This window comes from Vicugna pacos, chromosome 1 (assembly GCF_048564905.1).
Source record: "Vicugna pacos chromosome 1, VicPac4, whole genome shotgun sequence".
NCBI classification, from domain to species: domain Eukaryota; kingdom Metazoa; phylum Chordata; class Mammalia; order Artiodactyla; family Camelidae; genus Vicugna; species Vicugna pacos.
In genome coordinates, this window is record NC_132987.1 from 123448443 (window position 1) to 123570654 (window position 122212).

The following is a 122212-nucleotide window of genomic DNA, read 5'->3' on the forward strand; positions in this document are numbered from 1 at the left end:
GGGCTGCAGGTTCTCAGGGGATGCACGTCTCTTTGTATGAAAATTCCAAATTGTTTTCCAGACAACAGAGTGGCTCATCACACTGTTCCTGTGCACTGCTGAGTTCTTGCGCCAACTACAGCTTTATCCATCTTGACACCTGGTGGGGGACTTCTCCCTGCCTGATTCTTCTGTCTTCCCCACCCCTCTTCTTCTCTTAAAATGTACACTTTAAAATATTCTTCATATGCTATTTGATTTACCAAAAGATTGTGTGTAGCACAGACGAAGTTACAAAATATGATATATGACCTTCCACTCACCACGCTGCCCAAGACTGCGCCATTTCCAGTGTTGCTGAAAAACGTATTACAGCTCAGTTGTGACAGCAACCTGGATCCGGGCGAGAGACCAGGCAGCACTCAGAGAGTTGGAGAAAACTCAGGTTTATTATGCCAGCAGGCCCAGCAGAGTTAACACTCCAAGCTCTGGACCCTGTCTGTAGGTTTACACAGGCCTTTATAGGCTGCCAGTTTTACGCTTTGTAATATCATATGCAAATAAAGTATAACAGAAGTTGACCAACTAGGAACAAGCTTTATAGAAATGGACCAATCAGGAGTGAGAAAAATAACCAATCAAGAGTGAGGGGACTGGGCCATTCAGGAGTGAGCTCCATGCAAATGAAGTACTACAAATGGACCAATCAGAAGTGAGAGTAATAACCAATCAGGAGTGAAGGAAATAACCAATCAGAAGTGAGCTCAGGGAACCAATAGAATTTTAGGGGTAAGTAAACCGTTTCAGAAGCAAAAAGTGAGATAGAGCGTCTGGGCCAGGGAACGGATAGTGCTGTCAGGAGAGTAGTGGCCCCGCCTGCGGGTCCTGCTGGTCTTTTTATGGGGCTTCCCGCCTCACCAGTAGCCTCCATCCACACGCCCTTCCCCTAACCTGCTCCCTGTCGTCTCCCTGCTGGAGGTGACCTCCGCCCAAACTCTGTGTACCTCTCCCCAGCTGGTCAGTGTATCACGTGTACCTGTGTGCGTGTGCACACGTTACTTACACACAGAGCTATATGCACACGTACACACATACAGTGCATGTGTGCACCTGCCCAGGCCCGTTTTCAGGCTTTATAGAATGGCGTGCTTTTCAGTCAACATTTAATCTCCAAGATGCCCCAGGTTGGGTGTTGTGTAGTTGGCTCCCTGGAAAGCTGTCTGGCCACTTCACCACGTGTGTACAGTGTGTGGATGAACCCAGTGCAGCTCGTCTCGCCCTGCGAAATGGGTGGTTGGATACTGTGAGCACGTCCTGGTGCCAGTGCCCTGACCATATGTGGAAGGATTCTTCCCCGGGAGCACTGAGGAGTGAGAACGCTGGCCGGTGGCTTTACTTGGACTCTTATCATTCCAACGATGTATCTTTTCTTCTTGAAACGCGGTCCTCTGCTGGGTCCTCCTGCCCCTCTGGGTTCTCAGCCCCCTCTGCCCTCCCCCACACCCCACGATAATGGTCGGAGCCCCTCAGGTCCGGCCCAGGCTCTCTCCTCTCTCCTCTCTCTTTGGGCGATTGCTTCCACTTCCAAGGCTCTCAGAGGCATGTCCCCAGCTCCGTTCTCTTCCCTGGATGCCAATCTTTCGCTTTCCCTGCCTTCCACATACAGCCGCCAGAGCATCTGACAGGTGCTGCAAACTCAGCACAGCCCAGAGGACCTCCTGGCTCTCCTCGCGGCACTTCCCTTGGTCTTTCCCACCTCGTTATAAAGCACCATCACCCTCCAAACACACAAGCCGGAATCCCAGCTGTGAGCTGTAATCCTCCCCTACTCGCACCCCTCACCGAACCTCCCACCGAGTCTGCCCTCACCAAGAACACCAAGTGTACTTCCCAACACACCCCAGCTCTCTCCACTGCCACCGCTACCAGCTGACCTAAGCCATCAGCACGTCCCCCGGGTCCGCACATTAGCTGCAGTGCAGACGCCCCGGGTGCCCCACATCACAAGTGGCACCCCGATGGGCAGTGGCATCTCTTCCCTCCCCCAGGCAGTCTGTGTAATTTGACGGAGCGGGTCTCGCTCCCAGCTTGAAGAGGAGGCCCTACTTGGCCTAAACCTGGGGGTAGCAAGCTTTTTCTTTAAAGGGCCAGATGGTCACTATTTTAGGCTCTCAGGCGGCGTGTATCTCTAACATGCACTCTTCTCCCTCGGGCGTTGTGAGTGTGCAACTCATTCTGGGCCCGCGGACGGTACAGAGCAGGCCGCAGGCCTCGTCTGCCCAGCTCTGGTCTGAGCACCCGGCACGTTCCGTGTTGCCGGTGGTTGAGGCAGGTAGAGACCCCACGGGGCCGGATCAGCACCCCCCCCCCGGCCCCCGCCAATGGCGTGCTCACCCAGCATCCTCCCTTCTCCAAGTTCATGAGGAGCAGAAATGCTCCGTTGGCCTGGGCACCCTCACCACCAAGGCCTTGTCATCCTCAACGGTCCACTCAAAGCCACGGCTCCAGGGGAAGCTGGTCAGCCCTGAGCATGAGAGCCGCGGCTCCTGTCACCCCCACCCCTGCACTGCAGCTCAGCGCTCTCCACCCTGGGCATCGCCTGCCTGGGAGGAGGGCCCAGAAGGATGGAGACCAGGCTCAGGGTGGGGGACCACGGACAGTCACATGCTCAGGATGGGGATCGCAGGCCTGCCCCTGCCCAACCCTGGCGCCTGGCTCCTCACACCAGGCTGCCTCCAGTTAGCGGGAGCGCCACTGCCCCCCGCCCTATCTAACCTGCAGACTAGGAACAACTCGAGAGCGAGTTCATTGTGGTAAGCGTGTGCCGCCCTTGCACGTGACGCACTGCCCAAGGCACTGAAAGGCCAGCAGAACGTCCTCAGTTCCCAGCTCTGCTTGATGCCCTAGATTTCCACTTCAGCCTGGCTTCCCCGGCTGGTGTGCGTGGCCAGCGATGCAGACCTCCCTGGCTGCCTCTGGGTTTGAGCTGTTCGAGTCCAGGACCAGGGGAGGCTTAGGACTGAGTCAGTGCCAACCCCGGATCCCCAGTGAAACACACTGAGTCAGAACTCCTCCCCTGGTCCTGGGGTGGGGGTGGGAAGTATGTACGTGTCTCGAGCACAGACACGGCCACTCCTGGCCCCTCTCGTGACTGAGGGGATTCACTCTGGGGCTGGGGACCCAGAGGAGGAAGTCTGTCATGAGCTGAGCAGACTCCAAGCAAGGTGTCCTCGCCAGGAAGACCTGAGTCAAGGTTTAGTAGCATTTGATCTTTGTCACTCCAGTCTCATGATTTTGGTTTTTGTTTTTTTAATTTAAGGCAAAAAAAAATCTGTCTCAGATAAATGTATCACAGTATATTGTTTACCACTCATTAGCAGTTCTAGCTACCTGACTTTTTTAAAAGCCAAGAAATCAATAACCTACTTTCAGACTATGATCTAAAGTCCCAGTGAGTGTCCCTTCTCCAAGACTGGGCAGAATTCAGTAAAACAAGGCAAAGCACATTTTTTTCAGATACGTTCCTGGTTGTTCACAGGGACTAAAGTGAAAGGGGCTTCAAAAGAACATGAAAAAGGTTATCCCTGACATTGAACAACTGAAATCCACAGTCAAGGTGCATCCCTCTCAGGCCAGTTAAACCATGACTGTGGCCTGGGCGTGGTCTCTGCAGGACTGGCCACCAAGGTGCTTGCCCTGCAGAGGTGGGGACAGGATCACTCAGGTCACCCTGTGTGGGCCCAGGGTACCGGCTCGGGTCTGGAGTGGAGGTCGGACAGCCAGGCCACGACGGCTGCCCCAGCTCAGGGCTGCACGCCCACCTGGGGGGTCGCTGCACCAGAGTGGCTTCTATACTTGTGAGCCTTGAACCCCCCCTTCCGTGGAAAGCCTGACAGCCAGGGTGTGAATGCACGCCCAGCAGCTCTGTGGCCAGCGGGCTGGCCCGGTCCCCCCCTTCCAGTAGTCCCCCAGCCGCAGACTGAAATCCTGTTCATGCTGCCTCTCACGAGCCTGCATCTTTGTCCTCAGACCATTACCCATCTTTCTGTACCACTCTGACCCGCAGGCATCTGTGCCTAGAATAATGTCTAATTCTGCCTCCGGGCTACCCGGTTACGCTGACTGATTCAGCTGGAGGAGAAAAGGGGTGAGGTGGACCTGCTGTTGTGTAACCAGTGTTCCCAGCAGGCGAAGTTCCACACCCTTCTGTACCTCCAAGACCACGTCCTGGGAGAGATGACCGGCTAGACCCCCAGAGGCGAGCATTTGAGCATCAGCTTTATTTCCCAGGACACCAAAGTGTGATTTCATTTTCACACTTTGCACAAGTGAGGCAAGCAGTGGGCCGGAGGCCTGGGGGCGGGGCGGGGCTCAAGCTGGGGCAATGCTGTTTGCACTGAGGGCCTTGCAGGCACAGCTGCCAGCACCCCTGAGGAGACCTAGGGCCCATCCCAGGCACCCACGTGTCTGATGTTGACCGTGATCAGGGGGAAGGACGGGCTTTCCTGAGGTCGTAAGACCCTCATCCTGGACCTTGACCTCTCAGGTGCCCGGCGAGCCCTGGTACTGTCCCACGTGTTGGCCCCGGGTGACTGGAAACTGCTTTCACCCCACATCAGCATAAAGAGACACGTCCTGTGGGTGTCACTGCAGGTCGGGGAGAACACCACATACACCCATCTCTGGAGAGGATGGCGGCTGAGGAGAGCAGCACGGCAGGCAGGGGCGACCCCAGGCTCCCAGCCGCCTCCAAAGTGGCCAAGAGGCAGGCCAGCCAGCTGGAGCCCCGTGCAGGCCTGGGGCTCTCCGCCTCAGCTGAGAGGCTGAATTCACTCCACCAGCTCCGCCTGGAGGGCAGGCACCGCTTCCCCTGTGCACACAATACTGAGCGCAGGCCTCTCAGACCGGCTCCAGGCTGGGCTTCTGTCTTGCTTTGGCCAACAGGACATTAGGAAACGTGCCGAGGCTGGAAAAGCCCTGGGCACCGAACTCTGCCTCCCCTCTTGCTGCTGATGGGGCCACACCAGCACGAGCAGCAGCGGCGGCCAGCTTTCGGATGGCAGTCCCTGCCCGAGACCCGAGGAGTGGCCCGTGTGAGTCCCAGCTCATACAAGCCACACCCCACGAAGCAGAGATGAACAGTGCCAGTCGCTCGCCCTCAGGATCGCGAACAAATAAATGATTGCTTCAGGCCACTTAGTTGGGGTGGTTGGTTACACAGAAATAAAGTCCTCATGTACATTTTGCTTCTTAAGGATGAATCCCTAGACGTCATCCCAGGAGTCCTGGTGTTTCCGTGTTGTCCAGCGCCCCTCTGGACGCTGCACCTGGCAGCAGCCCTCAGGGCAGGCGCTGGGCCTCCTGCTAGCTGGTGGGCCTTCCCGTGAGAGAGCAACCTGAAATAGACCGCTGGCCGCCGCAGCACTCAGGTCACTGCACTCAGGGATACCCCGTTCTGTCCCATGACTTGGGGGTGACCGTAGCTAACCTCTAGAGTGCGAGGCTGGGCTCTTCCCCGACACGTGTCTTCTTCCCCCTCTTACACCGGAGCAAACCGGCAGAGGTCCAGAGAGATGCCGTAGGCCCCGCAGCTGAGAAGGGGGTTAGCAGAACTGGGCCCTGGAGCGCAGCCTCCGCTGGCACCGGCGCTGCCCAGGCTGAGGGCCCCAGGCCGGCCCGCCGCCGCCCGCTGCGCCCTGGAGTCCTCCTAGTAGGTGACCAGCCCCTGGAGAGCTCTGGGCACCCGCGTCTACGGACTGGACTTTTCTTGTCAAACTGTTTTCTGAGTAGAAGTGCAGCCTTGAGTTGGTTATTCTGGTCTTCCAAACGTGGCACTTCCACAAATGCTTACCACTCTGCGTGTAAACACTTCTCGGTATCGCCGCAGAAAATGCAATTACGGTGCCCGGAGGCGTACGCTTACCGCGTGCTCGTGAATCAGCTTTGACAAGCCTTCACCCGCTAACCGACCAAGCCAGCCCCCGCAGCCGGTCATCTGGCCTTGCTTCTGATCTCAACGAGGGTCCCACGCAGAAACCGGGGGGCGCCGTCGGCGTCTGGTGGCCGTGACCCCACCTCCTCCAGCACGCCCCCGACTTCGCACCGCGCAGGCCGGGTGCACCTTAACGTCCCGTTCCCGGCGCGCCCTCCAGCGCGCGGACGCTGCGGACCCCGCCCGCCTCGCCGGGGACTCCGCGCAGCCGGCCGCGGGCGGGGCCTCGCGGGGCCGCGCCCCTCCCGCCGCCCTGGGCCCTCTCTCCCGGCTCCCTCCGTCCCCCAGCCCCCGCTCGCGCTCCCGGGCCCCGCCGACCGCGGGTAAGACTCGGCGCGGCCTGCGTGCGCGCGCACGTGCGGCGTCGAGGCGTCACCGCCCCCCCGCGTGCGCGCGGCCGGCCGCGGGGGTCGCGGGGAGGGCGGAGCCAACGCCGAGGGCGGAGGGCGGAGGCTGAGGCGGCGGCTGAGGCGGCGGCCGGTCGGGCCGCGCTCGGGGGCGCGCTCGGGGGCGCGCTCGGGGCCGCGCCAGGCCACGGCCAGCGCGCCGCAGCCCCCGGCGGCCGATCGGAGCCCTTGAGCCGCGCGGAGCGGAGCGGCCCGCGGCTGAGGTGAGGCCGGCGGGGCGGCGGCGCTGCGGGGGCGGCGGGGCTCGGACACCGCGGCCGGACAGCACGGCCGGACCACGCCGCCGGGCCACGCCGCCGGGCAGCCCGGGGCAGCGCCGCGGCTGCGTTTATGTAAGCGCCGCGGGGCAGGTGGTGAGGCCGCGCCGGGCGTGCGGCTGGAGCGGGACCCGAGCGGCCCGGGGCGCTGTCCGGAGACGCTGTCCGGAGCGGCCGCGGGCCGCCCGGGGAGGGGAGCTGCGCCCAGAGCGGCCCCACGTCTCCTGCCCCGGGCGCCGCATCTGCGCGGGATGCTCTGCGCCGCGGAAGAGGGAGGCTGCGCCCCGGGATGCAGGAGAGCCTGCGACCCCGGGACGGAGGGGAGGCTGCGTCCCCGGGATGAAGCTGCGCCCCGGGGCGGGTACACCGAGCCCGAGGGTGAAGGGGAGGCTGCGCCCCCGGGGAGGGACACTGCCCCCAGGGATGAGGCTGCGCCCTGGGGAGTGGAGCCCGCGCCCCCGGGACGGAGGAGAGGCTGCGTCCCCGGGATGAAGCTGCGCCCCGGGGCGAGTACACCGAGCCCGAGGATGGAGGGGAGGCTGCGTCCCCGGGGTGAAGCTGCGCCCCGGGGCGGGTACACCGAGCCCGAGGGTGAAGGGGAGGCTGCACTCCCGGGATGAACCTGGACGGAGCGGAGGCTGCGTCCCTGGGATGTGGATGCGCCCCGGGGCGGGTACACTGAGCCCGAGGATGAAGGGGAGGCTGCGCACCGGGGAGAGACACTCTCCCCAGGGATAAGGCTGCGCCCTGGAGAGTAGAGCCTGTGCCCTCAGGAGGGGAGCCTGCACCGGGGACAGCCCCGTCCCCTCCCCGGGAGTGCCGCTTCTGCTCCGGCTGCGGTGCGCCCTAGGAGGGAGGGCTGCGCCCGGGACAGGGCTGCACCTGGGACGGCCCGCGTCCCCTTCGGGAGGGCACCGTGTCCGCGCAAGATGCTCTGCGCTGTGTGGAGGGCACAGTGCACCCTCCGGGTGAGGCTGCGCCCCCGGGGAATGGAGGCTGCACCCGCACAGTGAGGCTGCGCCGGGGACGGCCCCGCGTGTCCTCCCGAGGGCGCCGTGTCCGCGTGGGATGCTCTGCGCCGCGGGCGTCCCGGGGCGGGGAGGTTCCCGCGGATACGGGGCGTCTTGAGCAATCGAAACGATCTGGGGCGACTAGGGGCTCGAGGTGAATTCTGACATGTTCAGATCTGCAGTAGGAAAATTACCGGGACGTGAATGGGTCTGAAGGAAGGGGTCAACGTGGGCTGTGGACGCTAAGACGTGTCGGAGTCTCGTTAACGTACTGGAGAACCTAAAACGTGTCCTAGTCCCGATTTGTGCGTGGAGACCCGCAGCGCTGTGTGTGGCTCCCGTTAGTATTTTCAGCCGGCGGGTCTGGGTCGTTACTTCTGACAAGGGCGTTTTGTTTCCTTGCTCGAGCTGTAATGGTTAGCGTTCAGTTAGGGAAGTACAAGGAAAAGTGGCTTGATGTCAGACTTGCTTCTTTACTCTTAGTGTCGTAATTAAGATGATCGACCAGTTAAGTTTTGAGAACAGAAGTAGTTATTTACTTCTCCTTGTTCCCTCTTAAATTTACCATGTGTTGTATTCCTTTAAAAGGTGCCGCCTACAGCTGCATTTCCCCAAACGCCGGGTTGTGCTCTGGGCAGTTCCCGCGCAGTGTCTTTTGATTATGTCTTTTTTTTTGAGGCTGAGATTCCTTTACCTTCTGCCTGCTGAGGTTTCCCTGAAGGGAAAGGAAGAAGAAGAAGGCAAAGATTGGCTGGTACCCCTCCTCCTTGATGTGAGAATCAGCTGCAAGCTCCCTCCAGGGACAGGGTCCCCTCCGCAGGGACACCCACAGCAGCGCTCATGAATACTGGATGAGACTCAGTGAGTTGGGTGTCGCTCCTGCCCTGCCCAGGTGGAGGTGGGGACTCACACTGGCTTTGCAAGGCAGCCACTGTCTGTGAGTCGTGCCTGTTTGATGTCTGCAGGTTCCTGAGACTGAATTTATTCAGCTACATCTCCAACAAAATTTGAGGCTATAGTTGGAAGGGAAAAAAAGGCCTTTCTGCAGGGGGCAGTGGTGAAGAGAAAATTGGTCCAGCTCTGAGAAATTGATGACACATGCATCCGAGATGCACTGTGCTCACAGTCAGCGCCGGGAGGTGAAGAGAGGACCATGAGCTAATAACGTCTCCCACAAAAAACTTCTCGGCTCAGAGGCTAATTCAGGACTTTGTGAATTTACATGTTGTAAAGGCGTTTCAACTGCTTTTATAGGGGGCTAAGAAAATTCCTTAAACTTAAATGTGTCTGATGAATGAATAAAGTAAATGAATTCATTTGGCAAGGACTTACCACGTTGGGCTACGCGGGGCCCTCCCTGTCTTAGGCTCCCCACACAGTGCCGAGCAAAATACGCAGAGTTTAAAGCAGTGCAAAAGCTGGCAGTTGACTTTATTAAACACTTATAGCATTACCTTTCTAAAAATAAAATTCATAATTTTAGTTACGAAAGTTTAAAATGTATACCATTGAAGTTTTTATTTACAGCTTTGAAAGTATAAGCTCTCACACTGCACATTCAAGGGGTGCAGACAGACACAAAGCCTCATTCCAGTCCATCCCTAGCCACTCGGGTCCCTAACTGCTGTGGCCGGGTGACTGTGTGCTGTCTCAGCAGTGGTTGAAATATATATGTGGTTACAGATGTGTTTTAATATAGTTTTTAATATCGAATGTGAGAAACAGTGCTGCAGTGAATTTTTTTGTGCATGGGTTCAAGCAAAACCTGCTAATCATTTTTTTAAATCATCACAATTCCTTGGCTGTAAGGTTTATTTAAGAGCTGGGTTTTATTCCCTTGAATGCTGTGATGCGCGATGTATTTATGACCAAGGAAATTATTTAAATAGGTAGGAGATAGAAAGTATACTTTGGAGATTAATAGGTGAAGTTATACAGTTACCAACCTATAAAAAAGTTGTTTAAGAAAAATTGTCAATCTTAGTATGAAACTGAAAAACTTAGGTCCAGTTTTATTGGAAAACTTGATTTTTTTTGTCAGTGTTCTAAAACATGGATTTCCAAATCTACAATTGGTGTGATAGAAATACTGCTATTAAAAAAAACTTAGACATATTTTTATAACATGTGACGTAGGAAAGACAGTGAGAACCTCATTCAAAAATTGTACGTTGAGGTCGTTTTGAGGTTTCCTCATTCCTTCTCTTCCTGACGTCACGTGTTGTTCGGAACGTGCACAGGAAGCTAGCAGCCGGCAGCGGTGCTCACCTGGCCTTGCGGCGCAGCCTGACGGCCGTGGGGCCCAGGCCCTCAGTACCAGCTCGTCACATTCTGTTGTGGTCTGGGTAACACTGCTGTGTGCCAGGTGTCTAGGGTGTGCCAGAGAACGGCTTTCTCTTCGTGGTGGATTTAAACTGAAGACGAGGCTGGGAGAGGGTGGAAGCAGCTTGGAGGGGCCTGGTATTTCCATGGGAAGCACAGTGAAACTCTGCGAGCATCTAGGGTGGGTTTCTTTCACTCACGTGGTCACCCCCACCCCCGGACTTAGACCAGGTGTCAGTTCCGTTCTAGGCCCTGGAGACAGAGGAGTGAACAGCAGGGGTGGTTCCTGCCCCAGGGGGGAGATGAGGATGGTGAACCCCAACTGAAGTCCTAAGTGCAGGGAGGAGCACGTAAAACTAGCAGGGGGGTTGCGGGGGCTCTCAGAGGCTGGAGGCTGGAGGCTGGTGGCTTTGGCAGGCAGAGGGAGCTCTGAAGTCCTGGCCTTGGGCCACAGGGGTCTGAGCTTCCTGTGTGGTGCTGATGCGGTGCTGGTACAGGAGCCCAGGGGGCTGAGAGGAAGGGAGGGCTGCAGCTCATGGGGGTGTGGAATTGAGGTGGTGATCTCAGCCTCACAGGGTGCCGCCTGCCCACCTGCCTTCCTGGTAGAGAGTTTTGAACAACAGAAGGACAGGATCTGATTTACCTTTGAAAGGAATCACACTGGCTGTTCTGCAGCTAATCTTTTTTGGAAGCTTGTGATGTGCCAGGCCATTTAAGTGCTTTACATTTATTCATTAAATTCTTAGGCGGTCTATAGGCAGGCGTTATTATAGGTCTTCCATGTGACAGGTGGGTAAAGCTGGGTTCAGAGAGGCCACGGGTAAGTGGCAAAGGGAGGACCTCCCTGAGAGCCCGGGCCGCGGGCAGGAGGGGGCAGCGGGCCTGCCCAGGCAGAGGTGGTGGGAGCAGATCCGGCATGCTGTCCTCCAGCACGTGTGAAGTGTCCTCTGTAAGTAAGTTGCAGTGTTATTTTCTGGTGCTGTTACCAGGGAAATGTTGCCACTTTGACTGTGACACAGACCGCCCCATCAGGTGGGGGTCCCTCACACTCAGTGGAAGCGCCCTCAGACTTCCCGCATGGGCTTTTCAGACCATGCCGCTGTTGCGCCTTCATGACAAAAGAAAAGGTAAGTGGAATAAAGTAATGGTAACATTTCTTCCCCTTTAGAGTTTGGTCCCTCCAAGTCGGCCCCACGGCAGAGTCCACTGTGCTGTCACCGACGTCACTGCGTGGCCTTCCTGACTGCCGTCTCTGGGGTGCGTCCACGCCGCGGCTGCAGTCTGCGAGCTTGGACGCTTTCTTGGTCTCACTGGCAGGTGTTGCGGAGGGGCTTCCGGCCCTAAGATGATTTGCTAACTGGCCTGACGATGGGTTAGTTGCTCTGTCAGTCATGCCGCCAAGAGGATCAGCTGAGTTTGAACAACCCCTCTCACCTCCTGCCCGATTTCACAGTCGTGAAGATGCAGGGAAGCGTGGGCCTCAGAACTGAGGAACTTGGCGTGTTCCGCAGGCAGAGCCGTCGGGATTGCCAGAAGGCTCTGCGGTGGAGCAGCCCTGACGACCCCAGGGCTGCCGGCCGGAGCGGTCGGCGGGCGCTGCTGTGACTGGTGTCTGGCCGGAGGTCCGGCGTCCGGGGCTGGAGGCGGCCCTGTGCTGCAGGCTGACCCGCGGGTCGAACCTTCATTCCGCGGCTACCAGACGTGTGGTCTTGAGCTCGCCGCTTACTCTTCGCACCTTGGGGTTCTCCTCCGTGACGAGGGAGAGGAGCCGGGCCCTGTCTGCTGGGCTGGTGGGTGGGGGAACTGAGCTGACGTGAAGTGCCTGCAGTTGGACGCCACCAGCAGGACTGCAGAGGGTTTCTTCCGTGTTGTTTTGTGATTAGTCATCCCAGTGGGGGTGTTACGATCTGCGTGGAAGTTCAAGGTTGGGTTCAAGAAGAGGTTGGGGCCAGTCATGTCCATTTGGCACCATTTGCACATTGCTGATGTCTGAAACCATAGGGGTGGCAGTGAGCGAAGACACGGAAAGGCTGAAGGGTGAGGATGGGGCCTGGGGGCTTTTGGCGAGGGGCCCACAGGAGGAGGGGTCTGGTGGTGGGGAGGCCTGGGTGAGAGTGCGGAGGTGCCGAGCGTCAGGTACAGGGGGCCCTCTGGAGGGGACCGGGCAGCCAGACGGCCGCTGGACAGCTGCAGGCTCGCAGGGTTTTTATTTGTAAGTGAGAGCGATTATAGTGTGTTTGGGGCCGTCAGGGAGGATCCCTAGAGGAGGACGGATGTCTGACGCATCGGGAGGCGGGTAGTTGCCGGAGCACTGTCTCTGAGGTGTGGGAGGGGACGGCCAGAGGCGCAGGGCCAGCTCAGCCCGGGAGCGAGGCGGGACTCCTGCCTGCGGGAGCCGCGGTGCACTTCAGACATCCCTAAGCAGCTTGCTGCCCCTTTGAAAGGAGGGCGTAAGATAAAACATTCTGTGCTCAACGTGGGAACCTTGGGAACTGCGCAGCAGACTTCGGATCTGCTTTCTTATTAGCTTGTGGTGCTAAACGCGCCTTGGGGCGTCCTCACAGAAAGATACATGTGGAAATGGTGGGTTTTTTAACTTAAAAAAATTCATGTCTCTAAAGGCATCATTAACTTAACTAGAGGTTGGCACCTTTATTCACCAAATTTAGTGCCATTCAGAGGGCTAACCAGACTGGGCCCCTGACCTGGGCTCCAGCGCGGCGTCCGGGCGGCTGCCCCACCTCCGGCCGGTGGGGCAGGCGGCCATGCTTTGGGCCTCCAGAAGCTGGGGCGCCGCTGGGGCAGCAGCATTTGCTGAAAGTGGCTGTTCAAGTGGTGAAATAGCTTCCATGCGTGTCAGCTGGTAGTGCTTGTGGTTGTTTGATTTTTCTTTGGTTTGGGAGTTTCGAAATATCCATCTTCTCAGTGGTTCAATCAGTGGGATGAAACGTAGGGAGGCCAGCCGACCGCTTGTGCTCCATCTGTCGTGTGTGCAGCGGGAGGGCTGGTTTCCGTGGCTCTGGGCCCTGTTCCTGTCCCTCCTGCCCTCAGTGGGCGGGTTTTACCCAGGCCTTCTCTGCGTGCGCCCTCGCAGAAGGACGCACGGAGGACGAGGAGGCCTCCTCTCTGAGCCTACCCCCAGGGGGCAGACGGAGGCACAGGCGAGGCCGGGGCATCGAGGCGGCTCCTGGGTGAGGTGTGGTGTTCAGGAAGGCTCTCCGGACCAGGTGCTACGCTGAGGCCCAAAGCAGAGAGTGCACGCTTTGTGTCAGGAGAGGGACAGTCACGTTCCAGGGGGAGGGACAGCCTGCCGGAGCCCTGCTCGCTGAAGTAGCCGGGGCAGCAGCCCTGGTCGGGGTGGTGTGTGGGGCAGGGCGCCAGCTGTGCGGCTCTCTGGGCCAGGCCATGGGCCAGGGCTGCAGCAGGGCTGGGGGGCCGGGACCAGGCGGGGGCTGAGAGAGTGGAGGGAGCCCAGGGGTGTCGGCGGAGTCAGCAGGCTTTGGGGACGGCTGGGGTTGAGAAGGGCCCTTATAGCTGTGGATCGTCACGGCGCTGAGCCCGAGGGTCTGAGGGGAACTTGTTCCATTGTGGACGGCACTGGCTGTTGGATTCGGCTAAAATCGGCAGGTCACTTGTGCCTGGGCGTGTGACGTGCAGGGCATTTACTCTTATGTGCTTACGTGGGATCCGCAAGCCACAGAACGTGTTGTTTCAGGAACCTAGGCACTCTTGTGTCGAAACTCCCTTTAGGTGGAGCTGGCGCTCCCATCAGTTACTGCTCACTGGTCTCACGCAGGGGTGACGGCACCCCTGGTTTTCAGATCGGGAACTGACAGGGTCAGTCGCTTCTTGGGGAAGCTGGGTACCATTTAGCTAGTACTTACTAAGCTTTTGCTGTGTGTCAGGCATGGAGGAACCAGTTTAATCTAGTTTACTCCTGATGACAAGTTTTGGCGGTCCCCATTATGCAGAACCGTCATCGTCCCCTCTTCCCTGGCTCACCTGAGTAGCCCCCTCCCCTCCCCTCCATCCCCTACTGTCTGTTCTTGACCGGCTGCCAAAGCCAAGCCTTAAATGGAGGACGGACCAGGCACCTTCCTGCTCTCAGCCCTGTAACTGCCGCATCCCAGAGGCCTCCCGCCTGCCGGCCCCTCGCTCACCCCTCCGGCTGTCTGGTGGGCTTCACTCCTCCACACACACCCTCCCCTCTGCACCCCTGCGGCCCTGCCGTGCGCGCCGTGGTCTCCCCTCTGCACGGCCCCCCCCCCCCCCGTCAGCCCGCCAGGCAAACTGGCGCCTCGGGAAGGCAGGGCTCCCGTGCTGTCTCTGTCCTAAGGGCGCAGAGCCATGCCTGGCGGATAGTAGGCACTCAGCCACGTTTGCCGTTTGGATGGATAACCTTCCTCACTTCCAGTGTAGGTACTAGAACCCGATTCCACGCTGTTTGCCTGTGAAAGTGTGTCTCTTCTGCCTGAGCAGGCTGCACCCCCTGCTCCCATTGTGCTTGGTGAATCAGTCATGTATTTATGCCCCATATGTCTGCGTCATCTCCAGATTTCTGTGCTTTTCTTTGTAGAACGGAAACATTTACAAAACATTCAGAATTACTCGAAAACCATGGAGTGCAGAGCAGTCAGTTAATCTGTTGAAAGCGGGAAGTCCTCAGCTCGCCTGTTAGGCGACACGTGATGAAGTGCGTTGTCGTGAGTGGTGGAGCACCCATGACAGGGAAGGCATAGCTGTAAGTGCATCGTGACGACAGTGCGACTGTTTTGAGTAACTCTGGGAGGTTTCAGAAAAGCAGCCAAAAAGAAAAAAAATACTTAATTCATTGTGGAGTCTCAGAGGATTTAAAAATTGGAAAGAACGTGGCTTAAAAGCTGTTTGGTGGGGAGCAAGTGGCAGAATTTACCGGAATTTGGGAAACTGGGCGCTTAATCCCAGCCCTGCCTCTGACCTGGTGGGCTGCTCACTGCGTCACCCGGGCAGGTTCCCTCTGTGTGTGTGTGTGTGGGGGGTGGCACTGTCCCAGGGTCTCGCTGTTGCTGGAAGACTGCAGGAGGAAGGTAACAGGCCCGAGGGCCTCGAGGGCCTGCAGGCGGCGCTCCGCGTGTGCTGGTCGGGGAAGCCCCGCGTGGGCCCGGTGCCCCTGCGGCTGCTGGGAATCCATACGCAGCCGGCACTCGGCGCAGTGTCCCGTCGTCCCCTCCCTCTGGTCCTGAGAGAGGTGGGTCGGGACAGGACCTGGGTTGGGGCCGTGGGCTCTGGCTCAGCAAGGAAACGCTAGGGCCCTTTCCCCGCTTGCCTAGTCCTCAGGGACAGGCTTGCTGGCTGCCCTGAACTTCGCGGGCCAGGGCGGCCTTCGCAGGCCTGCAGGTCTAGGGCGTGTCGAAGCCAACCAGACAATTCAGCGGGGGCAGGGGTGGGGCTCAGTGGCAGAGCGCGTGCTCAGCATGCACGAGGTCCTCGGTTCTGTCCCTGGTACCTCCGTTAAAGAAAAAAAAACCTGTAAGAAAAGGGTAATTCAATAGTAGGTAGTGATTAGTTGGCCCCTCTTCTAACATTGTGCCCTTAGAAACCGAGTTGTTAACACGTGTACCCGCCGGGGTGGAGAATGAGTTTGAAAGTTGCGTTGCATTCGCGCCTTTACTCATGGGCAGTGAGCCTAAGTCCAGCTTCTTTCCTTGTCCTGGTTGCTAACAGCCCAGGTCCTCTGGCTCCCCGGGTGGCACCTCTCCTTGGCTGAGTGATGTCCTTGAGGAAAGGAACTTACTCCCGGAGGCGAGGCAGCGTCTCACCACTTGCGTGAGGCCGAGGGATGGCCACCATCCCTCGTTTCTGGGCGGACACTGTCGCCTCCTAACACCCAGCCCTCCTTCCCAGCCTCTTCCCTTTCCAGGGGTTGATTCTGCCAGACACCTGCTCTCAGGCAAGAGGTCTGTCTGTGTCAGGTCAGGGCGCCCGCGTCTTCCGTGTGCTGTGCTGGGAGAGGGCAGGGAATTGGACTCATCCAGGGGCTGTCCCCAGGGAGAGCGGGGAGGGGGTGCTGGGCGGCCGCAGGGCAGCCCCTGAGCCCTGCATGGAGGAGGAGGGAAAGTGCAGGTCGTGCAGACGCTTCACATGGCTTAGGCCTGAGCACAGTTTGAGGTCAGCCTGATAGAGGGACAGTTCTGGGGACTTCTGTGCCCGGGCCACGGCTTGAATAGCCCTGATTTGACGGTTTGTGTCTGTTCTACTCTAGGTACGAATGAAATTAATTCTATCAAATGCGTATTTATTAGCCTCGATCACTCTGAGTTCGAGTCCTTTTCTGAGCAGGAACCTCCCCAAAATAACCGTCAGAAGGAACCACCGTTCCTGGGCTGGGCGTCTGTGTCTGGTCTCACAACGTGCCTCCTAGGACACAGCGCTCTTGGCGGGTGCTTCAGAGGAGCAGCTTTTCTTTCTTAGTGTGTTAAAACTTTGCTTTCATTAAAAAGCTGTCAAAACATTTAACGATCCTCATGTGACGAGTTTTTTGAATTAACAGCCCGGGCAAGCGACACAGTAAACGGTGACAAGTCAGGCTGTGGGTAGAAGCGAGGTTAGGAGGTGGGCTGCGAGCGCTTAATTCGGGGAGAGTGGGGCTCATGGGAGCGAGTCATCGGCTTTCAGAGCTGTGATGGTTTGGGGTCACAGTGCAACTTAGATTTGACCATCAGTGAGACCCTGTGGAAAAACCCCACTTGTGCCAAGTTCCGGCAGCTTTGGAAGTGGTGCGGTGCAGACCTGCGTGTCAGGACTGCTGGCTCGTCCTTGGAATAGGGGGCGTGTGCCGTGTCAGCCAAGTGCAGACCAGGGTCAGTCGCGTCTTCTGACTCCCACCCTGGGGGTTTCCTCTCCGGGTTCCTGGTGTCGTGTGTGGTAGGTCGTTTTCACCCACGTGCAGATGAGTGAGTGAGACGCGTTCGATCATTCCACAGTGAAGCTTTCTGTTCTCCAGCTTTGTTCTCTAATAAAACCGAGGATCTTGACGACATCCCCATTGGAGGAGCAGCCCCGCCCGCTCCCGCCCCGCTCCCCTGGTTCTGCGGGGTGGGTCGGCGCAGGGGCACGGAGGCGCGCTTGCTGAAGGCCAGCCTCTCTCACCGAAAGCCCTTGATATGGGGAAGGGAGGGCTTTCCTTTTGGTTAACCAAGACTTTCTGCCTCGATGGAGCGTGGGAAGGGGCGTCGGATCCTCGGGACAGAACTGTGCTGTGAGTGGTGCTGGGGGAGGGCAGTGCCGTGGATGGTGCGGTCAGCATGGCGCCTGTCGCGGGGAGGAGTCACCTGCGTGTCCCCGGGCTTGCTGTGGCTGAAGAAGCTGCAGGTGGCACGTGTGGTCAGCTCGTGGTCTGGGTGTTCATCCTCGAGCGCTCGGGAAGGTGCGGGCGGGTGTGGAAGGCGGGGAGGTACCATGAGGAGGCTCTGTCTTCTCTTGTTTTAAAAGCTGCCGTGAGAGTCACCCTCAGTACGTGGACAGGTCACCGATTTTCATGAATTTCTAAGCTGTGCAGCTATCACCACAGTCCAGTTGTAAAACGTCTCCATTACCCCAAAGTGCTCCTTGTGTTTGCTTGTGGTTAGTCCCCATTCCCACCTGCCGCCATTGGCGACTGCCGGCTGCTTGCTGTCCTGTAGGTGTGCCTTTGACAGCACTCTGCTGAGCGGGGTAACGCATCCTTTTTATCCTTCCAGTGGGGTGGGCGTCTGGACTGTGTCCCCTTTTTGACTCTGTCAGTAATGCAGCTCTGAACATGAGCATGCGCATCCTTGTGGCCCAGGCTTGGCCTGGCGTCAGGGTGGCAGCACGTCTGATGGTGGTGGCGCTGGACAGCCGCCGTGGGACCCCGGGCTCCTCCTCGGGCCTGTCTCCACGTGTGCGCAGGGCTTCTGGGATCACCCGGCCCTGTTACTTCCGGGACGAAGTACCGTGGGCGGAGCGTCCGGCACAGGCTGCTCGAGTGTCTTACCTCGCCGCCCTGCGTGCGCTGGATGCTGAGCCCCCAGCGGGTGCACTCTTCCCCGTGTTCCGCCTGCAGCCTCCCTCCGCAGAGGAGGTCCGCGAAGGACTGGCAGGCATGTTAAACGCCACAGCCAGCCTGCAGAACCTCGTCCTCTCCATGCCTAGATGGAGCAGTCGCACTTCTAGGAATTGAGCCCCAGGACACGCCTCCAACAAGACGAAAGCACACGTGGAAATACCCTAGCCGTCCATTCCGGCCTGGGCGAGGCAGCGCTGGCTGGCCACACCACGAAGAGCCATGGGGGGCGGGCGGGGCTCGCTCTGTGAACTGATCGGAGGTGATTCTGAGAACGTGCAGGAAGTGAGCAGGGCAGAGAGCCCGACGGCGTCTGGTGTGCCTCGCTCCACGCGAGAAACCTGCATACCTGCGCCTCCGGCCGAAATGGATGCGGGCAGGGTGCGCAGAACCAGAGAGCCGGGCCCCGCAGGTCAGGGCGGCTGGGGCTTCTCTGGGTGGACCGCTCAGTACAGCCCGGCTCTTGGAACCACAGACCCAAAGACAAAATAAATGAACATTAGCCAGGATGTGGGGGAGCCGGGGTGGAATGCAGACTGACCGAAGCTCAGTGTAGGACAGAGCAGCAGCAGAGCCGCAGCGGGGGTGGGGGCACGGGAGGAAGGAGTAGCCCGGTTTGGGGAAACCGTATTTTGACTAGATTCTGTGAGGCTGCAGACGAAAGGGCTGTACACAGTCCTGTCTGTCTGTTTCTCTCAGGGCAAGGTTGGCCGTGTGAGCATGTTACACGAGGACTGAACAGCAAACGTGTGGTGGGGAGGAGAGCCCGGAGGGAGCTGCAGACCAGGGGAGGGGACCATTGACCCGCGTGGACAGATGGGTCCAGGGCTGAGGAGGGTGTCAGCATGCGTGCACAGCTCACTCTGTCCCGAGCGCACCCAAATACCCTCTCCGAGCCGACAAGCAGGGCTTGGAACGCCTCGTGGTGCAGAAAGACGTGCTCAGAGAGCATCGGGCGTGGGGGGGGGCACGGGGACTGCCGGAATGGGAGAGGCGCCTGGGCTGGCCACCCTGAGCAAAGACGTGGATAAATGATATTGGTTTATAATCTGCAGAATACAGTAAGTACCCATCAGTCCATGCTGATGTAAATAAGCCACTGAATAAGTAAGTGGGGAGGGGGCACTGGAGCGTTCCAGTTCGTCAACAGACAAGGAGCGAGGAAACAGGAAACTGCCGTGCGGCGGACACTGTGGTAGTAGGCACTTCAGGCAAGACCCAGGACTGAGGCGAAAGTCTGAGGAGAAACAGGATATGTGCCTGGTGTCAAAGTAGCTCTTCCTCAAGTTATTTACTTATTGAAAAGGGAAAAGTAGTAACTTTAGAGTGGAGAAGGCCAGCAGATACCACCTCAGCCGAGCGATCAAGGCCACGTCGCCTGTGGTAAGACAGCGGCCCGTCGCATCCTCCCTGACACCACGCGGGCACCCTCTCGCCGGGGTCCTTGCCACAGGTGCGCAGTCACACCTGTGGTGTGACCACCAGGAGACAGCAGGAGGACTCCAGCAGAGGATGTCCCGAGACGCAGGAGGGAGTGAGGGGCCTCAGGGGACACGGCGGGGAGAGGCTGCCTGGGTCTGGAGAGGGCCGAGTAGAGAGGACACAGGGCAAAACCGGCAGAACCTGAGTCCGGTCGGTGGTGGAGCTGATGCCGGTGTCCTGTGTTGAGTTCCTAATTTTGGTGGCTGTCCAGCGATGCTGTCAGATGTGGCCGTCGGGGGAAGCTGGGCGGAGGGCTCGGGCGGGCTGTCCGCCTTCCGACTGCCCCGCGCCCCGCTGACGCTCCTGCGGCCTGCCGCTCGGCAGGAGGCGGAGTCCTCGCGCTGAACGGTCCGGGCGCCTCGAGCCCCGGTGTGCAGTGGTCTGGGGTGTGCTTCCCACGCCGGGGTGGGGGGCATGGGCACAGTTCTGTGAAAGGGGGCCGTCAGCGCTGCCTGGTTCCAGTGGGAAGAGGCGCTGTGACCCGGGCAGTGACTGCCGGAGGCGCCTCTCACGTGGCTGTGGATGCTCTGCTAGGCTGCCCTTGGCCTTTTCATTGTATTATTTTTGTCCAAAGAGAAACTTTAAGTTTTTATATATTCAGAGGTATCAGTCTTTCCCTTTATGACTTTTGGACTGAGGCGCATCTGAGAACGTTTTCCTACATCAGGAGGCATTCTTCTTTAATCTCTTCCAGCAGGTCTGTGTTCTGTTTTCCACATTTAGCCTATTGATTTATGTGAAATCTGTTTTTACACAATTTGAGGTCAGCACCTGATATTTTTTTCCGGTTGGCTAGCCAGTGGCCTCAGTCATTGCGTGGTCTGCCCTTTGCCCAGCGATCAGAAGTGCCACTCGCATCCTATATTGAGTTCCTTCTTCGGAAGGGTGCGTTCCCAGTTGCCTGTCACTGCTGTATAGGAGGCTGTTGAGTTTTGAATGTGGACTTTGTCCCCACCCATCATTTGTGTCCCACGTTTTCTAGGGAGGGTCAGGTTGTGCAGGCGGTGCCTCTTCCTCTCTGAGTTTTGCGCTGTCCCCGGCTCCCTGGCCAGGACATGAGGCACCAGGCCGAGCCGGCTGGAGCAGTGGGGGCGGCCGGCAGGCAGACACTGCTCTGGCTCTGGCATTAGCGGGGACGCCTCTGATGCTCCCTCTGCAGGAGGGATGCTCACTGCCGTCGTCTTGTTCGTGCCCTTCATCTAACTAAGCAAGTTGCTGCCCTCCTTTGCTGAGAGCTTTTAAAAAATAAACTTTATCATGTACAGCAGTAGAATTTTATTGTTTGGTTTTTCTGCATCTGTTGAAATGATCGTGTGGTTTCCCTCCAATCTGTTAATATAGTAAATTTCATTCATAGATTTCCTGATGATAAACTTTTCGTTCTCAGGGAAAACCTTACTTTACTTTTAACACACTGAGAATTAAATTTGCTATTTATTTAAATATTTTCTTTTTTTTTCCAGAATTTTTCTTCTTTTTTTCTTTTTCTGAGATAGAGTTTACATATCTTAAGGTACCTGCAGTGGTATGCTGATAAATGTTTAACGAATGGCTTTCTTGGGAGGGGGTTGTAAAAAGCCCTGATTTGTAGCATTTTCCAACTTCTGTGGCATAAATATTCTTGCCATTACCTATTTCAGGCTCCCAGTGAGCTGTGGCAGGCTGGCCCACAACATTCCTGAAACCCAGCACCCTCTCTTGAGCTGGTAGGAGCCGGCAGGGCAGCTGTGAGCTTGGTGACTTTGGGCTGTGTGTGACCACATGACCGTCTCCACCATCCTCCCATCCCTCTTCTGCCTGTCTGCATCAGCACCCACCTCCCGGGGAGCCACCGGTCTGACCTCGGTCACCCTCGTGTCCTCGCCTCCGTCTGGGAGACCTAGCGTTCTGTTCTGTGCAGTCACAGCTCCTCATTTTCCCCCGAGGACTGCCTCGGCCACCTCACTTACAGACAGTCAAGTGCTGGGCTCACAGTGAGTTTATTGAAAGGTTGAGCCTCTGACTCATGGTTACTACTGTGGCACGAACTTTATTTAGAAAACTGTAGCTTCTGTGATAGTCACTTTCCTTAAATCTAAAGGGTTGCTAGCATCTTCTATTTGTGTAGCTTTTCATCTTCATTAGTATAAATTTAACCTTTTTTATTCATCTGTTTTTGCAATCATTTGACAGGTGTTTTTTGAGTACCTACTCTGTGTCATTTTAGATGGCAGAGGTGTAGCAGTGAAAAAATAACTCAGCCTCTTTCCTTGTGGCACGTAGGCTCTGATATATCTTCAAGTTGTGAGTTTTTCTCATCTGTCTGTCCTCCCCACTTTTCTCCTTACTCAGACATCTCCTTGTCTTTGCCCCTGGTACTAACTTAAATCAACCCTGGATTAATTCGATTTCTTCCGCTGCTTTAGCTTTGAAATTCCCTGCTTTGATGCCACTTGGCGTTTAGCTTAACTACTATATAGTTATTTCTGCTTTTCCCACATCCTCACAATGAAAAAGCAAAGGAATTGCATCTGGTGGTTTTTTTTATTAGGAAAGGCCGATGTTTTAAAAGTGTCGTGACAGTAGACTAACAGGGCAAGTTTAGTGCGGTGACACCGTTTACAGTGTGGGGGCAAGCGTGTGGCCTTCCACTGCAGTTCTGGGGCTGGCAGACTCGCTCCCCACCAGTGTGGCTTCTGTCTAGCTCCTGAGGGCGCTGGGGTGCGTCGGGCTACGCCTTCTGGCAGCCGGGTGGCTCTGAAGGCTGGGCGTCTGGTCACCGGTGTCTGCGCGTTTGCTGCACGCTTTGGCATCAGGCAGAATGGAGGTGGCTGGGACTCAGGTCCCCATCCCCCTGAGGGCTGCAATCCAGGGAGAGCAGTGGGGGGTCTCCCTGGGGGAGGAGGAGCTGGAGGACCTCCATCCAGGGTAGCCAGCATGGTGGGTGGGCCGGGAAATCTGGATGCAGGCCAGTGGACCTCAGAAACTCACCTGCTCGTCCTGCTAAGCTGGTTTGAATTTCTGCCTCTTTAATCCTTTGCAAAGTTAATTTGTCTTTAATTTGAAAGTATCTTATTTTAACAGGAGGAAATGATTCTAATTCATTTATTCAGACAACTTACAAGGCCTTAGAGATGAACTTCCCTCACTCCCGCAGGAGGGCGCTGAGGAACGGCTGTGTGTGAGAGCGCGGTGTGTGGCTCTTGGCTCCTAGCCCGTGAGCGTCTGTCTGCGGACAAGAACCTTTGGAGGAGGGACCGGTCACTCTGCTGCTGGGGCCGTCGGTCCAGAAGGTGTGGCCTGGCCTCAGCCGAGATCCAAAGCCAACACACATTTTCTTTCCGCACCCCGCCCTGCGTGGCACCTTCAGCACCCCGGGCCTCTGCTGAGGATGGAGGGGAAGCGCGAGGCTTCTGTCTGTCAGGTGACTGTGACCTCCCACGCGTGCTGACTGAGCTGGCCTCCTTACTCTTTTGACCATGTTGCAACTGCCTGGTGAGGCGGTTTAAAAACGGATATCAAAGAAACAATTTTTCATGGTAAAAATGCCTTTTTCTTGTATAGTTAAGCTTTGGAACTTAGTCTTTGAAGGTAGCAAATGGGGATGGAGCATTAATCTGAAGGGCGAGCCCTCTTAGATCACCTTCACATCTTACAGTGTCAAAATCACTTTTGACAACAGTGTGGCGCTCCTACTGGGTTTTAAAAAGTGGATCATCTCATTTGTATCTGTGCTTAAATTTGTAAGTCAGCCTGATACTAACAGTGTCCCAGAATAGGAAAGACAAACATCCTTCTGTAAACGTTACCGTGATGAGCAGATTAGGGCTCGCGCCACAACACAGCAGACGAGGCAGAGGAAGTCGTGGTGCTCTTGATCGCTCAAACCTGACTCTTCACTTGAGTAATTATTTAAAAGACGTTTAGTAGATTAAGCCTCTCCATCCTATGGAATAGGAGTAATTCATCATCACACAGTTTTGTACTTTTTAGCTTTTTCTTCAAGGTTGGTTCTAGGTCCTAAAGATGTCAAAACTAGCATCACATCTAGTTTTCTAAGGACAGGGAACTCTGTATCCTGCTTTCCAGGGCCAACAGGGTAATCTGTTAGGAGGCCAGTGAAACCCCTTTGGTGAGTCTCAGCCGCCCCCCCCCCTTACACAATAGGCGCAGGGAAAACCAGGAAACCGAGGCTCTGAGATAAGCTGGTCTCGGGAGGAAGGAAGCAGCGCGGCTCCTGACAGAGTGCGGGGGCCGCACCCGCCCTCCGTGATCCCGGCCATGGGGGACCCCTCCCCCCGCACGGGGGGCAGACTGCGTGTGCACCCAGCAGGGTGGATGCCGGCCCTGCGCGCTTCCTAGGGCCGCGGGGGTCCCTGCAGCTCGCCACGCCGCGCCGCGCCGGCCTGGCTGTCGCTCCCATCGGCCTGGCTGTCGCTCCCATCGGCCGGTTTCCCGAAGCGCCCACTGGCACCCCCGGCAGCGGAAGAGGGCGGTGGCATCCTGCGGGGCCGAGCCCTCCGAGCGCCACCCTCTTCCTCCGCCGCCCTCACCCTTCGTCTGTGCTTCTAGAAGGAGGTCGCATCCTGGGTGGTAAGGCTGGGGGCGCGCGACCCGGGACCCAGGCAGGAGCCTGTCCCTGGTGTCTCTGGGAGGACGCCGTCTGCCCCTGGCTCCTGGCCTCCCCGTCCTGAAGAGAAGAGCTCTGTGCTCTTCTCCCGGGAAGGGGCCTTGGACACAGGGCCTGGAGGAGCACGGGTGGCGGCCGGGGGCTGGGGGGTGGGGGCTGGGACTGGTCCACCCCGGGGGACCCCAGGCTGGGTGACGGCCGGCGGCGGGGCTGCCAGCAGGGCCTCCTGGATTTTGCAGTCATGGTCCAGACCCAAACTTCTCGGTGCCCTCCTGGCTCTCCCTTTGGGCGCTGGCTCTTTGCTGCCCCGTTAAGAACCCTAGGGCTAGGCCACCGCACAGCGAGTGCTCAGAGGCCTCGGCGAAATCAAGTTAAATAACTTGCCTTTATGGCGTTTAGTTTTTGTGGTGATTTTCTTAGTTGTCTTCTCAGCCTGTGACTCATCTGGTGATTTGTGTGGCTCTAGGTGACTGTAACCCTTTTATTCACAGGGTTTTAAGAGGTGGCTTCTTGCTTTTAATGTCCTCTATTATGAGTTTCCGGTGATTTTGTGTATAAAGTTGAAGCTCTTTTCAGAAAGAATAAATCAAGTTATCTGTTGAGAAACAGCAGAAGTAGTCTTCGTAGCCCTGTGAGCAGCTGGGCCCGCAGCACAGCGCTTCATGTGCACTTGGAGCCTCGTCGCAGCCCCGGACGCCAGCTGGTGCCAGGCCGCTCCCTGAACTTGTGTTAAGGGCTGGGCTTCCCCCGGGCCCCAGGCACCCTCTGAGCCCAATGCTAGTTTGTTGTCTAAAATTACCTTTACATCGGGAAATCTTGAAGTAAAATTTGGGAAGTTCTTTATTAATTCCCTGGGGTGCTTTTGAATGACGGATTTGGTGGAGTACGTGTTTTGGACGTTTGGGCACCACCACGAGGCCACTGGCTGCAGTCTGGTGCTGGTGCGGCCTCCTGTGGGAAAAGTGGCCCCTGCGCCGTGTCCGGGGCCGTCCACCCCGAGCACGTGTCAGCTCACAGGTCCCTGGGCACCGTCCTCGTGGGCCCTCTGTTCACCCAGCACCTCCACCTCCTGTCCCCACTGTCACGATCGCCTTGTCTGTTCTCGTCAGGTGGCCTCACATCCTTCGGAAATGTCTCTTCCAGTCCCCAGTGACCTGTCTTTGTCAAGGGCAGTGGCCAGTGTCCTGTCCCCGTCTCACTCAGGCCCTCAGCAGTGTCTGACCAAACTAACTGCGCTGGCTGGTCCCCGCCGCCCGCCCTCAGCCCCAGGGCCCCGCTCCCTCCTGCTCTGGGAGCCGGTGCCTCTCCCTCCGCCTGTCACTCCCGCCCTGTCCCTGGTCCCCAGGGGCATGCAGCCGCCCTCAGCTCCCTTTCTCTCACCCTCACTCTGGGTCTTGGCCAGGCTTGCTGGCGTCCTCCCCACTCGAACCCGCTCTGAGCCGCGGGAGCCCCTCATTGGCTTTCCCGGCCTGTACTTGCTCTGGTGCATGCACCTTCGTGTGGTCACTGAGGCAGGGAGCCCCTGTGCAACCCCTTTGGTGACTTCCCATCACGGTGGGTGAAGTATGGCCCCTTAAGAAGCAGCTCCCAGTTCCCCTCTGTTTTCCCCATTTGCTGCTCTGTGCAGACCCCGCCCCACCGCAGGGCCCGAGTGTCTGCTCTTCCTCCTGTGGGCGACAGTCATCCCCCAGGTGTTCGCGAGGCTGCCGCTGCTCACTGGTCAGCCACCAGCTTGGCTGTTGTCCCGCTGGCCCCCTCCATGCCGCTCTTGTCTGTGCCCCTGTTGTGAGGGCCCCGGAGATGCCCTGTTTGTTTGCTGGCACGTGTGCTGTCTGTGCCCTTGCCCTGGTCCGGTAGCTTTTGGAAGCCGGAGGCAGCCCTGGTCACTGGTGGCTTCAGGTCTGCAGCAGGCGTGTCCACAGGCCTGCACCAGGCACTCTCTTTGGCCTGGGTTTGTGTCGGGGAGGCGTTGGCAGCATGTGGCAGACAGCCTGGTGGCTGTGGCTTTCAACTCCTGGGCCTCCCATCTGGGCCTGGGACGTGGCTTCTGGACCTGCCGTCTCTCCTCTCTGCTGTTTGTCCTCGTGCTGGGCTCCTTGGTCTCTTGGTGGCTGTTCTGAGGGGAGCAGGTGGGCGAGGTCTCTTTCAGGAAAGCATTTCGGGAGCCCCCGGCTTCCATCTGGTTGGCGGGTAGCGTGTTAACGGGGCAGAGTCTGTGCTGCAGGAAGTCAGGCTCCTGAGGAAGGGGGGCCCAGTACCTGCCCAGCACAGCCTTCGTGTGGGCCTCTGTGTTCAGCACCTACTTCTGACCTTCTTGAGTTCCAGAGCAGTGGAGAGAGGCCCACACCCCAAAGGCCAGCGGAGGTCAGAGTGGCCCTGTTCACAGAGAAATAACTCGAGACAGCTCTCTGTGGCCCAGTGGGCTGGCCAGTCTCGTATCTCAAACTAGACAGACTTATCCACCTGGTGCCAAGCGCATCTGGGGACAAGCGCAGCCGCCCTCGGAGGGACCAGCCTCACCTGTAAGGCGACCTGAGCGCACGGCCACTGTGGGTGGCCCTGCGAGGACACGACCGGCCAGGCGGGCCCGGGCCTCCCTCTAGGCGCATCGTTAGCCCACACTGCCTTCCCTCCTGGGGAGAGTGAGTGTGAGCGGGCAGGGGACCCACCGGGGCACGAGAGGAGCGAGGAATATGGCTCCCTCATCCCCCAGAGGGCTTTGCTCCTCTTAAGGGAGAAGTCTGCCCCCGCTGTCTGCCTGAGGGACGGCGGCCCGGCTGGTATTAACCCTGACCTGGTGCTGACCCCAGCCCCCAGAGCCGCTCCTCCCCAGGCCCCGGCTCTGGGGTCCTTGTGGGCCGTCCCCACAGTAACTGCTGGCCGCTCCCCCTCTCCCCAGCTTCTGAGGCTGTTCGTACTCTGCGGAGAAACCCCACCCAGGGTGGCATCCAGAACAGCTTATGAGAGCAGAGGGGGCCTCTGGGAAGCCGTCCGGGACTGGAGTGGACCTTCCCTCCTCTTCGAGCTCAGTTTCTCACCCCAGGTTGGAAATCCGGATGCAGGCCAGTGGACCTGTCTGCACAGCGCCCAGGGCCCAGCTAGCGCAGGCCCAAGAGAGCCTTTCTCACCACAAGTGAGAGGGAGGTGGTCACAGTGCCTTCTCTTTGTTGACTGATAAAGAGGAGCAGAATGTTGCTGGGAAAGCTGAGGCGAGTTTTGGAGTTTTGTTCGAGGTCCGCTGTGCAGAAAAGGAGACCAGAGCAGGGTCTGGGGACCGCCGCAAGCACTTGTGTCTGTATTCTGAGCCCTGGCCGAGGCACTGTGGGGGTTTCTGAACTCAGATCTGTGGTGTGGGGGGCTCTGCGGTGCAGGCAGGAGGCGGGGAGCGGAGACACTCGGGTTGTGTGGATGTCTGGGATGAGAGGCGGTGCCTTTGCCGGGACAGAGCCCGTGGGGGGCCGGCCTTGGTCTGCCGTGGACACGCGGCAGCTCGGCTCTTGCTTTCCCATCTCCAGCTCCCGCGGGTGCCTGGGCCCCGGGCCCGCAGGCAGCACCGCCCTCTAGGCTGACATCTCACAGGCTCCCAGCTGAACATTTGGAACCAATCACTTCATTTTCCTAAGTTTTCTCCCCTTTTTCCTAGCGGTGAATGCCATAACACCCCACAGTCGCTAGAAGCCTGGCAGCCATCCTAGACTCCTCGCTTTTCCCTGCTGTCACCTCCAGTCCCCAGCACACTGTGTTCCCACTGTCCCTGCACTAATCGTCCTCCCGAGGTGCCTGTTCTCCACATCTCCCCCGCCGCCCAGTGGCCTGCAGGCCACCGCCATCTCTTGTTTGGCCTTGACAGAAGCCTCCTGCCAGGGCCTGAGTCTTCCCTGTGCTCAGGGCCCTCCACCGGCAGCCCCAGGGCGTCATCTTAGCCCTGCGCTTACAGGCCCCTGTGCCCTGCCTTTGTATCTGCAATAAAGCTGTAACTTACTTCTCAGTTACAAACGCCCGGCTTGACCCGGCTCCCACCTGTCTTCTGCCTCCTTCCGTCTGACCCCTTTCCCCTCGTTGCGCCGGGCCCACGGCCTCCTGTCTCTGACCTGCGTGGCTCCAGCTCCCAGCCTCCTCAGCTTCCTGCACATGCTTCACTTGTTCCCACCTGGTGGCCTTCCCCGTGTTCTCCCTGCGTCACTGCTGCCGTCTCTGAGGTGGTCCTGACTATCTCCTGGCTTATGGAGGCATCTTCTAGTTTTTACTGAGGGGCAGGTTGGGGAAGTGGTTACCTGCCTGGTCTCTGGAACCAGACTGTTGGGTTGGAGTCACGCTGACCCTGCCTGTCACTCGCTGTGTGACCTTGACATGTTATTTAACCCTCTGGGCCTTAGCTCCCCTGTCTGCAAACTGGGGAGGCTGATACCTGCCTCTTTACCACGAGGATTAAATGATTGCGTGAAGCTTCTGTCAGTGTGTGTGGATAGCAAGTGCTGGGTGAGAACGGGACTGGGCACTGGGCAGAGTGCCCCATCGAGGGTGCAGGCTCAGGGAGTCAGGAAGGACTTGGGCCGCCCTGCCTCTGCCTGAGGAACGGAGGTGCTGCCAAGTTATTCTCAGTATTTCAGTCTGATGGGCTAGACCGAGCGCCTTCCCTGTGGGGCAGAAATGCAGAGCCGTGGTAAAGGAACCCAGTCCCCCAACAAAATAAATCCCCGAGTTGTGTACTGGCAGCAGGTGGGGCTGGAAACGGCTCTTCCAGGCCTTGGAGGGGAAATCTAGTAGGTGCTTGGGACTGAAATTAAGCCTTGGATCATCTGAAAGGAACTTCCATGTCTTCTCTTAAGGATTGTTAGCTCAGAATTAACTCCTTGAGAAATGGGTGGTAGGACTGGTGACCAAGAACATGTGATTTCCTACGGGAGAGCTGTGTGTTCATTGTCATTCTGTATCAGATAAAGCCGTAACTGGTCATTCTTCGATGCAGAGTAAAGCCCAGCTGCTAAACTAGGGTCTTTCCCTCCAGATCGCTCTGTGAGCTTTAAAAATTGCCATTTGTGTTCAGTGCAGATCAGTACTGTGTCATTTTATGGACCCCAAAGCATAATCACGACACGCAGCGCGCAACCCACAACACACATGGTGCTGGTTCTTACGCTGCCCTTGTTCTCAGGATTGCCGAGCCCGGGGTTTCTGGAGTGCTCTCTGAGGCCGGCACGGGCTTGGTGCTGAAGGCCCCGTAGCCTCCGGGTGCTGGCCTGTGCCTGTGTGACCGCGGCCCAGCGACTTCAGAGCGGGCGCCTGGGCACTGTTGGCTGTGTGGGGTTTCCCTTCCAGGACCCACCTGAGGCTCCGTCCCAGGTTCTGCCTGAAAACACTGGTGGGACGTAGTCCCAATGTGGGTTTATAGAAGCACGTGTAAAATAGCATAAAGGTGTGTGAACTTAGCTCAGGCAAGCTTCTAATCTCCCCTTTCCAGTCAATTTACCTTTTTTTCTCCAAACCTTATGTTCACGATTTAAAAATATGTAAAAAAACCTCACCTTTAAATTGTAAAAATTATTCAACACATGCAGAAACAAAGCCGCAGCACTTGAGGTCCCCTGGGATCAGCTGAGGGGGGCGTGCGGGAGAGCAGAGGGCACAGGTGGACTCAGTGGTGAGGCCTGGGCTTGGGGGCGATCTGCCGTCACCGCGCTGGGCCCTGTCACTTACTGTCCCCAAGTCGAACGCAGCCGCCAGCCCCTAAGAGAGCTTGCAGCCCGCAAGGACGGCTCTGGCGGGGCGCGGCCGGTGCCTGGCCAGTCTGCTTTGCAGGGGCTCTTCGGGGCCCTGTCCAGCGAGGCCTGGGCGGCTGCCCCCCAGCTAACTCCCGCCCGCGGCGGTTACCGGTTGGCTGGGCTCGCGGCCGTCCGTGCGCCCTCGACCCTGCGGCCCCTTGCGGCTGGTGTCGCAGACCTGCTGAGCCAGGTCGGGGGCTTAGCGGGACGTCCGCCGCAAGTCCCTCCCCATTTCCACAGATCTCCAGGTTCCCATACTTCAGGGGACGTCGGAAAACCTTACCTCCTAAAGTGCACACAGAGTTTTTGCTTTAAAACCCCTGAAATGGATTCTTTCTTAAGTGTTCCCGTGTCCTAATTAAAACATTCTTCAGCTAATGCTTCTCCGAGGTTTGCTAACGTGTAACACGTGCTTGCGGCGCTGGCCTTGAGGGGGTGGCTTATGTCCCAAGTGCATCAGGGACCCTTTTGCTTTGGGGGCTGTGAAACTTCTCTCCCTCAGCAAAACCGTGGGAAAATGCCCACACGCTGCATACTTGACAGAAGCGTATGAGTGCTCATCACGTCAGCAAATCGGCCCTTCCTGACTGTCAGGTGGGAAGAAGGCTCAACGTGAAGCTGTGTAAAGGAAAGGGGCAGGGCGACATGCGCTCGGGGTGCACACTCGGCAGACACGCTTCGTTCCGAAGTGGGCGCGCGTCCTGCTCGTCTTTACTCTAGATCAGAGTTGTTAGTGTTGGCCTCTGCTTGTTAACAACAAAAGGTTTACAATTTTTTACAGTTTTTAAAACTATGGAAGTAATTACGCAAGCAGTTGAAAATGGAGAATTTAGGCTTCTCCGTCTTACTCCTTGCGGGCAGCCCTTGCCACAGGCCCACCCAGTCAGTGTCCTTGGAACAGATCTGGGGTGCTGTTGTCAGAAGGAGGAAGACGGATTCAAGGTAGACAAAACACGCCACTGCAGGTGTATTTTCTGGAGTGTAACCGCGTGCTCCTTCAGCAGTATCTAAGAAATAGAGTCAGGGTTCCTCTCTGAGACTGAGAGAAACACCCACGGTGGTCCCGGAGCACCTGGCAGTGCCCGGAAGTAGGGAAGTGCTGGAAAAACAGCCCCACGAGGGTGTCAGAGGGACCGGGGCGACCAAGGGAGCTCCCAGTGGCCAGAGCTGGAGCGGGTGCAGTGACGAAACTTAGTCGGGTTGGATCATGGCCCAGAGTATAAAGGGAGAACCCCCAAGTCCACCTGCTGTAAACGAGCGACTGGCGAGCACACCGGGAGACGAGGGAGTCTGCTCCCAGGAGAACCCACGTCGGTCCGGCCACTGCTCTGTCCTCAGGGAGGGGGTGGACCCCCTCCTCGGGTGCCGGTGTGCGCGGCGACCCCCTTCTGGGGGACAGTGGAGGGGCAGCCGTGTGGCAGAGAGACCCCACAGACACCCCCGTGCCGGGTGACCAAGGTCAGCGGCCGCAGTGAAGGTCACGGGGAAAGTCGTGCTGATGGCTGCCCTGGACGGGCCGTGATGAGAAGGGCCCTCTCCTCTGCGGTCCTCACGGAGGGGCGTCCTGGAAAACGCCTGACTGACCCCTCACAACTGTCAAGGTCGTTGAAAACAAGAAAGTCGGAGGAACCGTCACAGCCCAGAGAAGACCCAAGGGGACATGATGACCTGGTGTCACGTGGGATCCTGGGTGAGGTCCCGGAACAGGAAAGGACACCAAGTAAAAACGGAGGAGATCTGAATAAACCATGACTCATTAGTTTCGTTAATAATAATATGTTAATGTTGGCTCGTTAATTGTAACACACGTAGCATGCTAACATAAGCTGCTAAGAATGGGGATGTGAAGGGGTGGGTATGTGGGAAATCTCTGTACCATCGTCTCTGTGTTTCTTTAAAAGCGTTCTCAAAAATAAAGTCTTTTTTAAAAAGTTTTTTAGGCAGCTAATAATTCCACAGAAGCTCCCTTTGTGTTCCCACCCTCTGCCCTAAGTATGGAACATCCTGACTTTTGTGTTATTTGTGCCCTGGGCTCTCTTTGTAGATGCGTCCCCTCTGTTTGTCACCCTGAGTGGTGTACCTTGGGGTTTTGCCAGCACGAATGTTGCTCAGCAGGAAGGGGGTCAGATTGCCAGCGAGGGGGCTCCTAGGCGAGGACGGGTCCTAGTGACTGTGGATTTCCAGGGACTTCGCCTACGGGGTCCCTCCAAGCAGTGACTTCGCCAAGTCACACAGGTTTACACATTTTTCCAAAGTGAGATCTTTAATTCCATTAGTTGGGACCGCCGGTTCCTTCCACACACTTCCCCCGCAGCCCTGTCTCTGTCTCCGGAGCTGGGAAGCCTTGGATGGCCTTGGGCATCTTTGCCAACCCGCGCAGAGGAAGCGGCACTGGGGACGCGCTAGTGCGGCTTTGACGGGTAAGTGTAGTGGGAATGGTCGCTTCTGTGAGGAGTGAAGTGCCTCCAGTGTTGGAAGCCCGGATTCTGGAGTTGTGCTGTGCAGCTGGGGTGGAAAGGAGCAGGGCCAGAGGAGGGGGCGGTTGTCCCCTCGCCCTTTGACCTCGGGACCCTAGAGAGAAGAGAGAGGGTGCAGTGGAGGCACAGCTGGGCCAGGGCGGGGACCACCTGACTGCGGCTTGGAGACCAAGGGAGCGTGGGGGTCAGGCTGGGAGTGGAGGTGTCGCAGGAGAGGGTTCTCTAAGGGCTGTGGCAGGAGACTCCCGACCTGCTTGCCAGCAGTGAGGTCCAGGGGGGCGTGTCGCCAAGTCGGACAGAGGGCAGGGGGTGCTGTGAGGAGCTGGAGGCGGAGAAAGTGTCTGAAGTGACAGGCGGGGGCTTCGGAGAGCGGGGACCCTGCCTGGCAGCCGTGGGTGCAGATGCCTGGCCCCGCACACGCTCCCGCGGCCTTTCTGGAGTGGCTGCCGGCCGCACGAGGGGTCTCGGCTCCTGTGGCCTTGCTGCGGTCTGCACTTTTCCCCGGCAGGAGCTAGGCCCAGCCCAGGAGCACAGGTCCCGTGTCGGTCGGGCGAGCTGAGAGTTGAGTGGGAGAAAGCCACCACCTGGCTCAGCGTGGAGGGGCGGCGGCGCTGCCAGCTTGTCGGGCGGCCTCTTTGGCGATTTTCCTGCTGCGCTCTAGATGCATCAGCGAGCCTTTGCGTTTTCAGTTTCTGACTGTGTCATTGGTGATGTTTTAGGGGAACATTCGGTTGCAGGTTGGCCTTTTAAGTGTGACGACAGAGGTAGAAGGCCTGGCTTCTCTGTTTTCTCCAGACGCCCTGGCTGCTCGCCCGTCTGCTCCCTCAAAGCCTCAAGCTGCTCAGATCACACTTAGCTGAATGTATTCTAAGCGAGCTCACTCGTGAGGGCTCACCCTCAGGAAATACTGGATTATTCTGAACACTGTGCAGGGAGGAGCATCCTAACATTGTGCTGTTTCTAGGCTCCCTGTTAAGCTTCAGGAAACCGTGTGTCAGTGGGCGTGTCTGCAGAGCGGGGCTGCTCCCGAGAGCGTGTCGGGCGTGTGGGAAGGCAAGGGGCTGACTCGAGAACGGGAGCCGAGTCTCGGGGCTGAGGTGCACCGCCGCCCGGCTCCCTGGGCCTGCCGCGTGCGCGCTCTCTAGCTCGCCTGCTTCTAGGAGTTCAGTGTTAGTGTTAGTCTGTTTGGCAGCTGGCACTGCTGCCTCTGGTCTGTGGAGCAGGTGCGGAAGCCTAGGAACATTCTGGAGCTTCCTCCGGGGAAGCAGCTTCCTTGATGCCATTTGGTGTTTTAAGACTTTTTGCTTCTCAGCTGGTGGACAGAGTTGTTCTTAGAGTCTCAAGTGTTATCAGTAGAATTTCAGGCTTTCAAAACCGGCTACTTTTTTTCTGTTTAGCAGCAGTGTTAATTCCTTTCTTTGTCTGTCTTGCAGTTGAAACCTGTGAAAACTGGCCTATTGAATTCCTTGGGAGGTTTTACAGGCCTCCTCCTCCTCTTGGCCGTGACGCCTGCTGAGGCGGAAGCCCTTCTGTGGCAGGTGACAAAGCGCGCCGTGTCCAGGTGGGGCGTCCCGGTTCAGGCACAGCCTGGGCACGTGTGTGAGCTCCACGTGCAGCCTGCCAGTTAGCTCGTCCCTGCCAGTCTTGTCGTGATCATTTCTCTGCAGCCACCTGACGGCGTGAACTGGAGGCAGAGGGGTGCGCGGACCTGACTGCTGTGTCCCCTGGACAGGTCTCTCCGATGTGGTCCCCCAGACCCAAGGCAGTGCTGGTGAGGCCACAGGCCCGCGGTGTGCTTGCTGCCCCTTGGGAATTGGTCAGAACAACACGTTAATACAAAATGAATTTTCCCAGCAACATAAGAAGTTTAGCCTACTTCACGTTTGCAGACCATGTTAGCGTTGCCAGCAGGGTGAAGGGGGTCACGTGCGAGTGGAGGCCATGCGTGCGGCTGAACGTGCCATCGGTAAGAGCCATGACTGTCGGAGTACTCTAGTAATGAAATGTGTTTTCTGTTTATTTCAGATGCTAATAAAAAGTAACATTTAGAAATCAAAAAATCTCTCTTTTAGGGTCCACAAATGTCCCAGATGGAAGTTTTTCATAGGGAAAAACAAAAGTCTTATCAAAGGCTTATGCAGGAGCCAGAAAAGCAAAGAAGGCTTTATTGAAAATGAACCGTTGGTGCTAATTTGTCCTTCCCCCGCCACCCGTCCTCCCACAGAGGAGTAGGCGCTGGCCGGCGGGCAGAGGGAGAGCAGGAGCCGGAAGCTGCACAAAACCCATGCGCAGTTTAATTTAAAATTGCAAAGTTCTGATTCGCTAGGCTAAGAAAGGAACAAGAAAACACAGAAACATGGAGTTTGGGATAGAGGAAGTAACCTCTCCCCACCATTTGCAGCTCCCCCAGAAAACCCTGGGCAGCCTGGCCCGCCGAGCTCTCTGTGGGGGCGGGAGCTGGCCCTGTGCTGTCCGTGCAGAGGCCGCCGTGCGGGAGCGTGCAGCCCAGAGAGTCAGTGGCGAAAACAGTGCAGCTCACAGACGCATTTGCCACGGTAGTGGATGTGCAAAGTTAACGTGCAAACATCAGTGATAACTTTCATGTGCACAAAGTTAACCAATTAGAGAAGACAGCCCTTTACAATAGCAAAATAAAGTACTTAGGAATAAATGTAGGAAGAATTGTCCCAAACCTGAGTGCGGAAAATCCCAGAAATTCTTGAGAAAGACGCAGCAGTGCCTTGAGCAGACGGAAAGACGTGCCTTATCCTTGGTTTGGCTGTCGCAGCATCACTGAGATGGATGTTCTAACCGAATCTGCAAACAATGTGATTTCAATAAAAATACAAACTCGAGTCATTTTTCCCTTTGGACTGGACATGTTGATTCTACAATTGGCAGAAAATCAAGCATGCGTGAACACCTAGAAAACGGGAGAAGGGCTAGGGAAAGCAGACAGCCCCCCGGGACGTTCACACACCGCGACGCCCTCCGAGCCAGACAAGGTGGTGACGGTGCTCACAGACCAGACAGAAGGGGCCCGGGACCCGGACACCGGCCCAAGTGCAGACAGAGGTCTGGTGTGTGATGACAGCGGTCTCTCAAGCGCTGGGTCAAGACGGACTTTTTAATAAGTGGTCTGGGGACAACTGGACACCTTTTTGTGAAAGACAACATTAGAGTTATGCCTTAGACCACATACCAGAAGACCACGTAAGCTCCAAATGGATAAGAGCTAAATGTGAAGATGAAACTGTTCGAGCATCAGAAACATACGTCCACATAACCTGCGTGTTGGGAAAGGCTCTTAAAATTGTAACTCGGGATTCAGTGTCAACAGAAGGAAAGGTGCGGAGTGTGATTACGCTAAATACTGCGATACTGGAAAATGGCCTGGGCCAAACCAACCAATGACAACAAAAACACAACAAGAAAGTTAGAAGACAGAAGAATCAAGTGTGATTCACAACATGTTAATGTTTAAAAACCATGGGAAGAAAAAGATCAGCACCCCGCAGAACAGGCAGAGCGCAGGAACAGACGGGGCGCGTGCACACACGTTACGGCGGGCCCTCAGCTGCGCCCAGGTGCCATTTCTCACACGGCCGGTTGGCAAAACTCCCAGAGCCCTTGGGAAAGCGGTCACTGACGCACACGCTCAGTCGGAAGTGACTCCGTGTGCGGCCGCGGTGGCCGGGCCTCTCCAGCCCGGGGAGAGCGCTTGTGGCGGCGGTTGGTCCCCGAGTTGACCACGCGGGCTCTGTGCTGGAAGCCACGGCAGCGCTGCCCCAGGTTCTTGGTTCGTAGGTGCTGACCACGTGGAGTCCGTGGGCACTGGGCCCCTGGGTCACGAACTGCTGAGGCCCTTGGAGCCCCTCGCTGGCCCTGTGGACGGCCCCAGGCTGTTTCTCCGCCCGCCACGCCCACCGCCTGGTCCCCACACCTGGGCTCGTGAAGGCTACGAGTTTCTGCCCTGCTGCGGATTTCATCCTCTCTCTGGCTGTAAGGTGTCCCAGGTCAGAACCTCGGCTGGGGCTGTGCTGGAACCTTCTGCCCTGAACCACAGGCCTGGGCCTCCAGCCGCCATCTCATGACAGACACCCTCTGCTGACAGAGGACTTGGTTCTCTGCTCCCTGGTTCTTGTTAAAGGCCGAACTGTTTTGATTGAAAAACTAATTTCATGTTCCGAATGTGGACCTAAAAGCACATGGCCTTCTCACACGGAGTAGACGGTCCTGCGGCATCTGATGAAACAGAAGGAGCCTTGGTGCTGCTCCCGGTCCTCCTGTGCTCAGGGAGCGGGGAGGGGGTCCAGGGCCAGGCCCCTTTCAGGCCAGGAGCTGCACGCTTGCTCCACGCTTGGTGGCAGGAGGGCCCGTGTCAGTCCTGCCAGTGGCCTGTGGACCCGAGGCCTGCTTCTCACTGTGGGTACAGCTCAGCCTCGGGCAGGTTTCAGCTGCGGGCCAGCAGCCACCCTGCCCTGCACAGTGGACACGGCTGGATGGTCAGCGATTGGGAGAGAGTGACTGTGCCCGCACGTGCAGGGACCTCGTGCTCTGCTGGTTCTCATGCGGCCGGAGGCTTGCTCACTTTGACTTCTAGGCTCCCATCCCCCCCCACCCAGTACGGAGCGCTCAGCCCCCTTTCCTGACCGCATGAGCCCCTCCCCTGCTGGTCACCGCCCACCCTGCAGGATGAGAGGGAACCTGTGATTTGGGCAGATTAGGGGCCTGGCAGGCACCCCCCCCTCCTCCCTCTCCTTCTCGCCCCCTGCGGGGAGCCCCCATCCTTTAGAGGCTCGAAGGTGGGTTAGAAGCACCCAGTCCATCGTCTGCCATCTTCCCGCTCTGTGCAGGGCCTTCAAGCTTCCTTTAATTTGGGGGACTGCCTGGAGATTGAAGAGGGAGGCCTCACGAAGTGGCCCTGCTGAGAGGCTGTTCCCGGACCCTCACTACTGCCACCACCTACACCACAACCACCTCTAACTGGCTTTAGGAGTTAAAGCCACATGTAAAGCATTGAAGTGGTGCCACTAGCCACACGTGGCTGTTACATTTAAATTGAATGGAAGTAAAAGCTGGTTTGCTCTGCTGCCCTGGGCACTGGCTGTGGAGGGTGGCCGAGGGGGAAGGCTGATGTCCAGATGGAGTGGGCGGTGTGGGGGGAGGGCCCGACTCCTGCCCCTCCTGTGTGTGGCATTGCCCCTCACCTCTAACTTCTGCTGTAAGAGACATGTGATTCGTTGTATGAAATTCAGACAATAGAGACGAGAGAAAAAACAAAAGCCATCTCACTGCTCAGAGGTGATGTCTGTGACCCTGGGGCGGCGTGATCACTGGGCATCCGTGCACACACACACACATGCATGCACACGTGCATACACGTGCGCTGGGCATGCAGGACGCCACCAGTGCCCAGGTGCCCCCCGACCCCAGCACGTTCTACCCGTCACCCGGTTCCCGGCCCCACGGCCGTGGGCCCTCCTGCTGCTGCTGTTCTCTTGTTTCCTGATGAGAGTCCCGACTGCTGCCCGCAGGGCACAGCTCTGGCTGCGGAGCGGGGGCCCGGGTGCCTGTGTTCACGGCTGCACAGCCGCCACCGTGTGTGCGTGTGTCCGTGCACGTCCGTGTGCGCTCACACGGGAGGATGGCGGCCCCCTGACTCGTGCGTCATAAGTGGTTTTCTCAAGGTGGGGTGTCCGTGCTTGCTTACCCCCTCCGCTGTGGGTCTGTGTTTCTCCGCAGCACCCTTGCCGCCTGGCCTGGCCTGGCCGCGCTGGGCCCCTCTGGCCTGCAGAGGGCGCCCCGCTGCCAGAGAGTGAACCGGTGGCCGCAGTGGTGTGGCCGGCGGTGCACTTTCTGGTTGTCCCCAGGCTTCCACGCAGACCGGTGTGTTACTCTCGTCTTAGCGTGCTGTGGGCTGCGCGTGTAGAAGAGCCAGCTCAAGCTGATGTTAAGCAAAACCAGTTCATTGACTCCTGAGGCCTCCCGTGCGGCCCTGCGGCAGGCCGCTGCACGCGTGCGGCTGCTTGTCGGGATGCGGTTCGCGCCGCACGGCGGGGACAGACGTGAGTGTGCAGGCTGCGTGGAGGTCGGGGGCGGCTGTGCCGGGCGCTCAGCGGTCACGATGCAGCTGGAGTCAGATGTGAGCGAGTATTTATACCCTCAGCCCTTTCTCCAAAAAGCTCAGACCTCCTATTTCTAACTCTAGCTTTCTGCTCTATTAGCGAGACCGGGGAGAGGGGAAGCTCAGATTAGTCAGTTTGCTTTGCATATATTTTTACTTGGCCTTTTCACTTCCAGATTTTGAGAAGAAAATGTGAGATTCTTTTCTCTGCATAATTTTCTGCTGTGACGAGAAGCTACTTTCAGCTGCAGACTCTGAAAGCGGCGGAATTAACCTCGGGGTGGCTTGTTCACATTTTCCATTCATGAAACAAACTTTAACATGTTAATCTGTTTACTCTGTGCGATGATTATTCATTCCTTTTCCAGTAACTTGGAAAACCGTATGGATGTACCCCAAGCAGTGGGGTGTCTTCCAGGCAGTCCAGCAGGTGTCAGGACTCAGGGACACGGGGTGGCCGCCCCGGGGACCCTCCTGGTGGAGGATGACGCGTGAGGGCAGAGAATTTGTTCACTACTTGGTCTTATTTTTTTCTTCAGGAATCAAACTAAGTATTTGTCCCTGACAGGAGTCTATTTTGTTCCCTAAAGACCGAACTGCTCACCTTCAGCAGTTTGAGGAGTGGCCCTAAGGTGTGTCGGTGTGTGCCCTGCCCTCCGAGGCGCTCCTCGCCAGGCAGCTGCTGCGTTTATCTCGCCTGGGATGTTTCTAGTGACAGTTGCCGTCGGGATTCGTTGTATTTTGAATAGGGAATGAATTTTTGGCCATTATTAAAAAGGTAATAAGCAAACACATTAAACCGCATCTCACGGCAGGTGTGAGGGAAACAGATTCCTGTTCTGCGCCGAAAAAGCGAGCCTTGCGCCCCTTCCAGCTGGTGTCCTCCTGGGAGACACTTGCGGCGCTGGCCGTGCTCTGCGCGCCCCCCCCAGCGTTTCCGCCTCCCGCAGCCTGTTGTGCAGCCATGGTCGGACGTCTCCTCGGGAGCCCCGTGCTCTTCCAGCCCATCGGCAGGGACCTTTAGGACAATTAGTGTTTTCCTGTTGTTCAGCAGCGCCGCACACACAGGAAGGTGCAGAGAACGTGAGCAAGCAGCTCGTTGCCGCCCCGGGGCCTGTCCCCTGAGCGTGGGACCTGCAGCTCCGGGCCGTGGGCTGCTTGCTGGCCGGCTGCTTCGTTGCATGTAGATGTCGTCAAGGCACGCGTCCGTGTCTCTTTTCTTCTGTTGGATGCCGTCTCTGCGAGGCCTCCGGGGTGCAGGAGTTTATTTCATTGCTGTGTGTAAGTCCCACAGTTAGACTGCCTGTCACTCTGCTGACGGTGGACACGCAGCGTTTAGGGCAGCTGTGAGCAGAACTGCTGTCTGTTTTGTGGGAGCCACGCAGGCTCCCCTGCCCGGACGTGCCGGCCCCCGGGCGCCTCTCTCGCCGCCTGGCCTTGACTGCCTTCGTGTTCTGTGAGTCCGAGTCGTGGTGGGTGCGCAGGGGTGTTTCTCCTCAGTCCTGACCCTCACCCTCCCATGCCTGGGTGGGGGGCGGGGCTGGAGCTCTTGTTTCCGTGGAGACTGGCGTCCTCTCCCACGTGCCCGGGAGGCGTGGGCTGGGGGGCAGCGCTCGGACACAGAGCATGTCACACCTTCCTCTTTTCCTTAAAAAAATACATAGAAAACTTTTTTCCCGTGTAATTTGTAGAAATTGGTTCATCATTTTTGAGTTCTGTCTTGGGTGTTCTTTCTGAAGTTGCCTGTTTTATGAAGTTTTTAAAGTCTCTGTGCAGTCCCCCACCCCGCCCCACTCCCCTGGGACCTGGGACTGTGGGCCGAGGGCCCCCCCCCGGTCCTCCCTGTGCAGGGCCGCTAGCGGGAATGCGGGGCGAGGGGCACGGGGCACCCGCCTTCCTTGTGGCCCATCTGCCTGGTGGGAGGTGGGCAGGTGGGCGGCTGGCCTGCAGCCTCTGCAGACGACCTCTCTCACCTCCGGTTTGGGGACGCGGCCCTGTGTTAAAGCAGGGGCTGTGCAGTTTCCTGCTTGAACGGGGACACTGGAGGGCGAGGGGCCTGCAGTGAGTCATCCCCCAAAGATGGCACGTGAGCTGGATGTCCCCGGCAGATCGGGCCACGACCTCAGGGGCCGAGGGGGTCACGTGGAGGATGAAGGATGAACTGTGAGGGGCCCCGATATCCCCGGGGCCCCGGCGCAGACGGGGTCCTCCCGGGCCGTGGGAGGACCGCTGGGGTCGGAGGCAGGGTGCCTAGTGCGCGCGTCACCGTCCTGTTCGCGTCGCTCGTCTGTGGCAGGGCTCTGCTTGCCTTGCTGCCTCCCCGGGGCTGTTTTGGGGAATAAAATGCGATAATAAAATTTTAGAATGTTTTGTAAAATATTAATTAGTTACCTTGCCCTCAACTCTCCTCGTCTGTTTTTTAGCGGGCGCTGAAAGGAACCGGGGCGGGGCTGGGGGGACAACTGCCTGCCCCGCTCTGCCGGGGCGGGGGTGGGGGCCCCTGGAGAGGCCCTGAGACAGGCAGAGGGTCCTGCTGGAGGCACACCTGAATAGCTCCTTGCGGCTGACCCGCTCGTGTCCCGGGGACCCCTTCCCTGACAAGTGCAGGGGTCAGTTTAGCTGGGCTACTTTATAAACTTCTCACACGTTCGAACTGGAAGTCACGGTTGGCTTTTACTTTCGTACGCAGTCTAATGATTAATCATACGTACATATCATACGCATGAAGGTTAACATTTAGTTAAAAGTACCTTTAAACACCTGCTGAAGCACCAGCATTCTTTTGTACGTTGAGGAAGACCACGTGGCCTGCCAGGGCTGTGGTGCCGAGCCGCCTTTTAGGGAGCACGAGGGCTGGTGGGTGCGTCCTGCGTGTCAACCGGTGGGCCCCGAGCCCAGCACAGAACGATCACCGAGCGCGTTGTCAGGCAGTGGCTTGGGCCTGGGAGTGCTTGGAGGTTTTCTTGGTTCCCACGCTTGAAAGGCATCCAGCCCTGAGAGGCGCCCAGCTAGAACACGAGCAGGCACGCCCGGTGGTGCACGGGCCACCCCTTGCATGGCTGCCCCACGGCAGCCGTGGGGACCCACGTGACACTCTCTTCCTCTAGACCCCAGGCGACCCCAGGCTGCGTCTCAGGGCAGGCTCGCTTCTTCACAGGGGCTCCGGGATGAGGCCTTCTGCCTTCGTGGGGGCACAGGGATCTGGGTGGTGGGAGGGCTTTGCAATTGCAGGGCCTTCACGGAGGAGGTGGGACTTGAGCCAAACACTCTTTTAAAGTTGGTACCGAATCACACGTTACAGATCTTCAACATCACTTAATTTTTCTTGATTAAAAGTGTATCTGGTTCTCGCCGGCCCAGTAGCCTGCTCATTGAAGTGGTGGCTGCCCCCCGCCCTGTCCGCAGCCAGCGTTCCGGGAGCACTTCTCCACGCCGGATTGTTTGCCTGTGGGTTCTTTGCCTGGGTTGTTTTATCCCGTCCTTGCTGCAGCCCTGACCCAGGCTTCTAGGAGGAAAGCTAGGGCCCCGAGGCCAGGGAGCTGGATGCTCAAGCAGGCACGCCTCCACCTCCATTCTGAGTCCGAGCCGGCGGGTCCTCCTGGCCCGGGCGGAGGCTCCGGGCTGGCTCTCTGGGGAGGGTCCGCGAGCTTGCCCTCAGAGCGGCCGCAGCAGCAAAGCAGGACGGCCTCTGGGGAGTTCACTTCTTCGGCCGCGAGGGCCCGGGCAGGAGCGTGGCGACCTGCCAACAAGCAGCGCTCTGAGCTGAGTTCTCTGCCTGCGTCCCAGACACGAGAGCGGCGTGGTTTGGTTATCTGGTCTCATCTGTTGGTGGTCAGGGAGGCAGTCCACCCGAGTCCTCTGGCCAGCTGTTGGCCCGGTGTGAGTGATGGGGGGCCGTGAGCAGGTGACAGCCGTGCCTCACTGGTGTCCTCGCTGGAGGTCACAGTGGGCGGCTGGCGCTCTGTGCGCCGCCCCAGCCCCGCTGGCATTCGGGTGCTGACTTCCTGTGCGTGAACACCAGCCCCCGTCCTGGGGCCCTGGGGTTTGAACTTCACGCGTTTACTCCCGAGGTGTAATAGCTGAGACATCTTTTTTAATTTGTGTCAGTTAGCCCGAGGTTTTCTGCAGAAGTCGTGGCCTTGCCTGCTTTGCTCCGTGAAGCGGGCGTGGCATGTTTGCGCCTGAAGTCCTGCATGTGTCCTGCTGCCTAACACTCAGCGTCGCGGGACTGAGCCCGGGGGCCGCGGCCTCGTCCGGGGCGGCCCGTGCCTCACCTGGAGTCCAGGCGCGGACGCCCGTCAGCTTGAGCACTCAGGGCGTGACTTGTCCTTTAAGGAAATGTGTTGTTTCCTGCGAGGCTGGAAGCTGCAGAGATGGGCGTCTGTCACCGGGATGACGTTGCCGTGGTCGCCTCCCTGCGTGAGGACAGCGTGTCGTGCTTTCACCCCCGCAAGGGGCGGGCGCCGGGCGCCGGGAGGGCGGCCAGGCATGTCCGCCCACGCCCCTCGGTGTCCCCAGGACAGAGTTCTCGGGTTGAGGACGGGAACAGCTGCCTGTCTGAGCCCGCTCTGCCTCACAAACGGGATCGGTCTGGGAGCTGGCTTCGTCCGGGGAGCGGGGCGGGCCGGACCGCTGCCTCCCCTGCCGTCTGTGAAGAACACTTCTTGCATTTCTGAGTGTCTTTCAAGTAAGATTGTACGTTTTCTCCAAAACCACAGTGTGCTCATCGTGGGCCGTGTGTGCTTTGCAGAGACGCAGCGCCGGGAGAAAGGAGGCCGGCGGCCCCGCAGCCGGGTGGCGGCTGTTGGAGACACTCCGTATGTTTCCTGAGTCTTCTCCCACGTGCATGTGCTTTATTTTTTCCCCAAACGTAGCTGACAGGCTGCTGTTTATGTGTCTCTGCAGGCCCCTGAGGTCTCTGGAACAAGATGTGGTCAAATTAACAACAGCAACTGGGGAAGTGGTTTGTATTTTGATTTTCACCGTGTGATGACACTCGGCAAAGACTCCAGTGACGCCGTTTTCTGTCCACAGTCTGACGATGCCGCGACAGCAGGCAGCACGGCTGCGCCTCTTGGGCCTCGTCCTCCAGGACGGAGGACGCAGGAGGCGGAGGGGCTCCCGTGCGGCCCTGGTCCCAGCCGCAGTCTCCAGGGGGCGGGCGGCCCGCCGCCCTTTTGCGTTCCCAGGGAGGCCGTCCCCGGACGCCGGGCGCCCCTTGCAGGCGGGCGACAGTGCTGTGTGCGGTGCGCGCAGGAGAGCCCCGGAGGGGCTGCTGCCGTGCGGGCGTCTGTCCTGCGCGCGGGCCGCCCGGACAGGCGCGGGATTTCTGGTGTGCGTGTGTCACACGCGGGCTCCTGTCACGTGCCGTTTCCACTGCACTGCGGACCGTTGGTGCAGGCACCTCCCTCCTCACGGGACTGACACATTTTATCTTTTCTCTGTCACAGTTAAAAACAGTTTTAAAACCCTGGTTTTCTGTAAATCATGTAACATTCTTACCCACTTCACTTGTCACGAGGAGAGCGTGCTGTTCTGTCCTGCAGATGCACTGCGGGGGTGTAGTAAGTCCCCACTGACGAGGGTGCCTCTCGAAAGGGCATTTAAAAACTTGACGTGATATCAGCACGTGGTATAAAGCGTATTCAGGCCCCTCGATGCACGAGAATGAAGTTCCAGGTCCCTTCTCTCTCTCCACTCTCCCCAGAGGCGAGCGCCTAATGGTCTGCGTCTCTCCGTCTGGTGTCGCGCCCTCCTTGGCGGTCCCGTGGTCACGTGGGGAGTCAGCACGTAGCATCTCTCCCGCCTTGGCTTTTACGAGTCACAGTTTTAGATTCATATGGACAAGGTTGAAAACACCTGTGGTCTGTTTCTCATCTATCATTAGGCTTTTTCGTGCTCCTCTCTGCAGCTTTAGCCTGAAAGTGTTAACGTGAGGAAAGCGATGTTACGGGAACAGAAGCGTATCTCACTGCGGGACCATGCAGTGTGGCTGGAGAAGGCAGAGCTGTGACTGCACCCGGAAGCTCATGCCCAGGAAAGGGGGTGTTCAGACGGAGCCTCCCAAGTTCCCTCCTGGTGTCTGTGCTGCTTCAGCCGCCTGGTTGCTCACCCCCCGCGATGTTCGTTTCTTAAATTCCGCTTTTGCGTTGCGGGAGCGCCTCCTAATCCACTTCCTCACGGAGCACGAGCACGAGGCTGGAGGCTTCCTGGGCTCCCGCTGCCGTGTTCAAACGCGCTGTCGTCCTGTTGCCCTGCTTGACTGGCGATTGGCTGCGTCTCGAATTCCAGGTTCATGCAGTGTCCCCTAGTGTCTGGGTTCACACGACTCGGAAAGTATCTCTGCCCTTCTCCAGAGCCTAGTGCTGCTGACGGGGAGTCGGACGTCAGCCCTCCCTTGTTCTTGGCAAGTGACTCCCCTCCCCCCGCTCCCACCGTGGCCTCCAGCGCTGCTGCCGGCCTGCTCTGGGTCCTCTCGCCCTGGGGCGCGGCCCCAGCCCACGTAGCCCTGTTGGGAAAGCTCAGACTGTCTTCCGGAGCGGCTCTCAAGTCACAGTCCCCCGGCCCAGTTGTCTGTGCCGGGTCCTTGGCTCCCTCGGTCTGCCTCCTCGCCCCCTGCCCTGACCCCTGGCCTCCCCGTGCTGCCGAGCCCGGTGACTCTCCGGTGCTGTTGTAAGTCATCCTCCGCCAGAAGGTTCTTCTTCTGACCCGGGACAGGGCCTCGGGGAGGGAGCAGAGCAGGCGGGCGCTTTACCACCACGCTCGCTTAAGAGCCTTTTCAGGTCACTCTTGGGGTCAGGATTCTGTACCTTGAGCGTTTTTAACTGTAGTTCTTTCTTCCCACTGGAAAAATTGCTCAACGTTATCAAAGAGTTGGCAAGAAATTAGTGAACCAGCTCCAGTCAGTCTGTCGGCAGCATAAATAAATCCTTTGTCACGTAAGAGCGCCCCTGAGCTTACAGGTAGCTGGGTATTTTGTCACACTTAGTTGACAGCGTGCAGCGAGTTAGTTAAATTCCACGTGCTGTGAGGCAGCGCATCGCTAGTTCATGAGCTGTCTCCACCTCATCAAAATTCAGGGGGGTTCTAGTGTCTGTTTTGCAGTAAAGTTGGAGATGACTTATGCTACTGGTAAGTTTAGTTATTGAAAAATTATGGTTCAAAAAACTGACAAAAGTTTCATCCCTTTGTACACAAACAGGCCATATTAAACTAATGTGAAATGATAAAACAAAGCTGACATAGAATGATTAAAAACAGGAACCGAAATCCACGACACTTGAAAGCCGTCGCTGGTAGCGAGCCCTTCCTTCCTGAGCTGCGGGCACGTGCGCCGTGCAGCTGTGCGCGGGAGCCCTGCTGCTGGGGGCGGGGGACTGGCCTCTGCAGGCTCGGTCATGCCTACAAACTTTAGTGTGCCGTCAGAACTCGCTTTCTCAGTTACCACTGACTAAAAGTTGCACTGGAAAGAAAAACGCTGCCGTTTGTTGGTGCAGTGCCACGAGGGCCTGAGTGTGGGGTCGGCCCCTCGCTCAACCCTGTGTGCTCTTTTGAGCATCTGAGAACAGCTCTGTCCACTGTGCTGGAAAGATGCGCCTGGACACACAGACACACCCTTTGCTGTGCCCTTCACTGTTTGCACGGGCCTGGGGCCCCGCAGGGAGCCCTGCTCCGGCACGAGTGTGGGCAGCCGTTTCCCGGCGTGGCGCCCAGGCAGGGGTCCTCCCGGCGTCGGGGCGGAGAGCGGGGCCTGCACAGCCGGGCACCCGCCTCCTGCCCTTTCCTGCGCCTCCTCCCACAACCTCCCAGTGGGCGACGGGTCCCCTGGCTTGGGTGCGATGTCTGAGGCCTGTTGCCGCCCGGGGAGGGAGGTGGAGGGACTCTGAGGCACGTGGGCTCTACTTTCCTGAGCGGCCAAAGCACTGCTTTTCCTTCTGTCAGCTTCTCTCCTTCTTGCCCTCGGTTTTCAGTCATTTTCCACCAGTAAGTGTGGTTTTTAGAAAAGTGCGCATTAGGAAAGTGCCGATTCGAATGGCCGAGGAGGCTGAGTTGAGCCCTGGTGGGCAGTGTCCCTGTGGGGGTGGCCCTGGGTCCCCTGCAGAGCTCCGCCCGCCGCGCCTGCTGACCCGGGCCGAGGGGCGCTGCCCTCTCTGCGTACCTGGGTTTGCACTTGCTTGCGTTTTGGCTGTGACGTTTTTGTCTCTGTGTGTAGGAGAGGTTGGCCCCAGTTTTTAACTCCTGTGATGTCCCTGACAGTCTTACTTCCAGGGTAACCAGGGTCCTACGAAGTGGGGAGGGCTCCCTGCTGCTCCTGCCTGACCAGCCTGTGGGACCCGCGTCTGTCCCCACGGTCAGCCGTCCTCAGGCTGCCCGCTTGTGTCTCCACTCTTCGCTGGTCCTCTTCTCTCTCCCAGGCCCCCTTCCTTCCTCTGAGGGGATCCCAGCAAGGGTCTGCCGGTGGCAAGCCACCTGAGGCGTCATCTGGAACGTCTGCCTTCTCTGCCTGTGGAAGGGCCTCCGCCCGCCGAGGTCTGGGTCCCCCCGCCCCTTCTCGTCCCCGCGGGGGTGGGGGGTCTCCCCGCGGCCTCCGGCCCGGGCTGCCTGTGCTCTGGGCGTCTGAGTTTACAGCGGCTCTTGTGTCTTCACCTGGGGGTGGGGGGGCTGGCCTCCCCACCCCCCGCCGAGCTGGCCAGGCTCCCCTCCAGGACCCCCTTTCCCTCTCTCTGCTCCCCTGACCGCGGGAGAGGAAGAGCAGTCTTACCTGAGGGAGCTCGGAGGCAGAGTCGAGAAGCTTCTGTCAGAATGCTGGAAGGTTCTTCCTGTCTAGGCTGCTGACCTCCCTGCAGCGGGCTTCTGCTGGAGCGTTTGGTAAATAGCCTTACCGGACACTTTTTAGATCATGACGTTAATCAAGCAATACAGAGCTCACATTTGCTTAGATTTGGGTGAAGAGCTGCTGGAAGTGTGTCAGTTTGACACGCGCGTGGTCAAAGCAGCTGGCGACGCCACAGGTTTCTGGAATGTGGGGAAGTGGCGGTAGAGGCCAGCGGCCGCTTCCGTCCAGGACATGGGTCCTCAGGGAGGTTCACGCATCAGCGCTGTTCTCAGCCCTTTCAGCCCCTGCCGGCCCCACCCCGCTCCCTTACAGGCGCCCCGGCCGCACCCCCGCTCCCTTACAGGCGCCCCGGCTCGTCCTCCCCCTGCGGCCCTTCTTCCTCTCACTCCCCATCCTCGTTGCCTTTTGCGTGTGGAAGATGTCGGGTTTTGCCTGGCTGTCCTGTCGGGGGGCAGGGACCGGCGCCCTTGCAGCACGTCTGCGCGGCAGGCGCGCGGGCGGCTGTGGCCGGGGCCCTCACGTCCGCGGGGTTGGGTCCTGTTCGCGGGCAGCGGTGATGGGGGAACCAGGCTTCACTTGGCCGGCAGCACGGCCTCGTGCTCCCCTTGGCAGAGGCACTGCTTCTGCCCCCCGCTGGCCTCCCGGGTGCTCGGATGTATCTGGCCGGAGGGCACACAGGTGTCCCAGGGGGAACAGCAGCCGAGGTTGTACCCGCCCCTCGCCACCTGCCATCCTGGGGCTGGGGCTGTCTGCCTGTGCCCGGGGCTGGCACGCTCTGTTCCTGGGATGGGGTGATGCGGACACTGCCTCCAGACCTAAGCGCCAGACGGGCAGGCGCAGAGCCCTGCTCCTCAGTGCTGGCGGTGACAGCGCCCTGTTTGCTCTGTGCCCTCTCTGTCTCTGCTCCTCTTGTCTCTGTCCCCCGTCTCTCTGTCTCTGTCTCTGTCCCCCCTGCCTGTTTCACAAGTTGTTGCAATGTTTGCAACAAAACTTTAATTTCCCATGAAGCACTGGACTGTTGAAAGTTTGAAAAAATAACATTTCCTTCAGGTCATAAAAATATTTCTAGTAATATTCACTAATTCACTTCAAAAAATAAGGAGAGGGGTTTTAAAATATGAGATGAAGGAGTCGTTCTAAAAGCAGCTTTCCGAGGTGCGGTAGGCACGTGCCCGGCGCCCGCCCGTGGTGGGGGGCGCCGCCGGGAAGGGCCCCCGCCCGCCGTCCTCACGCTCCTGACAGGCGTGTTCGTGTCGAATGTCAGGTGGAGCTTCTGGAGAAGCCATCCAGGCGTGGAGCGCTCTTTGTACCATGGTTTTGTCTCCTGATTCCGATTCTTCAGTGTTTGAAGCACAGCCGAGGTCCCTATTTCTTCCCGCGTCGGCTTGACGAGCTGTATTTTTCTTGGAATTTGCTCATTTTACCTAAGTTTACAACGTTTTTGGAATAAAATTCCTAGTACCCTCTTACTACATTTTCAGTGCTGTCGGAGTTAGAAGTGGTGACTCTCTCTGTTGGAGCGTTGTTCAGGCCCACGGCTGGGCTCTGCGGTTCTGTCCACGTCCGCCTGAGGAGGCTTCTTGCGTGGCACGGCTGGCACCTGCCCGGGCCAGCCCAGCATCCTCTCTGCAGAGCCGCTCGGCCTCCCGCATGGTGGGGTCAGGGTCCCGGGGTGGCTGGCTGCATTGGCCGCCCCCCAGGACAGCCTCCCGGGCCAACAGCCTCCGCAGGTGCAGGCCCTCCAGGGACCCATCGCGGGTTCCCAGAGCCCGCCGGGTCTCCCAGGGGTGCCAGGGGGCCCACCACACCCGATGGCGGGTCACATCACAGTGACAGCCCAGTCCTCCGCTGACCTTTTCCAGTCCCACGGCTAACTTGGGCCTTTTCCGTGTGTCGGGGGTTGGTCCGCCGTGCTGTGCTTGCTCGCCCTCGTGTGCCTGCTATTGTGTGTGATTAATGCAAGGTTAACTTCTTGTTTTCTTTCTTCCATTTCCTTTGGGCTTGTCCTCCCTTTCGCTGACTTACCGCAGGGGGCTCATGGACGTTCTTCTAGTGCGAGCATCAAGGCTGCGCATTTTCCTCTGCGGCGCTGCTTTATCTGCAGGCCACACATTTCAGCACGCAATCTTTCAGTTTCTAAGGTTTAAATGTTTTTCTCACAGCCCTGCTGACACGTGTCCCAGGGGTGTCTGAGCAAGTCTCAGCCTTGGGGTACGAGAGGGCTCAGCGCCCGGGGCTCTCACCCCGAGGACCTGCCGCTGTGACCGGGACAGCAGGGAGGTCCCCGGGGACCCGGGGTCTGCGCTCCAGCCTCAGCCTTCTGGGCGCCCTGGACCCACTGCTTCCTCCTGCAGACGAGCCAGCGCTCTGCTCCGAGAAACCAATGCAGACTTTGTGTGTCGATTCATAAAGAAAGCACAGCATTGCGTTTCTAGGTTTTGTAGGCATGTTAGTGTGTTGAGGTCGTCCTGCCAGCGGGAGGAAATGACATGACCGCGTTGTCTCCGTCCTGGCCTCTGGACCCCCGCGGGCCTCCGCCCTCTGCCCGGTTGGGAAGGGGCAGGGAAGAGGCCGAGGCTGCGCCCTGGATCTGTCCCCACTTGTGCACATGCGTGTGCGCAGGCCTGTGCGTGTGCCCTTTTGTTTCTCGGAAGATCAGTACGTTCAGGGTTTTGCCGGAGGTCTCGTCCCCCCGTGAGCGGGCCAGTGCTGGTTTGCGCTCAGGAGTTGGCGAGCAAAGACCTGGTCTTGGTGACACGCCTGTGCCTGCTGTCGCGGCATGTGAAGGCGTGACTGAGTATCGAGGGTCTGCCTTAAAAATCAGGAGGCTACGCTAAAGGATCGGAACTCACTTGGGAGAGGACTTTTAATTAAGAGTATTTTCTGTCGGAACTAACTTCTGAAGTGGTGAAAGGGCTTTGCTCTAGAGTTGAATTAACGTGAAGTCATTGAGTCTCCCTGTTACAGAGCAAGCCCCTCGCGGGGCGTGGAGGCCGAGCCGGGGCTGGAGGGCCCCGCTGACATCACCGCGGCCCCTGGGGCACGCGAGGCCCGCTTCCAGGTGAGCGTGGAACCCGTGAAGGCGCGCTGGCGCGGGCTGTTGGACACCCTTCCATCTGGTGTAAGCCGTTAGGTGAGCCTCTCGCTGGCCTAGCGACTGCCGGCGGAGGCGCCTTGTTACCGTGAGCCGCTCGGCTCGTGGTCTCCGTGGCCTGGGCCCCGCCCGTCCCTGCGGTCCCCCCCACCCTTGGCTGCTGCCCGGGGTCGGGGGTGGGGTTGCCGCTCGGGGTGGCGCCGCAGGCCGGGCGCTGTGCTCCACTTGCTGTGAAGCCTTTACCGTTAATTATTTCCTGAGATGATTCAAAGGAAGTTTCTTGAGTCTCTTCCTTGGTGACCTTTCCTGACTGAGCGTCTGCTTTTGGGAGAAGTCGAGACGAACGTCCCAGTCCCGGTGGTTGGTGTGATGCAGGGTCAGTGTACGGCCCGAGAGTGACTAACTCAGAGACCCGAGCTCTGGGCGCCTGGGGAGGTTACCTCGTGGGGAAGCGTGTGAGGAAGTGGCTGCCAGGGCTGCTGCGTGCGGAGGGCGCGGGGGTGTCCCTGTCCGCTCCCCGCATGGGGCTGATGTGAGCCTGGCCTCCCCGGCCCCTCTGGTGCCGCGCCACCATGCCTCCTAGGCTCTGAGTTGTGCCCGGAAAGCCCCCTCCTGTCAGTCATTTCTGTGTCTGTAAACATCAGGGATGTCAGGGACCTACCTGGTCCCCGGGAGACCTTTAGAAGAGGTTTTGCTTGATCTTCAACGGATGCATCTTTCTTTTCGTTTTTGCACGCAGGCAGCAGGTGTGCGGGAAGGGCGGGGAATCGTCCAATGTTGCAACGTCCAGAATCAGGTCTCCTGCTGACTCTGCTGATAGGTGTTAGCTGCAGAATAGAAATTTTGTGTTGATTTCATGAAATGAGAGCGATTGTGGCATCCAGAGTCTGACGCATCAGTCTTTTTTTCAGAGTGATTTGAAAAAAGGAAACTTGAAAGTTTGGTGCTAAAAAAGCCTTTCCTGGTGGAAGCACTCGTGGCAGTCGTTTGCCCCCCGGCCCACAGGCCCGCAGGCCGCAGGCGCGCTGCAGGGCGGCCCTGTCCTCCCGCACGGCTGCAGCCTTTGCCTCGCTCGCCGCTTGCAGAGGTGGAAACTCTTTGCTGAGTCTTCCACGGGAGTGCGTCTTCTGAGACCGGGCATCTCGGGCTGTGCAGTGGGGTTCCTGCAGTGCCTCCTCAGCTGCTCAGATTTTGAGAGGGACCCAGGGGAGCTCCGCCCGCTGCTCAGGCTCTGAGGCTTTTCCTTAGCAACTCTCGTCGCCCCCCCCACCTTCTCTTTATACAAATGTTTGTTAATCCCCTTTTATTCTGAAGCGAAATCGTGGCAGAGACCACCTCATGTAACTGTAACCGTATCGGTAGGCGATAAAGAGAACGTAAGACTGAGGAGGAAGCAGTTCCCTTGTTGGCACGTGGACACTCGGGTCGGTACTGTCAGTGGGCCCTGTGGTGCAGTGGACACGGGGCGCTGAGCGGGTGGCACGAACCACATGTGTAGACTGGGTGGGACGTGTTCTCCTGGGTTCGTCCCCAGGGAAGCAGGGCCCAGCCCTCTCCCTCAACATGGTCGTCACATTTCTGAGTGGTGGGTGTGGGGAAGGTTGTGATCATACATGAAACAGGGGGTCTGGGCTTCTGTGAGTGACTGTGAACCTCTTTGTCACTGAGTCCTTCAGCAAGACAGATCTTTGTGGGACGGTCCTGCCTGTCCCGTGCCCTGCCCTCTCCCCACAGAGTGCTGGAGAGCCCTAGCCCTGCAGTGACCAGACCATTTACTTCCCTGTGTGGCCACCCCGGCTGCCCCCTGCGGCCACTGCCTGGGCTCGTCCGGGACGGGCTCTCTGGAAGCCTGAGGCTTGGCTGACGGATGCAGTGGCAGGGCAGGGCTGTCGGGGATGGGGTGGTGTGAGGTCCACACGGGGGCCTGCTGGGTGTCCCACGCTGTCCTCCAGCTGAAGGCACCACTCGGGGCCCCGCAGGTGGAGGGCTCCCGGGTGCGCGGACGGCTGCGAGGGCAGGGGCGTCACTGCAGGGGCACCAATGGCCTGCGCGGTGGGGCGGCCCTGTGATCGCTGGCCAAAGCGAGCTCCGGGCACAGATGACGCTTCAGCTTATGTGCATCCCTGAGGGTCGTTAAAACTAAGGCTGAGAAGTGATTCTCAGTGTGTTTTTCTGGCACAAGTCGTTGCCCCAAGGAGGTGTCCCTGTGTTACCCGGCCTGGCTCCTCGGCGTCCCCTCCCACTTGCTCCCCAGCCAGGCTGCCAGGTGGGCAGTGCCGTGACGACCCTCTAGGGGGGACTGACCCCAGGCTGTGGTCTGGCCCTGGCCTCCTTCTCTGCGCCCCTCGTGGGGGACAGCTGAGGATTCTGACCTTCTGGAATGTTCTCCGTAAACGGGGGTACCTCCCCTTCAAGGGTCAGGCCCGAACAGCCTTCCTCAGCCCCTAGGCCTAGACTGAGACAGCAGGGGACTCCCCAGGTGAGGCTACAGACGCCTGGTTAGGGGAGGGTGGCGTGGAGCTGGTGAGCAGGGTATGCGGCCGCGCGGGCCCCTGAGCTTGGGGGTCATCCCATAGGAATTCTGCTTCTTAGATCCTGCAGCAACTTTCAGGAAAGGTCTGGGTGGCATTCTGGACCCACTCTTTCATTCAGGCAACAGACATGTGCTGAGCACTGTGGGGCCTCGGGGACCAGGGTGGGACTGGACAGACGGCGCTGGTGCATCGCAGAGGACCCGGGGGGGGTCCCCCTACAGCAGCCCCTGGGCCTCACTCGCCTCCCCTCCACACCCCTGCCGGGGGCGCTGGCCACGGGGGCCCAGGAAACCAGCAGAAGTGGAACCACAGGAAGCTGGTGATTTCGGATTGTCTGCTGTTCAAAAAATTGAAAAATTATTGGAGTAAAACTTGGTTTAACAGCATCAAATTTGAAAAGTTTCTAAAAAGTGGTTGTATTCCCAGTTCTCATGTGTTGTGGCTTTAAGTGTCCGAAGGGACAAAATGGTGCACAGTTAACCTCAAAAGTATGACCTGAGTAAATAAAGAATTCCATTGCCTGTGCGATGCTGGATGCAAGACTGTGTCCGCTGTTCTTAGAAGTCGGCTGGGAACTTGCTTCCAGCTGCTCTGTGTTCCGGTCGTGACTAAGTACAAGGCAAGAGGGCAGCCGCTGAGAGGCTGGCAGGTGGTTCCTCTGTAGACGCAGGACAAGCCAGTGCCCGCCCCGTTCCCCGTGAGCAGTGTCCCCCGGAGGGACTGGCGGGGTCGGACAGCTGCGCCCTCTTGTGGGGAGACTGCTTGTGTCCTGCGGAACAGTGCAGAGCACTGAGTGCTGAGTTTCCCGGAGACCCCTGCCCCTCACTGCAGATGGACAAGTCTGGAACACTGATGACCTCTGACCGCCTTTTAACCCACCCTTGCCTGTGCCCAGGGTGCTGTGGACGGGTGCTGGCTGTTGGGTGCCTTCCTGATTTTATGGCCCACGATGGCCTTTTGGACGTGGATGGGGCATTTGATGGGCCTCTCCGTCACTCCCTGGCACATGTGGGTAATGGCTGGCAGCTGCGATGGGGAGAGCTCTGTGGGTCCCTCTCTGGAAGAACAAAGCCCAGAGCTGCTTGGAGGAAGGGGCCCGTCTCTTGGCTTACGGGGGGCTTCAGCCCCTGCAGCACTGCCCAGGCAGGCCTTGGGGAAGGGACGTGGCCTCGCCGCGGGCACAGTCTCATGGGCGGGGGAGGGGATGTAAGCAACTGACCACACCGGTGTCTGCTGGTGCTGTGGTGGACGTGGGGGCAGGGGCGGGGGGACTTGTTCTCCAGGCAGAAGGCTTGGGAAGGTGGGCACGGGGCGGGGGGTCAGGGGCAGGAGATGACCCCAGCAGCCTGGTGGGCCCAAGAGGGGCTGCGACCGCAGGAGGGGTGTGGGGGTGGGCCCGAGGCGGGCTGAGGGGTGCGCATGGGGGTGGGGGAGAGAAGACCAGACCTGTTTGGTTTTCATGTGTTTATTTTTTTCCCCGTTTTCATCAGTGATGCCTTCAAGTCAGACGAATCACATACTTTAGAAGGGCTTGGGGACAAGCAGTGGTCCACGGCCCCCACCCTCCTCGGAGGCAGCATTGATTGTTTTTAAAGAGTCACGGGTATTTGTGCTTCTGCCTTGGCCAGTGTGAGGACTGGCTGCAGGTGACAGAGACACAGCGTGGGGGGCTTCACCCGGAGGAAGGGCCCGCCTGCCCCGGCAGCGTCTGCCCGGCAAACAGGGCCTGACTGGCATTCAGCGGTCAAGGCCCAGGCCCTGTCCTGGTGTTGGGCCTGCCGTGGGTGAACTTGCCCGCTGCCGGGCGGGTGCCCGGCGTGTGCATGGAGGGCGCCTGTGTGCTGGCTCTTGAGAAGTTTCCCAGAAGCTGCCACGTGACGCCTCTGTTTCCGTCCCAGTGTCACGTGACCAGGACTGGCGGCGGGGGCCGGGGAGGCATTCTCCATGGTTGGCCGCGCGGTGCTCTGCTGTTGGCAGGGGTGGCAGTCACTTCTCTGCTTCCTGTTTCTACATAGCAGACTTGCAGTTTTCTGATTTATACATTTTAGATGTTACCTGTTGGCCTTCCGTTTAGATACAGGAGGATTTAACTCACCCTTCTGCCTTCCCTTCTTTTCCTGTGTCATTTAGGGGTGCTTTTGGCTGAAAGTAATAGAAAACATGCCCTGTAGTACCTTAAACAACTGAGGATTTATTGATGTATTTATTTCATAATAAGTAATGCAAAGGCAGGTTTCTGCTAGAGTTGGTTCAGAGCACAACCACATCAGGAGTCCAGTTCTGTGTCTCTGCAGTTCTCATCGCTCCTTCATGCTTGCAGTGAGGCTGCTGCAGCTCCAGCCATCACATCTGTGTTCAAGGCAGTGCTAACCAGAAAGGAAGGGGCAAGCAGTGCAGCCCACTTCTATTGTTTTCATCGGGGGCATTCCAGAAGCCTCCAGCTGGGGGAGGGTATAGCTTAGTGGTAGAGTGAATTCTTAGCATGCCTGAGGTCCTGGGTTCAATCCCCAGTACCTGCATTATGAACAAATAAGCAAACAAACAACTTCATTACCCTCCCCAAAAAACCCCAAAAAACAAAACAAAACAAAACAATCAAAACAGAAGCCTCCAGCATGCTTTCGTGTGTACCTCACTGGCCAGCTGCAGCCACGAGGAAGACTGAGGATACGAGTAAGTGCAGCAGCGTCCCTGGACAGGGGCAGGGGCGGGCGTGGGGAGCGGCAGGCGGCTGGCCGCCTGCATCGGCAGCTGTGTGTCACCAGTTGCTTAGACCCTGGCCCGTTTCCCAGCTCCTCGCCGCGTCGGGTGCACGCTGGCGCCTTCCCTACCCTGCCGTCACCCCTTCCTCACTCTTTCTTCCAGCAGGTTTGGTTTTCTGTTTGTTTTTTACGTGTAGGAAAACTTATTTCTATCTTATGACCATGGTTTAATCAGTTTCAAATCCATCCATGGCGTTCATATTACCACGGTTAGCGGGTGGTGCTCATGCCCGAGCCTGGTAAGGTGCACACGGGGCTCCTGCTCCAGTCTGCACGCCATCACGTTCGTGCCTGAAAAGGGAGACGGCAGAATGCTTCCTCTTTGAACACATCCCACTAGTTGCCAAAAGTCGTGCTGCGTTTTAATGTACTTTGTAACAGGGTCACACTTTGTTTGTACAGTTTATCTTCTTCTTGCATTGTTGTGTGGCCTGGGGTGGTAGAGCAGAGGGTGAGGGGCGGCTGTGGCCGCGGACGGGGCTCAGACCCGCCTTCCCCCGGGCAGCTGTGTCTCCGGGCAGTCTGCTCACCGTCCCTGTGTAGTCCCCTCAGGCGTCAGCCCCTGTCCCTGAGTGCGGGCCAGAAAAGCCTCTCTGTCCTGTCACGTGTTCTCAGTCTTCCCGGCTTATTCACTGGTTTTTGAAATCCAGTCATTCATTCCTCTTGAAATCTGCGTATTTTCCTATTCTATTTCAAATGGAGGCTATGACTTTCTCATACACTTTGGTTTTTCTCCTGGGATTTTTTTTTTAAACTGAGTGTATTGAAGTGTAATTTACATGCATTGAAAATCACCGTTTTCAAGTGCTCAGTTTGATGTGTTCTGACAGTGTGTATGGTCGGCACGCCGCCGCCATCACCACCTCCCGCGTCCCAAAGGCTCCCTCTCGCCCACTCAGGTGTCCTGACCCATCTTGGTCACACACTGGCCTTGTCTGCTGCTGGCACTGTCACCCCAGACGAGGGATGAGGGCTGGCCGGAGCCGCGAGGGGACGACTGTGGACGGTAGGTGGTGCTGTGGGGCCGCCCTGGGCCCGTGTGAAGGCGGCTCCTGGGGAGAAGCCTCTTCGCATCTGCAGTTCAGTGCACGCGCGTCCCCCCGCCAGCCCAGGTGCGGGTCCCCTCACTGACTTCACTTTAAAGGGCTCACGAGGTAATTGTGGGAATACTTAGAGCTGGTTTAGTTCAGTGAGTGACCTGACTTGTAAACTAAATTTTATCAGATAATTTAAAATTCAACTATAATGAACTGAGCCCGTGGAAGGGCTGCCGGGCTGTGGGACTGGAGGTCACAGGCTCGCGCACCTGCCCCAGGCTTCAAACAGTCACTGCTTCGCTGACGTGCGACGTCATTTTATGGCTCTGCTGTCTTAGCTTGACGCTTCAGATAGGTAACAGTTAAAATAAAATGCAAAAAACCCACTTAAACAGCCTGTACCATCAAGTTCTAAATGTGCGGTGACAGATCGCCAATTTTAATAAGACTAAATTAACCAAAATGTGCATGTGTGTGTTTGGTCTTGAGTGAAGAGTTGCCAACATCAAGGGAAGAAATGGTGTAAATATTTAAGGTTTAAAACTTCTCCTCCACAAACCCTCACCTTGCATCTGCTCATCCCCCACGGCACAGGGACGGGGTCCTGGGGGTCCGGGCTGGCCAGAGCTGCCGGGGTCAGTGATGTGACCTAGGGGCTAAAAGCCTCAGCTCAGGCTCTGCCCACAAGGCCCCAGAATGCTGGACTTCTAGAGTGAAGAAGGCAGACTTCAGCGAGCAGAGTTCTCTCCTGCCGGGACAGTGCCACCTGTCCTGGGGGCTCAGAGAGGTTACTCCGCCCCCGGGGGCCTCCAGCAGCTTGGGGGTGCAGACCTGGGGTGGGGTGGCCCCTCCAGCACCTGCAGCCCTGTGTCCGTGGAGGTGGGACGTGAGGCCTGCGGGCCGCCCCGCACCGGGTCTCTGGGTTTGGAGGTGCCCGCGACACGCCGGGATCTATAGCTGCCTCCCCGCCCTCTGCAGCTGAACGACAGCCTGCTGGAAGGCAAGGTGAGGGGCACGCCTCCCCTTCGGACGTGGAGATCCAGCCTGGCCCAGACTCCCTTCCAGTTCTTCATCCAAGTGGGTTTTCCTTACATCTTACCACCTTCTCCACGAATACAGTGTCTGTTCAGTGGCAGATTCGGGTCTTTATTCCTGGGACGTGTTCTTCTACCATAGCTTTGGGCGCTTTCCCCCAGATGGTGTCTGGTCCTCAGACCCACGAGTCGTGTGCCTTTGGGCCCCCACCCTGTGGGTCTGGGCTGTCACGTCTCTAGTCTGTTCTTAAGTTTTTCCTTTTCCATTTAGTCTTGTTTGAGGTTTTTGTCAGATCTGATCATTTTTGTCCCTTTTGTACATTCCTCGTACATACATACATTCATGTCATTTCTTTCATCAACCCCCAGCTCAAAACCAAACCAAACCAAACAACCCTGGGAGCGCTTACAAGCAGAGCAGCTCGGCCAAGGTCTTCCACCCTGGAGTGAGCAGACTTGCTCTGTCTTCTTTCAAGGACCAGCCGGATTTACTTTGTATTTCAAAAGGTTTGTATTCTACTTTGTTTCTAATGGCCAGTAAGAAAGCATTTTTTAAAAGGATGCTTCAGAAGTATTCTTTAAGGAGGCGCCCGTTTAAACCAGGGCTATCATCGTCCACCTAGTTCCGTCTCACGTTTGTGATCGAGCTTGGTAACAGCATCTGCTTCAAGCTTCCCTTCATCTGTGACCAGGAGTCGGGACCCTCCCCGCGCAGCCCCAGGCCTCTCGGATTGGGCGTGGCCTCTGTGGCCAGCATTTATCCGTGGGCCGCCGTCGGTGGCTGCCTCTGGCTTTAAGTGGCTTTAGGCCATTGGAGCTAATTTTAGGGGCCTTCACTTCCTTCCCCACCCCCTTCTTCTTCTCCTTCTTCTTTCTTTTTTCAAATCTAACACCTGTTGTACTGACTTGAACAATGTAGTTTTCATTTTAATCTAAATTCCTTGATAACGTCACCTTGGAAGACAATGGAGAAAGCTTACCTGAGTTCATGATTCTAACTGAGTGGAGGAATGTTGCAAGCAGACCGAAAGCTATACCTGTCCTAACCTGCTTGAAACCGTTTCAACGTAGAACATCGAAGTGCGTTCCTTTAGAGAAGTGTGTGTGTGTTTCTTTGACTTATTGCTGGGGGAACCTTACCTCATTAAACCAACAGACCGAGCAGCCATGCTCTCGCTGTAGCGGGTGGGCTGCAGGAACGCAGAGAGCTGGGGGCGAGCTTGGAGGGTCCTGGACCCGGAGCCCAGCTGTGACCTTGGACAGGTCACTTCGCCTCCCCGCTGGCAGGCCTCTGTCACAGAGCAGCTGAAGCAGAGGTGGCCCCTCCTGTGTCCTGCCCTGTCCTCACTGGGTCTCCCCATAAGCCTGGGACACTGTCACTGTCACCTGGGAACCGAGAGGGTAGAACTTGCCCTGACTCCTGAGCTAGAGGAGATAGAGCAGGCCTTCCATCAGGGAGACCTGCCCTGGCCTTCGAGCTGATGACTGGTAATCATGGCCGCCCTGTACAGTTGTGCAGGTTGTACACTGCACAACTCCACTCAACACTTGAATGGCATCCCTAATGGTTGTAACACAAACGGTGGCTGTGTCCAGGCCACCCCTCATGCAGTCCTTTCAGTCTCCTTTACTCAGATTTGGTGACATGTAAGTGAGCTAATGCACATGTAGTGACTGCAGGTGGTGGTCAGTTAATGACCTTGTCCTGCGCTGTGCCTCAGGGGCTGCTCCCTCTTCTATCCTCCCAGCGTGGTGCTTTCCGGCTCAGTTGTGGCCCTCATCTGGGCCTGTCTCCACCCATTACTTGGGATTCTCCCCCACGCTGGGCGGATGAGTCCTGCAGCTGGACCTCCAGCTCAGACCCGGGTCTGCCCGTGTCTTCTCTGGGGAGGGATCCCCCCATCTCCAACTTGAGATGGCAGATAAAAATCCCAACAGCCCGCCCTGCCCCTAGTCCTCCGACCGTGGCGGCCCCATCTTCCCAGCTCTCGGGCCAAAAGCTGGGGCCACCCTCTCTTCCCACCACACACCCAGCCCTCGGGACTGCCTGCCAGCCGAGCCACAGGACACGCCCAGAGTCTGCGGCCGTCAGAGCCAGCAGACCTGCTTGCTCAGGTCCCCTGACCTGTCTCCCTGGGGCAGCCCCTCCCACGCCCGCTCCTGCCCCCAGGCCGGGACTTCTGGCCACGGCACCCACCAGTGACCCGCCAGGACTCCCAGCCACTTCCCCGCGGCCTCCTCAGAGCCTCAGTCTCTGGCTCTTTAGGGGCTTGGTCTTCTCAGGACGGCAGGCGCCCGCCGCCCTCCCACCTGCTCATCCTCCACTGACGCAGGGGTCCTTTAGCTGCTGGTGACGCTCCCGTGGGTTGGAGTCCTCGTCCTGCTGGGACACGAGGCCCTGCAAGCATGCTGGTGTCCTCCGTTCACCGCCAGAGCCCAGGCCCTGAGGACAGTCCTGGCAGTGGGGGAGCTCACTGTCTAGCAGCTGAGTGAGGGGATGTTCGCTGGTTTCCTAGTAACGGACACGTCTGAGGCGCTTCAACGCCGCAGCAAGGACTCTACTGCTTCCCGGCTGTTGCTCACACGTAAGCAAGTAAAGGCTAGCTGGCTCGTTTCGAGAGTTTAGAATTCTGTCTAATGAAATAAACGCCTTTTTCTCCTTCCTGTGAGAGTAGAAAGATAGTTTTCAAGAGTTTTACCCCAAGCTGATGTTCTGGGAACGCTAAATGTTGGAGGCTTGACTCTAGGACATAGATAAAAATAAAGTTAATGAGATAGCAGTCATGTCAGATGCTAAATGGCGTGTGGCTATTTAGGACAGTCTTCTCGAATTCAGTAGTCATTAGCTTGCAAAGATGTGACAGCTGAAGTCCGAGATTGATGTCCTTTTAAAATTGGAGAAAGGGCTTTAAAGTATTTTTTTAGATTATGAGCCGTCAATTTAATGGTTATGGAAACCATATCTGATGCAGCAAAATCACTGCCACTCTACTGTGGATTTCCTGATTCTCATGAGCGCAGGTGCTCTGTTTTTATGTTTCTCTTAAATAATCCTAAAGGTAGAAGAAAGAAAGGGGGAGAAAAAGGAGACGGACACAAAGTGAGGATGTCCCTTGGACGCTGGTCGCGTCAGGTGGGCTGGCCCTAAGACAGGGGCGTGAGTGGCATCTCCCGTCCCCGCACGGACTCGCTTCACTGAGGGCCCGTATGCCTCATCGTGCCGGTGGGCTCTCCGCTGCTCTGCCTTTCCAGAAGGCAGAATACACGGCGTTCATTGCGTGAGGAGGACTGTGCACGGTCACTTCGTGAGGTGAAGGCAGTGTGTGAACATAGCCGCTGTTTCTACCTGGGTTTTTATAGGAACGCAGAGCAGACGTGACACAGGGTTGTGCGAGGTGACAGGCAGGGGGCCAGCTCGTCCCTGCATTTCATAGACTGTCTTGTGCCCTTTAGGTAAGAGGGGCCCAGGCGGACTCGTCAAACCAGGCGGGTCTCGAGGATGGTACTGTCTCCTGTGTACCACGTGGTGCTCCTGCACAGGGCTGTCCACCGATTGGGTCAGGAGGCAGAAAGGAGGGGAAGGCCTGTACTGGGAGCCTTTCCAGGCGGGCGGAGTACCAGCTTAGCACTGACCGGTGTGAGCGGTTGCAGCGGGCTCTGGGCTGTGGCAGAGGTGCCGGTGGCCCGGCACCTGGCCCGAGGGATGGAGGGCAGGGGTGACTTCGGCTTGGTTGGTGTGGGGGGGACGGAGGCCCAGGGCAGTGTCCGCACTACGCCCGGCCTTTGCTGTCTCTCAGAATTGGCTATCCTGGGGTGGGGGCAGGCCCTCCCTGGGTCTGTAGGTCCCCAAACGCCAGGGCGTCGCAGAAAGGAAATGCAGTTAAACGAGTTTGCTGTGTGACGAACGGTACCAAGGAGACAAATACTGCCCAGAGCCCAGGACAGCGCGGCTGGAACGCCCCCCTCCAGCGGCCGCGTGGCCCGCGGACCCCCAGGCAGACACGCAGAGGCCTCCTGAGAGACTCAGCCGTGTCCTTCGCAGCCTGACGTAACCCCGAGTTACCTGACGACAGTGCAGTTCCCGGGTTTGGGGCTAAGGTGCTTCTGCTTCCAGCGGCGTCTTGCTTGGCAGCCTCCGGGAAGGCTGTGCCGTTAGGTTCCGCTGCTCCTGACGGGGCCCGCGTGCCTGGGCCGGGCCTCGCCTCGTAGGAGCCTTTGAACCCGCCCGCACGGCTCTGCCACCCGCCGCCCGGGTCACCAGGCTTACCGTGTCGGACTGATTCCTGCTACAGGAGTTTAGTTTGGGAGTGTGTGCCCACTTGGCAAGTTGTTCTCTTTACGAATATGCTTCTTATAAATTGTGGTCTGTCTTGATGTCAACTTTCGCCTCTTCCAGACCAAGCCTGTGAAGGAGACAGAGGACCTGGGGTTTCCTCGCTGTAAGGGAGCGGACAGGCAGCCTGGGGCGGGAAGCCACAGGGCAGCTTGGTCCCGGCCGGTGTGGCCTCGCCCAGGGTTGTGTCTGAGGGGCTGGCGGGCACACAGGGAGCAGCCGGGCCTCTCCCTACCCCCCTCCCCCGCTTCTCAGATGGGGTCGGGGTCGGGGAGGGGGGCAGACTGGAGACTGGCCCCCCCCCGAGCCCGGCTTCCTCCCAAACCCCTATGAAAACTGATCAGGGAGAGAAGGCAGAGTGATCTGCTTCTCAAACACGAGTCTGCAGGGGCTGGGGGTGGTCCTCAGTCCTGGGCGACCTCTTCCCGTGCCGTTGCATCGTGAGGAATCCAGAATCCAGACGGCCTGTCCTCCCACCTTTTTTAAGCTGCGTTTGCTTTGATCTGGGCTGCTCGGGACTCTGGCCGTCCGGCGCTCTCCCTCTTGGATGAGCGGGTGCTGCAAGTTCCAGCTCCGCTTGCCTAATTGTTTCTTCTCATTTCAAGCCCGTTAGGAGGCCCTGGGGCCAGTCCTAGTGGCCGCAGCTGCAGCCTGCATGGGTGCCACCTCGGAGTGGCTGGGGACAGAGTCGCAGGGCTCGGCCCGGCCCAGCAGCCGCGCTCCGGTGTGCCCTTCCAGCCTGGTGACCGCGGTGCGCGGCCGTTTCATTTCTTGGTGCCTAACTTGCTCTCATGTGTGGCACGGCTATAATTAATAAAGAACCCCATGGAAAGCCCCCATTTTTAAATGTAGTAGTGACTTCGTATTACGAAAGAGCTCCAAAGAGATTTTCTTGTCTCTTATTTAAAGAGACTGAGGACGATCGTGGCCTCCTTTCTGGTGGTCGCCTCGGGCTCTCTTGGCTCTGAGTCCTGCGGGCTGCTTTCGAGTTCCTCGGTCGGGTTTGTGCTGTGTGCCCAAACCTGAGAGGAATCCCCAACCCCCACAGCCCCCAGGACGGCGGCCGGCAGGAATGCTGGCCCAGAGGCGTGTTGCCGGGAAGGACCTGTCATCGGAGCTGCGGAGCGGCTGCGTCAGACTGGAGGGAGGGGGGCTCCGTGACGTCCAGCTGCAGCTTTTACTAAACAAGCCATCTTGTAGGTCTCAGGCCTGGCCCTGGGGGCACAGCCAGAGCACAGGACCATGGGAGAGGGTCATCTCCAGCCCAGCGGCCACAGAGCCGCAGCGGCTCCACCCCACCCAGGGCTTTGGGACCCTCCATCCAGCCCATCTCCAGGCGAGCAGTGAGCCTGGCAGCGCTGCCCTGAGGGACTCGCCACCGGCCTGTCCCGAGTCCTGGAGAGTCACGTCGAAAGTAACCCCCCCCCACCCCCCTGAATCTAAGTCCCAAGCTTAGACGGCTGGAAGAGGGAGTTCACTGTTTCCCAAAGGAATCTGCCCCAGACGTGGGAAAGCTTTTGCCGGAAGCTTCTCTCCCCACCAAACCACAGGGCCACGTCAGCCTAGTTGAGTTTGTCAGCAAGAGACACATGGCCACAAAGTCTAAAACACTTCTTATCTGGCCCTTGATCCAAAAGATTACGAATGAAATATGTAATTGAATTAAAGTTACAAAATTTGAATCTATTTCTGTAAAAAATGTTAATTTAAGTAAACAAAGCAAAACAGTATCATGTTTTAACATTTTCAGAAAATATTTTTCCAAAATTATTAAGTTAGTTTTTAAAAAGTTTAAACATACAAATTACAGTTAGTATCAAATGTTGAAATTATTTTAAAAAGCGGTACCTTTAACTCTTTGCATATTAATCACTTTACAAAACTAGGAGTTTTTAGATCCTGGGGTCTGTGGTGCGCCTGGTTGCCTGCGGAGAGCATGTCCATGCGCCTCCACTCCGGGTGGGGTGGGCGGGGGCGCCGGTGGGCCCGGGCAGCCTGGGCTCCGGGTGCAGCCAGAAGGGTCCGCGTCCTGCGCACCCTTGGAAAGTTAATTGGAAAGGGGATGCCAGGCGTCGCTGGGAAGGGAGCTTTGTTGTGCAAAATACAGTTGGTCGAGTTAGAGAAAGTTCCAGGATTGACTGGTTTGTCGTTTCTCTCACGGAGGGGCTCGTCCTCCCCGTCACTGCCCCCAGGGCAGCCCACGGTTTCCGGGTCCTGGGATGCCAGGCAGTGGGCAGTGCTGTGCTGGCCCTGGTGCCAACCAGCGCCCTGAGATGTGCACGCGGACGCGGGCGCGCGTGAGACGTGGGCCTGCTCAGCGCCCAGCAGCGCCCCAGCTGGGGCGGGAAGGGAAGGAGAGGGAAGGGAAGGGAGCCGGGCTGCAGGGCGGGCAGCGGGCATCGAGGAGAGGCGCCCTGGCCCCGCACCTGGCCCCTTGCTCGGCTCCCAGAGCCTGTGCGCTGGGCTGTGGGCCTGTGACTCTGTGCAGCCCCTTTGGCCGACGGGCTGCTCGGTGGTCCTCCTTCACCGTTCTGGGAGCTCCGGGGTTTAGAGCGACGGGCTTGGGCTGCAGGGCTTCGTGCTTGCTGTGAAGGTTGCGTCTTTTCTTCCATCCTGGTGGAGTGTGTCTCTGCCGGAGCTGAAGGGTTACCTGTCCGTGCCCGGGGAAGGGGCGCCCAGAATCACCGCTGCTGGCCACCCAGCACCGGCATCTGTTTGGTGAGCCAGCCGGGCTCGGGGGGAGCCGGCTCCCACGTGTTGTGTCGCCGGCAGGCCAGTGCGTTGCAGCCCCGGCCGAGGGCATGGCATGGGGCCGGGGCTGGCAGCGCCCGTCCCTGGGGCTCTGGCCATGGGGACCGTCCTCAGCGTTGGGGGGCGGCAATGTAAACGGAGGCACAGGAGCCGCTCTGAGAGGAAAGGTAATTGTCTTCTGTTCTGAGACGGAGATGCTGGGCTCCCCGTGTGGTGCAGCGCGTTTTCGGGGGGGCTGCTTTGTGAGGTATCTTGTCCACGCCGGTTACTTTGTGCCTTTCCTTTGAAAGTACCTCTTTCTGCTGGCATTTCATAGAGTTGTAGCTTGGGGCTGGCTTAGAAAGGCAGACTTTAAAAACGCGTCTGTGAACATGCGTAGAAGTCACCTTAGCCTCAGAGAGACGTGTAGGAGCCTCGGAGCCTGCAGCCTGGAGCCCCAGAGGGCGCTCCCTGGAGGCTTGGTGACGATTTAGCTGCTGCTCTTTTGCTGCTGCTCCGCGTTCCCACTTCCCTCGCGGTAACACCACTCTTCGTGCTGTAGTGAGACTGTGGCACCGCTGTTAGCCTTTTCCTTTTAAAAACACTGAGAGCAAATTCCTTATGTTCAAAATCCAGGTGATTTCAGTCTTTAATTCAACTGGAGGTTTTAGGGCATTGAAATCAAAGTTTTTTTCTTAATACCAGATTCAGAAGTTGTGTGTGAGTATGATGCCACAGACTGCTGGCTTTGGGGTGAACTGCTGCTCTGACGGTGTGGAGCGTTTGTGCGCTGGGAGAGGGCGTCCTAGGAGCAGGGGTGCTTCTGGGAGGGGCACCACCTTGCTGCTCACCGGCTGACGGGGCTGGGACTCTGGCTGCCACCAGCTCGGCACCTTGGGGGTCTTCTGTGCCAGGAGAGCGTTGTCTCTGCAGGAGGTGAAACGAGCCACGGGTTCCGAGTGTGGCTTCCTGAGAGAGGGCAGGAGCGGTCGGGGCTGGAGTCAGCGACCTCCCGTGGCAGCTCCTGCCAGGTGCCAGGCGCCGTGCTCAGGGAGCTCTGCGTCTCGCACGGGAGGGGCCTCCTGACACGAGGCCTTCCCGGCGCCAAGCCCGCCGGTGTGTCCAGGACAGAGGCACGTCCCCAGGGCCCGTGTCCCTGCTCTCGACCCACACGCGCGTCAGGTGTCGCCGTTGGCCCTCAGCCAGACATGAACAGCACGGCGGGGTTAAGGTGCGCAACAGAAGAGCAAGGTGGGAGCCAAGCCCGCAGGAAGCTCCATCCAGACGCCCCGAAGCTACAGCTGCCCTGCTTTTCCGCAGCCCTTCATCACTCAGCACGAAGGCGGGGAACATCTGAGGGTCTGAGAGGAGTCCTGCCAGCTCCCTGCCGGGACTTGCTGCGGGTCAGGCGGTCTGTCCTGGCCCTGCGGTGTGCAGGCTCAGACACCTCCACCACCCGCGCTGGAGGCTTCTTCTTCAGTAGGAAAACCATCCCCAGATATGCTGCACTTCTGGAGCAGCGTCTCGAGAACTGGGCGCCACAAGACGCGGCGGTAAAGCCACGCGCTGAGGGTGTGCGCTGGGCGCCCCGTGTGTGTGGGCTCGCGGTGGGCTCTGCCAGACTGCAGAAGGTGGACGTTAGTGCCCATTTCTGTTTATAATATGCTGTATATTTGAAGCTAACAAAAATGCCTTTAAAAAGTTATGATTCCTATTTATAATATGCCCTATATTTGGAGCTTATAAAAATGCCTTTATGAGTGTTATTAAGACTGGCCATCCCATTTATAGGAAACTGGGAGAGTTTTACAGGGTGTGAAGTGTAGCTTTCAGTGCTGTGTAATTTTGAGGTGCTCCGAATCACGTGTGTTAAAACCTCTCCCAAGGCTGGTGTGACACGTGCCTTTGGGAGCTCAGTTACTTGTCGGCACGGGCCAGCCTGCTGCGCTCGGGGGCAGTACACTTCCAGCGGACTTTCCCTGCTCCTGAGCCACCCACGTGGTCACTGCCTCCCACGGCGCAGGCTGTTGGCTGCTGACGCTGTGTGAGACTCAGGTGCGTTAGCTCAGTCGTCAGAAAACTATGATTGGAAGAGAATAATGTGCAATTTAAACATTGCCCAGGAGCCCCCAGAGCCGAGGCGGCTGCCTTGGCAGGTGCTGCCAGCCCAGGACCCGAGGCGGGCCTGGAGCCCAGGTCACACCACGGGGACAGTCGGACACGTGCACAGCCCTCCCCGGGCCCCACCAGCCCATGGAGGCAGGCTGCTGGGGGATGGCCCCTGAAGACTCTGTGACGTCCTTTCTTCATAAATTGAGCTGATCGTGGACACAGACCGTCCCTGAGGAGCAGGCAGCTGTCATGCCAGGCTTCCTCCCTGGTTCCTCCTTGCTGAGAGAGCGCCTTTTAGTGAGGTGCAGAGCATGTGACAGTGGGGGTATGGGGTGAAGGGCACTTATCCATCCATCCACCCATCCACCCACCCAGCATCCATTCATCCACCCATCTCCCCATCCATCCACCAGTCCATCCATTCATCTGTCTGTCCATCCACCCATCCACCCACCTATCCACCCACCCACCTATCTACCTACCCACTCTGTCCATCCACCCACTCGTCTATCCACCCACCCATACACCTATCTATTCATCCATCCACCGACCCATCCCGTCACCTACTCATCCATCCACCAATCCATCCATTCGTCTGTCCCTCCACCTACCCACTCTGTCTGTCCACCCCCATCCACCTACTCATGCATCATCCATTCATCCACCCACCAATCTACCATCCATCCGTCCATCCACCCATCTACCATCCATCCGTCCATCCATCCAGCAGGTGGCCATTAAGCCTTCTGGGTGCCAGCACCAGGCATCTGGGTGTGCACGAGACAGGGGGGGTGACAGGGTGGCAGGGGCAGAGGGACGGCTTCAGCTTTCAAGCTTGGGGTTTGCTCTAGAGTGGGCTATGAAGCGCCGTTTGGCGAGGAGGGTGGATCCGTGTGATGCGCTGCTGCTGTGCTGTGCAGGTCAGGAGCCAGTCTCTGGCCGGAGTGGGAGAGGCGCTCACGTCCGGAGAGTGGCTGACCCCTGGTGAGCAGCAGCGGTCATGGATGGCAGGCCCAGGTGTCCCGGGCGCCACTGTGACAGACGCGAGGGTGCGTTTCATTTCATTGGTGCGGGCGGCGTCCTGTCAGCTCCCCGGCGAGGGCTCCTTCCACTGGGGCGCCTTCCAGGGGAGGGCAGGGCCGCCCGAGTCTGACGGCTGAAATTCTGAGGCAAACGTGTGGAGTTAGACTTGTGAACCCTGCTTGAAATGCTGGGAAACTGGATCACCTCTTAGCAGTGCCTATTCTTAGTGAAAATACAGTTCACGTTACCATCTTTTTCCCTTTGATTCCAGAAAATAAAGTATAATTTCCGAGTAAAGGGATTTTAATTAGGTCATGTTAAACAGAGCAAATGTGGGCCGTGCTTCAAATGCATTGTTGCTGTTTATCCATTTCAAAGGACGGAGTATGGTTATGAAAGATAATACTTTATGAAGCTTTTTTCAGTTTACTGTCGTCAGCCAAGCTGGTGTGTCGTTTTGTTGTTCTGGTGTCCGCAGTTTGTGTTCATCTCTAGGCGGTTACTGCTCAGAGATGAGCAGGAGATGTGGCAAAGACGAGAGAGGAGGGGGCGTGTGCACACACGTGGGTGCGTGTGAGCACGTGGGGCGGGCTGGGCGGTCGAGGGGGCCGTGACCATGTAAGAGGCAAGCCCAGCGCTCTGGGACACAGCTGGCCCTTGCAGTCCCCGAGGGACCCAGGCTTCTTTTGTTCTGCGGCTTCGCTTCTTTAACAGAGGCCTCTGGAGTCACCTGGAGGTGGCCCCACCCCAGTCCAGCAAGAGGAAGGCGGGAAAGTACAGAGGAGGCTGTTTCCCTGGGGACACGAGCCTGCGTCTTCGCCGGTCACCCCGCCCAGGCCTCCGTCCAGGGCTCTGGGGTCCTCGCTGTGTGGGTGTGGCGCTGCTCCGGGGGCAGGCCCCCCACGGCAGAGACGCTCGTTCAGCAGGTGGGGTGGCAGGCAGGGCCTCAGCGGTGGGGGCGCCCTGCCCGTTCCCCGGCATTGTGCGCTCCGCCCGGCGCATGCGTGTTTACACCCCGGGCTTCCCGGGGGGGTCTTGTTCTCCCAACCGCGGGCTCTGTCCCGGGGGTTCTGTCTTGTCCTCCAGAGCCTCGTCTGAGGTGGGTGTTGGGCAGAACGTAGGAAGGGGCAGGGGACCGTCTGAAAATTTTCCTGTAGGCTTCATAAATTACAGTTTAACCTCAGGCAAGACTTGTTTCTGCATATTTGTTCGGTGTAAATACACATGTTTAGAAGAGTGTGTAATGGTGATGACTGAGTGCAATAAGTGACTCAAGTTTGCAGAGCTGTGTCAGAGAGCTTTATGTCTTTGGTGCCCTTTGGTGCCCTTGTGCCAGTGACGCTGGTTTATGGAGACTCGTGGGGAGTCGGGGCTCCCCGGCAGGACTAGCTCAGGGCCGCCTGGCTCTCCCTGTCGGGCCCCCAGGCGCCCTGAGATCCCAGACCTTCTCAGCGGTCCCGCGTCCCTCAGTGTGTCCTCTACCTGTGAGCATTTAATTCTGTCCCCGTTTTGCTTCATTGCTCTGTCTCTGAGGTCTGACGTTTTGCTAAAACCTACCAGCTCCAGCATTCGCTGACGTCCGTGAGAAGTGTGCGGCCCTTGTGCTCAGCGGTAACTGCGGCGGGGACTGGGCGGGGGCAGAGCCTGCCGGATCGCCGTGGCCAGTTTCAGGGGACGGTCTGCCCCTTCTCAGGCTGCTGCGGGGTCCGCACAGCAAGGTGTTTGCGTGTAGAAGGAGGGCTTGGAATAAAGTTTTTTCTCAGTATGGAAGCAGTATTTATTGTAAGAATTAGGAGATGCAGAATAAACTATGGAAAAGTTAAGGTGATAATCCTTGTAGCAAAATCATTGAATGTGAACAAGTCTGCATAATTTTCTTCGAATTCCTGGAACTGAATTTAGATTTAGGAGTTTAGTGACCGTTTACAGCCTCGGATTTTGGTATTACGGCCAGAAATCCAGTGGTTTTCAGGTACCTGACTCCTGCCTGGGGCCACTTGCGGGTCCCCCGGGAGGAGAGCACCCACGAGGAGAGGAGTGACTGGCCCTGCCCCTCCGCCTTTCGGTGCCCAGTGGGACAAGGGGGACCCAGGGCCCCCAGACGTGCCAGGGTGGCTCGCTTGTCCAGCAGGCTGGCTAAGAGTCACCCAAAGAACACAGTTTCAGTGCAGCCCTCTGCCGTCCGTCACCTCCAGCCTCACGCAGAGTAAAGCGCGGACGGGGGGCTGAGGACCGGGGCTCCGGCACAGAGTCCAGGGCAGCGTGGCTGTGTTAGCCCCAGAGAAGCTGCTTTTCGTGTTTTCATCACTCACACTTTGCTGCATCGCTCTGTTCACTTGCTTCTCCCAAATCTTAGTTGCTCCCGGCACCATCACTCCTTCACAGCCGCTCGCATGCCGGGCTGTCCCCGCAGTGCTTGGTCAGCGTTCCCCGCAGCTCAGCTCAGCTCCGTAGTTCTCTCGGTGCTCAGCGCAACTGATCATTGCGTCTGTGCAGAGGCTCTAGCTTCATGTGTCTAGAGCTCTCGTCTGTTAGACGCTGTCCTGGCTGTGACTTCAACTCATAGTCGTGTGGGCTTTGATCATAAGTGAGGTGGAACTGTGTTTGCTGCCTCACTATTTGGCTGCAGTAGGCATCTCCCTAGAGAGGAGCTCAGTCTGGGCAGCTTTGCCCCTTTGTTGTTCTTCCCCACGCCTTGAGCTCCGTGGTTCATTATCCCATCTGCTGTTGTGGTCCCTGGGTGGTCGAGCAGAAGACCCGAGACGTGGCCTGCGAGGTCGTGGGCTGGCGAGCACGTTCTCCCGGCCGTGTTAGCTCTCCCGGGAGCCGAGCGGCCGGGCTCTGGCAGCACTACGGCGCTGAGGCTGCAGGCGGCGCAGCGGTCAGCCAGGCCTCGTTGGCCCGTCCAGTGTTTCCATCAAGGCCCGCTTTCTCTTGTGGCACGTGAGCCTGGAGATCTGATTTACCAGAACAGCCACCCGTGACAAGGGACGTGGACACTGTGAACGTGTGGCCTGGTCCGTGCTGGAGCAGGGGCCATAGGTGACGCCCCGAGACCTTGCGGTGTGCAGGCCCGGCACAGTGCCCCCAGCCCGCGGACCCGCCGCCCGCCGACACTACAGCCGTCCTCGTCCTCCAGGCGGCTCCGGGGCAGAGGGACCTCTGACAGCGCGGGCGTAACCCCCGAGCGAGCAGAGGGCCGCCTTCGTCGCCAGCCGAGCCCAGCGGACCCCTTCACGTCGGTGACCGGGTTACCGCGGCTGCGTTTGCGAGCGCCTCCCACTCAGGCTCGGCAGCTGAGGGTGTGACTTGTCACGCGTAGGCGTGTTTCAGAGGAGCCCACATCGGGACCCGGGTGTCTGTCAAGACGTGATGAGGTAGCCCCGACGTTCCGGGGGGACCACCCACCACTGTTCTACTGGCGGGTGCCCCACGTGGGAGAGGAGCTCAGGGCCGGGGAGGCAAGGGCGGCGGCGTGGGGAGCACACAGGAGGGCGGGGAGCACGCAAGGGGGCCGGGAACACGCAGGGGGGCGGGGAGCACACGGGGGGGCGGGGAGCACGCAGGGGGGCCGGGAACACGCAGGGGGGCCGGGAACACGCAGGGGGGCGGGGAACACACGGGGGGCGGGGAGCACACGGGGGGGCGGGGAGCACGCAGGGGGGCCGGGAACACGCAGGAGGGGCGGGGAGCACACGGGGGGGGGCGGGGAGCACGCAGGGGGGCCGGGAACACGCAGGAGGGGCGGGGAGCACACGGGGGGGCGGGGAGCACACGGGGGGTCGGGTAGCACGCAGGAGGGCCGGGAACACGCAGGAGGACCCGCCGGCCCTGGGGAGAAGGTTCTCCCGGCCGTCCCAGGGAAGCCTGCTGCCAGGCGCTGGGGGGCGGGCTGTGGCGTCCGCTGCGGGCTGCTGCTGCTTCTTCCCCAGGGCGCCCGGCGTGCGCGGGGCCGGCTCTCGGCTGCGGCCCCTCCACACTGTGGTGCTGGGTCCGCCCCCGCCCGGTTCCCTCGGGACCTTGTGCCGTCTGTCCCCTGAGGTCTGGACGGTACCAGGAGCTCCTCTGCATTCGGCCAAGCACGGCGCAGTCGGCATGTTTCAGTAAGAATTCCAAGTTAGGAAGCGTTGATGAGGGCCAGCGCCTCTCCTTCCGGCAAAGACGAGCCCACGGCGCCGCCCGGCAGCCAGCAAGGGTTTCGGGGCGCAGGGTGCTTTATATCTGGGGAAGCAGCTGTAACACCGAGTGAAGACTCTGGGGGATGGGGTGCTGCGGGCCAGGATACCTGTTAACCAGCAGCACCTCGTCTAGGAAAGTGAGGGGGACCCTGCGTGTGTGGCTCTGGTTTTGGCTGCAGCGGCCGAGCTTGGGGTCACCTGTTCGCCTGTCCTCACAGGCGTGTGGCAGGAGCGGGGGTTGCAGAGCAAAGGAGCCCGCGCCCCCCGCCCTCACGGCCCGGGGCAGGAGGCTGGCCACCAGGAGACCCAGACTGCAGGTCACAGACGGCGCCCCCCCAGGTCAGGGCAGACCCTCCCTGAGCAGGTCCCTGTGCGGAGGCACCGCCCTGCGGGGGCCGTGACGGCGACGGCGGGAAAGAGGTCTGTGTCAGGGCGCTGACGCCCACAGAATGCCTCGCTGGGGTTTTGACTGGGATGGAGCCCAGTCTGTAGATCAAGCTGGGAAGAGCCGGTATCGCCAGTAACGTGCAGGGATTGTCTCTCCATTTATTTAGTTCTTGGATTTTGTTATCAGAGTTTTGCACTTTAACTCATATAGAGTCTGTTGTTAAGTTTATACCCAAGAACTTCATTTTGGGAGGGCGGTGCTTATGTAAATGCTGTTGTGTTGTTTATGGCAGATTCCAGCTCGTTGCTCGTAGAGAGGAGGCAGTTGACTTTGGTGCATTAACCTTGTAGTCTGCGACCTTGCGGTCGTTGCTTACTGGGTCCAGGAGGGTTTTTGTTACTTGCTACACTTATTTTAATTACTCCAAGTTGCATTTCACTAGAAAAAACATGTTTGCTAAAAGCAGCGCACGGACCTTACCGCCGTGCCACCTGCCGTGTCTTGTCCTGTGTGTGCGGAGTCTCTGGAGGAGGACCAAGTCACATGTTTGGACGGGTTCCTAGAAAGGAAAGTAATTCATTGCAAAGTATTATAAATTGAATGTCTTGAATATTTTAGTGATATTATGTTGTTTAGATAATTTTGGAAGGAAAATGCAACTATGATATGCATTCCCTAAACATGCATGGTAAAGTTGTTGAATTTCAGATTATTTTCCCTCAAATTATATTAGAATTTTATACTTCATTTACCTTTGTTAAATAATCAAATCGTTATTCACTTTTTTTGCTGTAGCTGCAAAAGTCATCTAGCCTTTCGCAAGTTGCTTGATTTACATGAAGAATCAACACAAATAATCTTCATTTCAACACTTCTCTCTTTAAAAATTTGCAGTGTGTGGCTATTAAAACTGAAACGCGTAACAGTCATGAAGAACATGTAAAACTTCTCTAAAAACCATCTTTCTTGGAAAGTAGAATAGAGTAAAACCAGTAATAATTGCTAGTGACTTTGTCAGGTTCGCTGCTTATCTGAAACATTTTTAATCTATAAACTTTAGTGAATTTTTACAGACAGTGTTTTCCACCAGCACAATAGAGAATTCACGATCTGATGCATCTTTAATAGGAATCAGTTGTGTTCTTCCTGTTTGATTCCAGAATCCTTTGTTCTCACCGAGGGGAGGGGAGGAAGGGATGAGGCAAGGACACTGTCTGAAGCTGACAGGAACACTGTCCACAGAACGTGTGTACCTGTTTATACCCCGTCTTACAGCACGGGCGTCTACAAACGTGTGGGGAGTCACACAGCAGGTGGCCCACCACCCACCTAGGGAGTGGCCCGTTGCCAGTCGGGGTGCCCCTGGAAGTCAGAGCTGACCCGCGGGGGACTGGCGCTGACGCCAGCTGAGCGGCACTGGGGGCCCTGCCTCCTCCTCTTGCGTGTGGCCATGCACTGTCCAGTCCCACTTGTTAGAAAGTGTGTTTGCACGCACTGGTCTGGGGCGCCACCTCCCCCGAGCTGTGTGCTTCTGCCTGCGCCTGTCCTGCTCCGTCCACTGCTCCTCGTGTCAGCGGAGGCGCCGTCGTTTCCAGGCGGGGGGCCAGTCCCACCTAACTGCTCCTTCAGTTCAGAGTCTTCACACCTGATCGTTTTCCCACATCAGCTTTACTGTCAGCTTGTCTGGTTCTATTTTAGAAAGAAAAGCTGGAATTACGACTGGAACCAAAGCAAACCCAAACCCCAAGCCGTTTGGTGCCGAGTTTAAAGGTCTTTTCACGCCTCCCTGCCTCAGGTTCAGCTCCCTTGCTAAGCCTTAGAGGAGTCCTGGAAAATGAAGACGTTATTTGAATGTCGCTGTCAAATAAAGCTTTCCTTTCATTGACCATCCCTGGAATTTTGTGAGGGGTTTTGGAAGGCGTTTTAATTCTTCAGTGTTTGTAGTTCAGGCCGTTACGAGGCGCTTTTCAGAGAGAGAGAAAACCGGTGCCGTCGGATGCGCCGAAGGGCTCGCGGCACCTGCGCGCTCCGCTCGGAGCCCTGGTGCCCAGGCGGCAACTGCGGGCGCCGCGGGCGCCCCGCCTCGCGTCCGCCCCGCGCCCGCCGCGCTCTGCGCGCCGGCTCGTTTTCCGCTGGGGGGCGCGTCCGCGTCCTCTCCGGCACGTCACTGTGCGAGGGCCGGAGCGCCAGGTGTGCCCTGCGCGGCGGGCGCTGCCGAGCTGGGCCCCTGCGGCGCTCAGGCCCACCGCGGCGGTGGAGGCGGGCCCGGCCCGCGGGCGGCCGGCGTCTCAGCACCGTCCCGTCAGGCACGCATCGCGGGCGCCTCCCGCCCCGCATAGACGCGCCTTTTTACTGAGAGAGAGGACGAGTGCCCGTAGCCGTAGCCGTAGGGGTGACGCGGGGGGCCGCGCTCCCTGTCACGCCGGGCGTGGCTGTCGGCACCCGGGACCCAGGACGCCGCCGCCCCGGGGGCCCCGCCCCAGTCCCCGCCGCCACTCGTCTGCTCTCACTCAGTCTTCTGGTTTCAGGAACATCACACAGTTGACCGGTGAACGGTGCGGGGCTCAGGGTGCCGACCTCGGTGCCGTCAGCACCCGGGGAGCCCACGGTGGGCCCCCGTGCCTGCACCCGTGGGCGCGGCGGGCGGGCTCGGACGTGCCAGTGCTCGAGCCTTCCGCTAAGGGGAGCCACGCCTTCAGACCCACGGTGCTCACTTGAGGTGAGCAGGCGGTGGCGCGTATACTCGGGGGGCTGGCCTTTCCCACTCGGCCTCCTTCCCTGGAGATCCGTCCGGGTCATTGTCAGCAGTTAGTTCCTTTTTCTTATCCTGCAGCCGCTCCGCGTGTGGCCGGACCACAGCGCGTCCAGCCAGTCAGCCACCTGCTGAAGGGCGTCTGGGTGCCCAGTTTGGAGCTGTTATGGATAAAGTGGCTGTAACGTTCCTGCGCACGTTCTTTACATGAATGTGCGTCTTCATTCCTTGGGGACGAGTGCCCATTTTAGTTCTGAGAAGCCACCAGACTGTGCCCTGCCCCACCAGCAGTGTGAGTGACCCAGTGTGCGTCCTCGCCGGCGCTCGGTGTCGCCACCCTGGCCCGGCGGCGTTCTCCCAGGAGTGCGGTGGGGCCTCACGTGGTCGTGGGTCCCAGCCCCCTGCGGGCGGGGGCCCTGGCGTCGTGTCACGTGCTGGTTTCCGTCTGTGTGTTCTTTGGGGAAGCGTGTCTCAGTGTCCTTCCCCTACTGTCTGAGGGACGTTGTTTCCTGTTGAGCTGGAGAATGTCCCGTGTACTCTGTCGGGCCCGTGGCTGTCAGATGTTTGCTCCCGGTCTCTAGCTTCTTAGCAGGGTCTCTAGCAGAGCAAAGGTTTCAGTTTTGATGAGGTCCAGTTTATCATTTCTCCTCTTATGGGCTGAGCTTTTGGTGTCTAGTCTGCAAACTCTGCCTAGTCCTAGATTCCCCAGGGTTTTCCCGTGATCTTTGTTTAAGTCTTATGGTTCTGTGCCTAACGTGTGAGGCCACGGGCCCCTCCGAGTGGATCTCTGCGCGGGCTGTGAGATGTGATGCCCGGCTGCTCCAGCGGCTTGTGGACAAGACCGCCCTTCCCTAGTCCGTTGCTCCCGCGCCTCTGTCGCCGTTGGCTGTCTCCGGTCCTCCGCGCTGCTCCGTTGTGGCCTGCTCGTCTGCCCTCCCCGGGCCACCCGCCTTGGCAACCAAGGCTGTAGAGTGAGTGTTGCCATCAGGGCCCGGCTCCGCCCCTTCTTTCTGTGACATCTGCTCTGGAACCTTCCTCAGGCGATGCTGCCATCTCCAGGTGGGCATCTGCCTTCCTGTTTCATTCGGTTTAAGATCTTCTTGACTCTCAGGATGATGGATGATTTTTGGTGGAAACCTGGACATGTTATTAGAGTCTGAATCTTACTTAAGCCCTCTGTTTCGGCTGACTTTCTCAGCAGGCGGAGGCAGGGAGTCTGGGCTCCCCACGTGACTGTGCTTTGCGAGTGGGAGGAAAGAGGTCCTCACAGCCCCGTGGGAGTGAGAGCCAGGGCCCCCACGTCCGTGCTGGGTGGAAGATGGGGTCTGCCGATTCCCTATCCCGCTGGGAGATCCCCTCTGACTCCCTGGGACAGAGACAGCACTTCTGTCGGGGTTTTCTGGTCCATCCGTTGGTGTTTCCAGGTAGCCGGCTTCTTCAGCTCTGAGTCTGGGATGGTGATGCAGAGGGAGGCTGCAGGGGACTCTCCGCCACGCGGCCTCAGTCCCTTCACCACTCAGCGCCTCCCCGTGTGCGCTGTGCCTGCCACATCGGGGATCTCAGCTGCACCGAGCAGGCAGGGAAAGGATGCTCTCCGTGCCCTGCCCCCAGCCCCGCCACGAGCCCCTCTCGCCGCCTATAAGCCCGGCTTCCAGCTGGTACGAGCGGAGGGCTTCGGACCGTTTCGTGCGGCTGCTTCCAGAACCAGTACTTTGTGTTTCCCGGAGCTGCGTCGTGAGTGCCCGTCTCACACAGCCTCTGCGCTTGCCCCACACCACCTGCTTCTGGTCTTCGCCTCCGACCCGACCTCTCCTCCAGGCTCAGTCTGACCACCACACACCACATTCCCCCCGACCCTCCAGCCGAGAGGCCCCTCGAGCACCTGCATCTTCCCGAGGGCGTGCGGTGGCCTGGCACTGTGCCCACGTCCTACCTCCATTCAGACCTGGGGGAAATGAGCTTCATTACACCTTCCATAAGGGAGGTGCTAAAGCACACCGGTACGGATGGCGCAGTGAGCCCTGCGCGCCGTCAGCTAGCGTCAGCAGGTGCCAGCCGGGGCGCCTCGGCCTCTCCCCGGCCCTGCAGTCTGTGATGACGAGCCCCAAGGACCATCCCGTCCGCGAGCGTCTCTGTGTGTGTCCCTACCAGTGTGTGTCCCTGGAAGAGACGTGCTGTCTCCACACCGGCAAGGACTGAAAACAACCCCTTAGTACAGCCAGTTCCCCACACAACACTTGAATCTCCCCGAGCCTGTCTGATTCCCTTCCGGTCCCTGTGGTAAGCAGTTCTGTGCTCTGTGTTATAGATTTTCAGAAACTACACCTTGGAGTAACTCAAAAATACAAAATGTTAATGCTTTTAAAACGTCTGGAACACTTTCTTGAATAAAGGATTCTAAATAGAAGCTCATTAAGCTTTTAGCAACCAATCTGCCAGCTATACAGTGAGAATTAGTGTTACTAACACATGATTGTCATGAAAACTGTGTCTTAGATGTCAGTTATGTGAGAAAGATGTTTCAGATACATGCACGTTTTAACACATGCGAGGCACTGTTTTGTATTATAGATCACTGGTTTTTAGTGATTTACAATAGAAACCTAACTTGCGTACCGAGCAGCATGTGCCTGCAGAACTCGGCAGTCTGCTGGAGTCCTTCACCGCAGGTCGCGTGCTAGTGCGGTCTTGCAAGGAGCGGCCGGAGTATTTAGGAAGAGGAAACTCTTTAATTTGTTAATGATGAAATAACTGGAGTAATTGTTCTCTGAGGGTTTCCTGTGGTTCTCCTGCCAACAAAATAGGTTGTACGTGGCTAAGAAGTTGGGTCAGATTTTAAGAATTCTACGCGTTTTAGTTTTGTCCATGAGACGCCCCTGCGGCTGAGAGGCGGAGTGACCACGGTACCTGTTTCTTCCTGCTCAGTAGCTTTACTTTATAACCCACCCCAGTCTCCCCAGCACCCAGGTCGGCAAGTGGCTGGCGGTCTGGGCTCCGTCCGGGGCGTCTTTCTGAGATGCACAGGGCGTCGCCTTCCCCTGGCTCGGAGCTCTGTACGGCCGCCACCCCTGGAGTGCAGGCCGCTCTCTGCAGCGCCCTGAAGTCCTCCCTGCTGCAGCAGGGGCCTGGCCGGGACCCCGGGTCCTGACCACGCACAAGGGGGAGGAGCTTCCGGTCGCCCAGTCCGGAGGCCGGACCCACCCGCCCTTGTCTGAACAGCTTTCCACGGAGGGGACCCACCTCGTGTCGCTCAGGGATCAGTGCTGTGTTCTTGTTGTCTTTCAGACAGAAACAGCCTCCACCAGTCAAGAAGCTCCCAGAAGCGCCTTGCCATGGACCTGGAAGATGGAGAGAACATGAGTAAGACCTCGGCCCGCCACGTGGTCCCGAGCGCTGGTCTCCTGGGCAAGTCTCAGTGTGTGAGCGTGTTTAGCAGGGCCAGTGTGACACAGGCTGCTGACAGCGGCGTGTGTCCGCTTCGGGCTGGTGTCTGCTGTGGGCGTTCCCTCACGGCCGCTTGTCGGGGGTACTCGCCCTTGTCATCAGCCGGGGCCGCGATGTGCGTGCCTCCCGCTAAGTCACGCGCGGTCCCCACAGTAGCAGCCGGCTTTCTCCCGTGGCCCTGAGGTTGGTCATGTGGGATAACAGTACGTAAGCATTTCCCTTCAAATACGCTGGGTTGTCCCTGTGTTTTGAGGGAAAGGGCCCATGTGAGTCTGCGAATCTTAAGTTTCTGAAGACTTAATGAGCCTTAGGGCTGGTGTGGCCTGAAACTCCCTGTCCCCCCTGGGGCAGGGGGGGCAGAGGAGACAGAGGGCCTCAGCTTCCCCTCGACATAGCTCTCTGTGGAAAGTTCCGTGGGCGAGCTCCCCTGCTCCGCCTCTAGGTCTGGACGGCAGAGCAGTCAGGGAAGGAGTCGGTGCTGCCGCAGGGCAGGGGCGTTTAGTGGGGGCAGCATGGCAGGGGCACCAGGGCTCTGATTTGTGCACGTGCATGCCGGGCTGTCCCCGGGAAGAGCGTGCGGGTGTGAAAGACAGGTGACATTTTACTGAGCGTGTCCTCGGGGACTAGGACGCAGCTCAGTCCCTTTCCCTGTGGCCTCACCCCAAATGCAGCAGTGGAGGCCCTGCAGGCGCTGATCTGCACACACAGCCCACTTCTCCGGGAGAGCGTGCCGCCTGGCGGGCTGCTGCGAGCCATGTGCTGCAGCTGCTGGGCCTGTCAGGGGCCCGCACCGTACGCGCCCTCCGGCTGGAGCCCGTCCCTGGGACACGGCGTGGGGAGCCGTGAGTAGGTGCTGCTTCGGGCCTGAGGCCGTGCCCCTGCCAGCATGTGCTGGGCGCCCCCCCAGGGGCAGAGCTCCTCTTGGGCTCTTCAGGACCAGCCCCCCCACCAGTCCCAGTTCACCCAGCACTGCTCCTCCTTTCTGTCAGGCCTGTGGGCTGCTGTCCATGGTGGGGGTCATGGTCTGGGTGGAAGCTTCCCGGTGTGCAGATGGTGTAACCATCGCCAGGGCGACCTGCTGGTAAGTGACCTCGATAGAGAATCCTTCCGCATGAGGTTTCTGGAAAGGTAAGCCGCCGGTTCCAGGGCTGCAGCTGAAACGCCTGGCCTGTATCTTCTCATTTTGAAAGCAATGGAATATTTTGTCGTGATTAACATCCGCATTTGTGAAGTAAATTAGCGTGGTCTGTAAGGAGGAGGCTCCTGCTTAAGAACAGCTGTGATGGTGGGGTGTCTTTGTCCAGTTCTGTATTTTATCTTCCTTGACATAGAAGCATTTTAACAAGGTAGAATGTGAGCTTCTGGAGCAAAGAAGAACTTGGAATCCATGTGAACTATGCAGAATAGAAAGTGTGCGTATAATCTCAAGGTCCCTTGTCAGTCAGTGCTGATTGTTTTCACTTAAAGGAAAGCACGTGTTTCAGGGATTACGAATATTTGACTAAACGCACGTCAGGACATGCTTACAGCGATGCGCTTTCCGCTGCCGATGCTTCAGCGACATCGGGACGGGAGCTCTTGTCTAGTGCGTGGTGTTGCTGCTCGTTTGCTAATCTAAACTCTGTCTTGCTCTACCCTTTCTAACTTTTTGTTTCCTTTGAGCACCGAAAGGAGTAACCTATTGAGCTTTTGCTGGAGGATGTTATAAATGAAAATTTAGTGTCCATTCCATCAGCTTTGTCAACTGGGAGAAGTGGTGTGTGTGTCAGGAGGGCTGGGGAGGAACGAAGTCCACAGAGAAAGCTTGTCAGTCTCCTAGTCTCTGCCACAGCGTGGACTCAGCTTTCCCACGGGGGGTGCTTGGCCCAGGGTTTTTCTGTGCGTCTCAGCTGAGCAGCGACAGCCCTGGAAGCCAGGGCACTTTAACTGGGGCCTGGCAGCTGATGACCCTGACAGGCTTCCTGCCGCGTTAAGCCCGCCCTCCCCTGGGTACAGCTGACGAGCATTTTCACAGTAGTGTTCCAGTTTCCTTCACTTGATGAGAGAGAATCTTCTTTTATTTCTGCGGTAGAAGTAGACCCTAGAGCCACCACATGGTGGTGGTAACTTGTAAATTAGTCTACAATTGTAAAAAATATTTTGGTTGATTAAAGATTTACTGCGGATTTTTGAAAGCCAGGTCTTTAAATACTTTCACATCAGCAACATTGTGAGGCCCTGGAGCCGTGCCCCCACGCTCATGGGCAGACGGCCCCCCACGCGGACTAACCAGAGGCAAGGAATTCGTTCCTTTTTTTAAAAGTTTGATAAACTTGAAGGAGTTAAGTTTTTGAAATTAAAATCATACTTATTTTGCCATGGACTTTTAGAGTTCTGAAGTTATCTTTATTGATTGTAAAAAATCAAATACCCTTAAAAGATAAGGCAACCAAATTATTCTGTAAATCCGTCAGATATTTGTTTCAAACAAAAGACAAAACTGCCAGCTGTAGTCAGGAAGTTAGGAAGTCCTAAACACTCCAGTTTTCGTGTCTTCTGTATTTTTTCTATCGTGGAGTGTATTAACTATTCGGAGGTGAGTCAACCCCCATACGTAATAAAAAAATCCTAAGTGAAAAAGTTCACTTCACTAGAAGTGAAGCTGGATCCTTCAGAAGTAACTTCTAAAAGGCCAGAACACTTTACATAGTCACATAAGCAGTTTTCTAAGATTGATCCATGAACTAAATCAAATAACTGCACATGTTGATTGAATATTTTAAACCAGAGAAAGACATTAACTTGTGAATGCGTGTTTTAGATGTTGTTTCTTTTCTGGGACATGCTGCAGTGTAAAGCCCCGTGTGAGTACAGCCTGAGGGAAAAGGGCTTTGCAAAGGAGGGAAATGCGAAAGGAAAGCGAACATATATCAGCACTGATGCTAGACTTACTAATGCAGGGTTTCTGGATCAGTTTATTATCCCACATTTTGATAAACTGGCATAACGTCTCTAGATGCTTCAGAATATTCTCATAGAAAAAGATCATTTAAAAATTCATCTTTTAATGCAAAGGCAGTTGGCGACACTCAATAGAGCCAGCGTTAGGCACTGTTTAGCAAGATGTCAGCTTCCTCCTTTCAGCTTAGCTGGCTTCTGGGGGGAGTGGCCGCCGGGGGGAGTGCATGAGCACACATCACTTGACCAGTTACAAAGACAGATGAAGGAATCTATAAATTTTGCATTTACAAGATCCTGCAACGAAGGCGTTGTAAGTTACTCTTTCTGGGCACCGCAGGTTCGAGCACAGATGTTAAGGAAAACTGCGGTCTGGACGGCGCGCCCCCCGCGGACGGCAGCGCCCCGGGGCCGGGCGAGGGTGCCCCGCTCTCCAACGGGGGCGGCGGGGGCGGCGGGGGCGGCGGCAGGAAGCGGCCCCTGGAGGAGGGCAGCAACGGCCACGCCAAGTTCCGCCTGAAGAAGCGGAGGAGGGCGCCGGGGCCGGCGCTGCCCAAGAACGCTCTGATGCAGCTCAACGAGATCAAGCCCGGCCTGCAGTACACGCTGCTGTCGCAGACGGGGCCCGTGCACGCGCCCCTGTTCGTCATGTCCGTCGAGGTCAATGGGCAGGTGTTCGAGGGCTCCGGCCCCACCAAGAAGAAGGCCAAGCTGCACGCGGCCGAGAAGGCGCTGCGGTCCTTTGTGCAGTTCCCCAACGCCTCCGAGGCCCACCTGGCCATGGGCCGGACCCTGTCTGCCAACACGGACTTCACGTCCGACCAGGCCGACTTCCCCGACGCCCTCTTCAACGGCTTCGAGACCCCAGACAGGTCGGACGCGCCCTTCTACCTGGGCTCCAACGGCGACGACTCCTTCAGCTCCAGCGGGGACCTCAGCCTGTCCGCGTCCCCCGTGCCCGCCGGCCTGGCCCAGCCCCTGCTGCCCATACCCCCGCCCTTCCCGCCCCCGAGCGGGAAGAACCCCGTGATGATCTTGAACGAGCTGCGCCCGGGACTGAAGTACGACTTCCTGTCGGAGAGCGGGGAGAGCCACGCCAAGAACTTTGTCATGTCCGTGGTGGTGGACGGTCAGTTCTTCGAGGGCTCGGGGAGGAACAAAAAGCTGGCCAAGGCCCGGGCCGCGCAGTCTGCCCTGGCGACTGTCTTTAACTTGCACTTGGACCAGACCCCGTCTCGCCAGCCCATCCCCAGCGAGGGCCTTCAGTTACACTTACCACAGGTGAGGAAAGCCGCTGGCAAACCTGGCGTGTCTCAATAATGCTTTTACACAGGATCTGACCTCCTTCCTCCTGTGTCCTCCGCACAGGTGCTTCCTGGTAAGTCCAGCTGCCCGGCGGCCTCTCCTTGAGCACGCCGCTCCTGTGGTCGCTGGGAAGCCCGCCCAAGGCTGCAGGGTGCAGCCCGGCCCGGAGGGGCGGTCGGGGCCCTGGAACCTTGCCCAGCTCAGCGGTGCCCTCCCTCGGGGCCTCGTGTGAAGTCTCAGGTGCAGGCTGGGTGAGGCTGGCCAGGCAGCGGCTGAAGCCCAACTCTGGGTCAGGGACTGAGCCCAGCAGGACTGAGGCTCAGGAGGCTGTCCAGGCAGAGGCTGGGCCACAGCGGTGGGGAGCACGTATCAGAATGGCTAGGGGCACCAGGGCCCTCCACGAGCACCCCGGCGCCCACTCCTGGAGCCCCCACGGCGGGTTCCGGCGGGTCCCCGGAGCGGGTGTGGCTGTCCAGGTTGGGCTCGGAGGGAGAGGGAAGGAGAGAGCTTTTCAGCACCCCAGAACTCTCCCACGGCTTGTTGCTTCTCTTCCCGGAATTCCAGAATTATTCTGGTCTATTGAAGGACTCTGCCTTCAGGGAGACAGTCTGACCCTCCATTCCTTCCTGAGTAATATCTCAGTCTGAAGATGAGATACACACTGGCCTGGTCGGAGCGTACGTGGGACGCCCAGCCGGCAGGAGGGCTGCCTCCCTCAGGAGGGCCCAGACCCTCTCGGGCCTTTGTGTGCAGGGGCCTCTGTGCAGGGGTCACCTCAGAAGGCCCACAGTTCTCAGTCTGAACAGAAGGAAATTGATTTTATTTTGCCTAAAGCAGCCAAATGCAGCATGAGTATAAAGTAACACATCCAAAGTATATTACTGATTTTTTATGAACCAAATAACCGCTTCCCACGTTAACCTCTTGTTGACATTGCCCCCAGGAACTCTTGGTCCATTGTAATTTTACAAACGGGTGGCGCTCGTTCCCAAGTGATTTGTTATTCTCGGGTCTACCATTTGCCACATATTTCAACCTGAGTTCAGAATAACGTCCAATGTGACGAGTCTTCCCTCACATCAGCAGTTGTCTGCAAGACAATTGGAGTCATACCAAGTGTCACGAACCCCACGTCCTGGGCGGGGACCGCCGCGCTGGTCTGTGTGTGTGCGTGCACGTGTGCGTGCGCTCACACGTGTGCACGCATGTGTGCTGGTGGCCGCTCCCAGGCCTGGCTGTGACTTCCCTGTGGAACAGCGCCCGGGCTCCTTCCCTGGGGCCGAGTGGAGCTGGCTGGGGAGGGCTCTTCTGAAATCCAGCTTACCGGGAGGGTGTGGGCCAGCAAGGGCTGCTTCCTCCCTGCCCAGTGCCACGTGCCCCTGCTCCACGTGCCCCTGCTCCACAGGCTGCACTGCAGTTTCTGGAGCTCAGCAGTCCAGGGAAACCCACCCCCCTCTGCTCACAGTGGCCCCCAGGTCCCCCAGGGTCCCCGTGGTAGCTCGGGGTGAGGTTACGTTTTCCCTGGAGGACTTGCGGGCGGCCTTCAAAGGATCCGGCCTTGCGGCTTTATTTCTGGGCTCCACTGCCTCCCCACTGGGGATTTCCAAAGGTGCAACCTAGAGTGAGTGAAAGGTCCTCCTGTCTTCCTAGGGGGCCCTTGGAGGACGTGGGTTGCCTGTCCCTGGTCTTAGGATGTTTGCCTTTCTAGTATTCACGGCGGCTTTAGCAGGTTTAAAAATCAGACGATGTTGCCCGCGTGGTGAGCACAGAGCACTAGGTCAGTGAATTTGATTGACGTGGCCCGGCGCTCCGTCATGCAGGGTGCAGCCTCGAGCCAGGGCCCCCGCCACCCATGTCAGGCCGGGAGGGGCGGTGGGTGGCGTGGGTTTGACTTGTGCTGCTCCCTGCGCCCCAGAGTCCGCAGGGAGAGCCTGCCCGGCCCCCTCGGGGTGGGAGGGCGGTCTGACACTGTGGGCGTCCATCAGCGCAGGCTCCGCCCCAGCGGAGGGTCCGACTCGGGCTGAGCTCGGCTGCCCTTCTCTGGGAATTCGGAGCCACGTCTAAGCTTGTGTGGAGCAGACACCTGTTTCCTCTGCTTTCCCTTCACCTCTTGCTGTTTCTCCTTCTCTGTCGACTGGAAGGCTGCGTCCCCTCTCCAGTACCCTTGCCATCGTGCTGCCACGTGCCCATCCTCTGCCTGCGCGCTCACCACCTTCCCGGCTCACACTGGGTGCAGAATGAGGTCCCCGGGCCCCGTCCCCGGGTCTCTGTCCACATCCCAACTTCTGGGGCTCGCTGGTACCTGCTGGTGCGGTGACGGGGAAGGACACTCTGACAGCTGCGTTCTTCCTAAAAAGGCACCATTTAGGACGAGCAATTTTTCTCTTGGTTTTATTAAAGGCCCCGCAGGGGGCCCTTGGTTTGGCCGTTAAATTCTCCAGACCAGTGTGGGAGGGCGGGCGCGGGTCCTCACGCACCTCCCCTCGGACATGACTTCCCCGCGCGCCCTGGGCCCTCACACCCAAGTTGAATCGGAGGCCGTGTAGTGGGCACGTCCGAGGCTGACAGACACGTGTGCTTCTGAGCAGCTCTGCCCGTACCGCAGGGCGCCAGCTGAGCCGCTCCAGACGCCCCCTTACACTCTCCCTTTACACGTGTGGCCTCTGCTCACACGCCCCATGTCACTGGATCTAAGTGGCAGGTGCGCTGCAGGCTCTGACAGTGCTGGTTCCGAGGACCGAGCCGGGTAACTAGTTTTAGATGTTGAAATAACTGGGACACATGGAAAGGGCCCCTTTGGGAGGCAGGTGCTGTGAGCCTGGTGACTAATGTGATCACTCTTCTGGCCGCCCCTTTCTCTGCCTGTGGTGTCACTGGGAGGACAAGCTCCCCGTCGGGCCAGCCCTGAGCTGGCCGGGCAGCACCTCCTGTGGTGTCACGTCCTCCTGAAGCCCCGTTGCTCAGGGAGTGTGGCCCCAGGGCTCTCGCCCTGACTCGGAGCAGCAGGGGGCTGGAGGCAGGTGACCAGGAAGGCGCTGTCGCCAAGGGCCGGGCTGCTGTGAGGGCGCCTCCCCTGCACGGGGCCTGGCTCCCATGGCCCGGGCTCTGGACTGGCCCCTCTGCAGGGACCCTTGCCCACCCCTCAGGTGTCTGTTTGCAAGGAGTGTTTGGGAGGAAAAGCACGGGCGCTCCCCACGCCCCCGCACACCCCCCCACACCCTCCTACACACCCCACCCCCACCCCCCACACACCCTCCTACACACCCCGCCCCCCACACCCACCCACACCCTCCTACACACCCCACCCCCCACCCCCACACCCCCCACACCCTCCTACACACCCTCACCCCCCACACCCACCCACACCCACCCACACCCTCCTACACACCCCACCCCCCACACCCCCCACACCCTCCTACACACCCCACCCCCACACCCACCCACACCCTCCTATACACCCCACCCCCCCAACACACACACACCCTCCTACACACCCCACCCCCCACCCCCCACACCCCCCACACCCACCCACACCCTCATACACACCACACCCCCCACACCCTCCTACACACCCTCACCCCCCACACCCACCCCCACCCTCCTACACACCCCACCCCCCACACCCACCCACACCCTCCTACACACCCTCACCCCCCACACCCCCACACCCTCCTACACACCCCGCCCCCCACACCCACCCACACCTTCCTACACACCCCACCCCCCACACACCCCCACACCCTCCTACACACCCCACCGCCCCAACACACACACACACGTGCTTGTTTGCCCGACGCTCCTGCGTGCTTTCCGGTTTCAGGCCAGGGAACTGGCCCTGAAGGGAGCGCTAACCCCCTGCTTGGTCCTCAGGTGTTAGCCGACGCCGTGGCCCGCCTGGTTCTGGATAAGTTTGGGGACCTGACGGACAACTTCTCCTCCCCTCACGCGCGCAGGAAAGTCCTTGCTGGAATCGTCATGACGACAGGTAACTGTGCTGGCGGTGCGTCTGCCCGCCTGCCCTCACGCTCAGCAGGGGAATCGCCTCAGCCTGGAACAGCCCCGGGACGCCGGCGGGCAGTGCGTCCGCCCTCCTTCGGAGTGCCCGCCGCGTGCTCTTACATGTTTTCCTGAAAGTTCGTCTCTCTAACCTAAGCTTTCCCACTTGGAGAAAGCACTGTGTGTTGATATGAGCCCTGCGATCTTCTGGGAGTGGTCTTGATCTGCTCCGGAAAACTGCAGGAGGCCCCTTGGCTCTTGCCTCATTCGAGAGTAGGACATGGCGGGTTTGCCAGTGATGCTGACGCTGCCAGATCGGCTCCCGGGTGGCTTGGGTGGGGAAGGGAGGGCCCTCTAGCAAGAGCAGAAATCGGGAAAACATGCTTTGGGATGGCAGAAGCCCTGTTAATGTTTGCCCAAAGATCCCAGCAGCAAAGGAACCCTCCCGCGTCCCCGCCCCACTTCCCGGGAGCCAGCCCTCTGAGCAGCGCCCCGTGGGTCGGTCCGACAAACGGGACCCACAGCCGTGGCGGGTGCCTGGATCCCGGGGCGGGCAGGCCCCCCATCACCGTGGGGGCTGAGTCTGGGCCGTCACGCGGGGCCTCTCTTCCTGGAGCATCCACTCGGCCCCGCTGGCCGAGCCTGGACGGCCACGCACAGGAAGCCGCCCAAGAGGCCAGAGGGCGGGCTCCAGGAGTGGCTGCTCTGTCTACACCCGCTGGCCAGGGGCCCAGTTCTCCATGTAGGTGGCTGCCTTGTCCTTTCCCTGAGGTGCGCTCACCTGTCTGACCGTGACAGGAGTGGCCCTGTGACGTTCAGTGCATCCCCGAGGCCCTGGGACACGGCCGCCGCGTGCTCGCCCTGCCCATCTGTGCTCCGGCACAGCTAGAGCATGTCACGGGCGGGGTGGGGCGCTTTTGTGTTCCGATGTCCACTGCCTGGGTTCCCGTGTGCCCGCTGCCTCCTGCGCGGTGACCGCTTGCACAGGCAGGACTGTCGTTCCCGGGCGAGGCCCTGCTCCCCTCCAGCAGACTGTTTTCATTCGGGTTTGACAGCCTCAGAAGGGGCACCTCACGTCGGGGGGCACGATGCACCGCAGGGTGTGTCTCACTTGGGACCATCTGCTCAGAGCCACGATTTACACCTGAAGCACTTGGCGTGGCATCAGGCGGCCTGGTTCCAGTCCCAGAATGGACTGTGACCACCCTATGCCACGGTTCCCTCATGCGCAGAGATAGGAGGGGAACGGGCCTCAGAGGGAGGACGCTGGGGCTGAGTGAAATCCTGCCCAGCGGGCTGCGCGGTCACCGCCCTGTAGCCGCAGGGCCTGTGTGTGGCCTGTGGACCCCTGACCGTCAGGGGGGTCGCTTCCCGGAAGCCCCCAGTGCTGGTGGGCCTCCCAGTGCAGCTAAATGGTGAGAGGCCCCTGAGCAACACCTGAGTTACCCTGGGCCCATCCTCCGGCCCCCTTGGTGCTTTGGTAGTTTCGAGGTCAGTCACGGCCAGCCTGTCCACCTCTCCACGGAGCTCCCCACCCGAGTCCGGGGGGACTGTGCACGGAAAGACTTGCGTTTCGAGGAGGCTCCTTTCTTAAGTTTAGAATCTTTACACTAAAGAGTCAGGAGGGTTAGCTTCCAGAAATATGGCAGAGCACGTGCTCAGTGGGAGGCCGTCGTGGCGGCCGGGAGGGGTCAGCGGCTGCGTGAGGATGCTGCCGTCTGCCCCTGCACTGCACCCCCAGTCCGCGAAGGTGCGTGTCCTGCCCTGAGGCCCGGGCCCGGGCCCCCGAAGCATGACTTCTCTCCTGTTTCCAGGCACGGACGTCAAGGATGCCAAGGTGATAAGTGTCTCCACGGGGACGAAGTGTGTTAACGGCGAGTACATGAGCGACCGGGGCCTGGCGCTGAACGACTGCCACGCGGAGATCATATCGCGGAGGGCCCTGCTTCGGTTTCTCTACACGCAGCTGGAGCTTTACTTAAAGTAAGTGTAGCAGGTGAATGCGTCCAGGAAGCTGTTTCTCAAGAGATGCATTTTCCTTCTGTCAGAATGTACTGCAAACTTTTCATCGTTTCTGTAATCATGGAAAAAGTCTCAAAATAGTAACTTTTTAGGTAACGATTTCCTCACGATGCTCAAGCTACAGACCAGGGTTGACTAAATTACAGCACACACGTAACACAAGTGTGCACGCGTGTACGTGTGCGCACACACGCATCACAGGCAGCACACGTACACGTGCCCTCACACACACCCCTGCACGCACATATGCACGTGTGCATGCATGTCACGTAGTCACGGGTGTCGCCTCTGGGTTCGGAGCACGTGCTCGTGTTCTGTGCGGCGTGAGCGTGGCTGGAACTGAGCTGCCAGTGGGGGTGTCAGTTCTGTGCTGGTGACCATGCCCGAGCCGCTTTTCCCCACGAGCCGTTTCTTTTGTGTCGTCTTCGTGGCCGGCAGCCGTGGACGAGCAGAGGGAACGGTCGCTCGCGTGCTGATGGCGCGTCCTGTCAGTGAGCAGACAGGAGCCATGTTGCTTGTTAACATATAAAATAAAGAGCCCAGTTCAGGCTGAAATCCCCCGTTTTAACACTGGCCTCTGAAAGTCACTGTGAGCTGTGCTAGACTAAACTTTCATTGTCAACAGCTTTGAGATTTATTTTGCAACTTGTTTCCTTTCAGTAACAAAGATGATCAAAAAAGATCCATCTTTCAGAGGTCGGAGCGCGGAGGCTTCAGGCTGAAGGACAGCGTCCAGTTCCACCTGTACATCAGCACCTCCCCCTGCGGCGACGCCCGGATCTTCTCGCCGCACGAGCCGCTTCTCGAAGGTGGGCTCGGCTTCTGGCGGCCGGTGCTCCCCCAGAGGACCGTGCGGGCAGAGCGACCACCATCAGTGCCCTTTGTGGAGATGCCCACCTTGAATGTGGATCTGATCAGAATGTATAAAAACAGGAGGTTTTTCTTGCCAGCAATTCAGTTAGAAACTGTTAATGACGAGAATGCAGATTCTGATAAATTAGGAAGTTAGACTAGACTCGAGAATATTGGACCAAAATTGTTTTCACTGTTTAAACGTGGGCGACGCAGGTCTCTGAGCTGGGAGCAAGCAGCCCCCTCCTGTCTCTGATGAGCTGTGAGAGCGTGTGCGGCTGCGGGCCTGGCCTTCCGCAGCGGCCGACCCGGGAGGCGCCAGCACGCTGCCCTCCGCCCCGCTCTGCTCCCATTCTTGTCGGGGCTTTTGTCTGATGGCTGTTTGTACCCACAGCCCTTCCCACAATCGCAAGCATTATTTATTCCAAAAAGAACATTTGATTTCATTATTTTTCTTGATTATGAAAGCAACGCATACCCACTTAGCGAATTGCTAGACATTTTTAAAACATAAGAAGGGAAATTTAACTCACCCCGTATCCGTGTAACCCAGAGATAATGGCTCTGGGTGTTTGTGAACGCGTCCCGTGGGTCCACTTCTGCTGCCCCATAGACGTATTGCTGGAAACTTAACTGTACGGGGAAGAAACACGGCAAACCCCCGCACGTCCATCGCGCAGAGTGAGCAACGGCTGGCATTTTGTCCTGTGCGCTCAGCTCACCTTCAGTGATAGACAGATCGTTCGGGTGAGATGGAAGCCGTCCTTCCCCAGCCCCTGAGGGGCCCCTTTCCCCGCCTTGGTGTGTGTTGCATCGTCCTGTTCAGTTTTGTGTTCTCAGATGGCAACGCGTGTCTTCCGTGCGCACAGGGTAGGCGTGCACACGGGTGTGACTGGCAGCCGTTGTTAGATGTGCTTCTCAGTGAGGTGAGCGACGGCGGCTGTGGCGGAGTCTCTCACCCTGTGTGTCTCTTGCAGAACCAGCAGACAGACATCCGAATCGGAAAGCCAGAGGGCAGCTACGGACAAAGATAGAGTCCGGCGAGGGGACGATCCCGGTCCGCTCGAACGCGGGCATCCAGACGTGGGACGGGGTGCTGCAGGGGGAGAGGCTGCTCACCATGTCCTGCAGTGACAAGATGGCCCGGTAAGGCCCCGGCCGTGCGCCGCGCCCACCCCCGTGCGTTCCTCGGGTTCCGTGAAGGATCAACTTCGAGATAGGTGCTTCAGGGCCACCTTGAGGGCATACAGGCGGGCCTCTGTGGGCCTGTACTTCTGGGTTTCCACGGAAGCCTCATTACAGAGGCCCCGTCGGTGACAATCACCGGCCTTTGGCGTCAGAGCGCCACCTCCAGCCCCTCCCCTGGTGCCGGTGGGGTGCGGCTGAGAGTGCCAGCCTCTGGCCTCACACGGTGGCTCCACAGACAACCAGACCCCACCTGCAGGCGGCTGATGAAATTTGCCTCATTCAGGCAGCAAAAGACGCCTTCACGGGTCCTTCACTTAGGAAGTTCCAGGAGTTCTAAGAGCTGTGAGGCAAGAACCCCAGCAGAAGGCCAAACGTATGCAAGGGGAAGTGGATTTTTGGTTGTCTGAATGATGAAGTGCACCTTTCTGAGAAGTCACAACGTCACAAAGACTCCGGCTTCGTGGTGAGCCATGGAGCCGGTCGTGCCCGTTCTCCAGCTGTTTGTCCTCCTCCAGGGAGCTGGAGGCTCTTCTGGGCCTTCTGCCGCGTCTTCAGGATCAGCTGTCGACATCCGGAAGATACCTTGCTGGGGTTCTGACGGCTTCTGTGCTGAGCCTGTAGATCTGGCTGGGAAGAGCTGACGCCGTGACAGTGTTGAGTCTTCCTGTCCGTGAACACGAGGCAGCTCTCGTTTATTTGGTTGCTCGACTCCTTCATCAGCTTTGTAGTTTCCCTCTATAGGTCCTGTGTATGTTTTGTTAGATTCATACCTAAGTATTTAATTTTCGGAGGTATTAATAACGTAAACAGTATTGCTTTGAATTTCACTTGTTCGTTGTCACAACTGCTTTTTGATCAACACCAAGTCAGTCAGGAGGAAAGAATAGTCTTTTCAACAAACGGTGCCGGGACAATTGGAGACCCCAGCGTAACAACCACCAAATGCGCTTCACGTTCTGCGCCATAGGCAAAAACTAACTCAAAACATGTCACAGACCTAGACGTGCGAAAGTTCTAGAAGCAGGAAACGATCCTGGCACCTCGCGTGGGCAGTGTCCCAGAAGCAGCCCCGACGCGCTCTCCATAAAGGGAGAAACGGTAAACTGGATCTCATCGAGTTAAAAATTACTTCGTTGAAAAACACTGTTAAAAGAATGAGAAATGAAGTCACCGACTGGAAGAAAATGTTTACAAATCATGTGTCTGATAAAGGACCTGGACCCGGGACATGTAAAGACCCTCAAAACCCAACGAGGAGGAAGGACTGTTTAAAGGACGGGCGGAGTGTCTGAACGGCCACTTCACCAAAGCGATGCCCAGCAGGCCTGCAGACAGATGCCGCGTGGCGAGCCAGCAGGCAGGCCGGCCCCAGCCCCGCTGGGGTGTAAGTAGCGTAGTCACCTTGGAAGACAGTCTGACGGTTTCTTGAAGGTTAAAGGCGCGCCTGCCCAACGCCAGCTGTTCTGCCGCTCTGCTTCCCGAGGGACGTGGAAGCGTGTGTCACACAGACTCACCCAGGGGTGCTCCCGGCGGCGTCTCTGAAAGCGGGAAGCAGCCCAGTGTGTAAATGGGGTGTGTCCGTGCGACAGAACACTGCTCTGGCGAGAAACAGAGTGAACAGCGATGTAGCCGAGCCCACATGGACACGTCGCAGAACAGTGGTGCAGAGTGTGCGGAACCAGAGCGGAAGGAGTGCTTGCTGTGTGACTCCACGTGCGCAGACGTCTAGCAAATGCAGACCACCTGCCAGGGACAGACAGCTGGCCAGGCGCGGGGGCGGGGCAGCGGGCACGGGGCCTGGGGCAGGGCGTGCAGAGGCTTCGGGGAGCTCGCGGGGCTGCGCGCCTCTGCCCGCCTGCACCACGGGCAGGGGCCTGCGTGTCCGACGCCCCCCAGCCGCTCGCGGAGAAGAAATCCTGGCGAGCGAGAGAACGGTCGTCAGTAAACGACAGAGCACGAGCAATGGAACAAACGCACATGAGCGGCAAGAAGGGAACGGCGGGGGCAGGGAGACGGCGTTTCGTGTGCAGCAGAGACAAGCGACCGCAGCTGCCAGGCCGGCGCAGCCGCTGCGGGAGCGCGATGCGGCCGCGGGCCCGCCGTCCGGCCCAGCGCGGGCAGGGGAGGCGGCGTCGGGGTGCGCCCGGCAGCTGCGAGGGGCGCTACGGACAGCTTCCCTCCCCGCGGGTCCTGAAACTGAGCTGAAGTTAAAAGGTTTTAGGAAAATGTGCTTTCTTAAAATTGACTCAAGCAAAGCAGAAAATTTGAATGGAATTGTAGGCATTAAAGGCATTAAACCAGTCCCCCACTTTCAGGAAAGAAAGAAGTTGAAGAAACTCCGAGGAAGGAGGTGGCTGTGGAGAGCAACGGCTCTCCCCGAGTCCGCTGCACTTTGGGGGCGGGCAGCCGTCCCCGCTTTCTGTGTCTAGAGATCAGAAGAACAGGGGAAGAGCCCCAGCTCGTACTGCGGGGTGCTGCCGCCTGTGTCCCCCAGCCAGACGGGGCGGGGCGAGGCGGCAGGCCAGCCGCAGTGCAGACAGGCGCGCGCAGCAGCTCCGGTAGCACTCGGACTCGTTTGGCCAGGTTTTCCACCTCTGTAACTAAAGCAATGTAACTGAAGTCTCGTCATTTTTCGTAGCACTTGAAGATCTATCCCAACACTCAGTTGGAAGAGTGACCGTGTAAGTCCGGGCGGCGGCGGCAGAAGGCTGCTGTCACGGGGGACAGATCCGGAAGGGACGGCCGGGTGCAGGGAGAACCGCTGATGCTGAGTTTGCCGCTACTTAAAAGGAAGTGTGAACCAAATGGAAGCGTGCTCCTCTCTCACGGGAGAGCACATGCAAAGGCAGGCCGCCCAGAGCTGCTGCGTCGGCTCTCTGGTTGCCCGGAGGCCGGGTTCCGGCTTCCCACCCTGTCCATCCTGCATCCTGTTCTCAGAGCCTTCCCAGCGCCCAGAGGTGGCCAGATGCCAGCCTGGGGTCTGAGTCCCGGCAGCAGAGGGCTCAGCGGCAGGCCGCCAGCTGGCTCTGTGCCCCTGAGCAGCTACGTTTCACCATCTAGAGCCTGGGCAGGGGTCAAGTCTCCCTGCGGAGCAGGCTCGGGGAGCCGTCTGGAGGAGGATGGAGGCTCTGTCGCCCAGAAGGGAGGGAACGCAGGGCCACTGCTGCGATCTGTGCTGTGTGCGGCTCACAGAAGAGGTGGCCTGGTCAGCGTGGGGACCGTGTGCACGCAGGGAACTGAGCCCTCCTTCCGCCCGTGCACGGAAGCATCTTCCAGACAGAGGAGGACCTGGGTGTGAAAAGGGGTGCCCGGCAGCATTTGGAGCCTGCACCTCGGCGTTTTCTTAAACAGGGCACAGAAAACCCAAGTTATAAAGAAAAACATGAGTAAATTTGGCTGAATTGAGATTTTAAAACTTATGTACTAAAATCCCCACAGATACATTGTGAAGAGAAGGCCACGCACTGGGAAAAGGGTTCTGACCCACAGAACCAGCAGGGGGTATAAAGACAGTTCCTGCGGCTCAGCCAAGGGCCTTTGCCGGCAGGATGTGACCCTTCCGCCTCCTTGAAATGCGGGTCCCCCGCACGCGCTTGAAAGTCAGGCCTCAGTGAGGTGAAGCCTTGAGGTCCGTGTGGACAGTGCCTCATCTCAAGGAGAAGGCAGAGGTGAATGGGCGGGAGCACAGGGCGCAGGGACGGCTCCTGGCAGGGACAGCGTTGGGACAAGCGCCCAGCCGCTCCTCCTCTCACCCCTCCACTCCAGGTGGCCCCTACCCGCGCCCCCCCCCGCCAGCTGGCGCCCTGCAGGTCAGCTCAGGTCTGACACCTCCCGGGGTTAGTGCAGACCCCCAGTTTCGGGGCTCACCCACGAGGCTGCGCCTCAGACACCGGGTGCTGGCATTGGGTGCCCAGGGTCTGACTGGGCTGCACCCCGAGGGTCCCTTGACCCTCCCTGGGTTGAGGACCTTAGTGGAATGGCTCCCAGAGCTCAGGGAAAACCTCCGCCTTAGGTTTACTGGCTGGTTATCTATCAGGGAAACCACCCAGGAGCAGCCAGTTGGTGGGGGTCCTAGGGGTGTGGGGGGAGGGGGTGTCCCAGCCCCCAGCTCCTAGCCCTGACCCTAGGGGCCTTCGTGCAGATTGATCGGATCCTTGGCCCTTGGTGATTAACTCAACCCAGCCCCTCCCCTCCATGGAAGGGTGGGGGCGGGGCTGAGTCCCAGCCTGCGATCTGCGGCTGGTTTCCCTGGAGACCAGCCTCTCCCTCCTCATTTGCATAAACTCTGAGTCGGCTGAAAGAAGCCTGTCATTCAACGCCACACCACCCCTGGCTGCAGGGCGCCCCCGCCGCGCCCCGGTCCCTGCCGAGAGGGCGTGTAGAGTCCCCAGGGAAGGTCGGTGGGCAGGTGCCAGGCCAGCTGACCTGTGTCTCACAGGGGCCGGGCCGTGGGCTCAGGTGAGAAGGGGGGTGCCGTCTGTCCATCCAGCGGGCAGCGTGGCTGAGATGTGGCACGGGAGCTGCATGGGGCGCAGCGATGGGAGGGGCCTGCAGGGACCCACCAGCTCTGCTGGGCCATGAGAGGGAGGGTCCCAGCCTCCAGGCTCTGGGTGCACCCCCACCCCCAGGGCTGCAGCTTGGCTGTTCAGAGCTGCAGGGGGAAAGGGGCTTCCACTGTGCTGGGGGTAGGCTGGGGTCAGTGCAGGGAAGCCGGATGGGGGTGAGGCAGCAGGACCTGCTCTGAACCCCGTGCTCCAGAGGTAACGTGTAAGGAAGGGGAGAGCAGGAGGCCACTCGCGGGTCACGGGGTCGTGGGGTCGGCCGGGCAGGGGCGCGGCACCCCCTGTGCCGGCTTCCAGCTTTGCCTGGGGGCAGTGGCTGCCTGAGCACGCCCTGTCGCCATCACTGCCCAGCCCTGCTGGGTCTTTCTCCCGGGGGAGTCTCGCCCTCACCGTCGCAGGGCTCGCTGGCGGGAGGCGTGCCCTAGCGGTTCCATCCCAGGGCCTCCGCAGAGCGGCCCGGCTCCTGGCTCCTCCGACGAGGCCTGTGTTCGGCATCTATGGCTTGTAGCAACACAGGCTTCTGTCAGATCACGGCTCTGAAGGTTCCCCGGGCGGCTGCTCTCAGCTCCTGACTTACTTGAGAAAGCGACCCGTGTACTTTGCAAGCGCTGAGTTGTCTCCTGCTTTCTCACTGGGCAGGAAAACCAGGTTTTGATGTCCTTGTTGGGGAGCGGGAGGCCCGGGCTGTCGGAGTCAGGACTTACCGCCCGTTCAGCATGTATTTGCTGCTCTGCGTGTACCAAGTGTGCGGCTCCAGTGAATTAAACAGAGACCCTCCTGTGTGGAGCTTCTGTACTTGGGCGGGTTTGGGGGGGAAGTTTTGCGGGAAGTTAGCCGACCGATGTGGGGGCCAGTTTGGCTCAGGTGATGGCTGCAGACGGAGATGGGGGCGCTGAGGCCAGGGACTGTCTGGGGACTGTGTTCCAGGGTGAAGGGATGGTGGTCAAGGTCCTGAGGGAGCAGAAGGAGCCCCGCGGCCGGAGCCTGGGGGAGGGGCGGTGGCAGGAGGCAGGGAGCCGGGGAATGCCAGGTCAGACAGGCTGGCGGGGACTGGGATGTGTCGCTTGGGAGGAAGATGGGGAGTGTTGGGAGGTTTCGCACTCAGAGTGGCCTGTCCTGCCTGGGCTGGGCCCTGGGGGCGGGGGCTGTGGTCACCGGATTGCCCTTGGGAGGGGCGGCGAAGTGGGCGGGAGGTGACCTGACCCGGGATCAGCAGAGGCAGTGGCACCAGCAGCCCCTGATCTGTTCTGAGAGGAAGTCCCGAGGCTTGCTGGCCGCTGGCCTGCGACAGGGATGGGGAGGCGGCCGTGGTCCCAGCCATTTGGCTTGAGCCAGAGCGCGGGCTGACCCCCTCTCGGAGCAGGAAGCATCAGTTCCCATCCACAGGGGCTCCCTTAGAGCTCCCATCTTTATTAACGTAATAAAATAGAGATTTACTTCTCCGTTTGATTTTTCTTAAGAGAAACGTGGCTTATTGACACCTTTTCCTAACTGATCTTCAGTAAATGGTGTCGTCATGAGAAACACAGACCAAAGATCGTTCCAGCGCTAGATGACTTTTAAGCAGGTTTTTCTTTTTAAAATGTTTAGCTGCTGAGTCACCTGTTTCCTCTTTGAATGGCTGGCACGTGCACAAAACGCCCAGCACGTCGGTGTCAGCGCGGTGGGGTGGTGAGCCCGAGGCCGCCCGCACTGAGCTCCTGTCCCTGTGCCCCCAGGTGGAACGTGGTGGGCGTCCAGGGCTCCTTGCTCAGCGTCTTCGTGGAGCCGATCTACTTGTCCAGCATCATCCTGGGCAGCCTGTACCATGGGGACCACCTCTCCAGGGCCATGTACCAGCGCATCTCCAACATAGAAGACCTGCCCCCCCTCTACACCCTCAACAAGCCTCTGCTCAGCGGCAAGTATCTCCGTGGCCTGTGTCCTCTCCCCACGGACCTGGTTTGCGGCGTGGAAGTCTTAGGAGCACAGTTCTGGGCGGGGGCAGCTGCCCTGTGGCGGGCGCTGGCCGTTCTGAAGGGCAGAGGCAATGGGTCATTTAAGGGAGTCCCTCGGGGTTACTGTCTCTTGCTGACTGAAAACCTTGCCGTTTACGGGGAAATTACAGCCCAGGTCCTGCACCTCCGTGCGGCCCGTTCACCCATCCTTACGTCTCAGCCGTAGAGGCTCACAGATGCCAGCCATGAGGGTTACGCAGGCATCGGCCGCCCTCGCTTAAGCTGGGCTGGGCCTCGCGGGACAGGCGCCCACGGCGGTGAGCGGGCCGCCCGGAGGAGGCCGGTGCTGCAGAGCGTGCCGGGACAAGCGGGCGACCACCCCCAACTCCGTGCCCTGTGTTACCGGTTGTTTGTTGTTTTTCTTCTAGAGTGTCAGAGGCTAGCAGTAAAGTGAGCAAGCGCTTTTGAATTCAAGGGTCCTAAGCTCTCAGTTCGCCCTTATTTAAAAGGACACAGTTAAGGTATTTTTTATCCTTTTGAAAATATCGCTTTACTTACTTTTTTTAAGCTCAGAACTAAACCCGTAACCCTAAACTAGAATGCCTCTTTCGACGTGTGTGTGTGTGTGTGTGTGTGTGTGCTGTGTTCTGTGGTGCTCGCTACTGGCACATTTTTAACTGGAGGAAAGCAGTGTGGAATTTTATTTGAAAGCATGTCTCTTAAAGCCCATAAATTCTGCCAGAACCGAGAAAAACAAAGGTTGTTTTGGGGCAAATCTTACAGCTCTCTAACCTTATCTGTTATCTTTTAAGAAAAAAAAATAGACTGATAAAACGCGATGGCGTGTAAGTTGAAGCTGTAGCGCACATCCGTTGGCGTTCTGCTGGTAGACGTGAAGCAAGTGCCTTCTGGTGTGTGTTGGTGTATGAATTCCTCATGAGTCAGAAAGTAATCTTCCCTGTTTAGTCTCTGGTCTGTGTTTGGAGGCAGACTGCCCTGTTTCATTTCAGCTGTCACTTGTCTTTTATGTTCATAGACACTGGAACGTCGTGTGGAGTCCGTGGCACGTGGGCGGTGCTCAGGAAGAGCTGTTGGCAGGTGCCTGGTTGAGCGGTGCCGAGCATTGTTGCCTCTGTCACCATGATCTGAAAAGACAGGGTCGTTTTGCTGGAAGCGTGTTCTGAGGTGCTGGGAGGAGGGCTCACTGACAGAGGTCAGGTGTGTGCTTCCCACGTCGTGTGCGTGAGGTGCATCCGTGTCTGTACGAACACACGGACAATACTGCTTCGGTGCTGCACCATGCAGATTTGTTAAAAACATGAAGTTATAAATAGCAAAAGAGTCTGCTCTTCCGTCTTCCTGCCTGACATCACTTCTGATCCCCGAAGCGGGACGCTCAGCCCTTGCGGTCGGGCCCTCTGCCGCGGGCCTGGCTTGGAGCTCGCCTCATTGGCAGCCCCGTGCAGCTTCTTCACCTGCCCGGGATGGGCTGGGCCGGGTGCCGGCACGGCCCTCCCAGACCAGTGGGGAGAGTCCTGTGAAACTCAGGGACAGCCTCAGGTCTCAGGGAGCAAGTGTTTCTCAAATCTGAGCCAGGGGACAAGGTCCCTGGCCTCAAAGTCTATTTCAGAATGCAAACTGTTTGAAATGGCTCACTTCGGATAAATGCTTTACTTGGAACCAGTGGTGTTTTGTTGTCCCTTTGAGAGAGCTCACATCGGCACTGCAGGGAGCTGGGAGAAGACGCCTTAGGGTGGGGGAGCGAGGCCTGAGAGGGAGGGCAGCAGGATGCCCCGCAGAGCAGCAGCGAGGTCCGGCCTCCCGGGGAATCCAGCTCACAGGCAGAACGACGACAGGTGCCGCCCAGAGGAAAGATTTGGTCCAGAGAAATCTGGAGGGGGTGTCGCTGTCATAACGGTTTGGGAGGGCCCACTGCCCTGTGCAGGGCCCCACGGTAAAGCCGTCAGAACTCTCTCTCACAGCGAGGTCCCACAGGGAGTGAGTGACTGGTCCAGGGTGGACCCAGCATCCTGGGGCCCCTCTGGTCCTCTTGCAGTGCAGACGTGTGCGTGTAACCAGCCACGCAGGTTGTTGCTCTTTGTCCACCTCTCAGTTTACCGCGGGCCGCTCCCATGCTGGGGCAGAGTGGTGTGTAACAGCAGCGAGAGAGCTTTGCGTCCTCGGGGAGCGACGAGAACGGGCCACGACGTGCTGCGGAGGATGGCGCGGAGGGCAGCTGGTTTGCCTGGAAACCAGAGCAGACAAGACAGACGTTCATGAACGATGTAGCGATGGGCTGTTCTTGCAAATGCCGACAAGGTTAAAACGAGAAGGATTTCACTTGCGTTTCAGCATAGAAAGTAAACTCCCAGGAGGGACCTGCCGGTGGCAGCGGTGCCGCGTGAGCCCCGCCTCGGACACTCAGGTGCGGCTCTTCCCGGGGACTTGGAAGCAGAGCCTCGGCGCCCTCGCACTCCTCCTTTTCCGTTAAGTTTCAGATCCGACACCTGCGAGTCTCAGAATAGTTCTGCGTCTCGTTCACTCCGTTGGCCCTTGAGTCTGAGTTTCTCGACTGGCCGGTGTGCTGTCAGGCACCCCGAGAGATCTCAAGAGGTAGGACCAAGGTGCTTGACTGTCCCGGGGCTGTGGGGACAGCCAGGCTGCCCCGGCTCACGGGGTCAGACTCCTCTCAGTGCTGGCTCTACTGCCAACACCGTCACAAAACAGTAACAGGCAGGGAGAGATCAGGATGTGGGAGGAGATGGTGTGGAGCTCACCTCCCGCCACGGACACATCAAAAATCCATCCGCCTGTGGGAAGATTCTCATGGAGAGCCAGCCGGACGCTGACACGGGACTCCTGCACAGCCAGGGCAAGGCTGCGAGGAAGGTACCCACGGAATCGGCAGAATGGGAAGAAAAGCACCGGGGCAGGGCCTGCACTCACGGGAGGGGGCTCCCAGGAAAGGGGAGGTCGCTTCCCGGGAAAGGGGAGGGCACAGGGGCGGACCTGCCCTGGGAGACAGCGGGTGGAGCCGCAGGCTGTGTCCGCTGTGCAGGAGGCAAGGCTGGCTGGCCGCTGGGAGAGCCGGGGGACAGACAGAAGGTGGGAGAAGCCTGGACTAAACTCATGAGAAGGACACGGTGCTGGCTGAGCCCACCCAGATGGAGAGAGGTCTGCCCAATGCGCTGGCCCTGCTCGCTCCATGCCACACCTTGGCACTGGACCCAGGGCGGCCAAGATCGGGGAAGAGACTCCATGTAGGGACGCAGAGGCGACTCAGAGGCCTGGGGTGGGGCCCAGGCAGGGTGATGCGGCCGCTGTTGGAGCTCACCCAAGTAGTGCCCCAAAGCAGCCCAGACTTCTGACGGCAGCGTGGCCACCTGGACTCCCACGATGGCCTCGCCAGGCACCCCAGCCCAGGCTGAGCGAGGGCTCCAGCCCCACCAGCTCCACGCACGTCACAGCACTAGGTCATGGGCGGCCACGCAGTGGAAAGAGGAGACCGAGGGCTGCACCTGAGCGGAGCCACAGACGCCCACACAGGCGGCGCTCTGGACCTCTGTGAGCGCACGAGCCCCTCTGCTTCAGCCGTCCCCTCCTTCGGGGCAGAGACCCCAGTGTGAAGAGCAGAAAAAACACACGTAAAGGGAACAGATACTGACTGGTGTATATAAAATAGACAAACAAGTTCACACTGTATAGCACAGAGAAATATATTCAATATCTTACAGTAGCTTATGGTGAAAAAGAACATGAAAATGAACATATGTATATTCACGTATGACTGAAGTGCTGTGCTGTACACCAGAAATTGACACAACATTGTAAACTGGCTATAACTCAGTAAAAAAATAAATAAGGGAACACAGCCAGCTTGAGCACATTTTTCAACCACAATGGTATGAAACTAGAATAAAAACGGGTAAAGAACAAACACATAGAGACTAAACAACAAGCTACTAAAAAGCCAGTGGGTCAACAATGAAACCAAGGAGGAAATCAGAAAATACCTCGAGACAAATGAAAGTGGAAACACAACTTTCCAAAATACGTGGGATGTTGCAAAAGCAGCTCAAAGAGGGAAGTTCACAGCAATACAGGCCTTCCTCAAGAAACAAAAAAATCTCAAAGAAACAACCTAACCTACCATTTAAGAAGATTAGGAAAAGAAGAACAAAGCCCCAAGTCAGCAGAAGGAAGGAAATAATAAAGATCGAAGAGGAAGTAAATAAAATAGAGGTTAAAAAATAAATAGGAAAGACCAGCGAAACCAAGAGCTGGTCTTCTGTACAGAAGAAAGAAAAAAGATAAACCTTCAGCCAGGCTCACCAAGAAGAAGAGAGAGAGGCCTTAAATAAACAACATAAGAAACGAAAGAGGAGCACTATAACCAATACCACAGAGATACAAACGATCATAAGAGAACACTGAGAACAGTTACATGCCATCAAACTGGACAACCTAGAAGAAGTGGACAAATTTCTAGAAATGTACAGCCTGCCAAGACTGTCAAGAAGAAGCAGACAATTTGAACAAGACCAATCTCTAGAAGTGAAATTGATTTGTAATTAAAAACAAAAACAAAAACAAAAACTCCTAGCAAACAGAAGTCCAGGACCAGATGGCTTCACGGGGAATTCTACAAAATGTATAAAGAAGAATTTATACCAATCCTTCTCAAACTATTCAAAAAAGTTGAAGAGGGTGGAATACGCCCAAATTTATTCTACAAGGCCACTGTTACCCTGATACCAAAACCAGACAAAGAAACTACAAAAAAGAATATTAAGGACCAATATCTTTGATGAAAATAGATGCAAAAATCATTAATGAAATACTAGCAAGCTGGACTCAACAATACATAACAAGGATCATATACTGTGGTCAAGTTAGATTCATCCCAGGGTCACAAGGATGACACAACATATGAAAATCAATCATTGTGATACACCACATTAACAGAAATAAAGATGGAAGCCATATAGTCATTTCAATAAACACAGAAAAAGAATTTGATAAAATTCAATATCCATTTATGATTAAAAAAAATCTCTCATTAAAGTGGGTGTAGAGGGAACATACCTCAACATAATAAAGGCCATTTACAACAAACCCACAGCCAGCATAGTACTCACTGGTGAAAAACTGAACGCCTTCCTGCTAAATTCAGAAACAAGACAAGGACGCCCACTCTCACCACTCCTATTTAACATAGTATTGGAAGTCGTAGCCACAGCAATCAGACAAGCAAAAGAAATAAAAGGCATCCAACGTGGAAGGAATGAGGTAAAACTGCCACTGTCTGTAGATGCCACAACACTCTATACAGGGAGTCCTACAGTCTCCTCCCAAATACTGTCAGATAATAAGTGAGCTCAGCAAGGTTGCAGGACACGTGATCACCACACAGAAACCTGCTGCATTGTACACTACAATGAACATCAGAGAGAGAAAGTAAAAAAAAAAAATTCTGTTTAAAATTGCATCAAACAGAATAAAATACTTAGTAATAAACGTAACCAAAGAGTTAAAAGACCTAAACTCTGAAAACTATAAAACACTGATGAAGGAAATTGAAGGTGATACAAAAATATAGGATATCCTGTGTCCTTGGATTGGAAGAATTAATATTGTTAAAATGGCCATAGCGCTCAAAGCAGTCTGCAGATTTAATGCAATCCCTACCACTATTCATGCCGTTTTTCACAGAACTAGAACAAATAGTCCTAAAATTCATATAGAACCACTAAATGCCCCAAAGTGCCAAAGCAATCCTGAGAGAAAAAGAACAAAGCTGAAGATAGAACCCTCCTGGACTTCAGACTGTGCTACAGAGCTGCAGCGGTCAGAGCAGCATGGTGCTGGCGCAGACACTGGCTCATCGCCCAGTGGAACAGAATAGAGAGCCCAGACACGGACTGATGCGCCTGCGGTCAGTTAACCGGTGCCAGGGAGGCGAGAATACACAGTGGAGGTAACACAGTCCCTTCAGCAAGTGGTGCCGGGAAGACTGGGCAGCAGCGTGCACGTCAGCGAGGCACAGCGCTCCTTTGCACCGCACACTGAAGTAAGCTCAGAATGGTTTAACGACCTAGTGTAAGACCTCAAACCATAAAACTCCTAGAAGAAAACATGGGCAGAACACTCTGACAAATTGTAGCAGTATGTTCTTGGATGTATCTCCAAGGCAAAAGAAATAAAAGCAAAAATAAACAAACGGGACCTAGTTAAACCTAAAAGCTTTTGCACAGCACAAAGGAAACCATTGACTTGGCCTGAGGGGACTGGCCGCACACCGGGCAGGTGCTGGAGGTCGGCCAGGTGTGCTGGTGACACCCTGACTAAACTGTGCCAAGGGAAACACCCCAGAGTGAAGGTGAGGGTGTCCTGGCAGCAGAGAATTGGTCATGTGAGGACATGGAGCTTCGAGGGCCGTGTGTTTGTCCCCTACCGAGCGGTGCCCCAGGACGCGCGGGGAGCGGCCAGCCGGGCCGCAGGAGGGCTGCCGCGGCGCCCTTCCCTCGGACAGCCGGGCGGGGCCGCGCTGGGCTTCGGGCTCTTGGTCCAGGAGGGGCGTGGGTCCTGGCTTTTCTTCCAGGCTCCCCAGGAGCTGGAGCCACTTCCCAGAAACAGAAGCAGCCACGCCAGCCACTTGCATTGATCACAGACATAAGGGAACAAGCATGGTCAAACTTCAGAGGAAAATAAACACAAACGAGCATGACCTTATATGAGAAGTGGAACAACGGAGAGAAAACGGCTCAGAACAGAGGGGGATGCAAATGCTAGTCCCCCCGAAGTGTGTGGAGCCGTCGGCAAGTGCGGAAGGCAGATGCTCACTCGAAGCTCTAGAAAGTATTCACTTAACACATTCCATGTGAGTGGGGGGCGCTGTTCTGGGTGGTGGGGTGTGGGGTGAGCAGAGCAAAACAGCCCCCCACAGAGCTTACATTCTCGTGAGGGGAGAGGGGAGGGTGCGTCAGATACATCTCAGATAACTCCCAGCAGAAAAGTGTGAGACGTGGAAAGAGCTGGGAGATGTGGCAGTTGATGCGGAGGCCCGGTTCCCGCCTGGCAGCATCTCAGAAACAGAAAATCGAGAGGAGGAAGTAACAGGAGAAAAACCACTGATCCTGAAGGAAGGCATTAGTATTAAAACTGAAGGATGCGCTGAGCACTGAGCAGAACTAATGATGAAAAACCCCATCCCCAGCACATCCTTCTGGTTTGGGCACCGAGGGCAGAGGAAAGATGCCGAAAGCTTCTAAATTAACTCCAGCCAGTACCAGATTCATGTGCTGCTCGTCGGGGACCTTGCAAGCCGGCACAGTGACAAAACGGCCTCCCAGTTCTGAGGAGGAAAACACGTTGGTCCCAGCTTTTTTTATCAACCAAGGGTGAGTCAAACGTTACGATGAAGTAGTAGTTTTCAGATGCTCAAGGATTGAGAGGCATTTTCTCCGGCGTATATTTTTGGAGGAAGAAAAAGGTGAGGATGCTCCAGCAAAATGGAATAGACATCTAAGAGAGAAATGCGGGCTCTGAGAAGAATCCTCCGTAAACCCAGGACACGATGGAGAGGAGGCAGCTCAGCAGCAAGCCTAGACAGCGCCAGCGCCAGCGCCGGGTCGCGACAGGGAGCCGTGTCGGAGAGCTCTAAAAGGAACATGTTTTCAGAAGAAAGCGAGTGTGTTTCAGCAAAGAGCCTGGGAAGCTGAGTGGTCTTTATGACAAAGCTTTTGTGAACAACAGAAAAGTAAAGGGACGTGGAAACTCTGGGAAACCCAAAAGGCTGCTCAGGAAAGAAGGTCCAAATAAAAGCAAACAAAAGTAAGGTGTTGTGAAGGGGAATTTGAGTGTTACCTTGACTGGCCACGGGGCGTCCAGATTGTCATGGCTTCTGGGGTGTCTGGCAGGTGTTTCCAGGTGGGTTAGCCTTGGAGTCGGTGGATTCAGTAAAGCACACTGCCCTCCCCGGCGACGGTGGCAGCATTTAATCCGCGGAGGGCAGAACAGAACAGAACAGAAAGTGAGGAACAAAGAACTTGCCCCTTTTCTTGCTTCGTGGTTGGAGCCAGGGCACCTCAGCTCACTGTCTCCCACGGCGTGCCTGGGACTTGCCCCGCCCACCCCGGCTCTCGGGCCTCTGGTCTCAGACTGACCGTGCTGCCGCTGTCCTGGGCCTCCAGTCTGCGGACGGCAGGGACTTCTCAGCCCCGCCGTAGGTGGTGTGAGCCAGTCCCTCGTGGTCACTCTCCGAGCTCTGGTTCTGCTTCTCTGGAGGACGTGACTGATACCGGCGTGACCTGAGCAGCTGGTGGGAGGCAGGACAGACTCCATCGGAAGCGGCGCTGGGAGCGGCCTCCCTGGAGGGGCTCAGTGCTCAGTCCAGAGTCATCGATGGTGAAGGTGGTTTCTCTGACCACAAGGCGCTGAAACTGAAGGCTGGCTACAAAGGGTTAAAATTTAAAGTCTAACGGCTCAGCCACTTAGAGGTTAGGCTCTTAACAATTCTCAGATTGGAGACGAAACCGGAACTTAAACTGCTGGCCACGCAGTGGACACGAGTCAGACGTGGCGAGGGGGAGCCGCTGGTCCGCTCAGCAGGGTCCCGGCCTGTGAGGGAGTGAAGGTGAGCCAGCCTCTGGGCCCGGAACCCAGGGGAGGAAGGTGCAGCAAAGCAAACAGGGGCCGGGGAAGGAAGGAGACAGAGAGCGAGGGGGAGGCAGGGAAACGGAACGGGTTAGAGTCAATCACCAAACTAGGAGATGCTGGCGTGAAAGAACCACGCCGCGACGCGCTGCCGGCAACGCAGCGCTCACGAAGGAGGGCCGGCCGCCCTGCGGGCGTTGGGACTTCAGGACGACCCTGTCTGTACCTCTGACGCTGACGAGTCGGGAAACCTCAGCGACAGCGACAAAGGGTGAGTAAGGAGACGGAAACTGCTAACGTCGACCCGAGGGGGTGACAAAGCTCTGGCAGGCGGCGCTTCCAGGGAAGGTGCTGGAAACGCTGTCGAGGGTGGACAGCCTTCTGAATGTCTGCAGAGGGCTTGGTCAGCCTGCCGAGGAGCTGCGATCCCAGCTGCGCGTCGGCTTCCCAGGAAAGGGCAGCTGCCCTCTTCTTCTTCTAACACTGGACAAAGAAACACTAACAACAACTGCAGGACAGCGTCCCCTGTGGCTGTGGGCGCGCAACGCCTAAATGAGACGCCAGGGGGTGGAACTTGCAGCGCGCCCCGGACCCCAGGTGGAGAGCAGCTTTGCCCCTGGTGCTGAGGCGTGGTCCTCGCAGGCGCCCGGTCGGTCTCAGGCCGTTCCAGAGGGCACGCTGGCGCTCCTTCCCATCGGGGGGAATCTGTCTATGGCATCTTTAACACTTACATGTAAGAGATTTTTCTCTTTTCTAAAGACAGCAGCCAGGGCCCCACCAACACCTACCCAGTCGGAATGTCTGACGGACAATCACGTGCTCATCGTTGGTGCGCCGCACTGATCCCGCCTGCTTGCCAAGCACTAAAACTATCGCAGCGCCTGCTGGCCTGCTGGCGCTTTCGTTTTCTTCTCCAGGGTGTGTGTGGGGTTTTGGACTTTTCCCCAATGAGCAAGTATTATTACCTTTTTACTGAGAACAGCGTTCTTCCTTCTTACGTGCCCCTGTAGTGTTTTTCAGAGCTTCACTGAGGCACACCCGACATACGACAGACTGTACTTACAGGGCCTGTGTTCGGGCCCGCGTCTGCGTCGGTCCTGCCACCACGCAGCGGAGACGCTGACCCACCCTCAGCTCCAGGTGTCCTAGCCCCCCCGCAGCCCCTGCTCTCTCCAGCCCTCCCCAGGCCGCCGCTCACATGCGTACTGCCAAAATGGGTTAGTTTGCATTTTCTAGGATTGTACAAGAATCATGAGATGTGTGCTTTTTTGTCTAGCGTATTCCATCCAGCATGATGTCATTATTTTGCGATTCCTCCAAGTTTGCTGTCTGTCGGTGGCTCGTTAGCCCTTGTCATCGCTGCGTCACGTTCCGCTGTGGGATCAGCCAGTCTGTTCATCCAGCAGCTGTTGACGGTATCCGGCAGTTTCCAGTCTTCTACTGCCTCAGGCGAAGCTGCCGAGAACGCCGGTGTGCAAGCACCTCTCCTGTAAACGCCGGGGGGTGGGAAGGCTGGCTCATGGCTTGGGTGTGCGTTGAGCTTTTTAAACACTGCCACACTTTGCCTAGGCGGTTGTACCATTTTCCCCTCCCACCAGCACTGCCGGAGCGAGCCAGGTCCTTCCCACCCCGGCCAGCACTTAGCGTGGGCAGCGGTTTGGGACATGCTGATGGCTGTGGTGTCACACTGGTTCTGGCTTGTACTTCCCGCGTGACTGACGGACGTGAGCTTCTCTTCGTGTGCTGGTGCCATCTGTGTGACTTCTCCGATACATTGTTCAAAACTTTTCACGTTTCTTACTACTGAGTTTTGAGAGCGACTTACATACTCCGGATACAAGTCCTTTATCAGACATGATTAGAAACGTTCGTCTTTCTGCTCTCTCAGCAGGGTCTTTCAGAGACCAGATAATATTTTGATATGGATAAAATTTCTGATAAAATTCTGTTTATCAGTTTCTCTCTGTTGGATCATGCTTTTGATATTGTAGCCAAGAAATGTCTGCCTGAGTCTGTGTCACAAAGATTTCTCCCAATGTTGTGTTCTTAGAAATTTTAGTTTCAGTTTTTGCATTTCAGACTAGACTCCATTTTAAGTGAAAGTTTGTATAGACGTGTGGTGTGAAGCTCATTTTGTAACATATAAGATAATTGTTCCAGCACCATTTGTTGAAAAGTGCCACCTTTACTGAACTGCTTTTGCACCTTTGTCAAAAATCAGGACTTTTTCAGTTTATATTTTAAAAGACCAGTTTGCATGTGTATGTTTAGGTCTGGTTTTGGACCTGGTGTTTTCCATTCATCTCTTGTCTGTCTTGAAGCCAGTATCACGTCATGATAACTGTAGTTTCATTGTAAGTTTTGAGATCAGGTAGGGTTAATCCTCCAGCTCTGTACTTCTTCAAAGTTGTCTTGGCCACTTAGGTCCTTTTTGCATCTTCATAACAATTTTATAATCAGCTTACCGGTTTGTTCATAGAAGCTGGCTTGGATTCGGCTGAGATTGTGCTGAACATGCAGGTCAGCCAGGGGAGAACCAGCATCTCAGGGTTTTGAGTGTTCAGGTGATGGAGGCCGAGCGTCTCTGCGTTTACTCGGGTCTTGCGCTTCCTCACGGGCCGGTGCTCCCTGGTTGACAGCACCCCCACCTTACACGTCTGGTCAGATTTAGCTCCAGGTGCTTCCTAGTTTTGATGCTCTTTTGAAGGCTGTCCTTCAGCTTCCAGTCGTTCACTGCACGGACACCGAGAGAGCGCTTACAGCAGCTTTTCTGCAGATTGGACTGAAGCTGCTCTCTGTGCGAGCCTGTGGCTCATGTTTTCCCTCTTCCTGCACATCTGGGCGCCCTTGACTTCTCTCTGCTTCCTGCGCCTGGGCGGGCCTGCAGCGCAGGGCCGGGCCGACTCGGTCAGAGCCGCCGGCCTGTCCCGTGTGCGGCCTCGGGGCAGGCACGCAGCCTCACCCGGAAGTATGACGCAGCCTGCGCACTTTTCCTTTTCATGAGTTTAAGGCAATTTCCTTCTAGTCCTAACTTGCTAAGGGGTTTAAGTCAGGAATTAATGTTGGGTTTTGCCAGATGCTTTTTTTCTACTTTATTGAGATGATCATTTGTGGAGTTGTTGTTTTTTTTTTTAAGTTAATGTGACATTGATTGATTTCTTTAAATATTAAACCAACCTTGCCTTCCTAGAGCAACTCTAACAGTCATATGTATTACTCTTTTTATACGTTGTTGGATTCAGTTTGCTAAACTTTTGTTTTTATGGTGTTTTTATGAATTTTTGCTTCTGTAGTACACTGGTCTGTGTGGATGTTGGTCTCTAGTTTTGGGGAGGTTTTCAAAAAATTTCTTTGTCAGGTTTTGGCATCAGGATAATGCTGGCTTCATAAAATGAGCTGAGAATCATTTCTTCCTCTTCTGTTTTCCAGAGAAATTTGTTTAGATTTGATATCAGATTTTTCCATCCGAGCCTAAAGGATTTTTTGTGAGAAAGTATCTACAAATTCAGTTTCTATAATAGATACAGGGCTATTCATGTGATCTATTTGTTCTTGAGTGAGCTTTGATGATTTGTGTCTTTTAGGGAACTTCTCTGTTTCATCTAAGTTGTTGAATTTATTGGCTAGAAAGTGTTCATGACATTCATGTACTGTCCTCTTCGTGTCTGTGGGGGCTGCAGTGGTAGCTCCTCTTTAATTTCCTGTATCATGATTTGTGTCTTCTCTTTTTTCCCTATCAGTCTAGCTAGAAGTTTATCAGTTTTACTGATTTTTTTCTCTTAAGGACCAACTTTTAGTTTCATTGATTTTTTCTGCTGTTTTCTATTTTTCTCAACGATTTCTGCTCTAATCTTTATTATTCCCTTTTTTCTGCTTTATGTTTTGATTGCTTTTCTTTTTCTAGTCTTTAAGGTGCTAGTTGAGGTCATTGTTTAGAGACCTTTCTTTACTGATTTCACAGCATTTCACAAATGTTGATACGTTGTGCTGTTATTTTCATTCATTTTGAAATACTTTGTCTCATGGCTTATTTAGAAATCTGCTATTTAGGTTCAAAATACTAGGACATTTTTACAGAGATCTTTCTGTGCTAAATTAGTTTCAATTTGTGACTTGAGTCCTTTTAAATTTATTGAGAATTGATTTAAGGACCAGGGTGTGATCTTTGTAAGTGTCCCATGAAAACTTGGGAGGGACGTGTGTCTGCTGCTGGGGAGAATGTCCCGTCAGCTGTCAGTTAGATCAGGTTGATCGACTGTGTCGTGTGCATCTTCTGTGTCCATGGTGATCTTCTGCTCAGCCTGTCAGTTGTTGAGAGAGGGTGCTGGGAATCTCTTGGCTGTAATTCTGCTTTTGTCTATTTCTCTTTCCAGTTTTTTTAATTTTTGCTATTTTGCAGCTCTGTGATTAGGTACAAATTTAGGGTTGTTGGTTCCTCTTAATAAACTGATGTCCTTTTTCATTATAAAATGGCCTTCTTTATCTCTGGTAATTTTGAGTTGTGGCAGCACAGTATCTGTGCCCATACTTTTATTTAAAACTATTTTATACTATTTTATGTTGAAATTATGTTTCTTGTAGGCAGCATGCCTTTGGATTTTGCTTTTTCCCACCCCAGTTAACATCTCTGCCTTTTCAGTGTGGTACTTAGGCCATTTACATTTGTTGTGGTTATTGATACGGTTAGGTTTGAATTTGTCATCTTGCTGCTTATTCTCTATTTGTCCTGTATGTTCTTTGTTCCCTTTTCCTCTCTTTCGTACATCTTTTTGCATGAATTGAGTCTGTTTTGCCTCTCTAACTCCTTCTAACAAAAGCTGGGACTTTCTGTTTTGCGGCCTTAGCTGGTACGTTAGGGCTCGTGGTCTGCACCTCCTGCTTCTCACAATCTGCCTTCCAGCAACGCTGGACCATTTCGTGTTCAGTGTGAGAACCTCACAAAGCGCATTTCCGTTTCTGTCCTGCCCCTGTCGTGCTGTTGTCATCCATTTAGCTCTCACGCATGTTAGACATCCCGCACTGCTACTTTTGTTTCAGTTGTCAGCTTTGGGGGAGGTTTACCGCTTCTGGCACTCCTCGCTCCTTTGTGTGGACCCTCACCTCCCTCTGCCTGCAGGACTTCCTCTCCCATTCCGCGCAGTGCGTGGCTTCTAATGATGAATTCTTTCACCTTTGGTATGTCTGAACGCATACTTAGTTTGCTTTCATTTTTGAACCCTATTTCCGGGGCACTGCTGGACTTCCTGGCACTTTAGAGATGCTGTTCCCCAGCCGTCCTGTCGGCACTGCTTCCGGTGAGACATCTTCGGTGGTCCATGTCTTTGTCCCTCCGGGCTGGTGTGTCTTCTCCTCTGGCCATCGTGCTTTCTCTTGATGCTGCTGTGGAGCGATTTGTTATGACGTGCTTTGGCATGGCTTTTTGCACATTCCTTGTGCTTGGGCTTCACAGAGGTTCATAGACCTATGGACTTACTGATTTCATCAAGTTTGGAAATTTTTTCAGATTTTTTCTGCAGATATTTTTTCTGCCCTCCTTTCTCTCTTCTCTCCTTCAGGAGCTCCAGTTGCACGTATATTGGGCTGCTGAAATTTGTCCAACAGCTCTCTGGTTTTCTGGGGTTTTTTTTTTCCAGTTCCTTTTTTCCTCTCTATTTCATTTTAGACAGTTTTTGTTACTGTATCTTTAAGTTCACTCATTCCACAGTTTTTATTCTGTGGTTAATTCCATCAAGAGCATTTTCACTCAGCTGTGTGGTGGTTTTCATCTCTGCAAGTGTGTATCTTGTGTCTGTGTGTCCCATGTGGGTGCTGGGCACCCTCCTCTCGCCCTGCAGGTGGTTCTTCCACAGCCCCAAGTAATATATGTGCTCTGACCAGCCCACGCTGGACACCCCAGGGCCCCTCACCTCTGGTCCCCCGTCCTCCGGACTCTGGGTGCCTTGGTCTCCCTGTGCTCTCGGTCCCAGGAGTCTGTGGGCTCAGTCACGTATCCCGTCATCCCGGCTGGCAGGTTTTATAGGATTATTACTCAGAGGTTTGCTTCGCGCCTCCCGGTCCTAGGCTGGGCAGAGACTGAGGCAAGAACTCCAGGTGCTTCACTTGGGTGTGTGAACTTAGGGCAGCAGCCAGACGAAGGGGAAGTGAGACAAGGAAGGATCTGAGATGAAAGTTCCTGCCACTGCTGCTTCAGGACAGGCCCTGGCAGTGCATCTGCTCAGCAGCAGGGCAGGGACCGGGAGGGCTGTTCCCGTAGGAGCTGACCCCGGCCCCTCCCATCCTGTCACCCCAGGCAGATGCAGGGTGTGCGGTGTGAGAGGCGGTGGAGAGGTGGGTCTGAAGCTTGGGGAGGGTCAGCCATAGGTCAGACCCAGGACCAGTGGGGTGACCTGCACTCTGCTCTGTCTGTGGGCGTTTTCCACCCTTGCCCCGCTGAGCAGCCTGGGCCTGGCTCCCTGGGTGGAACCTGACCCCACTCTCAAGTTCTTCACCATGTCTGCAGGAGGACTGTGTGAGCTGCTCAGTAGGCACTGGGCCGCCCCCCAGGTGCTCGGAAAAGACCTTAGAGGTGGCCACCGTGGCCAGTAGAATTTAGGCGCCAAAACAGGTCAGTAGGAACTGGTCAAATTTGTGGTTGGATGAATCTGTGCCTTCCTGTAGATGGGGTATCATTGGGTGCCCCGTAACCTGGAGTCACTGCGACCCACTGCAAAACCTGGTGCAGAGCCCACGAGCCTGAGGGGAGCCCAGCGCCCCGCCCCTCCTCCCCCAGGAGAAGCTGTCCCGCGGTGCAGGGCGGCCCCCGGCCATGTCCAGGGACTAGTGTTAAACCCCAGGCGTTGAGGAGCCGTCGGGTGCCGTTACAGACGGCGCCGCCTCTCCGCGCGTCCGTGCAACACGCACCCGGGCGGAGCAGGCGCCACCTCGTCCCCGCGGAAAGGGCCCGGATTGCACATTCAACACCTATCGTCCCTTAACTGCGTGTCCCAGCGTCATGGCCTGTAAATGTGAATTTTCCTGCTGCTTTCAGACAAGCTGCCACCCGGCCCTCAGGAAGAGAGGCCTCTGCACTGAAAGTGGCCCGGGCCCCGTGGACGCCCCGCCATCTGCGCACTGGCCCGGGCTCCCGGGACACCCCGCTGGCTGCGCATCGGGCCGGGCGAGCGCAGCCGGCGGAGCTCTGTCAGTGCAGGGGGCTCGGCCCCGGCCGAGGTCTGGGAAGCGCAATTTGCGTGGCGTCGTGTCGTCCCCGAGGTTGAATCACCAGGCTGTGCATACGGTGGGCGTGTGTGCTCAGCCCCGTCCCCCGAGCGCCTCTCCACTCAGTGCCACACAGCGAGCCTCCGCTGAGTTAGCAGGAGAGCGCGGCGTGGTGAGAGGGCACCGCCGTGCGCTGGTGGAGGAGCCGGATGCCTGTCTTGAACGCAGCACGTGGAGGGGCCGGGCAGGAGCCCCAAACCTGGGTGTGACACGCTAAGGAGCACAGCTTTGTGCCACCCTGGATCAGTCCCAGAGGTGGGGCCCATCTGCACCTGAGCCACCCGCACTTCTAGAGACTTCGGCCCCCAGTAAGCTCAGAAGTGCTGTGAAGTCTCACGGTTTTAGGTTTCAGGAGACCTGGCCGCCTCCCTGCGGACCAGTGTGCGCTGGGCGGCTCCGGACAGGTTGCTGCTGGGAGGAGACGCGCCTGGGCCGGGCGCACCTGGGGCTGGGTCTCTGCAGCGCCGAGCGGCTCCCGTGCTGGTGCCGCACGTCTCCTGTGTGGCTCCCGTGAGGCTCCGCGTCACCTCCCCTGTCTTGTTCCAGGCATCAGCAACGCGGAGGCACGGCAGCCCGGGAAGGCACCCAACTTCAGTGTCAACTGGACTGTGGGCGACGCGGCCATCGAGGTCATCAACGCCACCACGGGGAAGGACGAGCTGGGCCGCGCGTCTCGCCTGTGTAAGCACGCGTTGTACTGTCGCTGGATGCGTGTGCACGGCAAGGTACTGAGCGCCCTCGCGGCCACGCGCCCCGCTCCCCGCCTGCCTGTCTTCACTGCCCCCCCACCGTCCCCGCCGCCACCCAGATGGCTGCCCCAAACCCTCGTCCCCGAGGGCTCTCAGCCGAGAGCGTGGCCAGCTCTGCAGATCAGAGCAGGCTCCGTCCTTCCCGCCTGACTCTGGGACTCACCCCACCCTGGCTCCTCCTCCCGGGAACGTCGTGTCCCAGATGCCGGCCCGCAGCCCGGGTGCTGCTCGGGGTTCAGTTAAAGCTCCAGGAAGGTCTTTAAACCCTTCTGTCTTGTTCTGTTTGGAGCAGCAGCCCTTTTCCCCCATGCAAAGCTGTACATGGTGCGTCCGTATGTTACCCATCTCCGTTGGTTTGTAAGTCAGGTCGGGAGCTTTTACTGTACACAGAGGTCGCAGTGTCCCCGTGGCGGGCGCGTCCCCCGCTGGTGGCTGCCCTGTTTATTCTCAAGATCTTCCCAGAAACCGTCAGCCAGTGCCGCGGGGGGCCTCGAGTGCTCCCTATGATGAGGGGACCCCACACGAGGCGCTGTCTGTACAGCGCTGAGCGTGTTGCCCAGAAGAGCAGGCCGGCAGCATGGGGCCCCGGGCCCTCTGCGGCGCGCGGCTCCGCACCTGCCTGTTTAACGTGAAGCTGCCACTCGGGCGGTGGACACGGACCCTCCGAGGGCGTCCAGCTGGAGCTCTGCCTGCCGCGGCCCCCGGGGGGCGCCATCGCTGGGTGCCCCCCCGCCGAAGCCAGCCATTTGAAGCGCCACTTTTTGGATGTCTTGCTGAGCTGTTTTCTGCTGCTGGGCTTCGGCAGCGGCGCTTGTCTGTGTCTTTTCACAGGTCCCCCCCAGCCTACTGCGCGCCAAGGTCACTAAGCCCAGCGTGTACCACGAGTCCAAGCTGGTCGCCGCGGAGTACCAGGCGGCCAAGGCCTGCCTGTTCAGGGCCTTCCTCAAGGCCGGGCTGGGCGCCTGGGTGGAGAAGCCCACGGAGCAGGACCAGTTCTCACTCACACCCTGACGGTGCAGCGCAGCCGGACCCTCACCTGGACAGGGGAGGGTGGGCGTGGGGGGGCTGGCGTCGGGGCCCCGCCGTCTTCTCTCCACGGTGGCATCTCCCCTTCTGATTTCTCCAGTGACTGCTTTCAATCTCAGTTTACGTTTAGAAATTGAGTTCTACTGAGTAGGGCTTCCTGAAGTTTAGGAAAATAGAAATTACTTTGTGTGAAATTCTTGAATAATTAACTTATTCAGAACTAGGACCATGGTTTATAAAACAAGGAGTAATTAGTCAGGTCACTCTTGCACCACATTATTTTCATTGCAAAACAGCATTTCAATGTGGAGGAGGCGAGGAAGCAGAGAGGGTAGGAACCTAAGGGAACCTTCCCACAGTGGCGCCAGGCCCCGCCCGCCGGCGCTGGCCGCGGCCCGCTCCCTCCCCCACCCCCGAGTCCCACAGCGCAGCAGCTCCCGGGGGCCCTGCAGCCTTCAGCCTCCTCTAGAAGCTTCTGTGTCCCTCGTAGGGCCACATCGTGGGCAAAACAGGGCCAGTCGCCCTGGCCCTTCCTTCGGGCTTTTTAAACAGCGTTTAACTTTGCGGGACTAGAAGGGACCCCAGGGCGGCGGCACGGGGAGCAGCCCTCTGCATCTCCCTCTGAGTCATGGATGTGACCTTCGCCCCAGGGTCGTCACGAGGGGACGAGTGAAGTGAGTGGTCACGCATTCCTGGAAAAGCCACTGAAGCTGTGTTTTAGAGTATCCTTTCCAGCTTTGTGGAAGACGCAGGGGGCGTGTCAGACGGACTCAGGCTAAAAGCAGGCCAGGCTGTGCGCTGTGGTGAGGGCCCCACCAGGGCTGAGGTCCGTGTCACGGCAGGGACGGGTGCTGCTGGTGCCTGGGCACCCAGGGCGCTGCCCAGCACCCCACAGCACCCGGCTGGCCCCAGGGTGGGCGGGGTCAGAGGTGGGGCGGCGGTGCCCCCCCCCGCCCCGAGCTGGAAGACCCGCGCCCCTGCCTCGCTGCTTCCTCCCAGGACCTGGGCCTGGGCTCCTGCCCTTTGCCGACTCAGCCCCAGTTCCCGGTTCTGGGGGTGGTGTCGTGGGTGCCGCTGGCAGAGAGAGGCAGATCCCTCCACAGCGAAGTCCAGGCACCAAGCTGTGTGCCCGGGGGTCCCGCGCCCTCCAAGGGCAGGAGGGAAATGACCGCTGTCGTTGTGCCCAGACCCTATGCACTCAGAGCGGGGCTGAGCCCAAGCGCTGTGCCTCTGGTGTCCCCGTGTCCTCCGCAGACTTGAGGTGGTGCACCCGTGGGCGGGAGCAGGGCAGGGTTCCCGCTGCCGGGGCGTCCAGGTCACAGGATGAGGGCCGCTCACGCCGCCTGCCCCTCCTGCCCCTCACCCGGCAGGGGCTCGGGCCCTCAGCACCCGGGGGGCCCGGTTTGGTTCCACCATGAAGGGAAAGGGGTCTGGTGCCCCCCGACTGCCCCGCCCCTGTGGGCTCCCGTGCACTCAGAGAACACCTGTGGCCCCTGCATTTTTACTCTTGTCTCTGTAAATGATATTTTTTCTAACGGGGAGAGGGAGATGGACTCACTTTTTAAAAAATAAGGGGATTTTGGTCACAAAGTCCAGTGGAATGATGCTGCACACACGTGTGAATGTGCGGGGCGCCCGGCTTTTCCCTCTGACCTGAGCACGGCCCCCTCCCCACCCCTGGGGGACGAATGCCTCGCGGTCCTCGCGGTCCCCCGCTGTGTGCGGCTGCCTTCCCCAGGTCAGACTTGTGCCTTGTCCAGGACAGACCTGGCGAGGGCTCATGCCCCGAGGGCACCAGGCCCGTGAGGATGCTGGGGGCCGGGCCGCGGGGGTCGGGCTTGGAGTGGGGGGTGCGGGCGGGCCCTGGGCTGGGCGGGAGGGAGCAGCGCCTCTGCCCACGAGTCAGGCAGGCAGGGCTGCCCGGCCCCGGCACCTCAGACGGGGCAGCTGGAGCAGCTCCCCTGCGGGCGGGGAAGGGAAGGAAATGTCACCCCTCCGTGAGGCAAATCAGGGGACCCCGCTTGACCCCACCCCCAGTGCTCGCTGTGCACCCCGTACAGGACTGCCTGGGTGTGACTTTGTACCCAGGGTCCTTACTCTGGGTTTTAGAGGGAGCTTAGAGAATCTGGCACAACCAAGAACTTGGTCTCTTGAGAACAATCGAGTTTTGAGGACATTTTGACCAGCAGGGGTTGGGAGGGCTTCCGCCCTGCCTTGTTGGCTAAACCTGGGGTGTGAATCCTGCGCAGACACTGGCCGTCCTGCAGTGCCCGGGCGCCCTGGGCAGCCGACTGTGGGCAGGACGGCCCACGTTGAAGAGAAGTCCCGTTTTGTGACCCAGGCCAGGGCCCACGTGGGGGCCGAGTGGGGGCCGCCATGCCCGCTTTCCTCAGCCTGCCCCCTGCCCGCCAGGGCCGGGCCCCCACCCCCCCAGGCAGGGACCCCCCCCACAGGCAGGGACACCAGAGCCCACGGCCTCGACTCAGTCCTCGCTGGACCTTTCACCTTTGCCTGTCTCGGAGGCTTTTGTTACATCAGAAGCAATTATGTCTTAAAGAGTACACGCCAGCTTCCCGCAAGGCATTAATTTCTGTGGAATTTATTTTATTTAAATAACCTTGTTGCTCTCCAGACGCTACAATCCCGGCCTTCCTGGTGGTCTGACGCGGGCCTGGCCCGTCCCCTCGGGGCAGGCAGAGCGGGAGGAGCCAGGCAGCGCTGGGAGGGGGGCTGCCCGCCTGCCCTTTTCCTCCAAAAACAAACAAAAACAAAAAGAAGCATCTGGGTTTTTTCATTTCTAAAGTAGTTTACACCAAAATACAAGGTCTCCCCCAACCACAAGCTTGATTGAGCGCGAGGAGTAAAGTTAGCTCTAAACTCTGTGAAACTGGTGAATCTCTCAGAGGGTTTCTTTTTATCAAAAGGGTACAGGCGGGAAGGGCAGAGTGCTGCGATCACGTGTGTCCCTGTCCCTGGCATGTCCCGTGGCGGCCCCCGGGCTCTGCGCCCCCGCGGCCTGGTGGGGGGGTCTGACTCGGTCCTGACTGAGCTCCTGTTCCCGGCCGCGTCTGCACCGCCCGGTCCGCTGTTTGCAGGAACGAGCCCTCAGCCCCAGGGGTTCTCTCAGGGTGGGCTGGTGACTCGTCAGGGACCAGAGCCATCCTTCCGGACACAGCCACCAACGGCCAGAGGCGGCCTGTGTGGGGGCTCTCCGTGGAGTCGGCCCCGAAAGCTGTTTGCTTCTCCAGACTTTGAGTCACATGCTTTTAATTTTGTTTCTGAATCCGGACACTGTATGAATGTAATTCAGCCAAGAGCCCTTCCCCGAGGCGCCTCCCCATGTCCTCTGTGTGCGTGCTGACGTGACCACCTGCATGAGCGTCCTCCGCGCCGCGAGCGGCCAGAGCGAGCATGAGACGCTGTCACGGAGACCGGACCGGAGATGTTCTCAATAAAACCATGTCTCACTGCTGCAGCCTGCCGAGGTTCTCTCTCCTCCCTGCTCCTCCCCGCCTTGGTGCAGAGCGTAACCCAGGAAGGTGCACGGAGGCGCCAGCCTCGTGTCCTGTCATCGGTGTGTGGCTCCGAGCACCTCCCTTGGGGACGGGCCCCCTACACCCCCCGCCACTCCCACGTGAGAGGTGGGGGCCGCCCCTGCTCCTGTCCTGTCTGCACGGAGGGGTGCTGGCAGCAGCCCCCAGGGCCAGAGGGGCAAGAAACCGGGCAGCAGAGCTGGAACCAGACGGTCTGGGTGCCGGGTGGGCGGGGAGGCAGCCCAGCCGCCGGGTTACGAGGGAGAGCAGTTTGTTTGGGACCAGCACTGGAGGAGGATGTCCTCGGTGACGCTGGCTGCAAGCATGTCCAGGTCCGTGGTAGTGAAGACACGCGGGCGCTCCGGTCAGCAGGTGCACGAGCACGCGGAGCAGTCTGGACGGGACCCCTCTGGTCGCCATGGGTGAAGGATGGGATTTCGGGTCATTTTATTTCCCCTTTTAAAAATAATGTCTTTCCCGAATATTTCTATAATTAAATGAAAATAGGAAAATCTTTTGAAAAGTCAAAAACTCACGCAAATAAAAAGCAGCAGTGCTACAGACAACGCACGTGCTCTCTGCGTCAGTTTTGATTCCGTTTTCATTTCTTTTCCCACAAAAAAAAGCGAGATTTAAGTGACAATATGTTGCATCACAAGACGGATTCGGCTGCAGAGCAGGACTGGGAGCGGCGCCTCCCTCGCAGCTTCGTCCTCGGTGCCTCCCGCGCGCGCGCTCCCCCGGGGAAAAGCGGGAGGGCTCTCGAGGCACGGTCCGGAGGGGAGGACAGGGCCGGACGGGGCAGCTGCCTGAGAAACCGTTAAATCAACAAGCGTTAGCACCAGTTCCGATGAGCTGATCAGCGTCGTGATTAGCGATGTCTTTACGAAGGCGGCACGAGCAGCCTGAGTGAGCCAGGCGCTTGGGGCGCGGCCGGCGCCGGGGCCCCGGGTTCCAGGACTGAGGAGCCAGCAGGTGGGCCCGGCCGTCCTGCAGAGTCGCCTCTTGTAAGCCCACAATTATGCCGAAAACAAGATCCTGACTCCTGGGGTCCGTCATTGGCCGCGTCCTCCCGGTGCCTGGAAAGCGGCGCGGGACGTGCCGATCACACTGGAGACGCACCTGTTCCCTTGTGAGTGGCACAAAGTCGGGGACGTGTTCCTGTGGTTTCTGAAGACTGTCACCCATGTGACAGGAGCCCGAGCCCGAGCCAGACTGTGACAGGAGACCCATTGCTTCCCCGGTTCTGGTCAGACCCTCAGGCCTGACGCAGTGCTGGCTCCGGAGGCGGCGGCGGGCAGGAGCCCCCGGAAGAAGCCCTGGGCCTGCAAGACTGACGCGCTTTGTAGCACGTCGGTGAAGCGGGCGCCGCAGCCCTCGGACCCATCACACTGACCATAAACACGTGCACGCGTGTGCGCGGGGCAGGGCACGCGGTTGAACACTCACTTGGCACCAAGTCCTCCGGAGCAGACCAGGGCCGTGCAAAGGCCCTGTGCCGTGAGCACCCCTTCCCCACCGTAGGCACAGGGGCGACCAAGGACTCGGGTGGCAGACCTGCTCCCCCACCCCCAGCTCGTCCGCCTGCCTCGCCATCCACACCAGCCACCTGGTGGCCGGACCTCATAAGGAGAAGATGACCTTGTGAGGAGAAAGGACATGTGAGGCGTGCAGCTGTTTGAAAATCAGAACAGTAGTGCAGATGAGAGACTCCATCGGAGCGCATGCTAACATTTAAGAACAGACAGTCCACGAGTTTAAAAATGAACTTAGTAAACATCCTGAAAGAGGTGAGACAGGAGAACCAAGCAGAATTTGAAGGCGTGAACACCACAGACGAGCTAAGCGATAGAATGAATGAGCAGTTGGAGGACCAGCGGGCGGAGGCGGGGCAGTGGACAAAGGGAAAGAAAATGAAAGAAAGGCTGAAACACTCGGGTGCTGACACCTGGCTAGTGGGGTGTCCATGTAGCCTGTCCCCCACCCAGGGCACTTCAGACGTGCGCGCCAGAGCCACTGCAGATGGCGCTGTAAGTCTGGGACCTCCTTAAGAAACAAAAAACGAAGCTCCGTAAATGGAGGAACGGCCTGGACGAAACAGCAGTGGCCAAAGGTGGCACATCGCTGGAACTGGTACAGAGGGATTTATCGTACTGCCCTCTCTACAATGACCTGTTCAAACTTCTTCATAAGGAATTTTCAGTGCTTAAGCATTGACTTAAAAATACCATGCACGGTGCTCTTAGTGATCATGGGTTGTTTTTTTTACACAAAACAGGTAATGCACACACTAAAAAAGTTTAATGACGTGAATTTTCCAAGTTTAAAAAAATAAGAGAAATAGAAAGTTTTGAAGTCGCAATCATTGACTTCGAGTCGTTTTACACGCATTTTCATGGAAATGAGAACTTGGTGCGTCAGCTGCATTCTCTGGCACCACTGCCCCTGCTTGGTGTTCGTCCCCGACACTCAGCACTCTGACGTGACTGGTGTTCACCTGTCCTCCCACGGAACGTAAACGTCGTAGGTCAGAGACACCCGCTTCTCACGGCTTTTCCCCACCCCGGGCGCAGCCCTGCCACGCTGCAGGCAGCGAACGAGTACACGCCGATTTAGTAAGAACAAGTTACTATTCAAAACGGGCACATGGTGCCTCAAAGAGACCTACTGTGGAAGGAGTTTTGATGAGATGCTTTTCAAGAACCCTCGCAAGAGGTTTGTGACGTAAAAGTTACCAGTACGTCAGAAAGTCTGTGGAAGCTTTAAAGAGCTGAACAAAAAGGGAAAGAACGCACAGCGCTGATAATCCGGAGCTTCAGGCCTGGGTGATGTCCACGTGGCAGAGGCTGGAGTGAAGAGAAGGCTACAGGATGCGAGAATATGTTCAGGTCTTTGTCCTACTGGGGTGGAAATAGAAGCACACATTATTTTTATGATGAACAGGTGTCAAAGATTTTACTTAACCCTAGTTAATGAGGGAACCAGTAAGATGCTAAACTGATCCATGAGAATTTGACTTCTTCTACCAGGTTAAGTGCATTTGGCCTTTTCTCTGCTTGTCTCGGACAGAACACAGCAGAGCCAAAGTGGAACTCAGCAGCGGGTGGTGGTGTCTGACCCCGTGCGTGTGAGCGTCTCGGGGACGTTGAGCACCCCCGCTACGCCCTCCGCCGGCATTTGACGAGGTTACACAGTTTCACGGGTCTCCTTGCTTCTCTATTCATTTCTGATTTTACATCGGTGCATGTTGTTAATGCTGCAGACACACGTTGCAGAGTGCCAGCCATCAGAATGGTTAGTTTTCGGCAATACAGAGCTTTCTTTTTCACTGAACACACCGGAAGCTTTGATTATGAGGCTTACCCGATCTAATGAGGAAGGGCTTTTTAAATTTTCTTTAAAATTCTCATTTACTCTTTAGCTTCTGGGAATAAAGTCCAGTACACACAT

The 122212-nt window shown here is 57.5% G+C and overlaps 1 protein-coding gene and 1 long non-coding RNA gene across 9 annotated transcripts; one reads left to right on the forward strand and one right to left on the reverse strand.

The window, feature by feature from the left end:
* The first annotated feature begins 6310 nt into the window (after positions 1–6310).
* Positions 6311–115423, forward strand: ADARB1 (adenosine deaminase RNA specific B1). Of its 8 annotated transcripts, XM_072970332.1 has the most exons (13): positions 6311–6581; positions 56612–56718; positions 57728–57826; positions 58153–58290; positions 78585–78704; positions 82021–82961; positions 86856–86970; positions 88796–88964; positions 89664–89812; positions 90833–91001; positions 97324–97505; positions 114001–114179; positions 115035–115423. In XM_072970332.1, the coding sequence occupies exons 2-13, from the start codon at positions 56679–56681 to the stop codon at positions 115212–115214; spliced, it is 2481 nt and encodes an 826-aa protein (XP_072826433.1). In that variant the 5' UTR covers positions 6311–6581; positions 56612–56678; the 3' UTR covers positions 115215–115423. The 8 variants fall into 8 exon arrangements, with proteins under 8 accessions (XP_072826433.1, XP_072826448.1, XP_072826455.1 ...); XM_072970347.1 differs by lacking the exons at positions 56612–56718; positions 57728–57826; positions 58153–58290 and adding an exon at positions 8234–8506 and having other exon boundaries at positions 6381–6581; XM_072970354.1 differs by lacking the exons at positions 56612–56718; positions 57728–57826; positions 58153–58290 and having other exon boundaries at positions 6381–6581.
* LOC140686171 (uncharacterized) lies at positions 72683–74588 on the reverse strand. The gene is made up of 2 exons (XR_012059767.1): positions 73300–74588; positions 72683–73106 (listed from the first exon to the last, which is right to left on the reverse strand). It is a non-coding gene; the product is annotated as an uncharacterized lncRNA (long non-coding RNA).
* Positions 115424–122212: the final 6789 nt, after the last annotated feature.

What these genes read in the sequence shown, in the direction of transcription:
- ADARB1 (XM_072970332.1), top strand. Translation starts at nt 56,679, where the DNA reads ATGAGGGCTGGCCGGAGCCGCGAGGGGACGACTGTGGACG. An exon ending in CGAGGGGACGACTGTGGACG is followed by an intron (nt 56,719 to 57,727) that starts GTAGGTGGTGCT and finishes CGCCCTCTGCAG; the next exon opens with CTGAACGACAGCCTGCTGGA. An exon ending in TGCAGTGACAAGATGGCCCG is followed by an intron (nt 91,002 to 97,323) that starts GTAAGGCCCCGG and finishes CTGTGCCCCCAG; the next exon opens with GTGGAACGTGGTGGGCGTCC.